This window comes from Adiantum capillus-veneris, chromosome 5 (assembly GCF_014529385.1).
Source record: "Adiantum capillus-veneris isolate H3 chromosome 5, ASM1452938v2, whole genome shotgun sequence".
NCBI lineage: Eukaryota > Viridiplantae > Streptophyta > Polypodiopsida > Polypodiales > Pteridaceae > Adiantum > Adiantum capillus-veneris.
The window spans coordinates 77695361-77839539 of NC_140935.1; the positions used below are offsets into that span (position 1 = coordinate 77695361).

The 144179-nt window shown below is 42.3% G+C and overlaps 2 protein-coding genes across 3 annotated transcripts; one reads left to right on the forward strand and one right to left on the reverse strand.

The window, feature by feature from the left end:
- The first annotated feature begins 28242 nt into the window (after window positions 1-28242).
- On the forward strand, window positions 28243-82599 carry LOC147457565 (DHHC-type zinc finger family protein). Of its 2 annotated transcripts, none has more exons than XM_086512426.1 (10): window positions 28243-28470; window positions 28551-28644; window positions 76003-76097; window positions 76195-76362; window positions 76450-76522; window positions 76658-76710; window positions 76901-76992; window positions 80935-80987; window positions 81064-81189; window positions 81849-82599. In XM_086512426.1, the coding sequence occupies exons 1-10, from the start codon at window positions 28325-28327 to the stop codon at window positions 82149-82151; spliced, it is 1203 nt and encodes a 400-aa protein (XP_086368552.1). In that variant the 5' UTR covers window positions 28243-28324; the 3' UTR covers window positions 82152-82599. The 2 variants fall into 2 exon arrangements, with proteins under 2 accessions (XP_086368552.1, XP_086368553.1); XM_086512427.1 differs by having other exon boundaries at window positions 76658-76686.
- Window positions 82600-99419: 16820 nt separating this feature from the next.
- RPS17 (ribosomal protein S17) lies at window positions 99420-101144 on the reverse strand. The gene is made up of 2 exons (XM_086512428.1): window positions 100561-101144; window positions 99420-99684 (listed from the first exon to the last, which is right to left on the reverse strand). Exon 1 carries the CDS (start codon window positions 101066-101068, stop codon window positions 100571-100573), a length of 498 nt encoding a protein of 165 aa, XP_086368554.1. The 5' UTR covers window positions 101069-101144; the 3' UTR covers window positions 99420-99684; window positions 100561-100570.
- Window positions 101145-144179: the final 43035 nt, after the last annotated feature.

Consider the following 144179-nt stretch of genomic DNA (forward strand, 5'->3'; position numbering starts at 1 on the left):
AGGTACAGCTTGTAAACATAGACCTTTGAAAACTTGAAGTGGATTTACAAAAAAAGCTTCATAACACAAACACTATGGGACAAAAGTATGGGTGAGATACTTGGATTAGAAGGGGTTATGGTCTTTTGATCAAAACTTAATCTTATTAAATAATTATGTTTAAAGTCCTTAAAAAACTATGGTAATTATTAGCCTTACTTATAACTTATAATCTCACTTGGATCTAAAGGAGTGATGATCTTTTTTATCACAAGTTAAAACGAATTTAGAAGAATTAAAGAAACAACACCTTGCACTAAATCAGATAGGCAATGGCTTCATGATTACAGAAAAGACAAGTGACAACTTTATATCAATGGTTTTGGGAATGGATATTTACATTTATGTTTGGATAGTATGTATAAGTTTAAAAATGTTTTAAGTAGGACATGGATAACAACTGTTATGGTTCGTGGACACTTGTAATACGTATTCAAAGCTAACAAATCTGTTGTCCTATTTATATGGATGCAGGTGAGGACTCTATCTTTACTTAGGATCTTTTTGGCTTATCTGATGTCCATCATTGATACACATGTCCTCTTTCACTCTTTGAATCAATTATTCCTGAGTATCCTTCGTACAAAAACACTTTAATGTTACCTCATTCTTACTTTAATGTGCAAAAGACAGAGTTTCTTTTGTACTACTCCTTGTCCCTTGTCTAAAGCCACTTGTCTTTTGAACTGTTATGTTCTTTTGTGTATAAGTATTAGTTCAAAAACAACAAAACACACACACACACATGTTGAAGTTCAACCCATGGTTACCCTCTTGGTCTCCCCCCATCAATCTTTCTCTCCTTATGAGCAAATGCAGGTCCGTAAGGAGTTGCAACTGTGTGTGTGTGTGTGTGTGTGTGTGTGTGTGTGTATTGTTGCTTTGTGGATTTCAAGAAAGCTTTTGACATGGTACCGTGAGGAAATCGTTGGAGACGTATGCAAAGCCTTCAAGTGCCGAGAGAATTTATGCATGCAGTCTTTCTCATCTACCAAAAAGTGATATGTCGACTATATATGGGAGATGGAATTTCAGAATTTTTTGCAAGCACCATTGGTGTCAAACAAGGATGCCCACTTTCCCCAACCCTCTTTGGGCCACTCATTGATGAATTGGAATGCATGGTTCTTGATTTTATGCAGCAAAAAGGCATAGAAGAGGTTAAGATCGGAAATGCGGTGATCATGCTTTTGCTTTATGCCGATGATGTAGTGCTCTTGGCACATACCTTAGAAGATGCACAAAAGCTTATGAGTGTCTTGGAACGCTTTTGCCTACATAGCGGGCTGATCGTGAATGGATCCAAAACCAAGGTTATGCTTGTAAAGCCCCTCAATGACGAAAATCCATGCATTGTATACAACAATGAGCAACTTGAAGTGGTAGATCACTTCAAGTACCTTGGCCTTGAGGTTCCATCCAATCCTAAATGGAAGGATTGTGCAATGCGTCGCTTGGAAGCCGGAAAGAGGGCTTATTATGCATTTGAGAACATGTGCAATGCTGGAGAGATCAAGTGTTGGGCTCTCAAAAAGTACCTATTTGACACATTGGTGACACCGGTGCTTCTTTATGGAGTGGAGGTGTGGGGTGGAAGCATCAAGAAGTCTAGTTGGAAAGAGTTTGAGAATGTCCAAAAGCGTTTTCTCACCAACTTTCTCCAAGTCAAGACACAAACACCCTACATGCTCCTACTTCTTGAGTCCGAATCGCTTCCCATTGAGGTCTTGGGCATGCAAAGGGTTGTGGAGTACATGTGTAAGACACAACGTAGCCCTTTGCATTGACTTCCTAGAATCGCATATGAAGCAAATCAAAAGGTTCAAAAGACATGCAAGAGCAAAATACTAAGTTCGGGGTGGATGCTTGACATCAAGAAATGGTTTGGAAGATGGGATGCATGTCACTTGGTCAAGGATGCGTCGATCGACTCCCAAGTTAATGAGGCCTTCTTACAACGCCAATGTATCACGGCTTGGGAGAAATCCGGAGGTTCTCGCTTCAGCCATTACACCACATACGTTGCCCCAAACTACAAATCTCTCTTCTTCTCCGAACGAGGTAACCGAACCCATCCCTACATCCTTGAGCCCATCCCGTTGAGTGCGATCCGCACGATTGCCTCCATTGTCTTAGCTCCCATTCTCTACGCTGCGACACAGGACGTTGGGGCACTGGCGAGGAGTGTCATCGACTTTGCACCTTATGCCCTCGTCAAGTGCGAGAGAGTGAGTACCACACACTACTTGAGTGCTCAGCTTTTGACCACATTAGGTCCTCTTTTCCCCATATATTCAGTCATGAGCTCTCCCTACATACCTTCCTCTCCCAACCACGATGTGGACTCTCTATTGCGACGCTCATTTCCGCCATTTTTGAGCATCGAGAGTCACTTATGACCTCCACTTACACCACGTGACATGTTCATTTGGTCCCATAGGTCATATTTGACCTCCGAGGACGATAATAGAACTATCTAACTATCTCTCTCTCTCTCTCTCTCTCTCTCTCTCTCTCTCTCTCTCTCTCTTGCCTTGAAGAAAATGACAAAATTGCAAGTTTTAGTCTTGCAAAATCTTCAAATATTGACCTAACAACTAGAAGACTTTTGTGCCCTTATCACTTCCAACTTTCACAAAGAACTAAGGTTTTATGTATTTTAAGTCGGCCAAATTTGCAAACTCTTAGCTAGATTGCAAGCTTTCCTTGAAGAAAACCGGCAAAATTTTCCTAGTTGGCAAATTCTTCAGAGTTTGACATAAAAATCGAAAGAGTTGTAATTGTTCTCCAAGAAAGTGCCGCTCCAGCGAATAAGAAAAAGTAGCCAGATGTGGATCGCCTAGTGTCCACACAACACGCATAATCTGAATCAGTGTATCCAACTATGGATGCATCATTATTCCCAAAGCATAAGCACTTGCTAGTTGAGCCCTTGATGTATCTCGAGATGTGCTTCACTGCTTCCCAATGCTTTCTGCCTAGATTTTTCACAAACCTTCTGACCACTCCCACTGCATATGCAATGTCTGGCTGTGTGTTAACCATGGCAAACATGAGCCTCCCAACTGCCAAAGAATACGGCACCTTTGCCATCTGTGTCTTTTCAGCATCCGATTTGGGACAATTATGCTTGCTAAGTTCTTGGTATGCAGCCATTAGGGTACTCAATGCTTTCCCCCTTTGCATATTAAAATGTTGCAGGACCTTGTGAATATAATCTTCCTCCCTATTTACCCCCCAAAGTGAGGTTTTATGTGTTTTAATTGGCCAAAATTACAAAAGCCCAGTTAGAGTCTAAGCTTTCCATGAAGAAAACCAATCGAAAAAAATTTCTTAGCTTTGAAAAATTCTTCGAAGAGTTTAAATGTGCCCTTAGTTACTTCCAATGTTTGCAAAAAATCGGGATTTTATGTCTTTTTGATTGGCCAAAATTGCAAAGTCCTGGCTATATTCCGAGCTTTCCTCGAAGAAAACCGCTAAAATTTTCTCAGCTTGTGTGAATACTAGCCAATTCTTCAACTTTTGACCTAAAATTGGGATGAGTTTTAATTGTACCCTTATTTACTTGAAAATTAATTTGATTAGGAAAAATGCTTTTAGCAAGGCGTGTTTGAGACCCTCTCTCTCTCTCTCTCTCTCTCTCTCTCTCCGCATGCTCATGTTGTCCCACGTGAGGAAAAAGTAGGGCTAATTTGACTTCGAGACCATCCCCTTTCAACTCCACCTCTTTGCACGAAGTTGCAAGACATCCTCGAGGCTAGCATGACAATGACACGTGAAGGTGCTCAGTGTAAGGTTTTCAATTCACCAATGCCCGATGCGTGGAAGCATCGAGAGCTAGACATTTCCTCAAGCTCTTTAATATAAAGTATAGCTAGATGGATGTCTCTCTCTTGCGCACTCTCTCTTTTCTGACGATTGGCCTTCCTTGAATGAAATAACTCTCTCTCTCTCTCTCTCTCTCTCTCTCTCTCTCTCTCTCTCTCTCTACTTTTCCTTCTCATTATTTCACTTCCTACTCTCTCCCCACATTAAAAAAATAAAATCCATCAAAGCAGGGAAGGGGGTAGGGAGAACTTTTATACATATCTATGTATTTACATACGGACTTGCCTAAACCCAAATAGCATAGTTGAGCCTTCGTAATGTGACCCTAGGTTGAGGGTTTGAGGCTCACGAGCTGCATTCGATGGGTGCTACCTATCTCTCCCCATATTTTCTCCCATCCTCCTTACTTAGCATCTTCATACACTCTCTCTCATCGTAGGCGTGTGTGTGTGTGTGTGTGTGTGTGTGTGTGTGTGTGTGTGTGTGTGTGTGTGTGTGTGTGTGTCTGTGTTACCAAAAAAACAAGTGTGTGTTTTTACCTTCTCTTTCCTTCCTTGTGTGTCTGTCTATAATGGCATCTCCATGCCGAGGCCCTATTTGGTGATGCACCCAGCTTAGGTCTACTCTAGCCTCGAGCCACTATGTTCGTTGTTGCACCTCCACCTCTGTTTCGTCTTCAATAATCTATGATGCATTCCTAGTCCCTGTCTCCTGCTACCTACCAGCTTTTGCCTCGTCTCTACCCATTTATGCCTAGCTTTTCCACATGCCTAGTCTTCGTCTCCTGCTACCTACCCAATTTTGACCTCTATAGTAGCCTCATCTCCCTCCGTTATGCTTAGCTTTGCCACATCATCACCACTGCTCGTCAGTTAGCCCAATGCTTTTTGTCATGATCTCCCACATGCCCTAGCCTCGCTCTGCCCTGTCAAGGCCCACATTGTGGCCTATCCTAGGTGTTCTTCTCTCTCTCTCTCTCTCTCTCTCTCTCTCTCTCTCTCTCTCTCTCTCTCTCTCTCTCTCTCTCTCTCTCTCTCTCTCTCTCTCAGCTTGCGTTAGGGTTGTGCACAAGTTCTTATTTCCCTAGCTTGATGACGTGTGGCAACGCTTAAACTCAAAAAAATCTTAAGAGGCCAAAATCAAGCAAAGACGAGGATTGAAACTCAAGCAGCCTAAGAAATCTTGTAGGTGGTGGCTGATGAGATGATGAATAGGGAGAGGACAGCGGGACAGGCAGCACACCAATGCGAAACACAATGCACAGGAGTCGGTGGGCCAAGGCCGAGCACGAAGCCTCGTAGTGCCACATGAAGCTAGGGGCAGGCAAAAAACTATTGTTCTTCCCAAGGGGTAGCCATAGCGATGGTTCCATGCTTCAGAGCAATTTTACAATGTTTTTTGGAGTTCATAAATTACAAAAATATGGCTTCTTCTGTCAAAGAAATTATGAAAATACGAATTGAAAATTTAATCAATTGTGCAATACGTGGCAATTGATGCTACATTATATTATTATTTGTAATGAACATTTAACGTAAATTTTCTCGCCCTTTTGGCAGGCGGCTTGTTTAAACTTTAAAGTACATGCTTTGTAAGCACAAGCCACTCGTGTGCATGGCATTGCACTTAAAGCCTTAATGCAAGCTAAGACAGTTCGAAACCACCAAAAATTTAGAGTTTTACTCTTCCAATAATCGAGCAAGGAATCACGATAGATTTTGAGCAATAAACGTCGAAACCTTCTAGTAGGAGTTATTTACCCGTAAGAGCTATTTATCCGCACTCTACTTTATTCATTTGTTCCAAGATTCTTTCTAATCTTATCTTACGTCTTTGGAACTCATATTCCTAAGCATTCACCCTCTAAAAAGGGCAGAGGAATCGAATGTGGGTGTGCAGAGAGTTTTGCTTAGTAGGAGCTATTTACTACCTGCACTCTACTTTATTCATTTGTTCCAAGATTCTTCTGAGTCTTATCTTTCATCTTTGGAAAACATATTCCTAAACATTCACCCTCTAAAAAGGGAAGAGGAATCGAACGTGGGTGTGTAGAGATTTTTGCTTTGCCGAGGCTATTGTAGACCACAAGCCCAAGAGCGCTCGTGTGCTACAAAACTTGCACATTAACTTTACAAAAAACAAAATCGCCTCCCCCTCCTCCGCTTGTGACATTTGCATCCCCTCAAACCTCCTCCACACCTTTGCTGCTCCTCTTTTGTCTCCCATTTGCGAGACCCCCCTCCCCGCCTTCTGCTTGCACGATCTCCTCTGCAGGCCTCAAATTGAATATACCCTCCTAATAAGGGATTTTTTGAATTTTCCTCAATCGATACCCCCTAATAGGGCATATACTTGCTGTTCCTTCATTTTATTCAACGAAATCTCAGCATATTTTTATGCAAGCTTTCCAAGCATTCGTGGGTGCGCTACTGTTTTTAAAAGCTTTGGACGGGATTTGAACGTGGATGGTTCCCCAACAAGCTTGACGAACTCAGCGAACCGTAAAGAGTTTCGAAGTTGTCAAAGCCGATGCATGATTTAATTAACATATAAAAAAGAACTCCCCTCTGCCCCCCAAACACGACGGTGTCAACACCCTATGGCTCGCCTGCCCACGTAGTATATTTGCCGCCGCCCACCCAGTGCCTCTACCACCATGCAACTCTTCAACTTTTTCAGTCGTTATTGGTGATTATGAGAAAAGAGCAGACAGGAGAGTAAGCGGACGCAAGAGAGAAAAAGCATCTATTGAGATTCTCATTAGATTTTGTTTTTCACAATTATGGGCTCCCTAATTTCTCATAAGGAAGTACAATAGTATTCATAACATTCATGCTTTTTTGTGACGCCTATGATTGTACATGAAAAAGTTTCTCACCAAAAGTAATGTTTTGTGAATCGTGAGAAGGGGAACATTGTTCAAATTTCTTAGGTTTTGTATCATAATTGAGTTATCTTTTCAATTTTCTTCAACTATTATTTCGGTCTAATCTCATTTCATTAAGCCAAATCTCACTAGATGCTCTTTCCTTGCCCTCTTTGCAAAAGAAAACTAATTCTCAACCATTGCCTGTTCCTCTCCATCACCTGTCTGTTGCGATACACGAGACCAATTTAGCCTTGCCCAGTGACACCTCTTGTATGCGCCTCGTTGCCTTTTTCACCTCTTGCTCGCAACCAAGTCCTTGCCTCTGGCTCCCATGCTCTGGAGTTGGCGTTGCTTAGAGAGAGAGAGAGAGAGAGAGAGAAAGTCTACAGAGCTGCGCCATCGCACTCACATAGACAACATCATGGCTCTCTCTACCTTGCTCCTAGAGCAGCGACTGTTCTCTCTCTCTCTCTCTCTCTCTCTCTCTCTCTCTCTCTCTCTCTCTCTCTCTCTCTCTCTCGCCAGCTCCATCGATTCCTCCATCTCTTCGATCTCACTCCAGCTCTCAGGACTCTACGCATCAGGTCCAGAGCTGACATCCCGAGATGTGTACTACAGTGCCCACAGCATGAAGATCATCGCATCCAATTACCTTTGATTTCATGCAAACCTGTGAAATTCTTTATGATGTGGATAACATACTCCAGCTTACTCTCCTCGTGTTCACACAATGGACAATGCGGATGCTTGTTGGTGTCCTTGTCATCTTCATCTATGATCTTTTTGACACAAACATTGTGAATTGACCGCTTCAATGAAAGATGGTGTAAATGTTCTATGTGCTTTTAAAATTAGAAAAACAAAATTGAAATACGAAGTGTAAGTTTACCATTTGTATTGGTCGTACCTTTCAAAGCACAACCTTAGATGGATTGACCTCCAACCAAGGCACTCCAAGAGATGGCACATTGGTGAGGATGGAACATTTGGCATACTTGTAACCAAAGCATTACAGATCAGGACATGTTTTTGCAAAATCTCAAGAGAATTCATCAGCTTTGGTGTGCTGAAAGACATGAATCACCTACATGGCTAGGGCAGGGAAGCTTGGTTGAATGATGTGAAGTTGAATGAAATTACAATAAGGAGCTTTATGCCCTGCTCACATGATTGCCGGTGTATCAAGGAAAGAGTTTAAAGTCTATAAATTCTATAGATGCAGAGAGATTTAATATGTGTAAGGTATGCTTGTGCTCGTAAATAAAAGAAAATCCATACACACATATGGTGTGGAGTTGATATCGTCCTCTACTTTTTAATAACCACCCTTTTTCCACCACTTTAATTGTCTCCACTATTGGAGATAGACTTATGATTTTCCTCCAATGATAGAAGTCTTTTTTTTTGTTAAAAATACAATGTAGGAGTTCATTACCTTTGAGTTCATGTAGACTCATGACCTTTTGTCGTGGCTGTCATGCTGCGACGTACTCACCATGTCAACTTCAATGCCTTCTCCAAGAAGTCTACGATGCTAATTAGTGTGATCATGTAGTTTGTAACCTTCCTCAATTGCTCCAATGGTGCCAAAGGCCTTCTAGGTGATCGTCCACATCTGACCTCTCAATATTATTGTAGAAATAGCGGTTGATGGAACCAACACATGATCTAGGCAAGAGAGTTCTCATGCCTTTACTTGGCTAGGACAATCTAAATCAACGTTCACATTCAACCATGTTACTTTTCCAAGAACATCACACGTTCACAATATAAAAGTTGAATTCGGAAAACATATCTGGGATTGCTGAATAGCACGACAGTTAATGATTGACATGAACTATGTTTTCAAGTTTCTCGATTGCAATGGTTGCAACCTGCATCAAAGGGTACAACAACACAATATGTGCTTAATGTTAAGTTACTTGTATCCCAGCTCACTCCAGTATCTACCCATGACAAACTATTGCAAGCATCATACTATATTGCCTTATATAGCTCAGAGATACAATCTGCACAACAGAGATTGCAAAGACTTCCATACTAATTTTTTTATAAAAAAATCTTTGTACTAGGTTATCACATACATAGGTAGTGGTGGTATTATTTTTTGCTTTTTTATGCTAAGGTGGAGGAGGCACAGAGCCAAAGCGGGGTGGAGGTGGCAAGAAGAGTAAGCGTGTGCAACTTGGATTGTGCATCATCGACCTGCATAGCTCGTGATGATGGCAATTGCTGTAGAAGGAGGGTGCGCACACGACGTAGCTACAACCCTACAGTGAGTTGTATGCCGTAGGTATAAAAGTGAAATTTAGGTCATTTTTCATTGATCCTTTTGAGAGTAGATCTTTCATGGAAAGCTTGTGAGGAAGGTGGAGATGGTGATGCGTGTAGTGGAGCTTCCACTTGTGCTTCCAGTCCTTTGATGGCATGCAATTGAAACTTGAGTACTCATCTTCTTCTACCTCCGTGTCATTTGCATTAATGGTATGTGATTAAGTGTTAATTAGTCTCTAATTATTGCTCCCCACTCTCATTTCTCTTCTCCTTCGCTTAATTGGTGAGCTCTTTGAGTTTTTGATCTATGTGTGTGTGCACCATTGTCCTGTTGATTTGTGAGATTAGAGAGCAGGCATTGAGCAGCACACTATTTGCATTGCATTCCCTTCTTCTTCTCTCTCTCTCTCTCTTGATTAGGATCCTCTTCTTGCACATTCATTGACTCCATGCCTCTATGCACTAGCCAAGTTTTGATCCATCAGTTTGACGTTATGTCAATGGATTGAGCTATGCTATGACCCGCCAACATTGGCGCCGTTGCCGGGGATTGGTTGCCTACTCTACTAGTGTTAAATACTTCTCCGATTGGTTCCTTTGATCTACTTCTATGACATAAGCCTTAATATCTAGGACTACACAGTTTGCTATTTCACTTTGGCCATTCGTTTAAGGATGATAGGTTGAACAAAATTTCAACTTGATGCCCAAGTTCTTAAATAATCCTTGCCAGAAATTTCTAGTCATTCTCATATCTCTATCTAGCACAATTGAGCTAGTGAGGCCATGATATTTGAAATTTGAGACATAAAGAGTTTTTCCATATGGTGTGCATCGATAGTTTTTTTGAAAGGAATGAAATGTGCTTGATTACTAAACTTGTCAACTATCGCCCATATTCTCATATTCCATGGATTGCTTTAAGCAAGCCAAAAATAAAATCAATTCAAATACTATCCCAAGGTGCTTCAAGAATTGGCGATGGTTGTAGTAAACCAGGTTGTTTCCCTCTGTCATAATTTATCTTCTGGCAAATAAGGCACTTAGGCACATAGTATTGTATATCCACCTTCATTGTAGGCCAATAAAAGTATACCTCTAATCCTTTAAGAGTATTTTGAATTCCTTTTTTTCTTTGGCAAGCTCACAATATATGAGTGTAATGAATTAAAACCAAAAAGTTATATCATAGACCATGCTCAACCAAGCCATGGCACCAACCATAAACACCACAAGATAATCTTGAGTTCCTCTATGCCCCACATAAGGTGGAGCATGAGATTCATACATGACCTTTTAGAGAGTGAGTAACACTTAGCCAATTATTATATAGAAGACAACCATTCTCTAGTGACTATGGTTCCTATTTCTTCCCTAATCCTATGGTTGAGATTAGATCCATGGAGTCATTGTCTTGAGAATACTCATCCATCATTAAAGATAAATAATTATGGTATGCTACAATGACAGCATTGTCTTTCAATCTACAAGAGAGTGCTTCTGTGATTTTATTACTACTCCCAAGAATATGAGCAATATGAAAATTAAATTGTGAAAGAAAATAGCCCACCTCCTTTGCTTGTCAAAAAGATTTTTTTGTGTCATGAAGTACTTTAAGATTTTATGGTAAGTTCAGATAATAAAAGGAGTGTTAAAAAAGCAATGCTTCCAAGTATCCAAATCATGGAGAACAACTAGATGTTCTTTTTCATAGGTACCTGGAGTTTGTTCCTCGTTGTGAAGCCTTCAACTCTCATATGATATGGTGTACCCTTCTTGGAGCAATACTGCTCCCAAGAAATATTTGCATGCATCACATTGGCATTTAAATGACTTGAATTATTAGAAGCGTTTCAAAAACCTATTTTAAGTGTTATATATCTTCAAAGTTGGCTTATGAGAGGTACAAAAAAATTGGCTTTTTTTTGGGCTATTTGTTCCAATTTCAACTTTGTTCTTGCAAGTGATTCGTGAATTGTGCCACAAAACAAGTGTTGTTTTTCACCATAGAAGTCATTTTAGTAAGGGCTAGATTGCTACATGAGTAGCCTTATCGGTTCTCTACATGCTAATAGCTATCATACTTCTAAGGAGAGGAAAATGATCATATGAAAGGTATGGCCTACTTATGAAAATTTGTCAATGTTTTTTTTTGGGCTAAAGTTGAACTTTCAAGATTTTTTTGTAGCTTTAATGAAATCTAAATACATTTCTTATCATATAGGTGGCTTCCATAACATATATCTATTCTTCCTTGAATAGAAAAACTAATTCTAAACATATGATAGGCCACGTTTTCATTCTATAAATGTTGATGATATGTTAGCACAATGAGAAAAATGCGAATTTTTTTGTGCCTAATTCTACGTCTAAAAACAAATATGAATAGGAGAAAGAACTAGTTCCTCACTTATCATCACTCTTCTTGCTAGCATACATAATAGCATAGTAATGAAGATGGAGAAGATGGCAAGCTTGAGCATTGAAGCATGGCTCTTGGTTGGATTTGCACTCCATAACCAAGAGTGTTGGCGTAGGCTCTCAACCTCTCTACTTGCTTGGAGAAGGAGAGGGAGCTCTTGCACTTCACACAATGTGTGTGTGGGGGGGGGGAGAGTATACCCCCTAAGAAAGCCCCTAGCTTCCTTGGTCGACACCCCCTTGTAGCTCATGCTTGAAGCTCATTGGACCCCTCCAGGCCTAGCCAATCACAAGCAAGAGGTAAATAAGTAACAAGGGTAGCCTTGGGACAAGTGTCTCCCTTTCTTCTTTGAGAGAGAGGACTTGATAAATGTAAAAACAATTAATTAAATTTTCTAATTTATCATTGGACCCCTTGGGTGGCCAACCAATAGGCTTTAGGCACACCATGAGGGTAACATGAGGAGGAACTTGACAAGTGTCCCTTTTGTTTTCTTTGTACCAAGCATGCCTTCTTGTGTGAGTGTGTGCATGTTCTCTCTCACCCCCCCTCTTGTAGGGCTAGCCCCCTCCTTGTAGGGATTAGATTTGACTTTTGTGCCACCTCAAGTCCCTCAACCTTGGGCCTAGTTCTCACCACAAGCTTGGTCCTTAAGCCCCTCAATCTTGGGTTGGGTTCTCGCCTCAAGTACAGCCCTGACATCTCAAGCATCACAAGCACCTCAAGCATCTCAGTCTCATCAAGCACTTTAGTCATCAAGCACCTCAAGCACCTTAAGCTTGGACCGGGTTCCCACCTCAATCTCAGCCCTAGCTTACCTAAGGTCAAAGGACTTTTACACTAATTATTGGAGATCTTCAATGAAGCTAACCCTAAGGTCTTTATGCTCCATTGGTTAGCCTTGCTCTTTGCTAGACCATCTCTCATTTGCACCCCTTTACCATTGGCCCCATCTTGAGATAGATCTATAAGCAAATGTCTATATCTTAGCCCTTGGTCCCGTTTATTCTACCACATTAAATGATCAATTTAATATTAGAAAATCATTTGGGTTGGTTAGATATTAGATTTTATGACATTACCTCTCTTTTGAAATCATAGTCGTCCTCAACTATGAGGTAGAAGATATAAAGCCTTAGTCATTAGTCAATCTTACTTAGCGTGTAGAGGATCCCTTTTTACCCTACGACAGCTTTCCAAGATGGATGACTAATCCATTTGGTGCTTGGGAGACATAGCGGCCGCAAGCATGTCTGCTCTTTATTCCGTTTCATTTTCCCAAAATAGAGTGACAAATTCTACTTGGTATTTGAGAGACGTCGTCATCACAAACATGATTCTAAGCATGCATACTATTTAAATTTGTGCACAATTAAAGTGGGAACTATTCTTATAAGACAAAAACATGGGTCATTTAAAAGAAATTTGTACATTTGCTTACTCTAACGTAGCATTGTAAGCATTGACAAGGTTCATACTATCCTCAAGCTATATTCCTTGCATCCATCTAGCATCTTCAAAAGGATAATTTTTTAACTTAATAAGATACCGTTGGATAATCTTACCATGTCGTAGTACCTTGTCTTCATGCCAAAGGATTGTAGCACCTCTTCTTGGTCTTCAACTTCGGGAGGGTCTTCAATAATTGGTACACTGGTGGTTCTCCTTTGTAGGGCTTAAGTACGCTCACATGAAAGGCATTGTGTATGAGCCAATGGTTGGACAACTTGAGTTGGGAAGCCGTCTCATTGATGGGCTTCAAGATTCAGAAAGGACCATAGTATCTTTTTGCTAGCTTAGCATAATACTTTTGATGGCCCGTAGGATTTTTTCCCATCGTTTGCCTTAATCGAGCCTTAGGAAACTTAAGTAAGACCCAATCGTTTTCTTTGAACGTTAAGGCCCTTGTGTGCTTGTCAGCGGTAACTTTTTGCCTTTGTTGAGAGATGGATATAGCCTCCTTAATCTTTTGAGAAGATTCTTGTAGGTCATGGCTATACTCATCGGCAGTGAAGATCTTCCCATGCACTTTGAGTAGCAAGGGACTTTTAGGTCTTCTCTCAATGATCTCAAAAGGTGCTTTTCCCTTAGAAGTATGTACAGTATTATTGTAGGCATACTCTACAAGAGGTAAGTAGTTTTCCCATTGTGAGTGTTGATCTACTTCTGTAACATAAGTCTTGAGTGGATCAAGTATCGTAAGATTGGCTATCTCACTTTAGCCATCCGTTTGTGGGTGATAGGCTGAAAAGAAATTCAATCTTGTTCCTAGATTTTCAAAGAGACCTTTCCAGAAATTAAGGATCTCTATCTAACACATGGATGTTGGTAATCCATGGTGTCTGAAAATCTGAGATATGAAGAGAGTTCCCATTTGGTGTGCCTTAATAGTCTTTTTGACAAGAATAAAGTGTGCTTGCTTGCTAAACCTGTCGACTATTGTCCATATTCTCGTATTCCCATGGATAGACTTGGGCAATCCAAAGATGAAATCCATGGATATACTCTCCCATGGTGAATTTGGGATAAACAATGGCTGGGGTAATCCAGGTTGCTTCCCTCTATCATACTTGGTCTTTTGGCATACTACGCATTTTGAAACATACTCATGTATGTCCACTTTCATGGTAGGCCAATGGCAATATGTCTCTACTCCTTGAAGAGCAGCCCATGAGTTAGAGTAGCATTTCACGAGTGTTGTCAATGCAGTTGCCGGCAGGTGGTTCCGATGCAATGGAAGCGAGCCCCATCCGTGTGTCGACCATGTCAGCGGTCACCTCGTCTCCATTCATCATGGGTTCAAAATCCGGGATGGCTAACTTATGACCTCCAATGTCGTATCTTGCAAGAGCTCCACCCCCTTCAATGAGGACATGCCAAGCATCAAATCGAAGTTGTGGCAAGCAAATCTGATGACATGCCTCCTGCGGCAAAGCTTCTAGGGCAACTCCCCAACACTACCCCCACTACCACAAGAGCTTCTACTGAGCTACTCAAAAGCGCCAAAGAAAACAAGCTTCGGAGAGAGCATGTCGTGAGAAAATGGCATCACAAAAAGCTCCTATAGGGTGAACGGGATATTGCTTAGTGGATGTTGAAGATACACACTAGCTGCCATTAGAGAGAGAGAGAGAGAGAGAGAGAGAGAGAGAGAGAGAGAGAGAGAGAGAGAGCTCTAGGAGTGAGTGTGTGGACGTGTGGGTATCTATAGCTCAGAGGGCCTGTGAAGAGAGAGAGAGAGAGAGAGAGAGAGAGAGAGAGAGAGAGAGAGGATGGAGAGAGGGAGGGAGGGAGGGTTCAGTGTGGGGGGCTGTTGTGATAGACTTAGAGTAGCATGCAATTTCTGTGGGGGGGAGGGCGAGGCAATTTAAAACTCGATTTTTTTTTTAAGGTTTACTTCCTGAGCATTGGCTACAGGAGGTGAACAACATATTCCATGTGGCGGGCGTCATACAATGTGTGAATGCGGTCCAATGCGCACTAGCGTACCAAGCTGGGGTGGAAGCATAGTTAAGCTGGCGAGGTGCCACCCTAGCATACAAACCCGCCCTAAGAGGAGGTTCATACTACATACATAACGCTCATGAGGACTCCAGTGGGATGTGAGTCTAGCATGGCATAAAGTGATTTGCTTGGGAATGGAAGCATACTTTTCTAGACCGACAAAAAGATTGATGACCTCCAACCCTCCTCACTATTTGATATGCCAAGGATATTGAGGGGATCAAGTGTGAAGGTGCATTTGATGACCGCGGGCGAAATCGGATCGTCGGATGTTCATATTGTAAATTCGCGTGAGAAGTGTAAATTCAGGTCCGAATCCCCTCTCTCCCCACTTTGAGACTTGAACCCATGACGTCTCGCTTGGTAACGAGATGCCCTAACCACTCACCCATGCTTGCTTCTTGAAGATACTGCACGTTTGCATGGCTTTGTAAATGCAGGCAAAATGTAAATTTGGAAAATTTGAGTGCTCATGCAGCATTTGTAATTTTGGGTCTCCAAATCCACAACCTTGATTTTACATGTGGCCATCAAATGAACCCCCATCGTTGATCCCCTCAATATCATTGGTGTGTCATATATAGAGGAGGACCTCCAACCCCTAGGCCCGGCACATAGAGCTTCCAAGAGCATTGGTAGTGTTGATTGCCCTCAAGCATCAATCTCCTGACCTTGATCCACGGGGTGAAAATATCAACCCTTCCTTTTAGATTTACCTTACACACTAATGTGAAATTTTGTAACTCTTCTCAATGAAGGGCAAGTTCCATAGAAAAATCTTCCTCATGGAAGGGGTGTTCAAAACACAACATTGCACAAGGAAAAGTACATATCCCTTCACATATCAATTCTTAAATATATAGCTAGTGTGTGACCCACGTGTTGATGCGGCTAAGAAACGCATGGCCAGAAGGTCACACACACATATATTTTTAGGTATGTGTGTGTGTGCACATAAGCGAGGAGGGTGGATTTTAGTCTCTATAATCACTCTGCGAATATGAAAATTCTCTCTCTCTCTCTCTCTCTCTCTCTCTCTCTCTCAAGCTTCAAGTCTTAGCCAATTGAATCTTTGAGATTTGTTCTTCTCTCTTTTTTTGGCGGGTTGGAATTCTTCTCCCCCTCCTCTCTCTCTCTCTCTCTCTCTCTCTCTCTCTCTCTCTCTCACACACACACACACACACACACACACACACACACACACAGAGAGTCATAAATCTAATATCTAACCAACCCAAATAATTTCTCATATTAAACTGATCATTTAATGTGGGGAATAAACGGGACCAAGGGTGAAGACATAGACATGTACTTATAGATCTATCTCAAGACGGGGCCAATGGTAAAGGGGCCCAAATGAGGGATGGTCTAGCAAAGAGCAAGGCTAACCAATGGAGCATAAAGACCTTAGGGTTAGCTTCATTGAAGACCTCCAATAGTTAGTGTAAAAAGTCCTTTGACCTTAGGTAAGCTAGGGCTGAGCTGGGAACGCGGCCCAAGCTTAAGGTGCTTGAGGTGCTTGATGCTTGAGTTGCTTTTCATGCTTGAGATGTTAGGGCTGTACTTGAGGTGAGAACCCAATCCAAGCTTGAGGGGCTTAAGGGCCAAGCTTGTGGTAAGAATTAGGCCCAAGGTTGAGGGGCTTGAGGTGGAACAAAAGTCAAATATAATCCCTACAAGGAGAGGGCGAGTCCTACAGGAGGGGGGATGAGAGAGAACACCCACACACCACACAAGGCATGCTTGGTACAAAGAAAGCAAAAGAGACACTTGTCAAGTTCCTCCTCATGGTGTGCCTAAAGCCTATTGGTTGGCCACCCAAGGGGTCCAATGATAAATTAGAAGATTAAATTAATTGTTTTTACATTTATCAAGTCCTCTCTCTCAAGGGGGACACTTGTCCCAAGGCTACCCTTGTTACTTCATTTACCTCCTGCTGATTGGCTAGGCTTGGAGGGGTCCAATGAGCTTCAAGCATGAGCTACAAGGGGGGGTCGACCAAGGAAGCTAGGGGATTTCTTAGGGGGTATACTCTCCCCCCCCCCCAAACACACACGCGCACTCTCTCATTTTGTGAAGTGCAAGAGCTCCCTCTCCTTCTCTAAGCAAGTAGAGAGGTTGAGGGCCTACACCAACACTCTTGGCTATGGAGTGCAAATCCAACCAAGAGCCATGCTTCAATGCTTAAGCTTGCCATCTTCTCCATCTTCATTACTATGCTATTATGTATTCTAGCAAGAAGAGTGATGATAAGTGAGGAACTAGTTATTTCTCCTATGAAATGTTTCTTCTTCCTCTTCCCCACCCTCATTCCCTGCTAGCTTTCTCCACCTTCGAAGGTGTTTGAGGTCTTGGGACTGAGGCTTGGGATAGTTAATGCTTTCTCAAAGTTTATGTTATGCTTGTGATGCATGAAGCTTTCCATCTTCATTGCATCACCTAGGTCACGAACACAAAGATTGTATTGTAACAAGTCTCTCTTGATGGGAGAAATCATAATACAAATGCCTATTGGAGGGGGAACCGGCTCCACATAAATCCGGTCCTCAACTGTTGTCATGTTCTCTAAATTCTCTCTCTTGCAAAAGTATTGTTCATGCCAAGTTAACTAAATGCTATGTTTATGTTGCTACCATCAATTATATTTGCCCACTATGCTCACAAAGTAATTTTACAAAAGTACTCTCTCTAATTTTCGCTACTCTCGAGTTAATAGGCCAATTTCATTACATAGGTATCATAGCATTTGGTTTCTCTTTTCTTGCTTAAGAAGAGAGGTCCTTAAGTAGCCTATAAAGGTTTGAGTTCGTTAATTATATTAGGGTAAGTAGAACTGAGACCTATTATCGGTTTTGTTGAGCCCACTATATGGGATATGGTGCACACCTCGGGAGCTTTGGACTTAATAATGGAGTCTTTTTAGACTTACCTAATGCTTTACCATTATTGAGCCATAAGAAGTCCAAAAGGAGCTAGCCCTCGGCATCTCTGCTATGTTAGACCTACTCCACTACTCTCTATAATTAAATAACTTCAAGTCGTGGGTGTAGATACTTAAGAGCCGATTTTCAAAGGCTAAGAGGAGTGGAAACTAAGGTTTTGAATTGCCAAAGCATACACTAAGTACGTACATAAATTTTGTTAACATGGCTGAAAATAACCAAGAGAGTAGAATGAACACTGATACCTTTGATTTTGCACATGAAGGTGCTAATGATGATGCCCCCATGTTTGTCAATTATCTCATTACTAGGTTGCAGCAAGCTATGGGCAATCCTGCTTTGCAAGCCGAAGTTACTCAACAACTTCGCGCTTATGGAATTTCCCTTCCTCTCCAAGAGGAGAGAGAGCTTAGGAGGCCTCATGAAGAGACTCCCAAAAGAAGACTCTCTCCCATTCGAGAGGAGGAATCCAAAGAGCAAGAAAGCAATGAAACTTTAAGTTCCTCTGAAGATATAGCTCCACGAAGACGGCGGTCTAGACGATTGTCCACTCCTCCCAAGAGGAAATGATCAACACATAGTCCTTCTCCTCATCATTCCGAAAGGGAAGAGAGGAAACAAAGGAAGAAAAGGGTTAGAAAGAGGTCACCCACTTCTCCTTCTTCTTCACCTTTCTCTTCTTCCGACGAAAGCTATGGCTATTCTCCAAGAGAATACAATAGGGGATGACATCGCAAATCATACCCTACATGGCAAAGGTCACAAAAGCTAAAGAAGTTTAAGGAGGGAGGAAAGAGTGTCTCTTTTCTCACCTATGATGCCACATTTGGTGCTACCGACAAAGCGTTGGCCTTCATCCAACAATTTGATGTGGCCTTTGGAGACGAGGGCTTCACAGAGTCCTCCAAGCTATGCCATGTAGTTATGCACCTCTAAAAATCGGCTCTCAATGGTGGGCCAGCTTTCGTGGCAACGTCGAAGCCCCATAGACATGGAAAACTCTACAAGTTTCCATCATGAAGCAATTCCTTGCAAGTGATGCAAAGGACAAAATGCTCACCGAATGGCGCAGCTTGAAGCTTCTCTCTCATGAGTCTATCCACAAGTATGTAGACAAGTTTTGGGATTTACATCTCAAGGCTACTGTTTTTCAAAAGATAGACTTTGCCGAGCAAAAGCAGCAATTTTGTGCGAGATTATCTGAAGAGATGGCCGAATACATCAACTCTCAAAGGCCTGGTTCTATCACCACAGTAATCCATCACACCATGGTTGCTTCACACATCAATTTCCATCAAGGGGCTAGACGGAATGTCAAGCCCATGGAAAACAAAGACAAAAATGATGCAAAGGGGAAAACCAATGCTCAAAATTCTTCTCAAGGCACTTCCAACAACAACAATAACAATCGGTCCAAGGAGAAGGGAGTTTACAAAGGCAAAAACAAACTCTCTCTTGAAGAGCTTGAAGTTTTTCGCAAGGACCATAAGTGTTTCAAGTGTGGGGAGCAAGGACATGGCTATCATTCTTGCCCCAAGAAGAATGCTCGCAATGAGACTCCTAGGGCTTCCACCATCGAAGGTCCAAAAGAGGATGCTCATTGCGAAGGATCATCACTTTCCTATGCTCGGGGAAAGGTAAGAGAGCACGATGCCTTCATCTTGTTTGACCTTGGCTCTACTCACAACTTCATATCAACGGAGTTGGCCACCAAGTTGGGCATTCAAGCTTTCGAGATGGGAGATATGGTAACAACTGACACATCTTTCAAGGGACAACAAGGCTCCGTTACTCCCTTGATTGGGAAGTTGAGGCTCCATGTCCAAAGCTATGTCGACAAAGAAGACTTTTTCATCTCTCCTCTCCAACATGAGGATGCTATCCTAGGAGCGTCATGGTTTGATTGCATGGCTGCCAATATGAAGTTCCCTGAAAGGAGAATCTATTTCACCTACAGGGGAAAGAACATGTATATAGATGCTAGTGAGTGTGGTTGCACTATCCACTTGTAAATCCTCCTGCTTTTGATAAATCAATGAAGAGCTCAGTTTCTGCGTACATGATTTATGTCAAAGAGTCTCTAAAAGATCCTGATGTTTCATCAAATGTAAATGATAGGAATCAAGACGAGTTAGACTTGTCTAATTTTCGAAAAGGATTCTGTTACGAGACTGGGCACCCTCCTGTTGTAGTGGTTAGCTGCAATTGGGATAGCTGGGCGTAATGGTTAATTATGTGCTGTCTATTTATTTTACTAATTGAGTTGATGATGATTTTGTAGAGTGGAATGCGGGGAGTTGATTAAGAGGCGACGACAACTATTCTTGGCCACTTTATATTTGCACAATATCTTAGAACATCATTTCAATAAGCCACTATGGCTCTGTAAATAGTTGTAGTGGGAACTCCCCTTATGGGTCATGCAAGAACTAATGAGCTTCACTCATTTGCAAAAGTAAAGTGGTTGTAAAAGAGGGGCCTCAATTTTTGGCACCTTAAACTCAAAGTAATATATTAAATACCAACTCCACAAGAGAGGTGCGTGGAGTTTGGGGCTAGATTTAGGCCTTTCTCTTGCAGATTCTCTTCTCTACTCTCTTAAGCTATGGTTATTTTGCTGTGTACTCTCTAATCTAGTCTCCATCTCTTACACTCTCTTACAAGCTTGTCTATGTCAATTCTATGTTTACTGTGTGTGTGTGTGTGTGTGTGTGTGTGTCATAGTCTAAGTGAGTGTGTGTGCTTGGAAATTGGAAGAAGAGGTGGACAGTTTGATGGTGATGGCTTGAAATCTTATGTTGAATATTCTAAGCGGTCGATCTCTCCCTCTTCTCCCAACAGTGAACCTGGCTCTGATACCACTGTTGGGAGAAGAGGGGGAGATCGACCGCTTAGAATATTCAACATAAGCTTTCAAGCCATCACCATCAAACTGTCCACCTCTTCTTCCAATTTTCAAGCACACACACTCACTTAGACTATGACACACACACACACACACACACACACACACACACACAGTAAACATAGAATTGACATAGACAAGCTTGTAAGAGAGTGTAAGAGATGTGTAAGAGATGGAGACTAGATTAGAGAGTACACAGCAAAATAACCATAGCTTAAAAGAGTAGAGAAGAGAATCTGCAAGAGAAAGGCCTAAATCTAGCCCCAAACTCCACGGCACCTCTCTTGTGGAGTTGGTATTTAATATATTACTTTGAGTTTAAGGTGCCAAAAATTGAGGCCCCTCTTTTACAACCACTTTACTTTTGCAAATGAGTGAAGCTCATTAGTTCTTGCATGACCCATAAGGGGAGTTCCCACTACAACTATTTACAGAGCCATAGTGGCTTATTGAAATGATGTTCTAAGATACTGTGCAAATATAAAGTGGCCAAGAATAGTTGTCGTCGCCTCTTCATCAACTCCCCGCATTCCACTCTACAAAATCATCATCAACTCAATTAGTAAAATAAATAGACAGCACATAATTAACCATTACGCCCAGCTATCCCAATTGCAGCTAACCACTACAAAAGGAGGGTGCACAGTCTCGTAACATCCCTCCCACCAGGGATAGCAATTGTCCTCAGTTACTCAATAGAGAAATCAACTGGACCGTGAGTGATGGAAAGTGTGGAGAAGGTCGGGAAAGTTGCGAAAAAACTTTTCAGGCATCCATTTGGCATCCTCTCTAAGGTGGCCCTTGAAAGTCAAAAGGTAACGGTTATAAACCATTCCAGTGCGTGTAGTGGTGGTCTCATGGTCAACTATTTTGTCAGGGATGAGTTGCTCTTCTTGGTCTACAAGTGAAGGTGGGTCTTCATAAATGTGGTGTGTAGGTAGGGGTCCTCGGAATGGGCATAAAAGACTAATGTGAAAGGCATTGTGAATGTGCCAATGTGCAGGTAGGTCTAAACGAAAAGAAACGTCGTTAATGACAGTTGAAATTTTGAAAGTCCATAAAAACGAGGAGCAAGCTTAACAAAGACATTAGTATCAACACTTTTGATCCTTCGTTTTTCGATGCGAAGTAAAACATGATCACCTTGTTTGAATTGGTGTGCCTTGCGGTGCTTGTTAGCATGCTTGGTGTAAAGTTCTTGTGAGTGTTTAATGGCAGAATGCACACTTGCAAAAATATCATGAAAGTCAGTAGTGAAATCATCACCGACAGGCACAACGTTAGAAAGACGTGAAGCGGGAGTAGGAAGTGAGTGACCATATACAATTTCAAAGGGAGATTTACCCGTGGCAGTGTGAGTGGTGTTATTGTATGCAAATTGCAAAATATGTAGGTAGTCATCCCATTTCTTAGGTTGAGAGGAAACATAAGCCTTCAACAAGTCAATAATAGTGCGGTTGGTGACTTCGGTTTGGCCATTAGATTCAGGATGAAATGCAGAAGTGAAGTCAAGTGTAGTGCCAAGATTTTCAAATACAGTAGTCCAAAAAGCACTACAAAATTTTGAGTCTCGATCAGAAATAATCACTTTAGGCAAACCATGATGTGGAAAAACAATCTTTAGAAACAAAAGTGCAGCTTGATGTGTTGTGGACTGTTTTCTTACATGGAACAAAGTACGCTTGTTTAGAGAAACGATCAATAATAGTCCATATCATGTCATGTTTGTGTGTTGTGAGTGGGAAACCAATAACAAAATCCATGGAAATATGTTCCCAAGGTCTTTCAGGAATGGGGATAGGGTGTAAAAGTCCCAATTTCTTACCTGTAGCTACTTTGATTTTTTGACAAATCAAACAAGTTGACACATACTGTTTAACATCCATTCTCATATTAGGCCAATAGAAATCACAACATAAATTTTGAAAAGTGGCAGCAAATCCTCTATGTCCAGCATAAGGTGGTTTGTGCAATTCTTCAATAATTAATGTACGAAAAGGTTTAGTTACACACAATTTTTGTTTGAAATAAAGGAAGTTTTCTTGAATAGTGTATTCGAGGAATGTGTGTACAGAATTATCAAGCATGTGCAACCATGTCATTTTGAAGTCATCATCATGTGCATAATTGTCAGGCATAGTATCAAAGGAAGTTCCCGTAATGGTTGATAGATGATTAAGTGAGGGTCTTCTACTCAAAGCATCAGCTACAACGTTTTCTTTACCAGGTTGGTATTGAATGTTGGGCTGGAAACTTTGAATAAAAGCGGCCCACTTAATATGTCTATCATCTATTAAGGGTTGAGAAAGTAAATATTTGATACTTTGTTGATCAGTTTTAATGATCAAGTCAGTACCCATTACATAGTGTTTCCAAATTTTCAATGCATGTACCACAGCAGTTAACTCTTTATCATAAGTACTGAACTTTGTTTCAGACGGTTTGAATTTACGACTTTCGAAAGCAATGGGATGGTTATCTTGCATAAGGATTGCACCGATACCTTTCCCACTAGCATCCGTGACTACCACAAAGAATGGTCTTTCAAAGTCAGGCAATTGCAATACAGGTGCATTAGTCAAAGCATGTTTAAGTGCATTAAATGAGCTTTCTTGCAAATTGGTCCATTCATAAGGCGTGTTTTTCTTCAATAAAAAAGTCAAATAATGTGCTTTGTAAGCAAAATTACGAACAAATTTCCTGTAATAGCTACAAAGACCAATAAAAGATCGTAGCTCATGCAAGTTTTTGGGTCTAGGCCAGGATTGAATGGCTTCAATTTTCTTTGGATCGACATGTATTCCCTTACCCGATACAATATGTCCCAAATATTCAATTTCAGATTGGAAAAATGAACTCTTGTCAGGATTCAAATACAAGTGATTTTGTGCAAGCAGATCAAATACACGTGTTAAACGTTGCTTATGCTCTTCTTCAAATTTACTGAATACCAAAATGTCATCAAAAAATACAATCACAAAATCTTAGTGGTCAATGAAAATGCGATTCATCATGCGTGTGAATGTAGCTGGTGCATTTGTCAAACCAAATGGCATGACAAGAAATTCATAGTGCCCAGTTTGTGTTCCGAAAGCAGTTTTGTAGACATCATGTTCAAACATTTTGACTTGGTGATACCCTGATTTAAGGTCAATTTTTCTAAAGATGTTTGCCCCTTTCAGTTTGTCTAGTAGATCATCCACTCTAGGAATAGGAAATCTATTCTTAATGGTGATCTTGTTTAAAGCCCTGTAGTCGATACACATACGAAAGGTTCCATTTTTCTTTTTAACAAGAAGTACTAGAGCTCCGTATGGTGAATTACTGGGTCGGATTAGGCCTCGGTCAAGTAAATCAGTGATTTGAGTTTGTATTTCCCTGTGTGCAGTAGGATTTGCACGATAAGGTGCTCTACAAGGAGGTTCACTACCCGGTATGATGTCAATTTTGTGGTCTTCGGGGCGTGATGGTGGAGTTCCAGGTGGCAGATCATGCATGAAACAATCTTTAAATTGTGAGAGAAATTCATCGTGTGTGGAATTATGTGAAGTTTCAGTTTCATCAAAAATTTGATTTACCAAGACTAGATATGTTTTCCCCAGTTTTCGAATTGCTCGTTTGGCTTGAGTGTGAGAGATGTGTAAGAGATGGAGACTAGATTAGAGAGTACACAACAAAATAACCATAGCTTAAGAGAGTAGAGAAGAGAATCTGCAAGAGAAAGGCCTAAATCTAGCCCCAAACTCCACGGCACCTCTCTTGTGGAGTTGGTATTTAATATATTACTTTAAGTTTAAGGTGCCAAAAATTGAGGACACACACTCACTTATACTATCACACACACACACACACACACACACACAGTAAACATAGAATTGACATAGACAAGCTTGTAAGAGAGTGTAAGAGATGTGTAAGAGATGGAGACTAGATTAGAGAGTACACAACAAAATAACCATAGCTTAAGAGAGTAGAGAAGAGAATCTGCAAGAGAAAGGCCTAAATCTAGCCCCAAACTCCACGGCACCTCTCTTGTGGAGTTGATATTTAATATATTACTTTGAGTTTAAGGTGCCAAAAATTGAGGCCCCTCTTTTACAACCACTTTACTTTTGCAAATGAGTGAAGCTCATTAGTTCTTGCATGACCCATAAGGGGAGTTCCCACTACAACTATTTACAGAGCCATAGTGGCTTATTGAAATGATGTTCTAAGATACTGTGCAAATATAAAGTGGCCAAGAATAGTTGTCGTCGCCTCTTCATCAACTCCCCGCATTCCACTCTACAAAATCATCAACTCAATTAGTAAAATAAATAGACAACACATAATTAACCATTACGCCCAGCTATCCCAATTGCAGCTAACCACTACAACAGGAGGGTGCCCAGTCTCGTAACAGATTCCAAGATGTGTTCATTGATGATATCCCTATGAACTTACCTCCAAAAAGAGGGGATGATGACCATCGAATTGAGATCCTCCTAGGAAGCTCACCGCCTAACAAGCCTCCTTATCGAGTCTCTCAAGCTCAACAAGAGGAGATCATGAGGCAAGTACATGAATTGGTAGACAAAGGGATGGTGAGGCCTAGCTCCTCTCCCTTTTGTTCTCCAGTCCTTTTAGTGCCAAAACCGTATGTGTGTGGACTATCGAGCACTAAACTATATCACTATCAAAAACAGATTTCTTGTGCCGCGGGTAAGCTACAAGGCTCTACCTACTTCAGTAGGATTGACCTTAAAGGTGGCTATCACCAAATAAGGATAGTGGATGAAGATATCCTAAAGACCAAACATTGTATCCTAAAGACCACGTTTCACACAACGTTTGGTCTTTATGAATATCTAGTCATGTATTTTGTCTTGACTAATGCACCAGTTACGTTCAATCGTCTAATGGAGAAATTTTTTAGACCTTACAGCAAATTCACTGGAGTGTTCTTTGATGATATCATCATCTACTCCAAGTCTTTGGAGGAACATAAGCAACATCTCCAAGTGATTTTTCAAGCATTGAGGGAGAATAAGCTTTTTCTCAACCAAAAGAAAAGCAAATTTTTCCTTCAAGAGATTCAATACCTAGGTTATATTATCTCTCGAGATGGTATCCGTATGGATCCATCGAAGTTAGAGGTAATAAAAGCATGGCCTAATCCAAGGAATCTACATGAGCTAAGAAGCTTTATTAGTATGTGCACATACTATAGACGCTTCATAGCAAAATTCTCTCAAATAGCAAGTCCACTACATGACTTAACTAAGAAGAACATTAAATATGTATGGACTGCTAAGGAGCAAAATGCTTTTGATAAACTCAAAGAAAAGCTTAGCTCCCAATCAGTCCTCATGCTTCCGAATCTCTCAAAGCCATTTGAGGTCCAATGTGATGCTTGTGGTGATTGCCTTGGAGCAGTTTTGCTTCGAGAAGGACATGCCACAACATATGAGAACCGAAGGCTTAATACCGATGAACGAGTCTTGGGCATTTATGAGAAAGAGCTTTTAGCTATTCTACATGCCCTAGACACATGGAAGCACTACTTATTGAGGACTCCATTTACACTACGAACCGACCACCAAAGTCTCAAGTATTTCAAGACGTAAACCAAGCTTTTCGATAAACAAATGAGGTGGGAAAATTTTCTTTCGCAATTTATTTTCCATATTGCTCACATTGCTGTGGTAAGCACAATCAAGTGGCCGATGCACTTTCACGATGACCAAAAGTTAATGCGGTGTCTATAACTACTCACAATGATCTATCCTCTATGATAGATGAGTATGCTACTGACCGTGACTTTAGGGACATAATGTCAGCCCTTGCTTTGAGAAAGAAAGAGGAACCATTTCACCTTGCAGGATGGTTATCTTCTCCACGGCAATAGGCTACGTGTTACCCATTCCCTTCGTGAGAAAGTAATATATGAATCCCATGCTCCTCCCTATGCGGGGGTCATCCTCCTAGGAATCAAAGGCTATTGAGTTAAGGTCAAAGACATGTGCCATTAGAGAGAGAGAGAGAGAGAGAGAGAGAGAGAGAGAGAGAGAGAGAGAGAGAGAGAGAGAGAGAGAGAGAGAGAGAGGACCAATATAGAGTGCAACAAGCGAACATGAGCTCACAACAATGCAATTGTGGAGAGATAAGATTGGGAGAGACATGGTGGAAGCTTTCTTTGAGTAGTGAAGCATGCATATCTATATCTATCTATCAATCAATCTACATACATACATACATAGAGAGAGAGAGAGAGAAGGTTTGCACCTTGCGAGGACGAAAGAAGCTAGCACATAATAAATTTTATTGGGATGCACGCGTTTACCAACGCCATGGCCCACATGCTTTAGTTACAACGCTGGCGGTTAACAAGGCCATGCAATGCCAATTGTGCCATTTTTGGTAGAGTGGAGGGAAGGCCGTCCTCATTCAACGTTGCCCAATGATTACGTTGCGTGCGAATGCATCACACAACCACATGGCCAAAGTCAACTCCAGTCCGGGCGAATTCGCTCTTAGCTATCCACCTCCGTGTGACACATCAAACATGCCTGTTTGGCAAACGAGTGTGACGCGGCCTTAGCCTCGACACTAAGTAACATTGAGCATCTATGAGGGGATGGTGATGGGATCTATGGCCGAGGTTCAAGGGCAGGATCTCGAGGCGCACTAGACCCGGCCAACACAAAAAAGGAGGCAAAATAGGGACTTAACCACCCCCTCACGATCCAAAATTTGAGCCCGCAACGTCGTGTCGTGTCTCACATGGGCTAGCCACCTCACCTGCACACACAATGTGTAGACCCATCCGTTTTTATGAGGCTATATTCTGAGTTAACATGCATTGCCCAGGTTTTGGGGGTTTAATTCGTGTCCGAGTTTAGTCTTGATTTGACACTTGCAGCTACGATCTTCCCGGCCTACATGCGTGGACTTTCCCACCCTTGATCCCCTTAACACCCCCCCCCCCCCCCCCCGGTCACTAAATGACACCTCCCCAGGGAGGTGGGATCAATGGCCCACAGTAGGCGTCGCGAGGCGGGTGCAATCCGGGCCGTCCGATGGACATTTGAACTAGGTGTGAACTAAGTGTGAACTCGAAGATACGTGCACCACACCAAATTTGGTGTGAACTCGGTGTGAACTGGGGAGGGCCTGCACACCACACCAAATTTGGTGTGAACTCAGTGCAAAATCGGTGTGAACTAAGTGTAAGCTTGTCCTCGACATTGTGATCTATAAACTTATCCCACACATGCCTTCCAACGAGCACTCGTTAGTCTAGTGGTTAGAGATAATCTTGAGGGGGAGAGGGTAGTGGGTTCAAATCTTGGATCTGTAAAAGTGAGAATCTTTTGCATTCCGTAGGCAATCCAACGGTCATGATCAACCGGTGATCGTGAGCCATTGATCCCACCTCCCAAATGCCCCACTAATGCTCGGTGTTACTTAGTGTGGAGGCGCCTAATTCAAGTCAGCTGGGCTCAAAGCCTCAAGCCCTCTCTCTCTCTCTCTCTCTTCTTACACTGCCACACGCACGCAGGATGGCAGATTGGGATGCCATTGTGTTTATAGCCATAGTGCTTGTCTCTTCTGTTATCTGCTTCTGCGGGCATTGGCCTATTTTTGAGGGCACTCCCATTCAGTCTCTCAACTACTGCTGCACTGGTGGCTGTTTCGATCTGCTCGAGTATGTGATTCTCTCTTTAGATCGGCTGTGGGTGTTTCCTTTGTGGGCTTATTAATATTAGCTTATCCATCTCACAACAGGAAATTTGTGGGGTTAGTTTGCGGCGCGAGAGGCCGTCATGTGGTTTCCTCTGTGGAGCATTACTGCTGTGAGCGACCCAATCCAATTTTGCAGGTTTGGATTGCTCCCTTCATGGTGTGCATGAGCTTTTCCTGAATCTCTTGTCTATGGATTTAAATGCTTAGCTTAGCATGCACATCAGTAAGAGCAAAAAACCTAGGGTAAAGTGAGGTCGTTGCACTAATTTCCTTCATATAGTGAAGGTATTCTCAATTCTCAAATTCAGATTGAACTAAACCCTGGGAACTTCTGAAACCTAGCTTTCTTGACATATATATGCAAGACCTAGTGTAGCCATCTTGTTTGACAATCCGTAACATCGGTAATGCATTGATTTGGGGATAAGGGACAGTTTGACGAAATAGTAACGTACTAGCTTAGCCCATCAAGAAAGAAAAGAGTATGTCCTAACGATTTCAAAAAAACGAAAGAAAGAAGCGAATCACTGACGATACTGCATCGGGAAAAAAAAGGAGAAGAAGAAGAGGGAGGGGAAAGAAGGAACAGGAGGCGTAGGCAAATACATTGCAAGAGGGTGAGGCGAGGACAAAGCGGCAGGAGGCTGAGGCGGGGTCGAAGCAGGAGAACCGACTGGCGGGCAAAAGTAGAGTTTCTTGTATATTTTTTAAAGTTTATGTATCAATGAACTCACAGCTCTACCTGGCGACGCTCTTGGTTAGACGAATCGAAAATAGGCTGCTCGTGTTTCCGTGTATGAGTTCGATTTTCGATCTCTCCCTTTTACAAGGTGAGGTCCTAGGAAGCGGAGCGATGAGATTCTACACAGGAATCTATGTAGAAATGAATATAACAACGTATGAACCAGTATGTACCAGTAGAAAAGAAATTGTTTAAATACAAGATTGCTAAATAAAAATATGTTGGAATTAGAGGATGAACAGAATCATGGGAGGGGAAGGTGATTGGGAGCTTGCTGGAGTGAAAGACAATGCTATTGTTTCGGCTAGGGTGAGAGGAGGGCACATGATGTCCTTTTTTGTAGAGACGCCAAGCGCTAGATTGTGGTGCACTCTAGCTTCTCGGTGTTAGATTCTTTGTCCCTATCTCTCTAGATATTTAAAATGTGCAAACCCAAGTTGCATTGTCGTGGTGTATTGTGCTCACCACTTCTAAGGTCTTCTCGATGGAGGTTTTTTACCATCCGAGCTCAGATTGCTACATTGGAATGGCGAAATTACTAAGATGGTGGAGATTTTCCACCAAAAGAGCAATCACTATAAGATATATTTCTATCTATATTTGAGGGCACCATATATACTGACACAAGCTTTTGCATCTGAAAGGACTGTTTAGTTAGATGCAGTAGCGGGAGATGGACGATAATGGCTGAAAATAGCGGCTACAAGCACAATCCCTTAGATTCGATGGCAGACAACAGCAACCTCTAAATGTGGAATCTTTGGGAGCAACCCTGTTGCAGTGATCTCCTAGATGTGCATGTATGGGTAGAGGGAGAGTCACCTGGGGCAAGAGGGGGCAGAGAAGGAGAGAGATCTTGAAAAAACATTAAGGCAGAGTAAAGAGGGATGGTGCCTAGCAAAAACGCTAGAGAGAGAAATTGCTTAAGAGAGAAGACACTGAAGAGAGAGACCCTAAACGTTGGCAAGCTTTGATGATCACTTAAGTGATACAATCCCAAAATTTGCCATTTTCTCATCCCAACGAATAAGTAACCCCATAACTCTAAAATAGGGGAAAAAAAATCTAAAAACAGGCTTGTAAGTGGAATTCAGTGGTACTGGGTATTAGGGAATAATACCTGTGACCTAGGGCCACCAAGAGGAAAACTATATGACACTGCCAGCATTTCAGGGCGGGCAAGAAAGAGAGAAAACCTAAACGTTGGCAAGCTCTGATGGTCACTGATTTCAGGGCGGGCAAGAAAGGGAAAAACCCTAAACGCTGGAAAGCTTTGATGGTCACTGAACTGATACAATGTGGATGAAGTACAAGCGAATGGGGTCCCTATATAGGGACTCAGATTTCTAGTACAGTATGTAGCGGAAGTGATTTATGGTGAATGCTCAGGATGAGTGCTCAGTGCGTATTGAAGGTTCCTGAAACCGGCCTAAAGACTTACTAATAAGGGCGGTAAAACTTTAGCTTTCACCCAAAACTATGTTGTTCAAATTTCCTTGCACTTTATAACACAAAGAAACTTCACAAATGAACTCGCAACTAAAATTCACCACTTCAAAACAATTCACAACTTGCTAGCTGCTAGAGTGCTTCCGAGTAGACAATGACACCCTCTGGGCCCCAAAGATTGATGCCCCTTTCAGCATTTCTTTATTCAATTGCAAACAAACGACCTGAACACTTACACCAAACTCTCACCAAGCTGTCCAAACCCCAATCTTGGCAACATAAAGGCACCAAAGCCCTTGATGGTCAAAAGTACATGTCTAGGATGGTTTCCCTTGCATTTTAGAAGATTTCCGGTGAGCTGTAGGTCAATTCCAGCATGCTGTAATTTCCTGTTTTGGTCATTGTTAGGTGCCCAAACCCTATAGAACCACCCCTAGACTTCATCGAGGCTTCTTGGTGTTATCTTGCAGTTTAGGTGCGAAACCATACACCTACAAATAAATACAGTTGGCTGCAAGTCTCTTTTTTGGATCATTTTGAGGGAAGCAAGCACGTCTACATGTATCCCAGGAGCTTCCGCACGCAATGGAACACCTCCCCTTTGATTTGTACGAGTTTTCACGCGAGAAAACTCTCCGTTTTCGCAATTTGTTGTGATGGAACTGTGCGTACCCGTGGGGGATTAGCAATTAGCTAATCCGGTTCTTGTTCAGAAGGCTTTTTCCTTGTCAAACACGCATAAAACCCACAGAACTATATACGGTGTAAGGTGCAGCGGAATGAATGTTTGCGCTTTGCTCAAGATGAGTGCTCCGAACTGTGCTCAAGGTTCCTTTTGTTCTTATGGAAGGTAGAGCCTTCCGTTCTTAATGAGAGAATGCTATGATCACAAACAAAGTGGATGGACACTGTGCGTGCAAGTGTATGAGACTGAGAGATAGAGAGAGAAGAGAGATACGACACTAGAGACGTTGTAAAACCCTCCTTCGAAGGCCCCACTCTTGTCGGCGAGAGTGGTCTACTTATGATTGCACAATCTGGTACAAATGGTATACATGAGACTGATGCAAGTCTACGCTATGTCGACGATGACGACGGTGATGACGAAGTCGACCTAAGGGCTGAAATCTGCAATCTTCCTACTGCTGTCCAAAAACGCTATGAGCTGAAATCTGCGACTAGTCCAAAATCGCTGATTTGGGGGCTGTTTTCTGTGGGTCTTTGACGCTGAAAATCTGCAGGTTTAGGGTTGAAAACAAAGGTGTCTTTTGGCTGAAAACTGATGGTCTTTCTGGCCCGAATCTGCTACTTTTAGGTGAATCTTGCTGGTCTTTATCTGCTGCTGAAATCTCTGTGGGCTGATGTAAGGTGCAGCGGAATGAATGTTGTATTTTCTCAAGATGAGTGCTCCGAACTGTGCTCAAGGTTCCTTTTGTTCTTATGGAAGGTAGAGCCTTCCGTTCTTAATGAGAGAGTGCTATGTTCACAAACAAAGTGAATGGACACTGTGCGTGCAAGTGTATGAGACTGAGAGATAGAGAGAAGAGAGATACGACACCAGAGACGTTGTAAAACCCTCCTCGGAAGGCCCCACTCTCGTCGGCGAGAGTGGTCTACTTATGATTGCCCAAAGTGGTACAATGATGATGCATGGAAACTGATGCAACTCGGGGCTATGTCGGTGACGATGACGGGGATGGCGATAATGACCTAAGGGGCTGAAATCTGCAAGCTTTTCACGGCTGTCCAAAAACGCTGTCCGCTGAAAATCTGGGGCTGATTTGGGACTGCTGAAAATGCTGATTTGGCTGCGTTTTTGGGGGAATGAAAAACGCTGATGTCTGCAGCGGTTTATGGTTGAAAATGCTGCTGTACTTGATGTTGAAAACGCCGATTTCTCTGCTGTGAATGAAGGCTGAAAACGTCGGTTCCTTGCAAACCAAAAACGCTAGAGATGCTGGTCTGTAAAAACGCTAGATGGCTGGCTGAATTTGCTGGCGGTGAAGGTTGATGCAAAAACGCCAATGCTGATGCAAAACGCTGGGATGTCTTGGGTCTGCTGCTGACGATCCTGGTTGGAAACGCTAGGCTTGATGGGGTGCTTGAGGGGTTCTTGCTGAGAGAGGGGAGTACCTGCTACCAAAGGCCTGTTGTGCTCTTTGCTCATCTGCCAAAGAGTGCTAGCTTTTGTTTGCTTATATATTTTCTTACCCAAATTGCCCTACCTACTTTTGTTGGAAAGTCACTTAAATTAATATGTGAAAAATGTCAAAAATAGGGAAAATAGGCTAAAATCACTGGAAAATCCCCTAACTGATTCTAATGGATTTTGATGGAAATACTGATGATCATGCTGTGTGCAACCAGAGGATATGCATCTACACTACGTGTCTGGGAATGCACGGTAGACTCACAAAAGTGCCATATCACTTCTAATCTAGACTGATTGGACTGACTGAACCCTCGTTGTGTTGTAGCTTGTCCATGGACACATAGGGTTGGATGTGTCACGTGACATCCCCTCCTTTTCAAAGTGAGGTACTGGTACCGAACTGTATGGCGTCGAGGGAGATCGCCAATAGTATCCGGAATCCTGGAAGGGACTCTTCGCCGGCCCACTCTGATGAGTGGGTGGTGCGATACTTGAACTTCATAAAGGTCTGCAACGCTTGCTTCTTTGGGCCGCGTCGAAAGCGACACAAAGTCTCCTGTGGCTCCTTCAATGCTTCAACTTCGTCGAGAGTCATGCTTCTTTCTTCTTCAAGAATCTCAATGGCTGAAAATTCCTGAAACCATTTCCAACACAAAACCATGAACATACCTATTCCATGTAAAGTGAATGGAAAAAATCTTGTCTTCTCTAAAGACTGTGTATGCAATGTAGATGAACATAGAGACGGAGTGCCAAACGGTTCACCACACACATGCAAACAATGAGATCGAATCTTTCTCTCCAAAGCATGACACACAGGATTTGCATGATTGTGAGAAGCATGATGATTTGAATGATAATGCTGAGCATGATGATTGGGATGATAAAGACAAGCATGATGATTTGCATGATCAAGATGTGAGTTCTCACGAGCATGATGATTTGCATGATCAAGATGTGATATCTCACAAGCATGATGAGTTGCATGAAGAAGATGTGATTGTTCACAAGGATGATGTGTTAGTTGATGCTTTTTCTAGCGAAGCTAACCTCGTTGCAGATTCGGTCAATCATGAAGGATCGATCTTGGCTATCGAGCCTAGGTCCAAAGAACCCTCACAGGAAGTATTATGTGTTCGCATGATCGATACGCACGCACTGTTCGAGTGTTTCATTCGTGATCGTTTCCTGTATTTTAGTCAGCATCTTTATGTGATCCCTTTTCCTAGCCATGACATATTGTACGTTGAGCACGTTTCACTCATAAATGAGCACGAATGTATGCGGATTGTTCATGAAAAGCTGAAAAGTATGTATGTAAGGAAGTCACATTCCATGTGTAGCGGTTTATGTCTAAAAGCGCTGCTGTAGTTGATGCTGAAAACGCTGATTTCTCTGCTGTGAATGAAGGCTGAAAATGCTGGTTCCTTGCAAACCAAAAACGCTAGAGATGCAAACCAAAAACGCTAGAGATGCTGGTCTGTAAAAACGCTAGATGGCTGGTTGAATCTGTTGGCAATGAAGGCTGATGCAAAAACGCCAATGCTGATGCAAAACGCTAGGATGGCTTGGGTCTGCTGCTAGTGGCGATCCTGGTTGGAAACGCTAGGCTTGATGGGGTGCTTGAGGGGTTCTTGCTGAGAGGGGAGTACCTGCTGCCAAAGGCCTTTGCCAAAGAGTGCTAGCTTTGTTTGCTTATATATTTTCTTACCAAATTGCCCTACCTACTTTTGTTGGAAAGTCACTTAAATTAATAAGTGAAAAATGTCAAAAATAGGGAAAATAGGCTAAAATCACTGGAAAATCCCCTAACTGATTCTAATGGATTTTGATGGGAATACTGACGATCATGTTGTGTGCAACCAAAGGATATGCATCTACATTAAGTGTCTGGGCATGCACGGTCTACGAATAGACTCACAAAAGTGCCAGATCACTTCTAATCTAGACTAACTAGACTGATTGAACCCTTGTCGTGCTGTAGCTTGTCCACGGACACATAGGATTGGATGTGTCACGTGACAGCTGAGGCTGAAAACGCTAGACTGATGGATGGGAAAAACGCCAAGGTTATCCTCTGCAAAAACGCTAGTGGCTTGAGAGGTGCAAAAACGCTAGTGGCTGGGATCTCCTGGCGATGGCAAGCTGATGCAGCACGCTAGGATCTTGGAGGTCTGGCGATGACCAATTGCTGGATAAAACGCCAATGGGGAGGTTCTGCTTCTTCTTGCTTGGAGGGGGAAACCGCCAAGGTCTTGATGAGAAGTGGCCTGCTGAGCTTGGCTCCTGTTGCCTCTTCTGCCATTTAGTGCTAGCTTTGGTTTGCTTATATATTTTCTTACCCAAATTGCCCTATCTACTTTTGTTGGAAAGTCACTTAAATTAATAAGTGAAAAATGCCAAAAATAGGTAAAATAGGCTAAATGCATTGGAAAATTCCCCTGATGGAATCTGATGGATTCTGGTGGGTAATGATCATGCCGTGTGCAACTAGAGGATATGCATCTACACTTAGTGACTGGGCATGCACGGTTTCAAATAGACTCACAAAAGTGCCATATCACTTCTAATCTAGACTGACTGGACTGACTGAACCGTGATTATGCTGTAGCTTGTCCACGGACGCATAGGTTTGGATGTGTCACGTGACATCCCCTCCTTTTCAAAGTGAGGTACTGGTACCGAACTGTATGGCGTCGAGGGAGATCGCCAATAGCATCCGGAATCCTGGAAGGGACTCTTTGCCGGCCGACTCTGATGTGTGGGTCCTGCGGTACTTGAACTTCATAAAGGTCTGCAACGCTTGCTTCTTTGGGCCGCGCCGAAAGCGACACAAAGTCTTCTGTGGCTCCTTCAATGCTTCAACTTCGTCAAGAGTCATGCTTCTTTCTTCTTCAAGAATCTCCATGGCTGAAAATTCGTGAAACCACTTCCAACACAAAAACATGAACATACCTATTCTATGTAAAGTGAGTGGAAAAAATCTCGTCTTCTGCAAAGACTGTGCATGCAATGTAGATGAACAAAGAGACGGAGTGCCAAACCGTTCACCACACACACACAAAAACAATGAGATCGAATCTTGTCGTGCTGATCTAAATCAATCAACTGTGGCAAAACACAATGGAAATTCCCATGCTTGATGCTCAATCTTTCTTGTGCTCTTTCTACAACTGTCATGCCAAGGAAGAGACATGGAATGTGACGTCCTTGAATGCATACTTTTCAGCTTTTCATGAACAATCCGTATACATTCGTGTTGATCCATGAGTGAAACGTGCTCAACGTACAATATGTTATGCCTATGAAAAAGGATCACATAAACACGCTGACTAAAATACAGGAAACGATCACGAATGAAACACTCGAACAATGTGTGCGTATCAATCATGCGAACATATAATACTTCCTGTGAGGGTTCTTTGGACCTAGGCTCGAGAGCCAAGATCGGTTCTTCCTGAAGGGGCTCTTTGGACCTAGGCTCGAAAGCCAAGATCGATCCTTCGTGATTGATCGAATCTGCAACGAGGTTAGCTTCGCTAGAAAAAGCATCAACTAACACATCATCCTTGTGAACAATCACATCTTCTTCACGCAACTCCTCATGCTTGTGAGAAATCACATCTTGATCGTGCAAATCATTGTCATTCAAATCATCATGCTTATCATCATGCACATCATTGTCATTCAAATCATCATGCAAATCATTGTCATTCAAATCCTATGTGTCATGCATGGGAGAAGAAGAGACCGAGAGAGTCTCCTCCTGAATCTCTTGCATCTGTGCTGGCACTTGAGAAAAGAGTCGCAAGAACTCTTGCATGTGTCGTCGCGCTGTTCTTGTCTTGCCTTTCTTTCTGCTTCTCTTTTTGCTTTGTCTTTTGCGTGCCTGCGATCCATTTCTGCTTTTATTTCTGCGTATCTGCGATTCAATTCTGCTATTCTTTCTGCATTTCTTGCTTCGTGTTCTAAGTTCCTTTCCATAAACATCAGCTCCAAAGCCTCCATATGAGTTAGTGCAATCCTCGATGTAGATGGGGAAGGGGGAGGGTCGGAAAAACCTCTTGGTGGGGTAAATTCTTCTTCGCCTCTCTCATGCTCATCACCTCCAAGCCAAGTATCCATTCCGCTTCGAGTGATGACCATTCTGAAGTCGTGCGTTCTTGTGGGTTCTTAAGTTTACGAGGAACTTGGGTTCTTGAGGGTCTTGAGGTTCTTGAGGTTTTCTTTCGCTTGCAAACCGCGTTTGAGAAGGATCTTCTCTTCACCCGAGTTCTACTCCTTTCTGTGAGCGCACCCCTTGGCGGCCTTGCGCTCACACCAAGGTTTCTTTTTCTCACCTCATGTCGATTGGCCGGCCGCTAAGTGCACGGTCCGCTCTTAATGAGTGAAAAGAGACACAAGGGGAGGCTGGACAAACCCTTCTTTCCTGAAATTCTTGTCACTCTTCAAAAACACGATTAGGAATCGACACGCCCAAGCGAACTTGGGTTCGTGCGACCTCAACAAGCAAAAAGAAATTTCTTGTGGTTCTTGTGGTTCTTTCCTTGAGTGATATAGAACACTGCCAAAGCTCTGATACCAATGTAAGGTGCAGCGGAATGAATGTTTGCGCTTTGCTCAAGATGAGTGCTCCGAACTGTGCTCAAGGTTCCTTTTGTTCTTATGGAAGGTAGAGCCTTCCGTTCTTAACGAGAGAATGCTATGATCACAAACAAAGTGAATGGACAGTGTGCGGTGCAAGTGTATGAGACTGAGAGATAGAGAGAGAAGAGAGATACGACACCAGAGACGTAAAACCCTCCTCCGAAGGCCCAACTCTCGTCGGCGAGAGTGGTCTACTTATGATTGCACAATCTGGTACAAATGGTATGCATGAGACTGATGCAAGTCTAGGCTATGTCGACGATGACGACGGTGATGACGAAGTCGACCTAAGGGCTGAAATCTGCAATCTTCCTACTGTTGTCCAAAAACACTATGGGCTGAAATCTGTGACTAGTCCAAAAACGCTGATTTGGGGGCTGTTTTTTGTGGGTCTTTGACACTAAAAATCTGCAGGTCTAGGGCTGAAAACAGAGGTTTCTTTTGGCTGAAAACTGATGGTCTTTCTGGCCCGAATCTGCTACTTTTAGGTGAATCTTGCTGGTCTTTATCTGCTGCTGAAATCGCTGTGGGCTGAGGCTGAAAACACTAGGCTGATGGATGGGAAAAACGCCAAGGTTATCCTCTGCAAAAACGCTAGTGACTTGAGAGGAACAAAAACGCTAGTGGCTGGGATCTCCTGGCGATGGCAAGCTGATGCAACACGCTAGGATCTGGGAGGTATGGCGATGACAACTGCTGGATAAAACGCCAATGGGGAGGTTCTGCTTCTTCTTGCTTGGTGCGGGAAACCGCCAAGGTCTTGATGAGAAGTGGCTTGCTGAGCTTGGCTCCTGTTGCCTCTTCTGCCATTTAGTGCTAGCTTTGGTTTGCATATATATTTTCTTATCCAAATTGCCCTACCTACTTTTGTTGAAAAGTCACTTAAATTAATAAGTGAAAAATACCAAAAATAGGTAAAATAGGCTAAATGCACTGGAAATTCCCCTAATGGAATCTGATGGATTCTGGTGGGAATACTAATGATCATGCTGTGTGCAACCAAAGGATATGCATCTACACTTAGTGATTGGGCATGCACGGTCTACGAGTAGACTCACAAAAGTGCCAGATCACTTCTAATCTAAACTGACTGGACTGATTGAAACCTGATCAGGTTCTACTGAGGACTCGTCTACAGACAACTTAGATTCCGATGACGGAAACTTTTATGCGAACAAGAAAGCATTTTTACAAAGCCAACCAGTATGACTTTCTCAAAGATAAAAGCAAGAAAGTCCGAGAGTTTAAGGAAGGTGGCCACTCGATCAAGTTTGATACTTTTTCAGGATACTCAGATACTTCGAAGGCTTTGTCTTTTATACAACAGTTTGACATCGCTTTCGCGGGAGGACGCTATTCAGAGCACTCCAAGATTCGGAGAGCTACCTCTTACTTTAAGGGGAATGCTCGTACTTGGTGGTCCACGCTTCTTTTAAACAAGACTGCGCCAGTTAAATGGCTGAAATTTAAGAAAATTTTTATTTCTTCTTGGTTGACGCAAGAATATGAACGAGATATACGAGCTGCTTGGAACCATCTTCCGATGACCAAGAAAGATACAATCAATGCTTACTGTGAAAGATTTTCGAGCTCTTTTCTACCCGCCTCTTCATTCAAGATCTAGTTCAGAGAACAGATTGAGCGGTTTACCTTGGGTCTACCTACAGAGATCCGAGATCACTGCTTGGAACAAAAGTCAGCTTCTATTCAGGAGTTGATGAGTCATGCGAAGCGGGGCTTTGCCATTCACTCTGGCAGTCTGACCTACCCCACAAATGAGACCATGACACAACGAGCCGACCATACTTCTGGGAATGAAAGTAGAAAGAAAAAGAGCAACCCAGAGAAAAAGGATGCACGACCCAAGCTTACTCCTGAGGAGCGAGCTCGCTTCATTAGAGAGGGGAAGTGCTTTGGATGCGGGGAACATGGACATATCTCCGCGAAGTGCCCTAAAAAGGCACAGAAAGAACAGAATGATAAAGACAACGACAGGCCTGAGAGTTCGAGAGCAGCCGAGGAACGTGGAAGAAAAGGCAGATAGAAAAGCAGAACTGGTACCACATGGCGTGGGACCTGCACCGAATCTAATGAATGAAAGTACAAACTTTGCCGCTTTTGGGCCAAAGTGAAGGATTAGGAAGCTCTTTTGAAGGAGCCAAGGCCAACTTCTTTTCAGTGGGAATTGGCGGCTCGATTTGGAATTACGCCCGACAGATTGACGCCACAGGCGAAGGTAGTTCGACTGGCACCTGGATGGGATGTTGCCATTACACCGAGCATTGGCAAACTTCATTTGCAATGACAGGGGTGTTCAGGGCACGCGAGTGACGTTCTACTCAGGATCCCTTGGTACCACAAGAACTACGCCGTGGTTGACTATCGGGCCGAGAAAGCGACTTTGATAAATGAAGGGCTTAGAGATTGTACTTGATGAACTTCAGTTTCTTTACTCATTCCTCTGGGAGAGAACTGAACGATGGATAAAGGTTGAATATGTTTTGACCTGATCAAAAGAACACCAAGATTTTTCTCCATACTCATGCCGATTGCTTTTCAGAGGGCCTGAAGATCAGACCATCGACCTGATACCTGGAAGCACGCCACCGAACCGGCCACCTTACTGTGTGAGCCGAGTACAGAATGAAAAGATTATGAACCCAATGAAAGACCTCTTGGAAAAGGGTCTTGTCCAACATAGTACTTCACCGTATTGCTCTCCACTGTTGTTGGATTTGAAGAAAGACGGATCTTGGAGAACGTGCATCGATTATAGAGCTCTCAACAAAATCGCCATCAAGAACAGATTTCCGATTCCTAGGATCGATGATATACTCGACAGGTTACAGGGATCCTCGTGCTTTAGCAGGATTGACTTGAAGAGTGGATACTATCAGATCCGATCGCGCGGGGAGACGTCTACAAGACTGCCTTTCGGACGACCTTTGGGTTATTTGAGTTTTTGGTGATGCCTTTTGGCTTAACCAATGCTCCTGCGACATTTAAACCGAATGATGGACAGGATTTTTCGAGAGTACAGGCTATTTGTTGGCACTTTCTTTGTTGATATCATTGTTTTCTCCAAGAATGAGGCAGAACACAGAAATCATCTGCTTCAGAGATACACTTTTTTTGGGATACTTTGTCTCAGCAGCAGGAGTGCAACTGGATTCGGCCAAGAAAGACACTATCCGTGATTGGCCCGATTTGAAGAATGTCCACGAAGTTGGAAGCTTCTTGGAAGTGTGTTCGTACTCTAAACTGTTCATTCGAAAGTTTGCAGAGGTTGCTTCCCCTTTGCATATCTTGATACAGAAAGGAGTCCCTTTCTCGTGGGGATCCACAGAGGTGACTGCCTTTCAAACATTGAAAGAGAATTGACTACGGGACCAGTTTTGACTTTGCTGGACTTAGAGAAGTCATTTGAAGTATATTATGATGCTTGTGGTCGTAGTCTGGGTGTGGTCTTGATGCAAGAAGGCCATGTCATTGCTTACGAGAGCCGATTGTTTTCTAGGCCGGAGATGACAGCACATATATATGAGAAAGAACTTTTGGCGGTTATCCATGCTCTTACTCAGTGGTGACATTACCTACTCGGAGCGGATTTTACTGTCAGACCATCAGAGTTTGGGCTACTTCTTGTCACAGAAGCAGCTGTCGGAAAAGCACATGCGGTGGGCGAACATCTTGTCACAGTTTCACTTCCAAATTGTCCATGTGTAGGGACAGAAGAATGTGGTGGTAGATGCTTTGTCTCGGAAGCCGTTGGTTTTGGCAATTTCCGCGATACATCATAGGAGCTTCGAGGATACAGATACAGATTTTGCAGATATTTTTACACGGATACGGGATGGAGAGACAATAGCTGGATACTCCCTTCGGGAAGGCTACTTGATGAGAAAGACTATGTTGTGCGTTACACAGCCGTTGACGGAAAAGGTTATGACTGAATGCCACTGTCCACCATTTACGGGTCACCGCGGCATTGCTACCACCATGAAGGGGGTAGAGAGATACTTCTTTTGGCCGAGATTCAAAAAGGATGTGGAAGAGTTGTGCCCAGTATGCCAGAAGGTCAAGTTTGACAGGCATAAGACATAGGGATTGTTACCGCCTTTACCCATACCCACCCATCCCTGGGAAAGTATTGCAATGGATTTCATTTTTGATCTCCCGAGAACACAAAATGATCACGATGATTTTCCGATTAAATGGCACGTCTGAGACGATTGTCTCCGATAGAGACCCCAGATTTATGAGTTTGTTTTGGAAGGCAATTTGGGAGAACATTGGTACGCAGTTGCAGTTCTCGTCATCGTTCCACTTGCAGACTGACGGGCAATCTGAGATTGCCAATTCAGTGGTTTTAGATTTATTGAAGTTTTGTATCTCGGATCAGAAGACCCAATGGGAAAAGAACTTACCTTTGGTGGAATTCGCCTACAATAACAAGATACACTCTTCGACGGGGAAGACGCCATTTGAGATTGTTGAAAGTGCTGCGAAGGTTCCATCCTTCCTGAGCACGAAAGATAAGATATTTGAAGCGGATGAATATTCGCGAGATTTCGATACGGCTTTTGCCAAGGTTCGAAAGACTTTGCAGAAGCCTCAAGAACAACAGAAAAAGGCAGCGGATCGCCATCGTCGTGACTTGAAATTGAAGGAGGATGATTGGGTGCTCTTACGTTTTGAGAAGGAACGCCTAAGAAAGAAAAAGGGAAAGGAGAGGCTTGTTCCAAAGCTTAGTATGCGATACTACGGACCTTTCCAGATCACTGAAAAGATAAATGATGTCTCCTTCCGATTGAAACTGCCAGATACTTAGAGGATTCACAATGCATTGCATGTGAGTCTCTTGAAACCTATTAAGGGTGATGTGCCTGATGATGGGGAGCTTGATGAGCAACCCGAAGTGGAAGAAAACGAGGAGATCCTTGTTCCTGAACAGATTTGGCACATAAGGATACGAAGACTAAAGGTAAAGTCCGAAGGCGGTTCTTGGTTAAGTTCAAGAACTATCCTGCATTTGATGCGAAGTGGATGGAGGAGGAGGACCTAGCAGATACTCCTCGGATTGTGAAACTTTACCTCGATGCTTTGGTTTAGCATAGTCTACTCCAAACGGAACCCAGAATTCAGCTTGGCTGGAGATCTGGTGCAGTGGGATGCACAAGAGGGGATTCACTCCACTCCTTTGTCAACAGATGCCTTGATGTTGATACTAAAGTCACTGATGTCTCTATGAGCTTTAGGAATATTGAGAGCTGACAGTATTCTGCTTGATGACTTTATGAAATGGAATTCCTGATTATGATACTGATTTGTTCTTGACTTCTTGTAAGTGTAGGAACTGATAGACGAAATGATTGCAGCGTTTTGGTCTGATTGATCTCGAATAGACATGGTTGCAATAGGGGTTAGTCAATCGGACATCGATGAGGTCCCGGTTGTGATGGACCTAGATGTGATTGCTAGCTACATTGCCGATAAATCATGGTCTACGATCCGAATGAATGTTGAATGTCATGTGATGTCCAGTGATGTCTAGTGATGTGACTGTCGATTTGGTACATGTGCTAGATGTGTGTTCCTAGTACGTAGGTACTAATAGTCAGTGTCTGCTAAGACGGTTTATGGCTTTTGTCGGTTTTGCATGTGTAATTGTGGTCGATTATAATGCTTTCAAGAGGGGGATATGTCACAAAGTGATGACGTGGCTACTGACAATAGAAACCCTAATTTTAGCCTGAAATCCTAAAATTCTTGCAAACCCTAATTTTTTCCAAAAACCCTAATTTTTGCTAGAAACCCTAATTTCCGGAAATCACGGAGGTGAATTTTTTTTTTGTTTTAAAAAAAATAAAAAAATAATTTTTTTTTTGAGCGACGCAAATCCGAGGTTTTGGGCTATGCTTTGTTTTATTTCTCTCTCATTGTGAGAGAGAGAGAGAAACTGCTTTTGAACTGAAAGCTTTTGGGGCTCTGCTTTTGGGCATCCCTTGTAATCTTTTATATACACGGTTTAGGGCTCACTTTGCAGAGCATTTGGCCGCAGAGTTTGAGAGTGAAACCCTACCCGCTCTTTGTACTTTGACATTGATTTAATACATAAAGAAATACCGAAAGGGGCGCCAGTCTTTGGGGCCAATATCTGTAGGCGCGGAACTCTGCTGTGCCAGTGCAAATCTATTGTGATCTGTGAATTGTTTTGAAGTGGTTATTTGGTGCTGTCGCGATTGATTCTTGACTTGGAGTGTCCAAGTCTGTTACAATTGGCCCGAAACCTTGGCGCCCCTTTCGGTATTTCTTTGTAAGGTGCAGCGGAAGTGAATGTTTGAACTTGCTCAAGATGAGTGCTCCGAACCGTGCTCAAGGTTCCTTTTGCTCACGGAAGGGAGAGCCTTTCGTTCCTTTAGTGAGAGAGTGCAATGGACACAAACAAAGTGTTGAACACTGTGAATGAGGTGCTGAGACTGAGAGATAGAGAGAGAAGAATACGACACCAGAATTTTGTCAAAACCCTCCTCCGAAGGCCCCACTCTCTATGGCGAGAGTGGTCTACTATTGATTGCACAATCTCTACAATGCTTTGGACTTGCCGACGATGTCGACGACGATGAAGACGACGACGAGACGGGCTGAAATCTGAAAACGCAAAGGGCTGAAATCTGCAAATCTTTATGTGCTGAATTCTGACTCTATGTCGGTGACGACGGTGATGACGACAATGTGCTGAAAACGTAGATGCTGAAATCTGTGTTTTCCGGGCTGAAACTGCAAAGTTTGGTGGATTTGACCGTGCGGCGTGGATCTGCTGCGGGAAGGTGAGATCTACGAGGTTGGGGACTTCTTCTGCGGTGTCTAGTTGCTGAAAACTGAAAACGCTGATGCTAACTGAGGTTCTATCGCGGAGAATCTGCAAAACGCTCGATGGTTATGCTGATGCAAAAACGCTAGGGCTGAATGTTGTCTTGCTGTTGAAGTCTGCTAACGCTAGGGTTGATCTGTTGCTAAATTGGCTTTATATGACAGAAAAATCATTCTAAATAAATTGTTGGATTTATAGGTGAGAGGGTTTTCTGGCTTGGAACACCAAGAAAAATAATTCTAAATGATTATTGGAATTTTAAGTGAGAGGGTTTTTCTCACTGGAGCCATCCGAGTACAGAGTATTCCTAGTGCCTCATTCAGAGTAATGACGGGAGCATTGTGAAAGGGAATATGTGTAGGGCCACCAAGAACGGGTACTTCTGATGCGTCACATCCGATGGGTGACAAGGAGCATCGAGAGAAGTATCTGACCATTCGGGAATGGACATCTCTGATGCGTCATAGGACGGGTGACATAGAGGATCGCGAAGGAGATTGTATCGTAAGTTCGGTAGGAAGTGACTAGGTGATGGGTAATCCTAATGTGTCACAAGGTGGGTGACTGGGTGCATCGGAAAGGGGATATCCATAGTCGAGAGGAAATTCCGAACTGTGTTAGAATTGTGCACAAGGAAAAGCAAGCACTTGAATGAAGATGGATTCAGAGGAAACTTTGAGGAAAAAGAGATGCTTTCTAAGGAAGCGGAATTACTTTTCGGGAAAGCAGATGCTTTCCCGCGAGGAAGTTTCTGTGTGCATTGCAACTGTGCATGTGATTGCATCCAGGGACGCCTAGGAAGTGCTGTGAAAGCATTGTTTTATTGAGTTTTATTGAGTTTTTGAGCAGATTCAGACCATTTTTAAAGGTGATCGGCCGCCCACTTAATAAATGGGCAGCCTATGATTAAATAAAGCAGTTGAAGCTAGCCATCGATTTTTCTCTCCCTTTTTCTGGCTAAACAACGCGAAAAAAAAAAAACCGAAAAAGGGCCGCGAACTCTACGCGAGCGCCAATGCTCTACTATCTTTGCCGTGGCCAGGGAGCTATAAAAGCATCTCACTCCCTCTCTCAAAGGGGGAGATCAACTTTTGCAAGAAGAAGATGCTGCTGTAGATTTCATCTGCAAAGAGGACGTTGCCGGTGAGGCCCCTGGTTGCCCCAAGTGTACCAGATGTCGCCAAGACCAAGTGTGCGAGTTTCCTCAAACTTTGCACCATATAAATATTTGCCTCTATCAGTGAAGGGCATGCATAATGGCGTATAACTCACACTTGTATGCAAATTATTTTTCTTGAGCAGTGTCTAATTTCTTACAATCAAAGGTAGTTAGTCTTTAACATCTTGAACTGGTATTGTGCATCAGTCTCCAAAACAAAAGGTTTTGTTGGATCGACTATGCTGAAGAAGTGCATCTACGGAGCGTGTTTCCATCGCGACAAGCTGCTGTTTTTCTCTGTTTTCAGCCCATGAACGTCGTAGACGGGGCTGATTTACGAGAAGGAACCCGAGAACACACCTCTTTTGTGTGTAGGATTGGAAGAGAGGATTTTCTATGTAGAGATCTCTTCCATGGAATTGCTTTTCGAGAACCGAGTTGCGTTTCGAGTGTCGAGACTTTGAAGGTAACGATTTTCATGTTATGATCTCTAAGTATTTGTTTGCAGGTGTACTTCATCTTAGTGAGGGAGTAGGAGCAGAGGAAGGCATGAGCCTCTGCAGGAGTAAGCGCTCTAAGGAACTAGAGCCAAATTAGCCCAAGGGTTTCGTACCCGAGTTTGGGAAGTAGATCCACGGATTGGAGAGAGGTAGTCTGTGGAGTTGTGATTCGGAAGTTGAGATTCCCAAGTAAGGATTTCGCGTCCGGGAAAGCAGAGTTGTTCTGCGAGAAGAGGACTCTGGAAACAGAGGTAGAAAAGAGTTGTAGGGATGCCATGCCCTGAGTCTGGAAGGTGAGATCCAGAGGCAAGAACCTTGATTCTTGAGGATTTGGAATAAGGAACCGAAGTTCCTTGGAATATGGTTTTGCCCTAGGAATAGGAAGCCGAGGCTTCCGAGAACCATCAAGTCTTATTCTAGAACGAACGTGGTAATACGTTCGATTCAAGTACTTGTATAGACTTCTCCTCAATAATAAAGATACTATTACGGGGGAGACTAGCCCATCTTTTGGTCCCTAGTACTGTGTCGATCTTCTCACACTCTCTCTCTCTCACACTCTCTCTCTCTCTCTCTCTCTCTCTATATATATATATATATATATATATATATATATATATATATATATATATATCCTCTGGCTTTAGTATTAAGTGATAAATTCTATTTATCCAAGTATATTCTATATTGCTATGCGCTCTCGTTTGTGACATGATCTGTTGTTTTGCTACTGCCGGGGCTGATCTGCTATGCAAAACGCCAAGGCTGGTCTGTCATGCAAAAACACTAGGCCTTGCTTGTTGGAAAACGTTAGGGTCTGCCGGGGGAGCTTGCTGAGAAGGTGCTTGTTCAACGCTGTGTTCCTACTGCCTCTTCTACCAGGTTGTACTAGCGCTAGGTTTCCTTATATACATGCTTGCTAAAATTGCCCTACCTAGTTCCCAACAAAAGTCACTTAAAAATTATAAGGAAAAATGTCAAAAATAGTGAAAATAGGTCTACGCACTATAAAAATGCTCCTGATGGGTTCTGACTGTAATTTGATGATCATGCTGTGTGCAACCAGAGGATATGCATCTACTCTAAGTGTCTGGATATACAAGGTCTGCAAACAGACTCACAAAAGTGCTAGATCACTTCCTAATCTAACTGAACTGAACCCAGGTCATGAAGTAGCTTGTCCACGTACACATAGGGTTAGATGTGCACGTGTTATCCCCTCCTTTTCAAAGTGAGGTACTGGTACCGAACTGTATGGCGTTGAGGGAGATCGCCAACAGCGTTCGGAATCCTGGAAAGGACTCTTCGTCGGCACACTCTGATGCGTGGGTCGTGCGATACTTGAACTTCATAAAGGTCTGCATTGCTTGCTTCTTTGGGCCGTGGCGAAAATGACACAAAGTCTTCTATGGCTCCTTCAATGCTTCAACTTCGTCGATAGTCGTGCGTCTACCTTCTTCAAGAATCTCCGAGGATGAAAATTCCTGAAACCACTTCCAACACAAAAACATGAACATACCCATTACACGTAAAGTGACTGGAAAAAGACTATTCCAATCGAAAAAACTGTGCATGTAATGCAGATGAACATAGTGACGGAGTGCCAAACCGTTCATCAAATACACATAAACAATGGGGTCGAATCTTGACTTTCTGATCTAAATCAATCAACTATGGCAAAACACCATGGAACCTCGACTCGAGAGCCAAGATCGGTTCTTCCTGATCGATCGAATCTTCCTGTGGGGGTTTTTTGGACCTCGACTCGAGAGCCAAGATCAGTTCTTCGTGATTGATCGAATCTGCAATGAGGTTAGCTTCCCTAGAAAAAGCATCAACTAAACTATCATCCTTGTGAACAATCACATCTTTATCTTGCAAATTATTCTGCTTGTGAGTAATCACATCTTGATTATGCAAATCATCATACTTGTGAGAAATCACATCTTGATCATGCAAATCATCATGCTTATCATTTTCATGCAAATCATGTGTGTCATGCTTTGGAAAAGAAGAGTCTGAGAGAGTCTCCTTTTCCGGATTCTTTGCCATCTTCGCCTGCACATTAGAAATGAGAGATGAAGAATGAACAACTTGCTCTCCACGAATGACAAGGGGAGAGTCACTTTTGGCATTGAAAATGAACGCATTTTCCACCCAATCAATGAGAGGGTTATCCCCACGAAACCATCGAATGCCCAAAAGCATATCACATCCTGAAAGAGGAGAGACTACAAATTTTTTGTGGAAGGACACTTGTTGAACAGTGAACAAAACATCAAGGCACTCTTGCATGATGAGAGAGTCCATACCGGGAGAGAAGCCTGACACCTCGAAAGGAGATGTCTTGCTAACCTCCAAGCGGGCTCTTTCTACAAGAGAGTCACTAATCAAATCATGCATACTACCTGGGTCAAACAATATGACAAAATGCTGACCCTTCACATGACCATACCACTTAATGAGCGACTCATCAATGGGAGGATCATGAGAGACTTGGGTCACACTCGTGTTCTCATTTATTGCATTGACAGAGGAAGTGGGTTCTGTGGGTTCTTTAGTTTCATTAAATTCAAGCTTAGGACATGTTCTTTTTATGTGACCCTTGATGTGACAATGAAAACAACGACCTTCCTTAGAATAAATGCTTTGTTCTTCCGATGTGATGTATTCTCCTAAAATTCCTTGTTCTGCCTTTTCATCTGGAGTGAGCTTAGGTTTAGCAATTGTGTTAGCTTTACCCTTAGGTTCATTGGGAGAGTTCTTTTCTAAGAGACTATTGGAAGATTGGTTAGAAGAGTTACCATTCTTACCGTTTTGAGAAGTCTGAGAGGTACTTGTGGAAGTCTTGTTTTCCTTAGGCTTTCCCTTGTTGTGCTTCATCTCTTGTGCGAGAGCAATCACTATTGCCTTGTTGAGATCGATTGGGTCGAGGACTTCTGTCACAAAGTGATGACGTGGCTACGGACAACAGAAACCCTAATTTCTACCAAAAACCCTAAAATTCTTGCAAACCCTAATTTCTGCCAGAAACCCTAATTTTCAAAAATCGCGGAGGTTGATTTTTTTGTTTTTATTTGTGGATATTTTTGAGCGACGCAAATCTCAACTTTTACTCTCATTGAGAGAGAGTGAGAATTTGCTTTTGCTTTCAGAAGCTCTCTATGAGAGAGGGAAAAGAACTTTTGCTTTCAAGCTTTTGGAGCTCTGCTTTTGGCATCCCTTGTAAACCTTTAAATAAGTGGCTTGGGCCCTCACTTCTCAGAGCATCTGGACGCAGAGTCTGAGAGTGAATCCCGAGTCACTCTCTTGTACTTTGAATTGATTATTACAAAAAGAAATACCGAAAGGGGCGCCAGTCTTTGGGGCCAATATCTCTAGGCACGGAACTCTGCCGGGCCAGTGCATATCTATTGTGATCTGTGAATTGTTTTGAAGTGGTTATTTGGTGCTATCGCGATTGATTCTTGACTTGGAGTGTCCAAGTTTGTTACAGTGGTATCAGAGCACGGCCGATTTCTCTTCTATGGGAAATCTGATCCCCAATTTTTTTTTCGGCAACACCTATGGCTTCACGCAAGGATCAGTCGACTCCCTCTGCATCTGGAGATGCGGGCAGGGATCACAACGAAGATTCAGACAGAGAGTATGGCCCACCTTGGCCTACTCAGGCGGAGCAAAGAGAGATGACGCGTCGTCAATTGATCGGTGATGCAACAAAGATGATGCTCAGTTTTGCGAAGGATCCGAAATTGGCAAAATATATGAGCGAGACTTTTTTTCATGAAGTGCATGCACAGTGGCAGAAAACCACTACACCACTACTGAAACCCGCTCTCAAGAAACCTTCTGATCACAAACAGTATACAGAGAAGGAATTACAAGAGGTGGTTGGTGCACGGATTGCTCAGCTTTTTGACGCGCAAAAGAAAGCCAAAAAGCACGGCAAAAAGTAGAAGAAAGGCATTGACTTCCCGGGATATTTGGGTCGTCAGTCGACTTTTGACAAGGCAAAGAAACAGAAGAAGCGTGTTTGATTTGAAGGAGTACCCAGTTCTTCTTCTTCTTCTGACAATTCTTCTAGCTCTTCAGATTCTAGCGAAGAAGAAAGAAAAGGTAAAAAGCGAAGCAAGAAACAAAGCTTTGGAAAGGGCAAGAAAAAGGCAAAGAAGGCTACATCTCGCCCAGAGATTGACAGTTCTACTGAGGACTCGTCTACATACAGCTCAGATTCCGATGACGGAAACTTTTATGCGAACAAGAAGAATTTTACAAAGCCAACCAGTACGACTTTCTCGAAGATAAAAGCAAGAAAGTCCGAGAGTTTAAGGAAGATGGCCACTCGATCAAGTTTGATACTTTTTCAGGATACTCAGATGCTTCGAAGGCTTTTGTCTTTTATACAGCAGTTTAACATCACTTTCGCGGGAGGACGCTATTCGGAGCACTCCAAGATTCGGAGAGCTGCCTCTTACTTTAAGGGGAATGCTCGTACTTGGTGGTCCACGCTTCTTTTAAACAAGACTGCGCCAGTTAAATGGCTGAAATTTAAAAAGCTTTTTATTTCTTCTTGGTTGACGCAAGAATATGAACGAGATATACGAGCTGTTTGGAACCATCTTCGGATGACCAAGAAAGATACAATCAATGCTTATTGTGAAAGATTTAGGAGCTCTTTTCTACCTGCCTCTTCATTCAAGAAGATCTCGTTCAGAGGACAGATTGGGCGGTTCACCTTGGATCTACCTACAGAGATCCGAGATCACTGCATCTTCGGATGACCAAGAAAGATACAATCAATGCTTATTGTGAAAGATTCAGGAGCTCTTTTCTACCCGCCTCTTCATTCAAGAAGATCTCGTTCAGAGAATAGATTGGGTGGTTCACCTTGGATCTACCTACAAAGATCCGAGATCACAGCTTGGAACAGAAGTCAGCTTCTATTCAGGAGTTGATGAGTCATACGAAGCGGGGCTTCGCCATTCACTCTGCCAGTCTGACCTACCCCACAGATGAGGCCATGACACAACGAGTCGAACAGACTTCTGGGAATGAAAGTAGAAAAAAAAAGACCAACCCAAAGAAAAAGGATGCACGACCCAAGCTTACTCTTGAGGAGAGAGCTCGCTTCATCAGAGAGGGGAAGTGCTTTGGATGCGGGGAACATGGACATATCTCCGTGAAGTGCCCTAAAAAGGCACAGAAAGAACAAAATGATAAAGACAACGACAGGCCTGAGAGTTCGAGAGCAGCCGAGGAACGTGGAAGAAAAGGCAGATAGAAAAGCAGAACTGGTACCACATGGCGTGGGATTTGCACTGAATCTAATGAATGAAAATACAAACTTTGCCGCTTTTGGGGCAAAGTGAAGGATCAGGAAGCTCTTTTGAAGGAGCCAAGGCCAACTTCTTTTCACTTGGAATTGGCGGCTTGATTTGGAAATTACGCCCGACAGACTCACGCCACAGGCGGAGGTATTTCGACTGGCACCCGGATGGGATGTTGCCATTACACCGAGCATTGGCAAACTTCGTTTGCAATGACATGGGTGTTCAGGGCACGCGAGTGACGTTCTACTCAGGATCCCTTGGTACCACAAGAACTACGCCGTGGTTGACTATCGGGCCGAGAAAGCGACTTTGATAAATGAAGGGCTTAGAGATTGTACTTGATGAACTTCAGTTTCTTACTCATTCTTTTGGGAGAGAATTGAACGATGGATAAAGGTTGAATATGTTTTGACCTGATCAAAAGAACGCCAAGATTTTTCTCCACACTCATGCCCATTGCTTTTCAGAGGGCTTGAAGATCAAACCATTGATCTGATACCTGGAAGCACGCCACCGAACCGTGTGAGCCGACTACAAAATGAAAAGATTATGATCCCAGTGAAAGACCTCTTGAAAAAGGGTCTTGTCCAGCATAGTACTTCACCGTATTGCTCTCCACTGTTGTTGGATTTGAAGAAAGATGGATCTTGGAGAATGTGCATCGATTATAGAGCTCTCAACAAAATCACAATCAAGAACAGATTTCCGATTCCTAGGATCGATGATATACTCGACAGGGTATAGGGATCCTCGTGCTTTAGCAGGATTGACTTGAAGAGTGGATATCATCAGATCCGAATCGCGTCGGGAGACGTCTACAAGACAACCTTTCGGACGAATTTTGGATTATTTGAGTTTTTGGTGATGCCTTTTGGCTTAACCAATGCTCGTGCGACATTTAAACCGGATGATGGACGGGATTTTTTCGAGAGTACAGGCTATTTGTTGGCACTTTCTTTGATGATATCATTGTTTCTCCAAGAATGAGGCAGAACACAAAGATCATCTGCTCCAGAGATACACTTTTTGGGACACTTTGTCTCAGCATCAGGAGTGCAAGTGGATTGGGCCAAGATAGAGACTATACGTGATTGGCGCGATTTGAAGAACGTGTTCGTACTATAGGCGGTTCATACGAAAGTTTGCAGAGATTGCTTCCCCTTTGCATATCTGGATACAGAAAGGAGTCCCTTTCTCGTGGGGATCCACAGAGGTGACTGCCTTTCAGACATTGAACAAGAAATTGACTACATGACCAGATTTGACTTTGCCGGACTTGCATAAGTCATTTGAAGTATATTGTGATGCTTGTGGTCGTAGTCTGGGTGCAGTCTTTATGCAAGAAGGCCATGTCATTGCTTATGAGAGCCGATTGTTCTCTAGGCCGGAGATGACACCACAAATATATGAGAAAGAGCTTTTGGTGGTTATCCATGCTCTTACTCAATGGCGGCATTACCTACTCGGAGCTGATTTTACTGTCTTTACAAACCATTAGAGTTTGCTCTACTTCTTGTCACAAAAGCAGTTTTCGGAAAAGCAGATGCGGTGGGCGAACATCTTGTCACAGTTTCACTTCCAGATTGTGCATGTGCAGGGACAGAAGAATGTGGTGGCAGATGTTTTGTCTCGGAAGCCGTTGGTTCTGGCTATTTCCGCGATACATCATAGGAGCTTCGAGGATATGGTCGATCATTATGCCACAGATACAGATTTTGCATATATTTTCACACGGATACGGGATGGGGAGACAGTAGCTGGATACTCCCTTCGAGAAGGCTACTTGATGAAAAAGACTATGTTGTGCGTTACACAGCCGTTGAGGCAAAAGGTTATAACTGAATGCCAATGTCCACCTTTTACGGGTCACCGCGGCATTGCTACCACCATGAAGGGGGTAGAGAGATACTTCTTTTGGCCGAGACTTTAAAAGGATGTGGAAGAGTTGTGCGCAGTATGATAGAAGGTCAAGTTTGACAGGCATAAGGCATAGGGATTGTTACGGCCTTTACCCATACCTACCCATCCCTGGGAAAGTATTGCAATGGATTTCATTTTTGATCTCTGGAGAAGACAAAATGGTCACGATGATTTTTCGATAACATGGCATGTCTGAGACGATTGTCTCCGACAAAGACCCCATATTTTTTGGAAGGCAAATTTGGGAGAACATTGGCACGCAGTTGCAGTTCTCGTCATCGTTCCACTTGCAGACTGACGGGCAATCTGAGATTGCCAATTCAGTGGTTTTAGATTTATTGAAGTTTTGTATAACTTACCTTTGGTGGAATTTGCCTACAATAACACGATACACTCTTCGACGGGGAAGATGCCATTTGAGATTGTTGAAAGTGCTGCTAAGGTTCCATCCTTCCTGAGCACGAAAGATTAGATATTTGAAGCGGATGAATATTCGCGAGATTTGGATACGGCTTTTGCCAAGGTTAGCGAGACTTTGCAGAAGTCTTGAACGACAGAAAAAGGCAGCGGATAGCCATCGTTGCGACTTGAAATTGAAGGAGGATGATTGGGTGCTCTTACGTTTTGAGAAGGCACGCCTAAGAAAGAAAAATGGAAAGGAGAGGCTTTTTCCAAAGCTTAGTATGCGATACTACGGACCTTTCCAGATTATTGAAAAGATAAATGATGTCTGCTTCCAATTGAAACTGCCAGATACTTGGAGGATTCACAATGCATTGCATGTGAGTCTCTTGAAACCTATTAACGGTGATGTGCCTGATGATGGGGAGCCTGATGAGCAACCCGAAGTGGAAGAAAACAAGGAGATCCTTGTTCCTGAACAGATTTGGCACATAAGGATACGAAGACTAAAGGTAAAGTGCGAAGGCGGTTCTTGGTTAAGTTCAAGAACGTTCCTGCATTTGATGCGAAGTGGATGGAGGAGGAGGACCTAGCAGATACTCCTCGCATTGTGAAACTTTACCTCGATGTTTTGGTTTAGCATAGTCTACTCCAAACGGAACCTAGAAATTCAGCTTGGTCGAAGATCTGGTGAAGTGGGATGCACAAGAGGCGAGTTACTCCGCTCCTTTGTCAACAGATGCCTTGATTTTGATACTAAAGTCACTGATGTCTCTTTGGGCTTCAGGGATACTGAGAGCTGACACTATTCTGCTGGATGACTTGAATTCCTGATTATGATACTGATTTGTTCTTGACTTCTTTTGAGTGCAGTAACTGATAGACAAAATGACTGCAACATTTTGGTCTGATTGATCTCGAATAAACATGGTTGCAATAGGGGTTAGTCAATCGGACATTGATGAGGTCCTGATTGGACCTAGATGTGATTGCTAGCTACATTGCCGATAAATCATAGTCTAAGATCCGAATGAATGTTGAATGCCATGTGATGTCCTGTGATGTCTGGTGATGTCCTGTGATGTCGTGAGATGTGATTGTCGATTTGTACATGTCCTAGATATGTGTTCCTAGTATGTAGGTACTAACAATCAGTGTCTGCTAAGACGGTTTATGGCTTTTGTCGTTTTTGCAGGCGTAATCGCGGTCGATTACAATGCTTTCAAGAGGGGGGTATGTCACAAAGTGATGACGTGGCTACGGACAACAGAAATCCTAATTTCTGTCAGAAACCCTAAAATTCCTGCAAACCCTAATTTCCGAAAATCGCGGAGGTTGATTTTTTTTTATTTTTTTTGGGATATTTTTGAGCGACGCAAATCTCAGCTTTTGCTATCATTGAGAGAGAGAGAATTTGCTTTTGCTTTCAGAAGCTCTCTGTGAGAGAGGGAAAAGAGCTTTTGCTTTCAAGCTTTTGGGGCTCTGCTTTTGGCATCCCTTGTAAACCTTTAAATAAGTGTCTTGGGCCCTCACTTCTCAGAGCATCTGGACGCAGAGTCTGAGAGTGAATCCCGAGCCACTCTCTTGTACTTTGAATTGGTTAATACAAAAAGAAATATCGAAAGGGGCGCCAGTCTTTGGGGCCAATATCTCTAGGCACGGAACTCCACCGGGCTAGTACAAATCTATTGTGATCTGTGAATTGTTTTGAAGTGGTTATTTGGTGCTGTCGGGATTGATTCTTGACTTGGAGTGTCCAAGTCTGTTACAACTTCGACATCAAAATTGATATAGTCGTCCAACCCGAAAATGAAAGCCTCCTTGCACTCATCATCCGATTTGCATAATGGGGTGCCGAGCTGCAAAACACGATTAGAGAAAAACATAACTGGTATACCATTTTGCTTGAGACTGCGTCAATCGTCTTTGAACCGTTCTAGGTACTGTGGGGGCATAAACCGTGCCTTGAGCTTGTCTTGGAAGTCGGCCCAATTGAAGGAAAGGGGCGTGCCTTCGTCGGCTTCCGCTAGGTGTGTAGCCAACTGTGCCTCTTGCCATGCGTGGTACCAATTAATGGCATCACCAGCAAGGTACATGGCTGTCGTCAAAACCTTGCTATTGCTTGTCTTCTTAGTTGTCACAAAATAAGCATTAAATTGATGCAACCAAGAATGAATAACAGTAGCATCCATCTTACCATCATACTTATTGAAAGTCAACTTCTCGGTGACGGGGTTGTTGGAGTCCAAAACTCGGCTTGCGCCACTTGATGAACCACTAACATCTTTGGCCGGCTCGGGTTTCGAGGTGAACCTGTCGGACCAAGTCTTGTATGCGTAGGTCTCTCTGCACCTCACGCTCTGTCTCCAAGGCTGCTCGTCTTTCTCTGGCCGCCAAGCGTACTTGCTCACGCTCACGCTCAATAGCTGCCTTTCTTTCTGTTTTGCTTTCTTTTCGTTCCTCGGCCGCCAAGTGCGCTTCGCGATCCAAGGTTTCTTGTCTGTCTTGGTGTTCACGCTCCACGGCTTCCTGTCGTTCTGCTTTTCTTTCTAGTGTCATCACAACGCGAGTCGCTTCTTGTTGTTGTCCCATCATGTTATCTAATTGAACTGAACCCATGTCATGAAGTAGCTTGTCCATGTACACACAGGGTTAGATGTGCACGTGACATTCTTTATATTGCATCAACACAGTACAAGCTAGTACTCCAACTCTGCACCTCTCTAGGAAGCATGCCAGAGAATGAGCCCATGGCCTCATATTTAAATGCCCTAGGCCCAAAAGCAATTTACATGAAAAGCCTTCAAACTCAAAAGCATCTGGTAAAAGCAATGCCCAAAAGCTGTCGAGGTAAATCACAGAAATCCGTACAAGTGCCACATCAGCAATCAGGGGCAAACGCGAAAATCCGTACAGGTTGCCACGTCATCAGCCAATGGAAAATTTGGAGCGTTCGTATAGCTGCCACGTCATCAATTTTTGTGCAAGTCTTGGTGTGTGTATGTGGATCCTGCTTTATTTTAATTCCTTTATGTCACTGGGGCCCCATCGGACGGGGTCCCCATAAGTTGGTAGGACTTCTTCTTTTGTTAGTGCTTGTTCTTCTTAGGGTTTAGGCCCTTCGGCCGTGATCTGCAAGTTAGCTCTATTCTTCAGGGCTAGACACGTCAGCAATTTGTGACAAGGTGTTCTACATGCTAGTTGCCATTACATCGTGGAATGTTTGGTGAGCTCGTTGCCGCCACTTTCTCAACGTTACACCGTCCTTTACTGTTGTGGACATCCTCATAGACATTTGGGTGGATATCATCCACACTCTACGTAGCGAGTGGGATTCAACAACGGGTTTCTTGCGGGCAGATGAGGAGCGCAAGCTTGTTTTCCTTGGACGATGTGCTCACTCCCATGTGTTCTTCAGTTTGTCAGAGGTCATATTCAATGGCATTACTCCCCACCACAGTGGTTCATCATACACATCTCATACTCCACCTTGAGGAGCTTCCTTTGGTGGATTCTTCCATATCCACCTTTTGCTTTTTCAGCCCTGTACACTGTCACAAAGTGATGACGTGGCTGCCCGAGAGGAAACCCTGACTCTTGCTGGAAACCCTAATTCTGGAAACCCTAAAATCTGCCTAAAACAGCAGAAACCCTAACCCTAACCCTAACCCTAATCCTAAAAAGGCAGCAGGCTGAAATCCCGAAAAAAGCGCTGATATGCTGACGTGGCACCGTACGGTAAGGCCCGGAAATTGCGGAGCTGCTTTTTGGTTGAATTTGCGTGGCCAGCTTTTGAGTCTACGCAATTTGAGATAGAAAGAGAGAGAGAGAGAGAGAATATTTGCTTTATTTTCCTAAAGCTCTAGAGAGAGCTTGTGAGAGAAAAGAGTTTTGCTTTATTTTTGAAGCTTTTCGGGGCTCTGCTTTTGGCATCCCTTGTAAACATTAAATAAGTGGTTTGGGCTCCAACTTTGCAGAGCATCTGGACGCAGAGTCTGAGAGTGAAACCCGAACCACTCGCTTGTACTTTGAATTGATTAATACATAAAGAAATACTTTGGGGCCAATATCTCTAGGCACAGAACTCCGTCGGGTCAGTGCAAATCTATTGTGAACTGTGAACTGTTTTGAAGTGGTTATTTGGTGCTGTCGTGATTGATTCTTGACTTGGAGTGTCCAAGTCTATTATAGTGGTATCAGAGCTCGGCTGATTTCTCTTCTACGGGAAATCTGATCTCCATTTTTTTTTTCAGCGGCACCTATGGCTTCACGCAAGGATCAGTCGACTCCCTCTGCATCTGGAGATGCGGGTAGGGATCACAACGAAGATTCCGACAGAGAGTATGGCCCGCCTCGGCCTACTCAGGCTGAGCAACGAGAGATGAAGCGTCGTCAATTGATCAACGATGCGACAAAGATGATGCTCAGTTTTGCGAAGGACCCGAAATTGGCAAAATATATGAGCTAGACTTCTTTTCAAGAAGTGCACGAGTAGTGGCAGAAAACCACAACACCACCCCCGAAACCCGCTCTCAAGAGGTGGTTGATGCACGGATTGCTCAGCTTTTTGACGCAATAGAAGAAAGCCAAAAAGCACGGCAAAAAGCAGAAGAAAGGCACTGACTTCCCGGGTTATTTGGGTCGTCAATCGACATTTGATAAGGCAAAGAAAGAGAAGAAGCGTGTTCGATTTGAAGGAGTACCTAGTTCTTCTTCTTCTTCTTCTTCTGACAGTTCTTCTAGCTCTTTAGATTCGAGCGAAGAAGACAGAAAAGGCAAAAAGCGAAGTAAGAAACAACGCTTCGAAAGGGCAAGAAAAAGGCAAAGAAGTCTAGAACTCGCCCAATGAGTAACAGTTCTATAGAGGACTCGTCTATAGACAGTTCAGGCTCTGATGACGGCAACTTTTATGCGAACAAGAAGAATTTTTATAAAGCCAACGAGTATGACTTTCTGGAAGATAAAAGCAAGATGTCCGAGAGTTTAAGAAAGGTGGACAGTCGATCAAATTCGACACTTTTTCAGGATACAAAGATGCTTCGAAGGTTTTGTCTTTTATACAGCAGTTTGACATCGCTTTCGCGGGAGGATGCTACTCATAGCACTCCAAGATTCAGAGAGCTGCCTCTCATTTTTAGGGGAATGCTCGAACGTGGTGGTCCACACTTCTTTTAAACAAGACTGCGCCAGTTAAATGGCTGAAATTTGAGAAGCTTTTTATTTCTTCTTGGTTGACTCAAGAGTATGAACGCGATATACGAGCTGCTTGGAACCATCTTCAGATGACCAAGAGAGATACAGTGGATGCTTATTGCGAGAGATTCTGGAGCTCTTTTAAACCCGCCTCTTCATTCAAGAAGATCTCGTTGAGAGAATAGATTGAGCGGTTTACCTTAGGTCTACCTACAGAGATCCGAGATCACTGCTTGGAACAGAAGTCAGCTTCTATTCAGGAGTTGATGAGTCATGTGAAGCGGGGCTTTGCCATTCACTCTGGCAGTCTGACCTACCCCACTGATGCAGTCATGACACAACGAGCTGAACAGACTTTAGCGAATGAAAGTAGAAAAAAAAAGAGCAACCCAGAAAAGAAGGATGCACGACCCAAGCTTACTCTTGAGGAGAGAGCTCGCTTCACCAGGGAGGGAAAGTGCTTTGGATGCGGGGAACATGGACAAATCTCCGCGAAGTGCCCTAACAAGGCACCGAATGAACAAGATGAAGAAAGGCCAGAAAGTTCTAAAGCAGCTGAGAGACGTAGCAGAAAAGGCAGATAAAAAGCAGAACTAGTACCACATGGCATGGGACCTGAACCAAATCAAATGAATGAAAGTACAAACTTTGCCGCTTTTAGGGCAAAGTGAAGGATCAGGAAGCTCTTTTGAAGGAGCCAAGGCCAACTTCTTCTTACTTGGAATTGGCGGCTCGATTTGGACTTATGCCCGACAGGTTGAGCAGTGAGGCCACAGGTGGAGGTAGTTCGACTGGCACTTGGACGGGATGTTGCCATTACATCAAGCATTGGCAAACTTCGTTTGCAATGACAAAGGTGTATTGGGTACGCGAGTGACGTTCTACTCAAAATCCCTTGGTACCACAAGAATTACGTTGTGGTTGACTACCGGGCCGAGAAAGCGACTTTGACAAATGAAGGGCTCAGAGATTGTACTTGATGAACTTCAGTTTCTTTACTCATTCTTTTGGGAGAGAAGTGAATGATGGATAAAGGTCGAATATGTTTTGACCTGAACAAAAGAATGCCAAGATTTTTCTCCACACTCATGCCGATTGCTTTTTTTAGAGGGTCTGAAGATCATACCATTGATCTGATACCTGGAAGCACACCACCGAACCGGCCACCTTACCGTTTGAGCCGAGCACAGAATGAAGAGATTATGAACCAAGTGAAAGTCCTCTTGGAAAGGGGTCTTGTCCAGCCTAGTACTTCATCGTATTGCTCTCCAGTGTTGTTGGTTTTGAAGAAAGACGGATCTTGGAGAATGTGCATTGATTATAGAGATCTCAACAAAATCGCCATCAAGAACAGATTTCCGATTCCTAGGATCGATGATATACTCGACAGATTTGTAACCGGCTTGTTCAATCCAAAAAGGGCGGTAGACTTTACTTTAAACCTTGATTTAGCTTTCACCCATTATTAGTCGTCTATTTTACCTGTACTTTCAAGACACAACAAAGGGGAGAGGGATACAGGCTGCTAGATTGCACCTGTATGAGTAGACGGACACCAGATTGGCCCCTAACTTAGGCGCCCCTTTCGGTATTTCTTTATTGTTTAAAAGAGGGAATAAATGTTGTGGTTCCCTACAAGCTGCCCCGCACAAACTCGGCTGAATTTCCACTGTTCCAGCTCGATTTCGGCAGCATAACTGTACTAGAACCCTTCACAGTCAGTATTCCCACGCATTGACTGACTTTCCCGACGCATACGGGCACTTTGCAAAACCTGGCGAGAATCTGCAGCACGCTGAATTCTCTGTTTTCAGCCCTGAAAATGCGCGAGATCACCTGTACAGCGGTCCCCTTGCGTCCCCGAACCTCCTGGGGGTATTAGGGTCCGTTTAGGGCCAAAACCCTAAACCTGCAAAAATACACAGCAGGCTGTAATTTACTGTTTCGGGCTCCGTTTCGCGTGCCGGTCGCATCCGTAGCAAGTCCTCGAGCTCCCGCACCTGTAGGGCTACTTGCCCTTTGAATCGGACGAGATTTCTGGCGTGAAACCTCTCCGAATTCACCTGTACCTGCGGGGGATTAGCCGCTAGCTAATCCAGTACCTGTGCAAGAGGCTCTTGCCTCGGCAATCGCGCATGAACCCACACAACTGTACATTGGTCAAATGAAAAGCCCACTAGAGGGGCATAACATACTGCCAAAGGGGAGAGAGAGGGCAGTGTGTAGCGTGCAGGGCATCACTCCTGGCACCGCACTGTACATAGGAGGGAAAGCAAGCACTCCATAGCTCTTAACCTGTGACAAAAACTGAAAATGAGGCTCTCCCCCTCCTAAATTCAGCGCCACTTCTTGTTGCATGAGGCAAGTGCACCAGAAGGTGCCACTTGGCACATTTATAAGCATTTTCCCGTTTCGGGGTTGTCGTCTAAAAATATCCCAACCGGTTGCCCAGTTGACTTCACGGTAGAGTAAGAAAATGTTCCCCTTGTCATTCCGGAGGTAATGACGTCAACACATTTTCAGGTCCCAAAATAGCAGTTCCCTAAATTTTAGGAGATGCTGCCATTGTATCTTTCTAGGTCATCCGACCCTCTTTGTACACTGAGGCCACATCCAGAACTGAAATGTAGCCTCTGTAGCAAAGGATTCCACTTTGGCTAGTCAATGACCTCACTTGGCTAACCATAGTCCTTGTCCAACCTTAGTGCTGTCTTGCCCTCAGGCCTGGACTCCCTCTGGATAGTTCTACACTAGCTATGCAATGCAGGGCAGTTAGATTTCCCGAGGGGTGTTTCCAAAAAGTGAAGGTAAATAGATAATAAGAAAGAAATCAACAAAAAGGATAGATAGTAGTCACACGCTGGTGACATACCCCCCTCTTGAAATCTCAAACGTCCTCGTTTGCATCTATGTCGTACATGCTTACTGTCAACACTGATGTATTCAACACCTGTCGACACATATACGACACATACATGCTCATTGTCAACCGTGGTGTATTCAACACCTCGTCGACTCATGTATTGCCTGCGTGTGAACCCTGTCCCAATGACATAGTGGTAGCTTCGCACTCTGCCATTGCTTTGAGTCACTAACTTTCCAATGACAAAATGGTAGCTGCACATTTTTTTTGGACATTCCATAAGAGCAATTGCCAAACTGACAATTTGTATAGCTCTAACATTCATGTAACAGGTATTTCATTTGAGCTCACTTTAAATACCATGTACATCATTTGTTTCAGAAGCCATTGTCACACTGACAATCCATTTAGCTTTGAAACTCAAGGGGTCAAGGTAGGTTGCAAATCGAAGGCTTCCCGGTAAAGTGATAACACAGTTGGTGACTCTGCAAGTTCACCTTCTTCCATCCACTTAGCATCCATTGGTGGATAGTTTCTGAACTTTACTAAGTAACGCCTAGCAACCTTGCCTTTCACTTTCCTTTCTTTGTGTGCCAAAATCTGTTCAGGGACCAAGATCTCGTCAAGTTCCTCGACTTCCGGCTGATCTTCAGCTGGCATATCTTCTGGCACATCACCCACATAGGGTCTGAGAAGACTCACATGAAACGCATTGTGAATCTTCCAACTGTCAGGCAATTTCAGCCTATATGCAACATCACTGATTATGTCGCATACTTGAAAAGGCCCATAGTAACGCATGCTGAGCTTTGGAAACAGTCTTTCCTTGCCCTTCATCTTCTTTAACCTTGCCTTTTCAAAGCGTAAAAGCACCCAATCACCAAGTGAATATACCACTTCACGACGGTGACGATCAGCTGCTTTCTTTTGCTTTGCCTGAGTCTTTTCTAAGGCCACTTTGACCTTCTTATACATTTCATCCATGTCCTGAACATACTTATTTGCTTCAAATATCTTGTCCTTTGTATGCAGTATGGGAGGAACTTTCTTGCCACCTTCAACTATCTCAAAGGGTGCCTTGCCAGTTGATGAATGCACTGTATTATTGTATGCATACTCCACCAATGGCAAATACTGCTCCCACTTTCCTTTATGCTCTGACACATAGCACTTCAGCAGATCTAGGACAGTAGAATTTGCCTCTTCTGACTGCCTATCTGTTTGAGGATGAAATGAAGAAGAGAATTGGAGCGTGGTGCCCATATTCTCAAACAAGCCTCTCCAGAACAAACTTGTCATGCGTGGATCACGGTCGCTAACAATCGACTGTGGCATGCCATGATACTCGAAAATATTGCTCATAAACAAGCGTGCCATCTGATCTGGCTTTATCTTCTTCCTGACAGGAATAAAATGAGCCTGTTTGCTGAATCTGCAAATAATGGTCCAAATACCATCGTTTCCTGTCTGCGTTCTCGGAAGATCAAAGATAAAATCCATAGCAATACTTTCCCATGGTTTATCTGGAATAGGTAGTGGTTGCAATAACCCTGGTGCCTTTTGCCTGTCAAACTTGACCTTTTGGCATATTAGGCATTCTCGCACAAAGGCATCCATATCCCTTCTCAATGTAGGCCAGTAGAAGAATGTCTCAACCGCTTTAACTGTAGCATCGATACCACGATGCCCTGCATACGGTGGGACATGACTCTCTTCCATAACTTTGCGTCGCAATGGCTTTGTGACACACAATCTGCCATGCATCATCATGAACCCGTCTTTAAGAAGATAGTGTTCATGACGTTGTCCATCCATTAGTTGCTCGAAGACCCTTGCAAAATCTTCATCATTTGCATACTGTTCTCTCATATCATCAAGTTCATGATGATAAGGAATCGACACAGCTGAAATTTGTGGCTTCCTTGACAAGGCATCAGCCACAACGTTCTTCTTGCCTTCCACATGCACAATCTGAAAATGGAACATGGACAAGATATTTGCCCATCGCATATGCTTCTCAGATAACTTTGTCTGTGTCAAGAAGTATCGCAAGGTCTGATGGTCCGTTTGGACAACAAAGTTTGCACCTAGCAGGTAGTGTTTCCAACTTAAGAGCGCATGAATCATAGCCAGTAACTCTTTCTCATAGACCTGCATGGTCATCTCTGGCCCTTGCAAAATTCTGCTCTCATAGGCTACTACCCTGCCATCTTGCATTAGCACTGCACCAATGCTACTACCGCAGGTATCACACTGGACCACAAATGACTTCCTAAGATCTGGCAACACAATGACTGGATCTGAAGTCATCTTTTCCTTTAAGAGATTAAAAGCTGAAATCTCTTTTTGTGTCCATCTAAAGGTGACTGCCTTCTTTTGAAGAGCATGTAAAGGTGAAGCAATCTCATCGAAATTTCGGATAAACCTTCTGTAATAGGAGCATAGTCCCAAAAAGCTTCGGACATCATGCACTGTCTTCAAATTTGGCCATGACTTGATCGCTTCAACTTTTGCAGGATCCATTCTGACACCATCCTTTGAGACAATGTGTCCCAGAAAGTGAATCTCTTCCAGAAAAAACTCACTTTTCTTTGCTTGATGAGCAACCTATGACTGCGTAACTCTTTGAACACAATGGCCAAGTGATGCCTATGCTCCTCTTCATTCTTTGAGTAGACTATCATGTCATCAAAGAATGTACCAACAAACTGCTGGTGTGGACGGAAAATTCTGTCCATCATCCTATTGAACGTAGCAGGAGCATTTGTGAGACCAAAGGGCATCACTAAAAATTCGTAAAGGCCAAACGTCGTTCTAAAAGCAGTCTTGTGCACATCCTCTGATCTAATGCGGATCTGATGGTACCCACTCTTTAGATCTATCCTGCTAAACATAGCTGCTCCTTCTAATTTGTCCATAATATCATCAATTCTAGGTATAGGGAACCTATTCTTGATGGTATTCTTGTTCAGTGCACGGTAGTCGATGCACATATGCCATGAGCCATCCTTTTTCTGCACCAACAACACTGGAGAACAGAATGGAGATGAACTGGGCTGAATCAGCCCCTTTTCTAACAGCTCCTGTACTTGGCCCATTATCTCTTTCTGCTGAGCCGCACTAACCCTGTACGGAGGCTTATTTGGTGGGCTACTGCCTGGCACCAAATCTATCGCATGGTCCTCGGGTCTCTCTGGCGGTAATTGAGACGGTAATGAATCGGAAAAACAGTCACTATACTGTTGTAAAAACATTGACCTTTCTTTATCTAACACAGATAAATTTGATTCATCACAATCTGACACTTCATGTGCAAAAACCAAGTACGCAGAAAGATGCTTTTTCATTACAGAAGTAATAGCAGAAGCTGATACAGTAGGAATAGACTCCCCTTTAAGCTTTACATCCAGAATGTGAGTGTACAGTGATCTTTTTGTTGTAGGCATCCATGATTCCCTGTACACGAAACAACCAAGGAATACCTAACAACACATCACATCCGTCCAATGACATGATGTAAAATTCTTCAGCATCTACATTGGACTGGATATGTAGACGCAACTTTCCAATGATGGGTGTCACAGCCTCTGTATGGCCAGGACATGCCAAACCTGCCTCTGCTGTATACCCCATCTCTTCAGGTCTGATTCCCAACTTTGAAGCCAATTCTGGGGAAATGAAGTTGGCTTTGGCACCTGGATCAAAGAAGATAAGCACTGTTTGATCCCTGACCTTTCCCCATGCTCTGCAAAGCTCACTTGCATCTGAATTTGGCTTGTCGCCCACCATATCTGGCACTAGACTAGCCATGGGCTTCTTTCCTTTCCTGTCCTCCTTGTCTTCAGAATGAGCTGGCCTTTTCTTTGTAGGACAGTTGTAAGCAATGTGGCCAGGCTGCTCACATATAAAGCATTTGTTTTCTGTCCTCAGGACCTTCTTTTGCTCTTCTGACTTGCGAGGAAAACGTCTTTTCCATTTCTTTGCTGGTCCTTTTTCTGATTCAGCCGTAGCTTTGTCTTTCCCTGCGTTGGCTGACTCCTGAGTCCCTTTAGGAGCCTCATTGGGAACGTGCTTCTTGGCTGAATTTTTCTTGCCTGATCCTGCCTTGACGCCAGTGTTAAATTCACAATCTTCTCCCTTGAGCAAACCATTACCAGTGTTTGCTACCTCGATGAGCTGCGTCAAAGTAGTGACTTTGGTCTTCGTGCAGTATTTTCTCAATCCTTTAGGTAGGCCACAACAGTATTTTTCAATCTGTTCTGTCAATGGCACAAACCTATAGGAAGTTACTGGAAGTAGAGCTTTCCAAAACTTCCGATTGTAATCATCCAGATTTCTGCAAGTGGCAGCATTTAGCTGGTGCCATTCTGTCATGACATCTGCTTTGAAATCATCAGATAACCATGCTGCTGCAAAAATCTGCTTAAAGTAAATCCATGTGGACGGAGCTTGCCCTTGAAGCAATAAAGTTGTCCACCATTGTCCCGCATTCCCTGTCAAGAAAGTGGCTGCCTTGCGGACCTTTGAAGCCTCTGTAAAGTTTCCCCCTGCATAGGCCTTGTCAAACTGCTGGAGGAATGAAAGAGCCTTCTTTCTGTCATCAAATCCTGTAAAGGTCGTGAATGTCACACCTTTGCTACCTTCTTTGTACGGAGTTGGCCTCTCCAGCGGCGTTAAATTGTCATATGGAAGTGACTGAAACATGGGAACACTATTAGGGTTCATCTGTGTTCCTTGGCCGGTATTAACTTGACCTGGAAATGCCATATTTGGCTGCTGATTTGTAATTCCAGCCATGCCAAAATTTGCTTGTGGCATCCCAAATTGGCCCTGAGTGCTCTGAAACCCTGGTAGCATGCCTGTGACACCATACATGGGGTTAGGCATCATTGTCTGAGCACCCCCAAACACTGTTCCTGGCGTGTAAAACTGATTTCCAGGTGCATGACCAGCCATGCTCTGGAATACCGATCCACCTCCAAAATAGCCAGGGTGTACTGAAGGTGGTGGGAAGACCTGTTGCATAGCCTGTAGGTTGCTTCCCTGCCCATTAGAACCAGCTATAGGCTGCTGAAAGGTGGCGGGCTGAACTGGTACAACTTGAAAGACTGGCATCTCAGCCACCTGTTCTTGCACCTTAGGCATAGGTTGTGGAGACTGCATGTTCTCCGTCAAGTGTACAGGTGTTTCCATTGACTGTGCGGTATGAATCACCTGTGCTCGAGCCTTAACAGGCTTTTGAATATGATCCAGTGACCCAACTTGCTGAGATGGAACAGGAGGTTGCAGAAAGGCTAAAAACCTTGGGTTCTGCATTACTTGTGTGAACATAGCCACAGCAGTAGCTAACTGGGTCCTGAATATATCGTCATCTGTCTGTGGTGGTCTTGAGGACTCACCCACTTCATGTGTCTGTTGACCTTGTGAAGAGGAAACCTCTTCAGTCACATCATCTGGTCTGTCAGCCATAATTGCAATTCCCTGTGTCTGATCTATGATCCCCTGTGTCTTCAAGCCCAAAACTGACCAAGGCTCACTTCTATGGGAAAAAGTGATTTAATCCCGTCGATGGAACCATGTAACCGGCCTGTTCAATCCAAAAAGGGCGGTAGACTTTACTTTAAACCTTGATTTAGCTTTCACCCATTATTAGTCGTCTATTTTACCTGTACTTTCAAGACACAACAAAGGGGAGAGGGATACAGGCTGCTAGATTGCACCTGTATGAGTAGACGGACACCAGATTGGCCCCTAACTTAGGCGCCCCTTTCGGTATTTCTTTATTGTTTAAAAGAGGGAATAAATGCTGTGGTTCCCTACAAGCTGCCCCGCACAAACTCGGCTGAATTTCCACTGTTCCAGCCCGATTTCGACAGCATAACTGTACTAGAACCCTTCACAGTTAGTATTCCCACGCATTGACTGACTTTCCCGACGCATACGGGCACTTTGCAAAACCTGGCGAGAATCTGCAGCACGCTGAATTCTCTGTTTTCAGCCCTGAAAATGCGCCAGATCACCTGTACAGCGGTCCCCTTGCGTCCCCGAACCTCCCGGGGGTATTAGGGTCCGTTTAGGGCCAAAACCCTAAACCTGCAAAAATACACAGCAGGCTGTAATTTACTGTTTCGGGCTCCGTTTCGCGTGCCGGTCGCATCCGTAGCAAGTCCTCGAGCTCCCGCACCTGTAGGGCTACTTGCCCTTTGAATCGGACGAGATTTCTGGCGTGAAACCTCTCCGAATTCACCTGTACCTGTGGGGGATTAGCCGCTAGCTAATCCAATACCTGTGCAAGAGGCTCTGGCCTCGGCAATCGCGCATGAACCCACACAACTGTACATTGGTCAAATGAAAAGCCCACTAGAGGGGCATAACATACTGCCAAAGGGGAGAGAGAGGGCAGTGCGTAGCGTGCAGGGCATCACTCCTGGCACCGCACCGTACATAGGAGGGAAAGCAAGCACTCCATAGCTCTTAACCTGTGACAAAAACTGAAAATGAGGCTCTCCCCCTCCTAAATTCAGCGCCACTTCTTGTTGCATGAGGCAAGTGTACCAGAAGGTGCCACTTGGCACATTTATAAGCATTTTCTCGTTTCGGGGTTGCCGTCTAAAATATCCCAACCGGTTGCCCAGTTGACTTCACGGCAGAGTAAGAAAATGTTCCCCTTGTCATTCCGGAGGTAATGACGTCAACACATTTTCAGGTCCCAAAATAGCAGTTCCCTAAATTTTAGGAGATGCTGCCATTGTATCTTTCTAGGTCATCCGACCCTCTTTGTACACTGAGGCCACATCCAGAACTGAAATGTAGCCTCTGTAGCAAAGGATTCCACTTTGGCTAGTCAATGACCCCACTTGGCTAACCATAGTCCTTGTCCAACCTTAGTGCTCTCTTGCCCTCAGGCCTGGACTCCCTCTGGACAGTTCCACACTAGCTATGCAATGCAGGGCAGTTAGATTTCCCGAGGGGTGTTTCCAAAAAGTGAAGGTAAATAGATAATAAGAAAGAAATCAACAAAAAGGATAGATAGTAGTCACACGCTGGTGACAGATTACAGGGATCCTCGTGCTGAAACAGCATGATTGATTTGAAGAGTGGATATCATCAGATTAGAATCGTGCCGAGAGACGTCTACAAGAAAGCTTTTTGGACGACTTTTGGGTTATTTGAGTTTTTGGTGATGCCTTTTGGCTTAACCAATGCTCCTGCGACATTTAACCAAATGATGGACAAGATTTTTCGAGAGTACAGGCTATTTGTTGGCACTTTCTTTGACAATATCATTATTTTCTCCAAGAATGAGGCAGAACACAGAGATCATCTGCTTCAGGTCTTTCAAGCATTACGAGATCACAAGTTAGTGATTAATGCAAAGAAAAGTGAATTTTTCCTACAAGAGATACATTTTTTTGGGACACATTGTCTCAGCAGCAGGAGTGCAAATGGATCCGGCCAAGATAGAGACTATCCGTGATTGGCCCGATTTTAAGAATGTCCATGAAGTTAGAAGCTTCTTGGGACTATGTTCGTACTACAAGCGTTCATTCGAAAGTTTGCAGAGGTTGCTTCCCCTTTGCATATCTTGACACAGAAAGGAGTCCCTTTCTCGTGGGGACCCACAGAGGTGACTGCCTTTCAGACATTGAAAGAGAGATTGACTACGGGACCAGTTTTGACTTTGCCGGACTTGCAGAAGTCATTTGAAGTATATTGTGATGCTTGTGGTCGTAGTCTGGGTGCGGTCTTAATGCAAGAAGGCCATTGCTTATGAGAGCCGATTGTTCTCAAGGCCGGAGATGACAGCACAGATTTATGAGAAAGAGCTTTTGGCGGTTATCCATGCTCTTACTCAGTGGCGGCATTACCTACTCGGAGCGGATTTTACTCTCTTTACAGACCATCAAAGTTTGCGCTACTTCTTGTCACAGAAGTAGCTTTCGGATAAGCAGATGCGGTGGTCAAACATCTTGTCACAGTTTCACTTCCAGATTGTCCATGTGCAGGGACAAAAGAATGTGGTGGCAGATGCTTTGTCTCGGAAGCCGTTGGTTCTGGCTATTTCCGCGATACATCATAGGAGCTTCGAGGATATGGTCGACCAGTATGCCACAGATACAGATTTTGCAGACATTTTCACACGGATACGGGATGGGGAGACAATAGCGGGATATTCCATTCGGGATGGCTACTTGATGAGAAAAACCATGTTGTGCGTTACACAGCCGTTGAGAGAAAAGCTTATGATTGATTGCCGCTGTCCACCTTTTACGGGTCACCGCGGCATTGCTACCACCGTGAAAGGGGTAGAGAGATACTTCTTTTGGCCGAGACTCAAAACGGATGTGGAAGAGTTTGTGCGCAGTTGCTTGGTATGCCAAAAGGTCAAGTTTGACAGGCATAAAGCACAGGGATTGTTATAGCCTTTACCCATACCCACCCGCCCTTGGGAAAGTATTGCAACGGATTTCATTGTTTTTCTTCCGAGAACACAAAGTGGTCACGATGGTATTTGGACTGTTATTGACAGATTTAGCAAACAGGCTCATTTCATTCCAGTGAAGAAAACAATCAAGCCGGATCACTTAGCGAGACTGTTTGTGGCCCAGATTTTCAGATTACATGGCATGCCTGAGACGATTGTCTCCGACAAAGACCCCAAATTTACGAGTTTGTTTTGGGAGGCAATTTGGGAGAACATTGGCACGTGGTTGCAGTTCTCGTCATCATTCCACCCGCATACTGACGGGCAATCTGAGATTGCCAACTCAATGGTTTTAGATTTATTGAAGTCTTATATCTCGGATCAGAAGTCTCAATGGAAAAAATACCTACCTTTGGTGGAATTTGCCTACAATAACACGATACACTCTTTGACGGGGAAGGCGCCATTTGAGATTGTTGAAGGTGTTGCGAAGGTTCCACCCTTCCTAAGCACGAAAGATAATATTTTTGAAGCGGATGAATATACGTGAGACTTAGATACGACTTTTGCCAAGGTTCGCGAGACTTTGCAGAAATCTCAAGAACGACAGAAAAAGGCAGTGGATCGCCATCGTCGCAACTTGAAATTGAAGGAGGATGATTGGGTGCTCTTACGTTTTGAGAAGGCACGCCTGAGAAAGAAAAAGAGAAAGGAGAGGCTTTTTCCAAAGCTTAGTATGCGATACTACGGACCTTTCCAGATCACTGAAAAGATATATGATGTCTCCTTCCGACTGAAACTGCATTCACAATGCATTTCATGTGAGTCTCTTGAAACCTTATAAAGGTGATGTGCCTGATAATGAGGAGCTTGATGAGCAACCCGAAGTGGAAGAAAACGAGGAAATCCTTGTTCCTGAACAGATTTTGGCACAGAAGGATACGAAGAAAGGTAAAGTCCGAAGGCGGTTCTTGGTTAAGTTCAAGAACTATCCTGCATTGGATGCGAAGTGGATGGAGGAGGAGGACCTAGCAGATACTCCTCGGATTGTGAAACTTTACCTCGATGCTTTTGGTTTAGCATAGTCTACTCCAAATGGAACCCAGAATTCAGCTTGGCCGAAGATTTGGTGCAGTGGGATGCACAAGAGGGGAGTTACTCCGCTCCTTTGTCAATAGATGCCTTGATTTTGATACTAAAGTCACTGATGTCTCTTTGAGCTTCAGGTATACTGAGAGCTGACAGTATTCTGTTTGATGACTTTATGAAATGGAATTCCTGATTATGATACTGATTTGTTCTTGACTTCTTTTAAGTGCAGGAACTGATAGACGAAATGAGTGCAACATTTTGGTCTGATTGATCTCGAATAGACATGGTTGCAATAGGGGTTAGTCAATCGGACATCGATGAGGTCCCGATTGGATCTAGATGCGATTGCTAGCTACATTGCGGATAAATCATGGTCTAAGATCCGAATGAATGTTGAATGTCATGTGATGTCCTGTGATGTCGTGTGATGTGACTGTCGATTGGTACATGTGCTAGATGTGTGTTCCTAGTACGTAGGCACCAACAGTCAGTGTCTGCTAAGACGGTTTATGGCCTCTGTTTGTTTTGCAGGCGTAATCGAGGGCGATTACAATGCTTTCAAGAGGGGGGTATGTCACAAAGTGATGACATGGCTGTCTGAGAGGAAACCTTGATTGCTGTTGAAAACCCTAATCCCTAACCCTAAAACCTAAAAACCCTAAAATCCGCCAAAAACCCTAAAGACAGTTGTAACCCTAACCCTAACCCTAAAAGGGCAGCAGACTGAAATCCCGGAAAAAGTGCTGATATGCTGACGTGGCACCGTATGGGAAGGCCCGGAAATTGCGGAGTTGCTTTTTGGCTGAATTTGCGTGGCCAACTTTTGAATCTACGCAATTTGAGATAGAAAGAGAGAGAAAATATTTGCTTTATTTTCCTAAAGCTCTAGACAGAGCTTGTGAGAGAAAAGAGTTTTGCTTTTTTTTTGAAGCTTTTCGGGGCTCTGCTTGTGGCATCCCCTGTAAACATTAAATAAGTGGTTTGGGCTCCCACTCTGCAGAGCATCTGGACGCAGAGTCTGAGAGTGAAACCCGAACTACTCGCTTGTACTTTGATCTGATTAATACATAAAGAAATACCGAAAGGGGTGCTAGTCTTTGGTGCCAATATCTCTAGGTACGAAACTCCGTCGGGCCAGTGCAAATCTATTGTGAACTGTGAATTGTTTTGAAGTGGTTATTTGGTGCTGTCATGATTGATTCTTGACTTGGAGTGTCCAAGTCTGTTACAGTACACCCTGGGAGGTAGGCTATTTTCTAGCATCTCTAGGGTTCTGTCACAAGACGGGCACCATGTGCCAATAGAAAAGAGCAGACTGAACAGACTTTTAACACTTCAATAACAACTGAACTGAGAGAGAGACGACACATGACACGGAGTGGTGGAATTCCACCCCAGAGAGTATTGGCCCCAAACCTTGGCGCCCCTTTCGGTATTTCTTTATATTGCATCAACATAGTACAAGCCGGTACTCCAGACTTTGCACCTTCTCCAGGAAGCATGCCAGAGAATGAGCCCTAACCTCATATTTAAAGGCCCTTGGCCTAAAAAGCAGTTTACAGTAAAAAGCCTTCAAACTTAAAAGCATCTGGTCCAAAAGCAAAGGCAAAAATCTGCCAGCGTAAATCACGGAAATCCGTACAGCCTGCCAGGTCATCAGCCAGCGCAGAACGCGGAAATTTGTACAGCCTGCCACGTCATCATGCCAACGCAATTTTCGGTAATCTACAACGTCATCAGTTTGCGTGTGTGCGGGTCCTGCTTTATTTTAATCCTTTATGTCACTTGGGGCCCAATCGGACGAGGTCTCCATAAGTTGGTAGGACTTCTTCTTCTGTTACTTGTTCTTCTTAGGGTTGAGGCCCCTTGGCCAGCATCTGCAAGTTGGCTCCATTCTTTAGGGCTTTGACACGTCAGCAGTTTGTTACAGGTTCTTTTGTACTCAAATTTATAGAGATGATCTTTCAGAGAGAGAGAGAGAGAGAGATCAGATTTATAGAGATGATCTTTCCACCAAAGAAGAAGAAGAAGAAGAAGAAGAGGATCTTAACGTCATAGGAAACTATCCCAAGAGACCTCAAAGATCTATCCGACGAGAGTTGAACTCAAGACCCGTTATTCAAGAGGGAAATGGCATAACCAATCTACCACACTTGGGTGACAGAAGGGTTACACCACACACACACACACACACACACACACACACACACACACACACAGAGAGAGAGAGAGAGAGAGAGAGAGAGAGAGAGAGAGAGAGAGAGAGAGAGAGAGAGAGAGAGAGAGAGAGAGAAATGAAATGTTATATTAACGTCTTCAAAAGGCCAAAATGACCTATGAGACCAAAAAGTTACAATTGGTGAATCTGATACCATGTCTGAGTACGGAAATTACCAAGTTACAAAGTTACCAAGTTACAAAGAACTAACACTAAAACACTAAGGCACTAAGGAGAAAGGGAATAATGGGGGGAGGGAAGGGAAGGGGGGGGAGGGGGTTTGTGGGTTCAGATGAAATCTCTCATCGGTCGCTGTCGGATCTCATGGACTTCCTCCATGGAGAGAGAGAGAGAGAGAGAGAGAGAGAGAGAGAGAGAGAGAGAGAGAGAGAGAGAGAGAGAGAGAGAGAGAGAGAGAGAGATGATGAAATGAAATGTTATATTAATGTCCTCAAAAGGCCAAAATGACCTATGAGACCAATCTGTTACAAAATGGTGAATCTAATACCATGTCTGGGTACAAAAGAACTAGATATTACTAGAATCCATCCTCATCTGCACTTTGGATATCGAGAGAGTATGGCTCGAATCCTCTGCTGTAGTCTCCGTCGATGCTGTGTAGCCCCTCAGATCTCCGTAGCTCCAGTGCTCGATCGATGAGAGTGCCGTAGTGGTCGAATGAGTGTGGGCCGTGCTCTACAATGATGACTGCTCCTTTGGCTGTTCCATATCTAGTGAAAAGAAATCTGTAATCTGTCTCTAGGACTGTCTCTCTCTATCTCTCCCCAGTAAAGTGTCTCTATATCTATGTAACTCAAGTAGATATAGCCCAAGACATCTCTGATCCTCATAACTCATGACCCTAGAGAAAGGATCGAAACCCTCTTTGAATAAGCAGTGGAAATGGCCCCGTATCTCATAGTACACTGTGCAATGACATATGTAATGTAGCTCTGTCTCTGGCTCTAACTGGCATAAGCGGCATATCCTGCTGTCTGCTGGTATCCCTCTAAATCTACCATTCTCAATCTCCAGGTGATATGAGGATGTGCGTATCTGACCAATGGCACACCGCAAACCATGCTCTCTATAGAAAGCCATCTTCGTGCCCAAATCCTGTGGTGGCTCTATCCATGTCCTCCTAGTATCCATCTAGATCAGGTCCTGACGAATGAGTCTAGTAATCTTCACTCGTGTAAGAGACATCGAGGGTGCCTAAAGAGAACACTGGAAAGGGGGCAGCCTGTCCATGGTGAAACCATGCGTTTGAAACCATGATGTCATCTGTGCATACCGGCATGAAGTGTCCCCCTGAAGAGCTAACTGTTTGGAAGACTCAAAGGCCAGTCTAGCATATCTGTCTCTAGTAGTATCCCACAAGTTGTGCACAAAGGAGACTGATCTGGTAAGCGCCTCAATCTCCATAGGAGGGGCAGCTAGCTCTGCTTGAATGATAGCGTGGGTTACGGAGGCCTTGGCTCTGATTAGTCGAGAGATCATAGATACCAAGGGCCTCTCCATACGTCTCCAATCATCCTGGCCTACAGAAGGTCCCCATGTCTGCACCCATACAACATAGCTGAGGCTACTAAGGTATCAAAGAGCCATAACTTTGTCCGAGGTTCTTGAACTGAACCTGCGAACACATCCTCTCCAGCCTCCCAAGGCCGCAAAAAGCTCTAGTCAATCTAGTCTCTGCTGCTCCCCCCAAAGAAAACCTCGGCCCAGTGAAGACTGACCATATGTGAAAGTCGGTGCTGATCTCCTGATCCATTGTGGTGTGGTGTGAAACACCATAACCTTGGTTTTACGAAGGTTTACAGACAATCCTCTATCCTCTGCAAATTTGTGTAATGCATCCAATTGTCGCTGCATACCCTCTGGTGAGTCAGAGATCAATACAATATCATCAGCATATAACAACAATGGGATCCACGTCCCTGCCAGCTGGGCACCTCTATCACCCTCTCTGTCAATGTAATCAGACACCTCATCAATGTACATACCAAATAGAGTAGGAGACAATGGGCAACCCTGTTTCACCCCAATGGTGGAGTGAACTAAATCAGATATCCCCTCCGGAGTGCGTACAAGAGAGAGAGATTTAAACTTCTAAGGTTGTCTCTTTAGAAAACAAACATTCTAAAAGAACATGATTATGTACTTAAAATGAACACAGTCCTTAAAAGAAGGTTGGGATTCTTTATGTAAAACACATAACAATCTCTCGCTTTTCTTTGAGTCTCTCTGTACGGACACCTACACTTACAATATGGCGTTTCTAGCCCCGCTTTGAGTTGAAGCACGCGGACGTTTCCGTTGCTTTGGTGTCAACTGTTTCAATTTCTGTTTCAGTTGCCTGGTAACTATGCTCAAAATTTATCCCGGAAAGGCCAAGGTTTTAAACTGGTTTTCATTTGTATGGTGTTTTACTTCTCTGTTGCGAAAGCTTTGAGAATATCATAGATTGCAGCAGCATTGTCTTTTGAGCCTTTCTTAAATAATTTAAGTATTTTACTGTCATGCAGCTGTTTTACTTCACAATACTTGGGGGGGCGTATTTTGCCTTTGTGGGTACTTCTTTCCAGTACATCCCAGGGCCATACGTCTCAGTTGTTCACAGGCAAGCACCATTTATGAGTGTAGTGTAGATCTTGCTAGAATTGCGGTCTAAGAAGAATGGGGAAATTAAAGCTTTGAACATGCATTTTTATTGTCAGGTACCTTGGAACAGTTAGTGTGGTGGTTGGTGCTGTCTTGTTTCTGTTAACAAGCTGTAGTGACCCTGGTCTCATAACTTCCACAAATGTTTCTGATTACTTAACTATGTACCCTTATGATGGAATCTTGTATGAAGAGAAAACATGTTCAACATGCAACCTGGCAAGGTCTTTACCCAGAGCACTACTTGCTTTGTTATTTATTGTCACGGCATCATCGTCTGAAAAGCTCTTTTGTCCTCTTTATGTTTTTAGGCCACCTCGATCAAAGCACTGCAGCATCTGTGGGCGTTGTGTCGCCCGTTTTGATCATCACTGTGGCTGGACGGTTTGCTTCCTTTCCCAAATGGATTGTGATTGGTCTAAACTGAACTAAGGTTTTGTATGCTTTGGGTCTATGGTGATTTGTGTGTAAGGCGGCTTTTTGGTTGTCTTCTCTGTTGACAAGTCATTTTACTGGCAGAATACCTGCATAGGGGAAAATAATCTCCGGTACTTTATGGCATTTCTCTTTTGGTAATAATCACAGTTTTACTGCCTGCTGATCCATTGTATTCCCCACATACTGGGAATTTGTAGTGGTTGAGTTTTTTGCTGATATATGTTATACCGTGTTGAACTTTTTTTTCATGGTACCAAAAGCCAACACATCGTGTTGCTGGTTGTTTTGTTGTTGTGAGTAATGCATATCTTTTGCTCAACGCAGGCACTGCGCCCTCTGTTTATACGGCACATTTGTGATTGCAGCAATCGTTGCAGGCGAAGTGAAAAAAAGGAACCTTGTTCATCTTTTGACATGTGAGTATTCAAGAGTGACGATCAGGTATACCTGTCACATGTAGCAGCTGTTAAAGAGTGCATGGCTGAAGGATGATGCATTTTACTAGACTGAGCCTTACATTGGTGGCATTAAAACCTTTGAGGAGCTACGAACAAAAGGAAAGCACCAGTTAAGCTTTTCATACTAAGGAAATTTTAAATAACTATAAAAAAGAGAGATAGTGCACGCCCTATGTAAGTTCCATACAAGACACAAAAATTTATAAGAAGCGGAAGCCGTGCCTTGCCCTGTAGTCGAGTTCCTACTACATAGTCATGGTATTCAAGACGAACTAGAGGACCTGAAATTCAAAATTGGTAAGTTGATGATGGCACTCCGTCTTAGTCACTTTGTTGTCGAAGCTTCTTTTGTTGTAAGCTGATGACATGTGAAAGACAAAATGAGAAACATTTTGATGCTTCGAGTTCTCAAATTTTGGGATCTTTCTCTTTCAGCCATGCATTTGATTTGGGCACTTCTTATGAGAACAAGGTACTTTGCTGCAAACAGAGGCATGTTGCAGAGGTTCCACTTTAGGGACTCATAATTTATCGCATCCTATATGAAGGCGGGTTCACAGTTGTCTCATGAGATTGGTGTTCGATTTTAGACGAGTCTCTATGGGGAAACTCTTGTATGTCTGTCACGTGCACATGCCTCTGTGTGCCCAAGAGCTAGTTTTCCCTTTCTTTCCTAGCTAGGGGTGTCTAGAATCCTAGGGGGATTAGTACCGGCAATTTTGTGAGCCTGTTCGCAGGACTTGCATGTCCGGACAAGTCCATTAGATTAGATTTTCCAGTTTTGGAACCCTCTAGGTTTGTGCACGTATTTTGACAGATGTTGTTACACTACGATGGGCATTTGGCATGACGAGCATGCTGTTCTAGAATTGAGGAATCCAACGAGCCATTCCTCGCATTGATTGGATTCCTGGGTGGGCAGATGTGCGACAATTTCACCCAAAACTGACCCCCCTAGCCAAACTTTTTAATAAATCATTTTTATGATCTTTTTTGTTAGGTGTGGTGGACAATTTGCCCTACCTAAGCCTAAAGAAGTTTGTAACTTGCGAATCTCACCAATACCAATGCACCATGTGAAGTTAAGGAGTCCACACATAAATGGGACATTGTCATGTGCAGCGGAATTGCAATGGTGAAGGTCTAGTTTTACACTTCCTCAAATCCTTTTCTTTCTTTCCTTGCGTTAGTAATTCCTTCTAGCTTGAGTGATGGTTCCTTTTACATTTCCTTGAAGAGAGGGAATGAGAGAATGCAGTAGAGATAACGACACCCGATGGGGTCCTAACCAACCCTCTCAAGGGCCCCCCACACCGTTGCCGATGTGGTATTTACTTTAGATTGCGTAGATGGAATGTACACACAATGCAATACCTCGAGTGCAAACTCTGACTCGAATGACAACTATCGCCGCGGTAACTCCTCAAGACGAGGCACATCCGGGGCTGATTTGATGCACCTTTGGATCCTTCTCGATGTGGGATTGCGCTCCCAATGTGAGAGGAATGAAGGGCTGAAAGTTGGCTGCAAAAACAGATCTGCGACATAAAACGCAGCAGATCTCTTGCGTAAAGCAGGGCTGAAAACACAGATCTCGATGACGGCGATGATGGGCAGCAATGGAGCACTCGATGCGAGCGAGGGAATGGCCGAGGGGAGGCTGGATGGGCTGCCGAAGTACTGGACCGCAACGGAGAAGGCTAGACGATCGCAGATCCAAACCGATCCGGCGAGGGAAGGGCTGAAAACTGAAAACGCTAGGGCTGATCTATAGAACAGGGTAGCGCTAGCTAGGGCTGTTCTGGCGGATGCAAGGTAAATTGCCGAGGCTGATTGCTGATGCTGAAAACGCCAGGTTGATCTTGAGCAAAAACGTTGGGTTGATCTGCTCCTTGTGCTGGCACTATTTGAATCTGCTGGAAACGCTAGCCCTCTTGGTCCCTTTATCACACTTATGGTGTAAGCATTTGTGAAGGAGAATAGCATGTTATTGGGCATTTTTGCATGTATGCAGGTATGACAAAAGCATACGCTTCCATTCTCAGCATGTGACTTCTCAAGTAGGGAATAAAAAGCTCGAACTATAGAAGCCATGTGTAGAGTCGGTGTGACACTTTGATTTTTAACTACAGTGCAGTTGAGGAGCAAAGTTAGAAACTACACACTCTCTCTTTCATTTGAGAATCTGCTCCTACTATATGTATAGGTTCAGACACATTCCATGAAAGGGCCTGGCTGTTCCAGCCATCGTGGTCTGAGCATCTTTAGCATTTCTTTCTCTCTTTTTCTTCTAATTTAAGGTCCAGTTCACACCATGCACTAGTGGAGGCAAGGTTGATAAATCATTGCACACAGTTGCACCCCAAGCATTCCATGGAGGATAAAGGAATTTCTATTTTGAAGGGCAAGACGGGGGAGATTTGATTTGAGAAGAAAGGCTTGGAAATGAGGTGAGTGTTTCACTACCTAAAACAAGCTTATTTCCTTCCATTTTAAAGTGATAGTAGGGTTAATTAAAATCTTCATATTTGAGGAGGAAAACATGGACCAGCATGTATTAAGTAACAATGGGTCCCTAGTAACCCAAAATGCAACCCATGATGCAAGTACGGTAGACTGTAAAATTTATGTAAGAAGGCTTCTTCTATACTCCTGCAACAACGTACGTCACTGTCAAAGAGAGTATACATCTGCGGATGCATGGACCTTCCCCATCTATGGCTCAGGGGCAACTCCCTCTCTTGCACGATTCCGGACTGGATCCTTGTAAAATCTCTTTGTATAAAGACGACACAGCAGTTAAAGGCTTCCCAGGATGATACCATCCATAGACATGAAGCTACATGACCAGCCTTGAACTGAGTTATCAGTTTCATAGTTACAAGGAATGGCCAATTTGGGTCTCCATTCCCCATTCCCATTCCAACTTTCCGTTCTGAATCCCTGTTCTGTGTTTGAGACGTGAGTTTTTGTAACAGGGAATGGCATTTCATACGCTTTGCCGTTCTCCGCTCCCCAATCCGATTTCCCATTCTGAGTAACTATATCAGTTTTGGATGCTATGATGGAGCAGACTTTGATGGAGGCACAAAGCTTTTTGGATTATGAGTTTTGCCTCTGTATGATTGAATGCCATATTGGTGATGCTTTGGAGAGGCTATTAGGGTCAAGGACAGTTACATCTTGGTATCTTCCCTTGGTCTTCATCATGGAGGATGGTCGATTTCTCCCCACATTGTAATGTGGCGATTCGCCATACAGAGGTCTTATGAGATGGAGGGCATGCATCAGGAGCAGTGTGGGAAATACTCAGTCGCTTGGAGTCTGTAAGAGGCTACAGGATGAAGCGTAATGGATAATATGATACTAGAGACTGTGGACATTATCCACAGCTCTCTCCAGGGTTTGCTCGCCTCGAACAGTTCAACAAGTTTAACTTTTAGTAAAACTCCAGATTCTTATTTAAAGTGAAGGTTACAACACCTTCTTACTGTTTCCAAGAGGAAAGCTCCATGGAGGCCATCTCTCTCTTTCTGGACTGGGGCACACACACCCCCTTCCATTTTTAGCCATGGAGAGCCTATCTCTATATAAAGTGGCTCTCCCCTCTCATTCTAGTCTCTCCGGCGAAGAGAGAGAGAGAGAGAGAGAGAGAGAGAGAGAGAGAGAGAGAGAGAGAGAGAGAGAGAGAGAGCACGCCTACGAGCTCTATCAGGCTCTCGTGAAGGAGCTGTGAGGTTCATGGATAGGGGCAAATTCTTATTTCCATCATTTAGTTATGTTTATCAGGAATTATTGTAGGTCTATATTTTAATGAAGTTGCAATGCTAGGTTATGGTCTGTGTAAGAAAGACATTTTTGGAATTACTTGCTGATTTCTGTGGTGAGTCATTTTGGCAGTTTATTATGGAGTGGAACCTAGTCTTCAGAAGTTGTCTCCCTATGTTTTCCAGGTATGGCAATTTTGATGGTTTCATGTCAAGTTAGTTACTCTGGAAGCTCTGGTTTTAACACTTTGCCATGTCACAGTGGGTTCTGGCGTTTTACAGTCAGCAGCTTTTGTTACTCCTCTTCTTGGGGATTCTCTCGCTTTTGCTGACGGGATTCTTTGGTTATCATCTGTATCTTGTTTTAACCAATATCACGACAAACGAGGTAATATCCTTCATTAAGAAATCATGCTTGCTCTTTCTCGTCTTAGGTGGACCGTTTTAAACCACAAAATTGTTGAGTAAAGGGCCACTGTGTTTGGGCCGGAATGGCCGGCCACCCATCTCACTAGCTCTAACTTAACCTTACATTTCATTCATGATCTATACATGAGAATAAGGATTTTGCTGCTGTAGAGAGCTCCACCCACACTCTGTGCTACTCTCCCCTCTCAGTCCTTTCTGTGCACGCACCCTGGGGCAAACACTTTACAAAATCTGTCTCATACCACTTGAGTTAATCGGAGAGGATTATTAATGGTCCAAAATATGTACTTATATGTATACATTAGAGAGGGGTAAGGTTTAAAAAAGAAAGGCTCTTAATGTAAAATAACATGCATATTCGGGTATTATTAATAATTTCTTGAACGCACGCGATATAGGAAGCTTTTGATGAGTGGTCACCCCGGGGCATGCACATGCCGTACGCACATCACAAATATGATAAAGACATCTACTGCTTTTCGCGAAGTGTTTCACAATTGTTGTGACTGCTTAACTCATTCCTCACGCGTATTTTGACATAGTATTGTATCTGGATTTTACTGGTATGTATGCAAATGTTAAATTAGAGCAACTTGTTAACTCTTTACCGAATTGCAGACCTACAAGTGGGAAAGCTACAAAAGATGGAAACAACATGTCAGCAGTTCTGAAGGGCCCAAGGTCACTTCTGTTGATGGCTCTGCTTCATCAAGTGAACAGGTTTCAAAGAAAAGATTTAAGCTTTTTTGTTGTAGCCTACCCTTCTGCCCAAGAAAAAAAGTCGTCTCACGCCAAGAGAAATTTCAAAGAGACAACATATACAACAAAGGAGTGGTGCAAAATCTAGTAGAAGTATTTTTTCCTAGATCGTGCCAGTTGTGGTGGAAAGGTTCAAGCTGCTCGAAAGAAAAGAAGTCATGAGATCTTTGTAGTTTAAACAAGCATGATGGAGGCTGATAATGTGCTACATTTTTTGAGGCCTTATGGGCAGATTGCCATGCCGATTAGGTGATACTCACTGATCTTTAAGCGTAGAAAGTTAAATATCGTGGAGCTCGCAGTTTCTTGTATGACATGCAAGAAATGCTTGAATTGGCCAAGGACAGTGAAGGTCAGTGTTACTACTTATGCCAATTAAAAAATGGGTCTATGGGAATCTCCTTCAATGGGAGATGAGGCGTTTTTTAAAACGTCTATAGTGCAAGCTCATACTTGAAGGGGAGGAACTTTAAGCTTCAGCCTCTGGAAGTTCCCATGGTCCCCCTTCTAATTTTTCAAAACAAGAGACTGTTGTACCACATGCACCATGGTATATGGTAAGAGGCTCTATGTTGTAAGTTTAATTGAATGTGTGGCCCAGGTTTCATTGCATTGTAGGTGTAGTTTATGGAAATAAACCATTTCATAGCAATGCATTTTATTACGAAGATTCATCCTATGATAACATGAAAGTTTTGGCAAGTTCACCCTCTCAGTGCATCCACCAGTCATCTCTCTCTCTCTCTCTCTCTCTCTCTCTCTCTCTCTCTCTCTCGTGTGCATGTGCATGTGTGACCCAAGTGTAGTGGATTAGTTGTCCTTATCTCCTCTGTGGTATCAGGTCTCGAGTCCAAGACTTGTTGGTGGATATTTGAGGTCTGTTGTGATTGTTCCTATCACACTAAAAATTCTTTTCTCTCTCTCTCTCTAGCAATCATGCATTCCTGTTAGGGCGAGTTCCTTGTAGATGAATATGGCTACTCTTTGGTTTTGAGTTACTTGGACTCCAAGCAAGAGTATCTATAAATAAGGTAAATGCCTCATGATTGAGTCGTGTGCTCTCTAAGAAACAATAGAATAGGTTAGAAGATATGCCAACACACTCTTAAGAGGCACTTTTTGTGCTTTCTTGGATCTTTTTCAGGTTTTTTGTACCAAAGAGTTCATGTGTACTCTATACTGTTTTTCTTTGTTTCCTCTCTATCTCTCAATCTGCCCTAAACAAATTCCTCATCCCTAATGTGCCTCACATATACAAAAGAAGATAAAATGTATAATGAAGTATAGCTTACATTACGTCAGTCCTTCACAGGTGGTTGGAACTTCTTTGGCTAGGATTGTACGTGCTTTCTTGGTGACCCATCTCTTGACTTCGAAGTGGCTTCATTTAAGATCATGTTCTTTTTTTGGCAGCCAGAGGTGCAGAGTTCTTGGGCATAGCAGTTGGTTTCTCGTTTTTGCTATGTGGTAAGGATCACAACGAGTGGACTATGCATCTAACTCTAAGCTCTTGAGTCAAGGAAAGAGGGGGGGGGGGGGGGGGGGGACTGGGAGTGATAGACTTGATACAGACCCTTTGGTTGCTAGCTAAGTTCTTTGTGACACTGCATGATGTAGCAGGTTGAAGACACATTTTTATATACTTCTTTGCGGACACCGGAGTACACCTTGCTATGTATATGTTCATGACGATTCTTGGGCGGGACATTGCTTCGTTACAACAGATGTAAGGACGTCAACTAGATAGCCCTTGGTTGAAGGAGCAGATGTACTAAGCTCGTGATCACCATTGAGGAGCAACGCCACGAGTTTGCCTTCCATCGTCAAGCATCTCAATGGACTTAGATGGGAGACAAAGTTATTGGTGAGCTCTTTGAGATGGTGGGTTCTTGTCATGCTTATACCAATTGTTTCAAGCTAAGGTGACTAGATGGGCCTGTTGTTCCAAAGCCTGATAATATGTGTGCAGTGGCTATTGACTTCTACCATTACTTTCAGCCGGATCCACAGTCTTAGCGTCGGGATGCATGCACAGAGGAGGTGCGGGGACACATGCCTTGCTTAGTCACCGGGGAGATGCGCTAGAGGCTTGAGAGTCCTCTCCAGCTAGAGAGGCTAGGCTCTAATATTTAGATCCTTATTTGTTTGGTGGAAATGGGAGAATAAGTTCTTGCATTTTTCACAATGCTAGAGAGGAGGGAGTTTGAAAACCTATGTCCTATCATGTTAATGACTGGGTAAGTAAGCTTCCATCTTGTAAAGGTGCATACAAAGTGAAGAGAACCAAACAAGATGACATGAAAAACCACTAGAAAGGTCGTATCCTTGCATTTAGAGCGACAAACATTGGTTGAGAAGCTAAAGTACAACATGTTTACTTGGCCAAGGACAAGGCGTTGAATTTATTTCAATATCCACACTTTCATTCATTTTGTAAGTGACACGTGTATGTTGTAATATTGTAAACAATAGAATGTGTTTTTATTTGATGATTTATTTGAGTTACAGATGTTTTTCCATCAACAGTTGTGGAGTGGCAACCTGTAGAAAGCTTGAGTGGCACATTCAAAACAATTCATGAAGGAATTGCAGATGTTATGTATGCAAATAAGAACTCATTATTTCACAAAACAAATGGTTTATTTGTGTACTTTGCAAAATATAAGGTTCCACCAATAGAAGGCGCCCATGGAGAGCTTTGAGGTTTGCTAGTTCCAACTTTAACGTATCCCCGATGCAAGTATTGTTTTTAGCTTCAAAGCTAAAATCAAATATGATATACTCAAAGCAATGACACCAGGCATAATTTCAAGGCGGAGCAAGATTCAATGATTTATACCTTTGCATTATTTTGTGACATGTTTTAAATCTATGAATTTATAAAGGACAAAGACAATGTGACTGAATAGAAGACTATCGCCGCATGAAGTGGACAATGTACTTGGAGAGAATTGGAACTCGAGAAACTTTTCACATTGGTGACATATTTCTTATCAGTCCTTAGTTTTAGGCTATGATTACAGAAGGTGGAGAAGAGAGCTACGCAAGTGGGTTCCCCTTGATTTCGAGGAGAACTGTCAAGGTTGATTAAAAAATCAAGGTACATCCATTCAATCAGCTAAGAAAGCTCATTGTCACTACAAAAATGTAAGAGATTCACTTGAGTTTCTTGATCAAATTACCCCATACTATACAACTAAGTAACATTAACACAAAGAGAAAAATCATGAGTAACATTAACACAGTGAGAAAAATCCTCAACACTATAGAGAAAAGTAAATTCATTGCACAAATCTCATGCCAACATAAATAATTGTGTCAGATATCTCCACATTAGCATCAATTAGCATCCTTGTGTCCTCAAGAAAACTATCCACAAAGATACTCATTTCTTCCCATGATTGAGAAATATCCATAATAATTTGACCAGTGACCTTTTGAAAACTCTGTAAATTTGATTCTTTTAACCATTGAACTTTGTCTAAGAGAACTGCATCTTTTGACAATTGCTCTCTCTCTTTGTCTTTTCATCTTCTTTGTTTGAGTTTCCATGGCTTTCCTTGTGAGGTAAAGATGGGTGACATCCTCTAGCACAACATTGGACTTCTTTGGAGTTCTAGCAGGAGGTATATTTGAAATTTGAAATGCCTTCACATCCTCAATTTGGATGGGCTCAAGAAAATTGTCAAATATGTACCTCAACGTACTTACAAGCACAAAATCTTTGCTCATCAAAGTCACCCTATGATCAAATGCGCAGCAACAACGCAGCTATCATTCATAAAATCAATGAGGAAATATTTAGCTACCTCTTGAATGCAAAGTGAAGCTTGGGATTGCCACCTCACAGACTCAAACACACTGGTGTTCATTCTCTTGCACAATATTTTGCATGACCAATCTCATGAAAGGCAATTTTGGAATGAGAAGGCAAGTGGATTTTTGAGCTTTCCTTATCCCTCACAAGGAATGCAATTGGTAGTTATCTCCTCTTGACATTGGTCTTGATGCTACTAGATTGGAGATTCACAACTTCGTTGACCTTCTTTGACATTTGAATCCTTAGGATAGGGATTTAAGTAAATCTTTCTTGATGTCTGCTTTGTTCTTGCCATTTGAAATCAATTACGTCAAATGAAGTTAGTGTTTTACTGCGCAAGACATGACAAAGGGTCTTGTAATAAGAGTGATGAAAAGCTAAGCAAGAGAGAGTAGGGCATGGAATATTAATAAAAGAAATACGTAAAGATAAGGTTTCAATGAAGGATACAAAGCACTAGAATAAAGGTGGCAAAAATTGAAAGAAGTGAGATCATCATCAGATTCATGCTCAACTTGCGAGCATTGACTTGCATATGTCAACATGGAAGTTAAAACCCCAAAGATGGGTCAATAAGAGAATAGTTGGAGATAGAAGTGAGGATACGGAAAGGGATATTTGTCATGTTTATAAAGTGGAACTCTCTCTCTCTCTCTCTCTCTCTCTCTCTCTCTCTCTCTCTCTCGCACACGTTGGAGATAGAAGTGAGGATACGAAAAGGGATATTTATCGTTTATAAATCGAAACTCTCTCTCTCTCTCTCTCTCTCTCTCTCTCTCTCTCTCTCTATATATATATATATATATATATATATATATATATATATATATATATATATATATATATATATATATATATATATGCGCAAAGCTCTCTATGTCTGCCTATATATATAGTAGCTAAAGACAAAAACAGCTATGTGTGTGTGTGTGTGTGTGTATGTATATGTGTGTGTGTGTATGTATATGTGTGTGTGTGTGTGTGTGTGTGTATATATACACACACACACATATACATACACACACACACACACACACATAGCTGTTTTTGTCTTTAGCTACTATATATATAGGCAGACATAGAGAGCTTTGCGCATATATATATATATATATATATATATATATATATATATATATATATATATATATATACACACACGTATACACATATATATACATATATATCTGTGTATGTGTGTGTGTGTGTGTGTGTATGTATATGTACACACACACACACACACACACACATATATATATATATATTATGCGTAAAGTGACAAAGCGTGATACTCTCTCTCTCTCTCTCTCTCTCTCTCTCTCTCTCTCTCTCTCTCTCTCTCTCTCTACTCCACAAATAGAAGCACTTTTCGGCAACGAAACATGAAAATTTGGAAACACGCATGGAGCAACCGAAAGACGCCGAAGAGAAACGTGTTAAAAAAAAGGCTCAAAGGTTGAGCAAAAACGCTGCAAAAATTTGGAAGGTTTTGAAAATACCACATTGAGTGCAAAAAGGAAGCCAAATGAGCACATAGAGCTAGCCAAAACCTCCCTGAAGACCTCCTTCTCTCTTCCTGCAAGAGAGAGACACAAATTTGAGAATTTTGCTTTGTGTTCACTCGCTTTATAAGGGACAAGGTCAACCCTTGGAGCTTCCCTCTTGCAGCATTGGCTTCGAGCATGGTAACTAGAGGATGAGAATTGATGGTGAAAAAAAATGGGGCATTCATCCTTGGTTAAAGTCTTTTCAAGTAGGTTGGCTTTGATTATGAAATCATCTTATTGACACTCCTAAGGAGAGTTTCTCCGACTTTATCCACTTCCACGGAGTGGGCCTTGGGTTGGCCTATGATCTGGCATAAATGATCCAACATCAACTTAGCCAATTCATCTTAGTTTTTCACAACATTCCCTTACCCATCTTTGAGTGAGTGGATGTCCCGATTCCTATTAACTTTTAGGACCTTGAAGAAGTGTGCTTGATTTGTAGGCTCCTGCTAAAGGTAGGTCTCTCTAGATAATAATCTTGCCTTTCTAACCTCTTCGAGTTGTTGTTAAGCCATATCTATTTTTTCTTCCAACCACCTCTTGTGCTCTGCTTCGGAGGCCAGCCTGCTCAAAGATGCTTATCACGGGGGTACTTTTCAAATACCCACTCTTCCAAAGCCAATGTAAGGTTAAAGCACCTCGCACTTTAGACGTTCCCCTTCCAATTTACAGAAGGAGCTTCCTCAAGGATGCGAGTGTCTGTCTTTGGTCTTTGGTCCAAGATTCATACCCACTTTAAATCTTTATCATGGTTTAGTAATGCTTGTTGTTACTATCGTACTTGTTGTTGGAGCCATCTTCCCTTCAACTCTACATGAAGAACAACTACTTCAATCCCTCTCCAATACCTTCACGGATGTGCATGTCCACGTTGGTGAGGTGATGTTTGCTAACGTGTCTACGCACCTCACCGATCAATGTATATTCTTCTATTCCCACAACTATGTGATACCCACTAAGCCAAAGGTTTTGGTAAGCTTGAGGCCATTGCATTTTAATGCCAAACAACCTCAAACTCCCCTCGCCCTTGCACTTCCAACCTTTCACCTACTATTTGCGATTTAATGACATCCGTGATTCAGAGCATTCTTTCAAAGATCCACATCAAGAGATCATGCATTTCTTGAGGTACTTGAAATGCACATAACCACCACATATCTCTCTCTGATTAAACACTAAATGTAAGACTATGAGATTTTACCTCAAAAGATGAACCTTTTGCATAGTAGAGGGCTTCGTTTATGAGAGTTATAGTCATTCGCTCTAATCGACAATTCGAGCTTCATCCAGCTTAAGCACATAACTCAATTTCTCTCCACGCACTACAAAAGTACAAAAGCTTTTACTTTAAACTAATAAATTAAAAATCTAAATCACTTTAGAAAGCATTAAAAGAATACAAACCTTGAATAGACAAGTTTAATAAAAGTTCACCATGCATTGGTGCAACTTTTTCAAATCCACGAGAATATTGTTAAATTATGTGAATGCAAACAAAGGGTCATCAACAATGAGATTAACCCCTCCTCTTTGACAAGGTGGTGATCTCTTAGCTGCAAAGTGCTTGGAGGTGGATGGCATTGACATTGAGTCCTCAATGTGTAATTAACCACCAATATGTGACATAACATCTTCATTGAAGACCTTTTTTGCGATCCCAATTTTATACGAAATTGAAATATATTCTCCGTGATACCCTCACATCGCAAGGCATCTTTTAAGAATGAATGTATTGTTTAATAGCCTTTAGTGCCAATGCCAACTTCATCACACAAGAATTTTGAACATCACACGAAGTTATCAATTTAAGTTCACTCAGACACTAGTACTTTCACTTCCAAAAGAGATTTTTGGATAAATTTTTTATAGAAATAAAGAAATTAGTCAACACTAGTTAAATATGTCAAACAAATTTTATGAATCACAAAATAAAACTTCATTGCTATCACTCTTCATTTGCAAGTGTCCAAGGAGTTTCAATGGCAGATAGCTCTCGTTTGCGCTCTTTCGCACTTAAATGGCGTATTCTTCATATGAGAGATTGTATCCTCTAGCTTTTTGATAGTTGAATCCTTCCCATCCATTGAGTTATTTGTTTCCTGGAGATCTCTTATTGATTGATGAAGTTGTCCTTCCAGAGTCACCAAATTCTTAGACATTATATGGTGTTCTTGAATAAGAGCCACCATGTTAGCGCTTTCATTTTGAAAGAAATGCTTACAATACCCCGTGAGTTCTTACTCACCCCTCCTACATATTATAAAAATGTGGAAAGATTAGTGAACAGAAGCAATATTTGTACCATTAGATCGACGGAGTACAACACTCGGTTCAAAGATTGACATTGGTTTGCCTGCATTCCGACGTTCTTTTAATGAAGCAATTATGTCATTAGCATTTCTTTTAGTTGGAGAAAATTATGCCAAAAAATGAAAAAAAAAAGGGGATTGGAAGAGTGTTGAGGAGGTGATGGACTACGGCTAGTGATATTGCTAAACTAAGACATTGAAGTTTACTTAGTGGTCTATGGTGAGGGAACTCAAAGTTGATGCGACTTAAGTGGATTAAGTTTGGGGGGGTTCAAAGTAGATTCTTGATGTGATTGTGTATACTTTTGAGGAAAAATCTTAAAGTGCAATAGTTCTGCAATAACCTTTTGGGGGGGAATTCTTAAGAGGTACTTTTTGAGAAATAGCCAATTATTGATAAGTAAATTGACTTAAAAAAGAAAACCATCTATGCTGATTTTTTTCCAAAAAGGTCTCTTTTTTATCAATTTTGATCCACAAGATGATGATGTTGCAAGGGTTAGCTAAGAGCCACTCTTCAAAAGTTGAAAAACTAGTGAGAGAATGACATCTTAAAGGCGTATGATTCTAACTCTTTCGTACATCGAGAACCTATTTAAAAATCTAGTGAAGTAGAGGTATTCATTCCTTTTGTCTCCCTTAATGACTATCATTTAGCCTCTAATCCCAAAACCTTACAAAGCCCATGCAAAGTCCATATATTTACAAATGACCTCAGTCACTTGATTTTGTATCTTTTCAAAGGTAACGACGATAAAGATTTGCAAAATGAACACAAATACAATACCACAAGTGAAAATGCCATTATTTTTCATACAAGATACAAGAAACAAATCTTGTAATAAACATATACAAGTTCAAAGTGATTCAAAGATAACAACAAAACTTCACACACACCTATGGTATATTTAAAGCAATCAATTAGAAAACAGGACAAAAGACAAAGTCTGACGCCACTACTATATAAGAAAATATTAAAATAGGGCAAAAGACCAACTATGAGGATAGGTAGCTATGTACCCATCCATAGATTGGAGACTGATACAAAAAGTAACTCACGTGGATTTCAAATTGGAAAGAACTTTGTGGATGCTATCACTAGGACACAATTGCCCATTCCTCCAAGTACTGCTTAAACTATCCATCATGACCAAAGGCTTAACATTTAAACACCTTGTCTTTTAACCCAAACAAAATATGCTCACACGGACTTATCATCATTTGGATCCTCGAAAGTATTACTTTTCCTCTTAACACTAGTTCTGTAATTGGACACTAAAGTGTCCTGTTTCCCTACGAAGTTCTGGCAATTTATTTTTCAAGCCAAAAAGAAGATTTTTACACCTTGCTTCTACCATAGGTTGGTTATGAGGGAAAATACAAACCCTATGGAGAGAATTGTGGTAATTTCTAAGTTGTAATTTTTCTGTAAAATTTCAAGTTGTTTTGTCAAAAAAATCATTAAATTCTTATATCTTTTTATAGAGGTGAGCTTTTTAATGTTTTTAAAAGCAAGTGCTAGTACTTAGTGTTACAAAACAATGGAATGACCTTAAAGGAATAGTTTCAAATTTAATTGCAAGTTATAAACAATAATTTCATACTTGAGCATGTGCTGACTAAGACCATAATTTTGTTGGAATTAGGGTTGCAGAGAAACACACACAGCTTGGAGAAGACGAAGGAAGCTCAAGGCACACAATAGAGAGTGTGTTACTTAGTGTGCAAATGGAAAGATAGATAGCCCTAGAGTGATGGGCGTATATACAATGCACGGGGGAAAAAACCTCCTAAAGAGGGAAAAAATGCCCCGGCGGTCCTAGTGTGGTCACACACATCACTACCACATGTATATGGTAACAAATCCCCCCTGGAGTGATGCGGTGAACGAGAGCTGGCACATGAGTAAAGGGAAGTGCCATGCCCTGAGGACAAGATCAGTCCACAAAGGGGAGTAAGCCCAAAGCTTTGCGGAAAGCTTCAAGCTTCTCACGAGACAATGCCTTTGTGAAAAGATCTGCAAGGTTGTCCTGTGTTGGCACATAAGCCAAGCTGATCTCTCCTGCTGAGAGCCTCTCCCTGACATAGTGGTAATGCACCTCAATGTGCTTTGTGCGAGCATGAAAAACTGGGTTCCTCGCAACTGCCAATGCGCTCTGACTGTTAGTGTAGATAGTGTTGGCAGTGTCCTATCCAACACCCAAGTCAGCCATAAGGCGTCTGAGCCATACACACTCAACCGTAGCTGTGAAGATTGCCCTGTACTCAGCCTCACAACTCGAAGTGGCCACAGTAGGTTGCTTCTTGCTCAACCATGATATACATGAACTGCCAAGCATGAAACAAAAACCACTTGTGGACAATCGCGTGTCAAAACAACCAGCCCAATCTGAGTCCGAAAAAGCATGTAAGTCTGGTGGCAATGATCCCCCCTTGGGATAAAACAAGCCAAGATGTAAAGTGTCACTAAGGTAGCGGAAAATCCTCTTGACAGCCTGCCAATGCTTAGACCCTGGGCTATGCATAAATCTGCTGACCTGCGAGACTGCAAACTGAATATCTGGCCTTGTGTTGCATACATAAATGAGGCAGCCAACAGCAGTTTGGTAAAGAGTGACATCAGCAGGATCGCCAGCATCATGTAGACTCAACTTCAAACCTGTTTCCATGGGAGTGGCAATAGGTTTGCAATCCTCAAGTCCAAACTTACATAGCAATGTCTCTATGTAACTTTTCTGACACAAGGCAATACCACCATCACACTGCTTAAACTGTATACCCAAGTAATGATGCAACAACCCCAAATCTTTCATCTTGAAAGTAGCATTCAAATCAGCCTTAAATTCAGCAATATGTCTCTCATTTGGTCCAGTGATCAGCAAATCATCAACATAAAGAACCACAATGAGAAATACATCATCCTCACGCTTTACATACAATGTGCTTTCTGTTGGACTGTTACGAAAGCCTCGTTTAACCAAATGAGTGTCAGCTTTCTCATACCAAGCACGAGCAGATTGCTTCAACCCATACAAAGCCTTCTTACATTTGCACACTTTGTCCTTTTGTCCTTTTATGACAAAACCGCGAGGCTGCGTTACATAAACTTCCTCAAATATGTCACCATTCAAGAAAGCAGTAACAATGTCTGATTGATGTACATCCCAACCAAAATGAGCTGCCAATGCACATAGAAAACGCACAGTAGTCATACGACAAGTGGGAGCAAAAGTCTCTTCATAATCTATGCCTTTTTGTTGTGCATAACCCTTTGCAACAAGTCGAGCCTTATGGCGATCGATCTCACCATCCGGCTTGCATTTCAACTTGTAAACCCACTTCGTACCAATGGCCTTTTTGCCAGGAGGCAAATCACATAAAGTCCATGTGTCATTCTCTATAAGTGCATCATATTCTGATTTCCTGGCAGCAATCCAATTTTCTGAATTCTGTGCTTCATCAAAAGACAGAGGCTCCTCAACATCATGTAAACTAGACACAGCCAAAGCATAACAATCTGATGCATAAGATGCATGGCGAGAGCCTGAACGAGTACGACTAGATAAAGGTGCATCCAATTTACTGTCACGCAAAGTGTGCACCAGCCATTTTGGCATACCTCTAGCCTGCTCATTTTCAGCCCTTTCCTCATCAAGTACATCATGTACATCTACATCAGTAATAGGCTGTTCTAAAACATTTTCAGAAACCCCCAGAGGCTGTACATTTGCCTCATTGGAACTTACATTCGTATTTCCACCACTAAAAAGAGGCAACAAAGTGTCATAAATGTCCTGTGAGCTTACATTACTGTCTCTAGTACATGACAGCAAGGGCTGAACAGAGTCTTCCACAAACACTACATCCCGTGAAACCAGAATACGTTTTGTTTGCGGATGATACAACCTGTAACCTTTGCTTTCAGCACTATAACCAACAAAAATACATTTGACAGCCTTATCATCCAATTTTCTGCGCTGCACTTGTGGCACCAAAGCATATGCCAAACAGCCAAAAACACGCATGTGCTCAATAGAAGGTTTTCTATCATGCCATGCTTCATATGGAGTAATAGACTGCAAAGATTTCGTAGGACACCTGTTAAGTACATAAGTGGCACACATGATGGACTCAAGCCAAAAAGAATGCGGCAAAGCTTGACTTTTGACCATACATCGTGCCATTTCCGTTAGTGACCTATTTTTCCTCTCAGCACTGTACATTGGTGTTTTATCCCACGACTAGCCAGATATGCATTAAATTCATGAGACATATACTCCCCCCCTCGATCGGAACGGAGGGTGCCCATAGTACATTTTGAGACATTTTCAGCCATAGCCAAAAATTGTTTGAAGCACATAAAAACTTCGGACTTCGCTTTAAGCGGAAATACCCATGCATGCCTGGAGTAATCATCAATGAAAGTCACGAAGTACAGGTAATTGCCCAAGGACGGAGTTTGCATGGGCCCACAAACATCACTATGCACAAGCTGCAACCTGCATGTGGCCCTAACTGAACCATCCTTTGGAAACTTAGAACGCTGCATTTTACCCAGAATACAGCCTTCACAAACATGTTTGACAGGTGCTTCAAGAGGCGGCAAAGAAGCAACCATATCAGATTTCTACAAACGCAGCAAACTGGCAAAATTCAGATGACCAAAACGTGCATGCCAAAGTTTTGCATCTGAAATAGCCCTTGAATTTGCAACAGCATTTGCAAAATTTTGTCCACACTTATCATACAAAGTGAGCTTATACAGCCCACGGCACAAAAGCCCAGATGCAACAATTTCATCACCAAAACTGAAATCATGAACTGTACATCTGCCATCCACAAATTTGACTACAAGTCCAAGTCTAGCAAGTGTGGATACAGACAAGAGATTCTTCTTGATCCCAGGTTTATAAAGTGCATCAACAAGTGTGAAGGAACTGCCATTAGCAGCAGTGAGCACAATCTTTCCAACTCCCTGAACTGGATAAGAGGCGTTGTTGGCACAAGTGACTGAATTCCCATGGGGGACAGACTCGAGAGAGGTAAACAAATCACGATGTGAGGTAATGTGCTTTGTAGCACCACTGTCGAAATACCACACATGTGAATCTGCAGCAACTGACAAGCATGCATCATGGACAGCAGGATTGTAAGTGCACTCTGCGCTAAAAGCCCATTCCGCATCAACATCAGCATCACAATCTCCTTTCACAGAAGACTCAACAATGGCTGCATTTGTAGTGGAACCAGCATTTGCAGTGGAACCACCCTCTTTCTTCTTAGCCTCTTTGGCCTTCAACTTAGGACACGACTTGATCAAGTGATCATTGGCTTTACAATAATGGCAACGCATCTTCTTTTTGCCCTTATCACCAGAATTGCCAGACGAAGTGCTGCCAGCAGAAGCATTAGGAACAGAATTTTTGCCACTCGCAGCAGAACCATAAGAAGTGGCTGCATTACTGTTACCACCCTTTCTTTGAGAAGCAATAAAAGCCTGTTCAACTACACGCTGCCTAGTCCTGTTTTTTCTAGAAAGTGACTCTTGCAACAGCAATGTGCATAATGCATCAAACTTGACAACTTCAGGATTTCCTTGGGTCATGAGTCTCCAAGTACTAGCAAAAGTCTGGTAGGAATCTGGTAAGGCATCAAGAACAGTCTGCACAAGGGAACTGTCCGAAATGACTTCACCTGCAGAAATGAGTTGCTCATTGATATCCTTGACACTAGCAAGGAAAGTGTCCATATCATCTTCCTCATGCATAATCTTCGACTCTAGCTCTTTACACAGCAAAGCAATTTTAGCCTCATTGCGGCTTGCATAAAGACCTGCTAGAATATCCCAAGCCTGTTTTGCAGATTTTGCTGAACAGATGTGAGGAATAATGGTGCGCTTCACAGACAACGCAATCAATGCATGAGCCTGCGCATCCTTAACATCCCAACGAGCTTGTTCTGCCGTAGGCAAAACAACTCTAACAACTGCAATCCTTGCAGCAAGACCTGCAACATCCTTAACATCGCCTACATCTTCAGAACCAGGACGTACATCAATGCCTTGCACAATGTTCCAGACACCTTTTGACACAAGAACATGTTGCATCATATAAGCCCACATAGGGTAGTTGTCCCCATCCAACCTGTCCTCAGCAGCAAACATCTTGAACACATCTGTGTTGTTGTTGTCAGCCATGGTAAATGCTGCACCTGATGTGAAAACTGCCCGAAAATAGGAGAAATGGAGCGGGAACAACTTGTGCTATATAGCACAAACCGTAGAAGACTATAAGACACCTGTTATGCAGAAAACGGCACTGACAAAAAATCTGCACAAAATGACGAAATAGCCTGTGCAGTACTGCCCGTAGTGGAAACGGAGGCCGAAATGAGCCCAAATCAAAATTCTGAGCAGACCCAGCTCTTCGAGCTGTCCCAAAATATTTGTCGACCTACGAACGCTCGCCAAAGCTCACTGAAATCAGAGAAAGTGAGCAGGCGTGTGCTGGAGCAACTGGCGACTAAGCCCGGGAGGACGTGACCTGCTCTGATACCAATTGTTGGAATTAGGGTTGCAGAGAAACACACACAGCTTGGAGAAGAGGAAGGAAGCTCAAGGCACACAATAGAGAGTGTGTTACTTAGTGTGCAAATGGAAAGATAGATAGCCCTAGAGTGATGGGCGTATATACAATGCACGGAGGAAAAAACCTCCTAAAGAGGGAAAAAATGCCCCGGCGGTCCTAGTGTGTTCACACACATCACTACCACATGTATATGGTAACAAATTTTTGCCTTTCAAAGGTCCTCTCATGGAATTGGGGCTATTGTAGTGCAATTTGACAACATCAAATGACTTTATATGTTAAAACCAAGAAACTATGTATTTTTTTGGCTCTCTAACTTACTTAAATCTTGTCGCTCACACCCTATCTTGAAATTTTGATTGTGCAAAAACTCTTGAAAATCTCGAGTCCTCCACAATAACATTAAAACGAAGGTTTTAAGTATCCCATTTGTATTCATTCCATGACTTTGATACATTTAGTTGATATGTGTGAAAAGTTTGAAGTTATTTGAGGTCTTGAATACTTATGTCTCAAGAATTAAAATATCAAATTTTTTGCATGCACAGTTTTGAATATTTGAAATAATCCAAAAATTGTTTCTGACCAAAGCACTTCTACTTGTTACCTTGAGTCCTCATTGGAGAGAGTAAGAAATGTATCACTTTCTAAAACTCAAAAACACATCAAAAACATATTTTTCTATGCATACAACGATATGCTTGAAATGGTTATATCAAACACGTAGAACTTTCCATTATTTTATATACTCTCAAGTAATTTTTTTTACACATGACACTTGCAATTATCTATAGCACAATTGTAATAAAGTTGTGTACAATTTTCTACAAGGTCACTTCATTTTTTCTTGAGCTTATAAAGTTGATTTCTTCAAAGCATCAATCGCAGTCTTATGGGGGTTTACTTGATGAATATATTCTTGATCATGATAGCCTCCAAATTGCAAAGTTATATTTTTCAAAGACCCTCTAGCTAACATATTTAAGCATATCAAGAGGGTTTTCTTCAATATACCGTCTAATACAAGTAGCATTTAATCTACATTTATAAAAAAAGAACACTTAAGTGTCCAGTTTTGGTACCAAACTAGTGTTAAAAATAAATTTCAAAATAGAAAATCATCATATCATTTCGATCAATTGATTAAAAACTAGTTTTGACGAATCTAATAGTTGACAAAGCGATAGCTTTTTCAATAATAACTAGAAACCTTCTACCCCATTGACAACATTTCTACAAAATTTCCACAAATCTTTATAAGAATGTCCATCTTCCTCTCTTCATATGGTTTCCGACGACATATATTCCAAAAAACTACCATCTACATCTCTACCCCATACCCTGTTTGGATAACAACTTCCTTCCCCTCCATTATTGTTGGAACTAACTTTACTTTTGCAAACAACGAGAAAAATCCAAAAACATTTGGGTACGACTACCAAAAAGGAACCATCCTCTTCCTCAGATGATGTCTAAGGTGGCATTTGACAACAGATGAATCTCACATACATAAGGGTATGTACATGAATGGGACAAGCACATACTCATGTACAAAAAGAACTAGCATCTGAAGATAACAAATACTCTATTTATGAGACACCAAAAGGCAACATAGCAATATACCCATAGTTACCCGAAACTCCATGTTTCTATGCTTCCCCTATTTACATATTTGGTCATCTCTTTTCCATAATATACATTTTCACTCCCCTCATTCCCTATAGCTAGAAACTCAATATTTCCGCTTTTGTTCCCTTCTCCTTTGCCCATAACTATGCTATCTGAGCCCACTTGACCATCAGCTCTCCAAAACACAATTAATCAACACAATCTTCATCAGTACACCCATTACCTTCAATATGAACCAATTGAAATTTCTGAACCACCAAAAATATTGACCGATGATTTTCAACATAAAACCTTAGGAGACCTAGTTCCATTAGGTATGGTAGTACCAAACCAGTAAATCATTAGCGCACAAATTTCGTTGAAAGGCCACCGAGAGAAGTCTAGCATAATAGTCTACCAAAGCGACAAGGCCATTAGACCCTTAAGTCACTCATACCAATTGATTGATCCTAACCCTCAATATTCCTTCCAATTTTGGCTTCCTGCAATTCATTTTTTTGGCCACTTCTAAAATAATTCCAAAGAGACTGTCAGATTACTGTCATTCGCCTGGTGATGTCAACCATCATGTCAAAAGATAGGACATTTAAAAGCTTCCATTGGCACATACATGACGGGCATTGCAAAAGAACATAACATGTTTAAAAAGTACCTTTCGAAGTACAAAGCCAAGAAAAGGGAAAAAATATTCTAGCTGGAACGATCGAGTGACCAGATTAAGAAGGTGAAGATCTCACATTGCCTTCCAAAATAAAAACTGATTGAAAGTCAGTCACATGAGGTCCTTAAATGAATGAACCTGCTTACAAGATAAAAATAAGGCATTCGAAAATTTGTACGCGTATCTCCTCCTCTCATGGCATGTTTTAACATGCCAAAAAACTTTCACAAGCGGCCTATACAAACATAAGACTTAGATAATACCCCTGTAAGAACAGAATCTGCCATGGTTAACTTGCCATGTGGCAGTAATCGACAAGCTTTTTCCAATGGTCCACAATTGCTCCGTTAAAGAGTTCAAGCTTTACTACTAAGGCCGTATGTAGGCCCAAAAGCTTATCAAATTCAACACAATTGGGGCCCCTTGAAATTCTCACTCTGAAACCACATGTTTCTTTCATGCGTAGGCATTTGCTGTTAGCCAGTCAGACCATTTCTCCACTTTGTCTTTAACAACTTCCGCTCCACAATCATGAAAGAAAAAGTTTCAGCCCCACCAATTGCGTTGGCTTACACCCCACATCAGTGTTAGGGAAGACTCATATTTGCAACCATAAGCAATTCCTATTTATGATTTTCCCAAAAAGAAAATTTTCAAAAAAATCAGCCAATCTGTACTCTTTTTAATCCAGGCGGAATTCTTCCCTTTCCTCTTGCTCTCAATTGGCATTTTCAAATCTTAAACCGGCAGGATTGTAAGCTGAGACATACTTTCCGGAACATGCCCCACATATGAATAAGCTCCTCATTCAGCTAGCAAATGAAAAAAACCACCGCAACAATCGTCTGGTTAGTCCATGAAAGACCTTACAAGAAGCTCCAACACAAAAGGAGTCCAAACCCCTTTTAAGGTTTCCATTAAAAAAAAGTCATGTAACAGAGGAAAGCCCTATGTAAGGGAGATGGTGGCAGGGATAACATAATTATCTGGACATGGTGTAAACCCTTCAGTTGTCGCCTCTAAAGCCACCAAAACTCTTGCTTTAATAAAGCAAAAATATATTTTCATGCATCACAAACCGCTTGCCTGCATCTGTCTTCTTCAAAGTCGCTTTCAAAGCTCCTGCGCTCTCATACTATCACCTAGAATGAAGCAAATAAAACTTCTGTCACTTTGATAATAGATGCTAGAATTTTCCTGATGGCTTCACAAAAATATTATTTCAGTAGATTCTCAGTGCTCTAAAGAGAAGAAAATGATAAAGGAAAGGTAAAGAAAACGAAGCATACAGATGTAAAAGGACACACACATTGCATGCGTGCTAAACCACCTCTTGATATAGACATGCATAGTCTTCTGATTTTCTACTTTATTGAGGCTTATCATTTCCTGGACTCACCCTTCACTTGTGCATTTGAAATGTTTTGAAAAGCCTCAAAAACTTTATTGCGCTACATTGTCACGTGGATCATAGGAGGGAGAGACCCACCATCATTCTCGTAAACCCAAAATCAACAAAAGCAATCCATGTACAACTAGAGTGCAACCCAGCTTGATTGAAGTGTTTTCCTATATATATACCTATACAGATCCAGGAGAATCCCAAATTGGCCTTTAAAAAAATGTGCATAGTGTAGATGCATGGTAGCCATCTACAAGACAATATAAACGTCAGCTCCATCCTGCATAGTATTGGCTAAATACTACCAACATCCCCACTAACATTGTTAGTGCCCAATAGTGTGCGTAGAAAGAGGTACAAATATATGCTCTTACACACCCACACCCCACACACAAACACACATCACTCTAGAGATGCAAGGCCCTTAACACCTTCTTAATAACAAAAGTTATTTTCGTTTCGCCGTAAGCCACAGCTTGAAACACAGAAAAAGCACCCGATCATGGAACAAGAGCCAAGCCATAAAATAATATTTGTGAACAAGGGGGCCTTATCTTTATCCATTTACAGTGGCAAAGAGGCATCTGAGCATAAACAAATATGGCGAGCAGCATACCAGGAAGGCTCTACCGTCTTGACAATTTAGGAGGAAACGACAATTTAGGAAGCAGGCTATCGAGCTCCCCCTCTGTGTATTCATCAAGCTTAGCCTGGCGCTTGGGAATGACTTCAGAGACGACAAACGTCTTGGTCTTGCTCACGGGAGCGCATTTGGCAAGAATGACAGAGTCACCCACCTGACAGCGATTCTCCTCATCATGGGCATGGTACCTCTTGGAAGCTCTGATGCGCTTCTTGTACTTGGGGTGAGTGTAGAGGCGAACTACCTCCACAGAAACGGTCTTGTCGTTTGAAGAGCACACAACTTTGCCTTTGATCCGTTTCATGGCCTGCACTTGCAATTTCTGAGGAGAAACCTTAAAGGGTAATCCGGACCCCTGCGTTTCGGCGAGGAGAGACGGCCCTGCAAACGAGCTTGCACCCAGCTTCTCTCCCCGGAAGCTCGTCTGCAGAACCGGCATTCTTGTAGACGAGGTCGCCCATGCGCTCGCCATTGCAGCCATCACTCCCACTGTTTGTGAAGCAGCAGCAGATAAGGGCTCCGAACTCGGCTAAATGGAATGAAAAATGCGCATTCCTTTCTTCAGAAAACAGAAGTAAGCAAAGCTAATTTTTCTTCTTTTTTTTGGCCTGGCCCAACGGACAAGGCCATAGTGTTGCTTAGGCCTTTGTCACACTTGGACGGGCAAGAAGCGATAGGTATTGGCTGAGCAAAAAGGGGAAGCTGGGCTCAAGTGCTTGTCAGGTGGGTGGCATTACCCCTCGGTCAAGTCGTGGGACTCGCTGGCCATCTGTAAAAGCGAACACAAGAAGACAATTCATGGGCGACAAAGAACCGGCCACGCTGAGGTGGTGGATAGATATTAGTTGAGCAAACAGGGGAAGTTGGGCTCAAGTGCTTGTCAGGTGGGTGGCATTGCCCCTCAGCCAAGTAATGGGACTCCCTGGCCATCTGCAAAAGCGGGCACAAGCAAGAAAATTCATGGGCCTTGAGTTTTGATTAGTAGTGTGAAACACAGAAATGACACGACTTAGGCAACTCCAATCTGCTACTTGAAAGCGACAAGTGTTTGCTATAAATCGTGTGTGACAGGTTCGTCACTAGCCACTCCGTTAAAACTAAGTGGGGTGGGTGCCCCATTATGATAGGGGCCTTAGAGGCTCCCCCCATAATAAGCCCTCTAGATTGAAGGGCCCTCTAGAAAAAGGAGAGCTCATAACCCCATTCCCTTACACCCTTAAACAGTAGGTAGTCCACTTTCATGCGGGTTTGGATGCCTACAACAGTAGGTCAACGTCATGTCCTATCTATCTTTTGAGCTTGGCTACGCAACCTCAAACATCTTTCAATTCTAAAGACGATTCAACAATATGGGGGGTGGTTGAAGCACTCCACACACTAAAGTGTGCTATTTTTACGGAGCAAGTTGTGAACAAGACTAACATGTCTATGGCGTTGTCACTTCGATCCTGGAGGACCCCATAAAGGCTCAATTAACTAGTCTATGGGGGAGCCCTCTCAAAAATCGAACCTTGTGTGCTTATATAGATGGTTATCGTATCATGCTCCTGATGCATGTCTAAGAATGTGTGTGCTATCTTAATAGTCATCTATACTATTATGAAAGGGGGAGGGATTCCAAGTCCCCCTGACATGCGTCAACAACTCCTTGCTCTCCGGCGCAATGCTTCTAAGTGAAACAGTGTGACGGCGAGAGCCGCGAGACAACATGCATATAGAACGCGAGAGAGAGAGAGAGAGAGAGAGAGAGAGAGAGAGAGAGAGAGAGAGAGAGAGAGAGAGAGAGAGAGAGATGCCACCGCATGAGGCAATGCCTCGAGACTAGTGTTGTTAAACGTTCAATGACTGTTAACCAAAAAGCCATACAAGAATAATTTTTTGTCGGTTATGTGTTTAACATGCTTATTGTAAATTATTGCATCTTCATATTTCAAAAAACAATGCATGTGGGGGGTTAGAGAGAGAGCGAGAACTCTCGAGTTCTAGTTCTCTTTCCAAGCTTTTTGTCTCGATACTGTGTCTAATATAGGCATGATTGCAGTGAGATCAATGTGTCTACATCGACGTTTACAAAGTATATCTAACATGGCTATCACTACTTGGAGAAAATCTAGGTTTAGTGCAATTCCACCTACAAAATTTGAAATTTACCTCTAAATTCACAATTTGTCGGTGATAGAAGTTTGAAAATTTTAGTATAAAAAGCATTTTAAATATGGTCAGTATCTCTAGAATTTTGCATATGTAAGTTTTCGAAGTTCTTGGGAAAAAGTATTTTTCAGTCTTTTTTTGAGCCCTGATGGATTTTTTCTTGTTGTATGTCTTTCAATTTCATGATTCAGGAAAACAACATGTGTCTTTACACAAAGGACTTTCTTTTCAGGAGGAGTAGATGTTTTAGGGTGTTCATTCATCGCATTATCAATTTGCAAGTAATCAATTCCCCCCCCCCCCCCCCCCCCCCCCCCCCCCCCCAAATCCACAAGAAAACCAAAAAAAAAAACTCACAATAGTGAGTGTATATATATACATTGCGAAACCCAAAAAGTAATCAATCTTAAGAGTTTCAAGACTCTGTTATGTTGCTACCCAAAAAGTAATCAATCTTAAGAGTTTCAAGACTCTGTTATGTCGCTTTAGGTACACGAGTGTCTGGTTCGTCCTATGGATGGAGGGAGGGAAGGAGCTCCCTTTGTGGAGTGCCAAAAAGAGAGAGAGAGAGAGAGAGAGCCTCTTTTTGACACCCAATCCACTCCCAACTTCCTAAGCCAGGGCCTCCCTGTCTTTCTTTTCTTGTCGGTTCCCCTCAAACTAAAAAAAGCACCCTCAGCTCCCCCACCCATCTGCTCGTTGCCCTCGTCCACCTCTGGTTCGGTGTCCATCATGCCATGTGTCTAAGGCCAAATGCAAACAAAGTCCTCACTCTCTTTTTTGTTTTTTGCTTTGTTTTTTTCTGCTAAACTCACAATTGTGAGTGAGTGTATTATAATGTCACCAAGAAAAATACAAACCAACCTCAAGCTCCTGCCGAGCCATGAGTCCAAGGCCCAATGCAAACAAAGTCCTCACTTTTCTTTTTTGCAAAACTCACGATTGTGAGTGATTGCATTATAATGCCAAGAAAAATAGAAATCAACCCCAAGCTCCTGCCGAGCCTTGGGGACAGACCTAGTAACAAACTATTACCGAAAGCCCAAATTTTTTCTTTGCACATCAAGGCTCGACCCGATGGCGAGGGTCTCCCTAGGCCAATCATCTAGGTTGTGCCTTTTACCTACCACATATATTATCACCTTACTTTCTTGTATAATCTCTCAAAAGCTAGCCACAAAGAGGTCGCTATAAAAAACACTCCTCACTTTTAAAGAATGCACTTTTCCAATCCAACAAATTCTTAATTATTGAAATACTCACTTTCTCACAATCAAGCAAACTTTTAACTTTCCCTTTTAGCCTTTGAACGTGCCTTTTGGACCCAAATACCGTTAGTACTAGTACGCAAACACCGCCTCTAATAGTGGCACGCCTCTCTCTCTCTCTCTCTCTCTCTCTCTCTCTCTCTCACACACACACACAGCTCTCACATGCCACACGTCTACTATGTCACCTCTTGCAAGGCACACTACCCTGAAAGTTGCTCGAGCAAAGGGGGGGGGGGGGGGGGGGACAGAATCCCTCCCCCTTTTATAATACTATAAATCAAGGGATCTTCCAAGATCCAAGATCCCTCTCTCTCTTTCTTTGCCTTGACATCCACTCCTCCCTCCAATCCCTCTTCGTATGCCACCACCTGGTAGGGTCATCCAAGGTGCATTAGATATAGTAGATAGAGATAGAGAAATAGAGATATCCAAACTTCCTATAATTGCACTGCAAGGAAATATGTTGGTAATATATGCTTGATTAATAATTACGCATTAAGCAGTTAGGTCCTACCAATTTTGGAAAATTTTAAAACCTTTCAAAACTAAAAGAAAAATGAAAGTCGAATGTGAGGAAAAGGAAAAGTTTTATGGCATTGGAAGCCTAAAATGTTTTGCACTCTGGAGTAGTCTGTATCAAGAGGAGGATGCACGAGTCATTTCCATAGTCTTTTCTCCTTATTTAGTACTAGCTCATGCAACCCGCCTAAGACGGGTCTCGGTTGCTCTTACCAATGGCACAATGGTAAAGGCTAAGGCATGCCAATACTATTTACATAAGCCCTACATTGAGAGAGAGAGAGAGAGAGAGAGAGAGAGAGAGAGAGAGAGAGAGAGAGAGAGGATGACCTCTCTCTATATTTATCCCATTCTCTCTCTCTCTCTCTCTCTCTCTCTCTCTCTCTCTATATATATATATATATATATATATATATATATATGAATATATGATTCGTTGCCCATTTCTTCCAAAAGACAAATTCCCACACCGAAAGCTCCTCAAGCACTTTTTGTGCTTTATGAAGTACACCACATCTGGCATACATGTTGAACGAGGCAGTGTTGAGCACGACATTTTCTTTCAACAACCCCTGACTAACAATATGATCATGAATTCTTTTGTCCATATCAGCATCTTGTGTGATGCCACCTCCCTTCAAGGTGCAAGTGTCTATGATTCTATTTAGAGAGATGCCCTCTCTCGCATCTGATGACAATAGCCAAGAGCTTCCTGACCTTGCCCTTGCCTTCAAGATGCAAGCATATGTGATTGCATCTGGAGAGACACCCTCGCTTCACATCCACTAAAAATAGCCTTGAGCTTCTTGGCCAAGTTGGGCATATCTCACGATCAGTGCATTCCAATAGACAACATCCCAGAGAGGACGCTCCTCAAGCACTTTTTGTGCTCTATGAAGTGCACCACATTTGGCATACATGTCGATCAAGGCAGTGCCAAGCATGGCGCTTTCTTTCAATAACCCCTGCCTAACAATGTCATCGTGAATTCTTTTGCCCATGTCAGCATCTTGTGTAATGCCACATGCCTTCAAGGTGCAAGTGTTCGTGATTGCATTTGGAGAGATGCCCTCTCTCTCTCTCTCTCTCTCTCTCTCTCTCTCTCTCTCTCTCTCTCTCTCTCTCTCTCTCTCTCTCTCTCTTTGTGCATTTGTTGAAAATAGCCTAGAGCTTCCAGATCCAAACCCTTTCCTTTAAGATGCAAGCATATGTGATTGTATATGGAGAGACAACCTCGCTTTGCATCTATCGAAAATAGCCCAGAGCTTCTGTTGAAAATAGCCCAAAGCTTTTGCTTAGCCAAAGCTTCTGATGAAAATAGCCAGAGTTTCTTGATCCAGACCCTTGCGTTCAAGATGCAAGCATATGTGATTGCATCTGGAGAGACACCCTTGCTTTGCATCCACCGAACATAGCTTAGAGCTTTCTTGGCTGAGTGTGTGGAGAGACACTCTCACTTTGCATCCCCACTGAAAAACTACTTAGAGCTTAAAGATGCAAGCGAATGTGATTGCATATGAAGAGACACCCTCACTTTGCATCTGCAAAAAATAGCCAAATCTTCTCAACCAAGTTGGGCATATCCCACAATCAATCCATTCCAAGAGATGACATCCTGGACAGGAAGGTCCTCAAGCACATTTTGTGCTTTATGAAGTACACCACATTTGGCATACATGTCGACCAAGGCAGTGCCAAGCACGACATTTTCTTTTAACAACCCCTGACTAACAATATCGTGAATTCTTTTGCCCATATCAACATCTTGTGTAATGCTACATGCCTTCAAGGTGCAAGTGTATATGATTGCATTTGGAGAGATGACGTCTCTTTGCATCCGTCAAAATAGTCCAGAGTTTCTTGGCCAAGCATATGGAGAGACCTCACTTTGCATCCGCCAAAAACAACCCTGAGCTTCTGCTGAAAACAGCCTAGAGATTCTTGAATTGGACCCTTGTGTTGAGGATGCAAGCGTATGTGATTGCATCTAGAGAGACAGCCTACTTTGCATATGCCAAAAACAACCTAGAGCTTCTTGGCCAAGAGTATCGAGAGACACCCTCATTTTGCATCCACCAAAAATATCCCAGAGCTTCAAGATGCAAGCATATGTGATTGCATCTGGAGAGACACCCTCGCTTTGCATCCGTCAAAAATAGCACATAGCTTCTTGGTGAAGCATATGGAGAGACACACGTGCTTTGCATTCGTCAAGAATAGCCTAGAGCTTCTAGATGCGAGCGTATGTGATTTCCATCTGGAAACACACCCTCACTTTTCATCCGTCGCGAAACCAGCCTTGAGCTTCTTGGCCAAGTGTATGGAGAGATATCCTCACTTTGCATCTGCAAAAAACAGCCTAGATCTTCAAGATGCAAGTATATGTGATTGAATCTGAGAGACGCTCTTGCTTCCCATCAATCAAAAATAGCTCGGAGCTTCTTGGCCAAGCGTATGGAGAGACACCCTCACTTTACATCGGCCGAAATAGCCCAGAGCTTCAAGATGCAAGCGTATGTGATTGCATCTAAAGAGACACCCTCGATTGACATCTGTTGAGGAAAATAACCGAGAGCTTCTTTGCCCTACCCAAGTTGGGCATATCCTGCAATGAGTGCATTTCAAGAAAGGACATCCCTCAGAGAGGAAGCTCTTCAATCACTTTTTCTGCTTTATGAAATGCACCACATTTGGCATACATGTCGACCAAGGCAATGCTAAGCACTACATTTTCTTTCAACAACCCCTCACCAAAAATATCATCGTGAATTCCTTTGCCCGTATCAACATCTTGTGTAATGCCACATGCCTTCAAGGTGCAATTGGAGAGATGCCCCTCTCTCTACGTTTGCTAAAAATAGGCAAAATCTTCCTAGCTTGAACCCTTGCCTTCAAGATGCAAGTGTATGTGCTTGCATCTCAAGAGACACCCTCGCTTTGCATCCGCCAGAATAGCCCAGAGTTTCTTAGCTAAGCATATGAACATACACCCTCACTTTGCATCCGTCAAAAACAGGCTAGAGCATCTATTGAAAATAGCTCGCAGAGCTTCTTGACTGGACCCTTGCGGTAAGGATGCAAGCATATCTGATTGAATTTGGAGAGACACCCTCACTTTGCATTCTCCACAAAACAGCCTAGAGATTCAAGATGCAAGCATATGTGATTGCATTTGGAGACACTCTCGCTTTCCATTCATCGAAAATAGCCCAGAGCTTCTTGGCCAAACATTTGGAGAGACAAACCCTGACTAACAATATCATCATGAATTCCTTTGCCCATATCATCAACTTGTGTAATGCCACATGCCTTCAAGATGCAAGTATACGTGATTGCATTTGGAGGGATGCCCTCTCTCTGCATCTGCTAAAATTACATGCATTGGGTCCTCTACCTTCCTAAACCTCTCAAGGAAATCCTTCTTGACCTCATGATAATTCATCACTTACAAAGGTTGAGATGATTTCAACCAAGACACATGCTCATCATAGATTTAAATAGTCCCTACTATTAAATGCAGGTGATAGGTGGTACCATATACTTCTTTGTGACCCCCCTGAGGCCATACATCCGTTGGGTCCTCTACCTTCCTAAACCTCTCAAGGAAAGCCTTCTTGACCTCATGAGAAGTCATCACTTGCAAAGGTTGATATGATTTCAACCAAGACTCATGCTCATCATACCATATCTTTGCATCCTCCTTCAGGCAAAAGAAAAAAATCTTGACCATAGTCATTGGATCTTCCTTATTTGCAATCAAACAAACAAACTCCATGTTCTCAATGAATGTATCAACATCCTCACCTACATGACCATAGAACCTTGGAAACTCTTTCATCATAGCCATCAAAGTTGTCAATTTAAGGTCATAAGATCTTCCAATGGGGGCACCAAAACACTGTTGGGTAGAAGAAAAAGAGGGACTACACATAGAGAAGGCAAGGTAAGACCAAAAAACTACATCCAAAAGCATCAAGGAGGCACACCAAACCAAAACCTTTAAATTTTTCAACTTTGACTGAACTTTTTTAAGTTTTTACATGAGTTTTAGTTATATACAAGTCTCACTTCAAAAAACTCACTAATGGGTACTTACAATAACCCGACAGCTTGCGCCACACTAGCGACGTTGCCTACATGTACATGTGCTTGCTAAAGCAGGCTAAAAATCCCACAAAAGAAAGTCCACACACACATTTGGCACATCGGAATCACGACCATATGTATAATGTTTTACAAAAAAAGGGTGTCCGAAATGCGCACAACACTTCTTGCCACTAGCTATTTTGGTCGTTTTCACTTGATTTTTCTTATTTTGTCTAACTTTTTTGGTGGGTGTGATATGGAATAGGTTATGTGATAGCTCAAAACGAGCACATCATTTGAAATAACGTGGTGTGCTTTATATCACATAATTATGTAATGGAAATGGCCTATGAACTTTGAGAATAGCGAAATTAAGAGAATTAGAGTGAGCATTTCTATGAGATTACTTTGAGAACATAGATGGTGAACTTAAATGATGGTAGCAACATGAACATAGCACTTAATTATTTTGGCATGAACAATACTTTTGCAACAGAAAGAGTATTAGAGAACATGACAACAGTTGAGGACCGGATTTACTTGGAGTCGACCTCCCCTCCAAAAGGCGTTTGTATTATATATTCTCCCATCAAGAGAGACTTGTTACAATACAATCTTTGTGTTCCTTGTGACCTTGGTGATGCTATAAATATGGAAAGCCTCATGTATCAAGAGCATAACATAAACTTTGCAAGAAGCATTAACTATCACAAGCCTCGCTCTCAAGGCCTCAAACACCTTCGAAGAAGGTGGAGAGAGCTAGCAGGGAATGAGGGTAGGGAAGAGGAAGAAGAATCATCCATAGGAGAAAGAAATAGTTCCTCACTTATCGTCACTCTTCTTGCTTAGCATAGCATAATAGCATAGTAATGAAGATGAAGAAGATGGCAAGATTAAGCATTGAAGCATGGCTCTTGGTTGGATTTGCATTCCATAGTCAAGAGTGTTGGTGTAGTCTCTCCACTTCTCAACAAGCTTGGAGAAGGAGATCTCTTGCACTTTGCACTCCACACAATGAAGAGAATGTGTGTGTGTGTGGGGGGGGGGGAGAGTATACCCCCTCTCATGCTTGGTCCACCCCCCCCCCTCTCTCTCTCGTATTGTTTAATTATTTCATTTGGACATGTGTCCTCTTTTTCCTCTTTGAGAGAAAGAACTTAATTATTTATTTTTATGTATTTAAATTATCATTGGACCCCTTTAAAACCTAGCCAATAGCATTCAAGCACATCTTGAGGGCCACATGTGGAGGATCATTTGAACATGTGTCTTTTATGCTTATTAAGTCATTTGGTTTGAATCAAATACTTCAAGCACTTAGTCAATCAAGCATGGAAACATTGATGACTCTTGAGAGTTTATTTTTGAATTGAACACTTCAAGAACCTTAGTCATTTAAGCATGTGAGAAGAACCTCAAGCTTTTGGGCAAGGTTCCCACTAACACTTAAAAAGCCGACAAGCACCTCATGCTTGGGTAGGATTCTCACCTCAAAGTCAACACTAGCTTACCTAAGATCAAGGAATTTTTAACACTAACTTTTGGAGGTCTTTAATGAATATAACCCTAAGGTATTTAAGCTCCATTAGGTAGCATTGCTCTTTAACAAACCATCTCTCATTTGGACCCGTTTAACCTTGGCCCCGTATTGAGACAGATCCATAAGCACATGTCTATATTCTAACCCTTGTTCTCATTTATTCTTCCACATTAAATGATCATTTTAATATGAGAAAATCATTTGGGTTGATTAGCTATTAGATTTTATGACATTACCTCTCTCTTGAAATCATAGTCGTCCTCCACTATGAGGTAGAAGAGATAAAGTCTTAGTCATAAGTCTACGTTTCTTAGCGGGTAGAGGATCCCTTTTCACCTTGCGACATCGTTCTAGAATGGATGACTAGTCCATTTGGTGCTTGGGAGACGTAGTTTCCCGCAAGCATGTCTGCTCTTTAGTCCATATCATACTCCCAAAGTAGAGTGGAAAATTCTACTTGGTGTTTGAGTGATATTGTCATCACAAACATGATTCTAAGCATGCATACTATTTAAATTTGTGCACAAAAGAGGATTAGTCTCATAAGACAAAAACATTGTTCATTTAGAAAGCATTTACATTTGCTTACTCTCGTTCACCTGTAAGCATTGACAAGGTTTATACTATCCTTAAGCTATATTCCTTGTATCCATCTAGCATCTTCAAATGGATAATTTTTGAACTTAATAAGATACCGTCATATAATCTTACCATACCGTAGTACCTTGTCTTCATTGCCGAAGGATAGCTTCGGGTTGTAACACCTCTTCTTGGTCTTTGATTTATGGAGGGTCTTCAATAATTGGTTCTATTGGTGGCTCTCCTTTGTAGGTCTTAAGTAGGCTCACATGAAAAGCATTGTGTATGAGCCACTGGTTGGGCAACTTGAGTTGATAAGCCATGTCATTGATTGGCTTCAAGATTTGAAAAGGACCATAGTATCTTTTTGTTAATTTAGCATAATACTTTTGATGGCCCGTAGGATTTTTGCCCGTCGTTTGCCTCAATCGAGCCTTGGAAAATTTAAGTAAGACCCAATCATTTTCTTTGAACATTAAGGCCCTTTTGTGCTTGTCAGTAGTAGCAGCTTTTTGCCTTTGTTGAGAGATGGATATCTAGATTTTTAAAGAGACATTTTCAAAAATTAATGGTCATTTTAGGATCTCTATTTGACATGATGGATGTTGGTAATCCTTAGTGCTTGAAAATCTGAGATATTTAGATGGTTGCCATAAGGTGTGTCTTAACATTCTTTTTGACAAGAATAAAGTGTGCTTGCTTGCTAAACATGTCGACTATTGTCCATATTCTCGTATTCCCATGGATAGACATGGGTAATCCAAAGATAAAATCCATGGATATACTCTCCCATGGTGAATTAGGGATGGGCAATGGGTGGAGTAATTTAGGTTTCTTTCCTCTATCATACTTAGTCTTTTGGCATACCACACATTTTGAAACATACTCTTGTATATCCACTTTCATGGTAGTCCAATAGAAGTACGTCTCTACTCCTTGAAGAGTAGTTTGAATGTCTCTATGCCCCGCATAGGGAGGAGCTTGGGATTCATACATGACTTTCTCACGAAGGGAGTGGGTAACACATAGCCTATTGCCATGGAGAAGATAACCATCTTGCAAGGTGAATGGTTCCTCTTTCTTCCCCAAAGCAAGGGCTGACATTACATCTTTAAAGTCGGGCTCAGTAGAATACTATCATAGAAGATAGATCATTGTGAGTTGCTATAGACACCACATTGACTTTTGGTCATCATGAAAGTGTATTGGCCACTTCATTGTGCTTACCAGCAATGTGAGCAATATGAACATAAAATTGCAAAAGAAAATTTTTCCACCTCATTTGTTTGTTGGAAAGCTTGGTTTGCGTCATGAAGTACTTGAGGCTTTGGTGGTCTGTTCGTAAAATGAATGGAGTCCCCAATAAATAGTGCTTCCATGTGTCTAGGGCATGTAGAACAACTAAAAGCTCCTTCTCATAAATGCCCAAGACCTGTTCATCCGTATTGAGCCTTTGGCTCTCATATGCTATGGCATGCCCTTCTTGAAGAAAGACTGCTCCAAGGCAATCACCACAAGCATCACATTGGACCTCAAATGGCTTTGAGAGATCCAGAAACATGAGGATTGGTTGAGAGATAAGCTTCTCTTTAAGCTTGTCAAAAGCTTTTTTCTCCTTAGCAGTCCATGAATACTTAATGTTCTTCTTTGTTAAGTCATATAATGGTCCTGCTATTTGAGAAAATTTTGCTGTGAAGCGTCTATAGTATGCACACATACCAATAAAGCTATGGTTGGTGCATTGGTCAAGCCGCGAAAGGCATGACTAGATATTCATAAAGATCAAATGTTGTACAAAACACGGTCTTTAGGATATATTCATCCACTATCCTTATTTGATGTAGCCACTTTTTTCTTATTGAAGTAGGTAGAGCCTTGTAGCTTATCAAACAGACCTTCTACCCGAGGTACAGAAAATTTGGGCTAGGCCTCACCATTCGTTTGTCTACCAATTCTTGTACTTGCCTCATGATCTCCTCTTATTGAGCTTGGGAAACTCGATAAGGAGGCTTGTTAGGCAATGAGCTTCTTGGTAGGAGCTCAATTTGATGGTCATCATCCCCTCGTTTTGGAGGTAAGTCCATAGGGATATCATCGATGAAAACATCTCGGAATCCATTTAGAAAAGTAGACAAGTCTAACTCTTCTTGATTCCTACCATTTTCATTTGATAAACCATTAGCGTCATTAGTGGGTTCTTTGACAAAAATCATGTACGCAAAAATCAAACTTTTCATTGACTTATCAAAAGCTAGTGAATTTACAAGTGGTATAGTACGACCAAACTCATTAGCATCTATATACATGTTCTTTCCCCTGTAGATGAAGTAGATTTTCCTTTCAGGGAACTTCATGTTGGCAACCATGCAATCAAACCATGGCGTCCCTCGGATAGCATCCTCATGTTGGAGATTAGAGATGAAAAAATCTTCTTTGTCGACATAGATTTGGACATGAAGCCTCAACTTCCCAATCAAGGGAGTAACGGAGGCTTGATGTCCCTTGAAAGCTGTGTCAGCCGTTACAATATCTTCCATCTTGAAATCTTGAATGCCCAACTTGGTGGCCAACTCCATTGATATAAAGTTGTGAGTAGAGCTAGGGTCAAACAAGATAAAGGCATCATGCTCCCCTTACCTTTCCCCAAGCATAGGAGAGAGATGATCCTTCGCAATGAGCATCCTCTTTTGGAGCTTCGATGGTGAAATCCCTAGGAGTCTCATTGCGAGCATTTTTCTTGGGGCAAGAACGATAGCCATGTCCTTGATCCCCACACTTAAAACACTTATGGTCCTTGCGAAAAGCTTCAAGCTCTTCATGAGAGAGTTTGTTTTTACCTTTGTAAACTCCCTGCTCCTTGGACCTATTGTTGTTGTAGTTGTTGTTGTAGGAAGTGCCTTGGGAAGAATTTGGTTTTCTCCTTTGCATCATTTTTGTCTTTGTTTTCCATGGGTTTGAAATTTTGTCTAGCCCCTTTTTGGAAATTGATGCGGGAAGCAACCATGGTGTGGTGGATTACTTTGGTGATAGAACCAAGCCGTTGGGAGTTGACATACTCAAACATTTCTTCAGGTAATCCCGCACAAATTGTTGCTTTTTCTTGGCAAACTCTATCTTTTGGAGGACAGTAGACTTGAGATGTAAATCCCAAAACTTGTGCACATATTTGTGAATAGACTCATTAAGAGAAGCTTCAAACTGCACCATTTGGTAAGTACTTTGTCCTTTGCATTGCTTGCAAGGAATTTCTTCATGATGGAAACTCGTAGAGTTTTCCATGTCTTTGAATCTTCACCGTTGCCACAAAAAAATTGTTTCATGATGAAAACTTGTAGAGTTTTCCATGTCTTTGAGGCTTCACCATTTCCACGAACGCTAGCCCACCATTGACGAGCCGATTTTGGAAGTGCATAGCTACATTGTGGAGCTTGGAGGACTCCGTGAAGCCCTCGTCTCCAAAGGCCGCATCAAATTGCTGGATGAAGGCCAATACTTTGCCGGTGGCACAAAAGGTGTCATCATAGGTGAGAAAAGAGTTACTCTTTCCTCCCTCTTTGAACTTCTTGAGCTTTTGTGATCTTTTCCATGCAGGGTATAATTTGTGATGTCTTCCCCTCTTGTATTCTCTAGGAGAATAACCATAGCTTTCGTCGGGAGAGGAGGAAGGTGAAGAAGAAGGAGAAGAGGGTGACGTCTTTCTTGACCTTTTCTTCCTTTGTTTCCTCTCTTCCCTTTCAGAGTGACGAGTAGAAGGAATGTGTGTTGACCGTTTCCTCATGGGAGGAGTTGGCGATCGTCTAGACCGCCATCTTCGTGGAGCCACATCTTCAGAGGAACTTAGTGATTCATTACTTTCTTGTTCTTTGGATTCCTCCTATCGTATGGGAGAGACTCTTCTTTTGGGGGTCTCATCAAGAGGCCTCCTAAGCTCTCTCTCCCCTTTTGAGAGGAAGGGAAATCCCATAAGCACGAAGTTGTTAACTTCGGCTTGCAAATTAGGGTTGCCCATACCTTGACGCAACCTAGTAACAATTTAATTGATAAACATGGAGGCATTATCAATAGCGCCTTCATGTGCAAAATCAAAGTTATCAATGTTCATTCTATTCTCTTGGTTATTGTCAGCCATGCTAATTATACTTATGTGTTTACTTAGTGTATAATTGATAAACATGGGGGCATCATCATTAGCACCTTCATGTGCAAAATCAAAGTTATCAATGTTCATTCTACTCTCTTGGTTATTGTCAGCCATGCTAATTATACTTATGTGTTTACTTAGTGTATTCTTTGGCAATTCAAAACCTTAGTTGCTACTTCTCTTAGCCTTTGAAAATAAGCACTTAAGTATCTACACCCATGGCTCGAATTGGTTAATTATAGAGAGTAGTGGGGTGGGTCTAACATAGCAAAATTGTTAAGGGATATCTCCTTTTGGACTTCTTATGGCTCAATAATGGTAAAGCCATAGACAAGTCTAAAAATATCCCATTATTAAGACCAAATCTCCCAAGGTGTGCACCATATCCCACATAGTGGGCTCAATAAAACCAATAATAGATCCCAGACCCACTTATCCTAATATAATTAGCAAAATCAACCATTAATAGGCTACTTAAGGACCTCTCTTCTTAAGCAAGAAAAGAGAGACCAAATACTCTGATACCAATGTAATAGAAATGGCCTATGAACTTTGAGAATAGTCGAATTAAGAGAATTAGAGTGAGCATTTTTGTGAGATTACTTTGAGAACATAGAGGGTGAACTTAATTGATGGTAGCAACATGAACATAGTACTTAATTATTTTGGCATGAATAATACTTTTTCAAGAGAGAGAGTATTAGAGAACATGACAATAATTGAGGACCGGATTTACTTGGAGCTGATCCCCCCTCCAAAAGGCGTTTGTATTATAGATTCTCCCATCAAGATAGACTTGTTGCAATACAATCTTTATGTTCCTTGTGCCCTTGTTGATTCTATGAAGATGGAAAGCTTCATGCATCACAAGCATAACATAAACTTTGCAAAAAGTATTAACTATCCCAAGCCTCGGTCCCAAGGCCTCAAACACCTTTAAAGGTGGAGTGAGCCAGCAGGGAATAAGGATAGGGAAGAGGAAGAAGAATCATCCATAGGAGAAAGAAATAGTTTCCCACTTATCATCACTCTTCTTGTTTAGCATAGCATAATAGAATAGTAATGAAGATGATGAATATGGCAAGCTTAAGCATTGAAGCATGGCTCTTGGTTAGATTTGCATTCCATAGCCAAGAGTGTCGGTGTAGGCTCTTCACTTCTCAACAAGCTTGAAGAAGGAGATGGAGCTCTTGCACTTTGCACTCCACACAATGAGAGAATGTGTGGGTGTGTGTGGGAGAGTATACCCCTCTCTCATGCTTGGTCCACACCTCTCTCTCTCTCTCTCTCTCTCTCTCTCTCTCTCTCTCTCTCGCTCGCTTATTATTTAATTATTTCATTTGGACATGTGTCCTCTTTTTCCTCTTTGAGAGAAAGAATTTAATTATTTATTTTTATATATCTAAATTCTCATTGGACCCCTTTAAAACCTATCCAATAGCATTCAAGCCCATCATGAGGGCCACATCTCGAGGATCATTTGAACATGTGTCTTTTACGTTTATTAAGTCATTTAGTTTGAATTGAATACTTCAAGCACTTAGTCAATCAAGCATGGAAACATTGATGACTCTTGAGAGTTTATCTTTGAATTGAAAACTTCAAGAACCTTAGTCATTTAAGCATGTGAGAAGCACCTCAAGCTTTTGGGCAAGGTTCCCACTAACACTTAACAAGCCGACAAGCACCTCATGCTTCGGTAGGATTCCCACCTCAAGGTCAGTCCTAGCTTGCCTAAGATCAAAGGACTTTTTAACACTAACTTCTGAAGGTCTTTAATGAAAATAACCCTAAGATCTTTAAGCTCCATTAGGTAGCATTTCTCTTTAACATACCATCTCTCATTTGAACCCTTTTAACCTTGGCTCCGTGTTGAGATAGATCCATAAGCACATGTCTATATTCTAATCCTTGTTCTCGTTTATTCTCCCACATTAAATGATCAGTTTAATATGAGAAAATCATTTGGGTTGGTTAGATATTAGATTTTTTGACATAATTAGGCTATTTGCAGCTCCGTAACCCCCAAAAGAGTCGATTTCTACTTGGGCATGTAGGCAAAAGGGGAAAGTCTAAAGGAGGCTTGTGGAGGGAAAGGTGAAGCCTAAACCTCACATGCTTCCTCTCTTCCTTAAGAAGTGGGCTATATATATAAGATGGGATATATATAAATCAAGACAGAGACCGAGGTCGGGCCATTGGGCCTCTTTCTTTTCCTTGCCTATACGGATGGGAACTAGTTGAAATTATCTTTTCTTTGGTCAATTTAAAAAATCAAAACCGATTGCTTGGCTTTTCTATTTTTTGTTTTGTTTTTTTATATTAATTAGTTTTTAGAAGAAACAATACAAAAATTAACAGAGCCTTGATTAACAAAAAAAAGAAATTAACAGAGCTTAGATTAACAAAAAACAGAAACTAACTGACATTGACATGAAAAAGTTTATGAACAAAAATGAAGACCATAAACCTATGTGATTGACAAGCCCATCGCATGACTAAAAATATGAAAAAAGAATAATAATGGCATCATGGGTTAACAATATGCCTTAGAGTTTCCTTACTATTGTCCTTAGAGTTTTGTCCCTTTTTTTTGGTACAAATATCACAATATGTGGGAGGTTATTTTAATAAGAGAAAAAAAAATACATCAGCACCATGCTCAATTTGAGCCATGTTTACGTATACATGAACCTCAACCCCTTTTCACTTCCACCCTTCTAAGTAGAGCTTTGCTCGGTCCATCGTATCGTAGGTCATGGTAGCCCATGCATGGTCTTGTTGCATAATCAAGACCACAAACTTGGCATAGAGGGCCTCCACATGAACGATAGGGTTGAGGATCCCTACACCACCTTGTTCCACTGGTCTAGTGACTACGTCCCATTTTTTTCGCTACCAAACCAAGACTTCAAGGCTTTGGTGTTATTTTTTCTTAAAAATTGTTTAATAGGTTTCAAGAACTCTTTCCATTTACATTTGGCTATTTTGAGGAGCGGGCTAGTAAAGGCAATGTAAGGGATCATGAAGGATTTTCACTTTGCCCGCGGCTAGGGAAGCGCTGAAGCACATACCTCCACCTTCTCATTTTTCTTGTGACCTTTTAAAGACCCGTTGAAATCTTTGTTTGTGCACATTATGCCCACCCCCAAGGGGGCTCCTAGATGACGAAAAATCTTCCTTTTGAGATAATATCACATGTCCAAAAAGATGGGTTGAATGAGTCGTTCTTCGACAAAGAGATCAGCCTTGATTTCTCGATATTGCATTTAGACCCTGAGCAACGGCCAAAGTCTACACAATCTCAAAAGCCTTCCGAACAACCTAGGGGCAAGCTTCTAAGAAGAACAGTGAGTCATCCATGAATAACTTGGGTAAGAGCTGGTTGTTACTGAACAAGGCCAACCCTCTCCTTAGTGTTTTGTCCTAGAATATTTAGTAAGCAGATTATAAATACCTTTCATACAATTACTATTTTTTTTAAAGCAGACGGTGTATAGATGTGGCATTGAATGTAAATGCAATAAACTGTGACGTTGATCCGCTGATATGACACTAGGTGAAAAGGTTTCAAATGAGTGTGTGCGTCCTTTTTTCTAGCCAATTAATGTTCTTCTAGCTTGCAATCTTGCGTTGAGACATTTAACAAGTTTTTAACTATTTGCATGCAAAAATCAGGCGAATCCTTCCAAAGTACAAGGACTTTAAAAATGGTTTCAAAATAAATATAACCGCTACTCACATAGTGAAAGGACACTCTAAAGACAAGAAAACGTTACATATGGAGATTAAGCAAAGAAAAGCACAAATGTAAAAATGTGCAATGACCGTCTCCTTTATATAAACAAAAAAGGTCATTTGACTTTGTACTTCGATGGGCCTTTTTATTTCCTAAACTCACCCTTCCCTTATTTCCTTTTTATGTTTCCAAAAGCTTTTTATTTTTCCAAGATTGGGGAGACCTAATGGTAGCTTCATCAAACATGAAAGGTGCATTGAATTGAAGAAAGTCCACCTAAAGAGACATCAAGAAGGCAGAATTTATGGCATTAAATTGAAGAAACTCCACCTAAAGAGATATCAAGAAGGCTACCACCATGCACTATACATAGTAGCTTCATCAAACGACATTAAGAAGGCTACCACCGTGCACTATACATGTCAAAGTGGGATTGTACAAAAGTATTGGGCTCAATAAATGAGTTATTATTGAGTCTTCGTTACCTTAGATCTTTAGTTTTTCTAAAATCCCTAGGTATCTAAGTGAGTTAGAACTCATTATGAGGGGCTGTCTAATGTTTTAGGACCACCACAAAGCCCATTTTGGATTGAAACTTCCAAGAAATTGAATAATAAGGGTCTGAACTGGCTTGTTCACTTTTGGATGGTAATAGTAAGAGCTACCAAGTCATTGACTTTTTGGAAACCCATATTGGCTTGTTCACTTCTGGGTGGTAAGAGTAAGAGCTAGAAAACCATTGAATTTTTGGAAACCCATTACCAACTAAATGGTTATGAGATATTGTTAGTCAACAAAGTGATAAAAGAGCTTGAAAATGTGGTAATGCCAATTTGTGAATCCAATATTGAGTGGAACTCCTAGAGATGGCCATTAGTCTTTTCTAGAAACCCCATTCTAAATGCATATATCATGCATTGATGCACGAAAATAATTGGTCTAGCCCCCTCAACAAAATATGGAAGAGACAACAGCCAGAAGAACCGTGGGAGGAAGTCATGAAGAACATCTGGAAGCCAAAGCGGTCGCAGTTTATGAAGATGTTTATGTGGAAGGTGATGTGAGGTGCTCTACCAATGGGCATAAAGATCCAAGAAAGAGGAATTGGGTCCGATAGATGCTTAGGGTGTAGGATTACTAGTGAAGGTCTAGCCTGCTTATTCATGGAATGCCAGGAAATCAGAGGCTTGGCTAGGAAAATGTGCAAGTGGGTCCAAAGAACATGCGAGGTCAGGTTCTTCAAGACCGATATGTTCCTTGGTGGTAAGAAGATAGGAAGTCCTACTCTTCTTATATGCACTCAAATTGTTAACAGATACTTCTTCTTTCACCATATTTAGCGGGCGAGGATTTGTCGTGTGTATGAAGGAGATCTTGATGTTGCAAGATTTTCAGAGATTATACAAGATCGCAGAGTGATGATCTATATGCTTAGAAGTAGGCAAGACTTGGGAGATTGGTCTAGGCTACCCATGCTGTGTTGTCTACCTACAATAAGTAAAAGTCTTGAACTAGATTTCACTTGCACACCTACTTCATGTCATTTCAATTGTCATGCTATAACGGTAATCTCCTACTCATTCTCTTCAATGTAAGTGCTTCTAGTGTGTGAGTTGTGTTGGGATGGGCTATCTTTGATCTTAAATCAACCATTTAAAGAGGCTTAATATGGTTTCCAAACCACTATCCCTCTATTCTCTCTCTCTCTCTCTCTCTCTCTCTCTCCCCTTTATCTGTTCATCTCTCTCCTATTTTCCAGTTTCTCTCTCCCCCCTTGCTTTTGGCAAGCTAATAATTTTTTAAAAACCTTGCTTTGATATCTACCTACCAAAACTAAATATCGTGTAGTACTTGTAGTATGTGCCTTTCTTTAATTTTCCTGCAGATACCCATACTCTCTCCTCCTGCACTGAAACGATGGTGGGCTCATCCTCTAATTTTTTTGCTTGATATTCATTCCTCCTACCATAGTCTATATACCCTATTTTTGTGCATACTAAGAGTATCTGGGCCTGCTTGTGGATTCCCTAGTTTACTTGCAGGATCTCGTGCTAATATCGAGGCTACTTGTAGCTTGGCATCCAATTGGCATCCGCTCACAACCTGACGTTGGCATCTATAAAACTCGCGAGGGATGTTTTTCCCTCACGTAGCCTTGCAATACTTTTGAGTGAGTGAGTGTGAGGAAAGTTGTGCTTCTTTGCTTTGGTGAAAGCTTTCTACTATGACATGGAGCTTGTTGAAAACACTGCATCTTCATAGGTTTTTTTCCAATATCGGCATGTCATTTAGATATTAGTGACTTTTATAATGGATTTTTCAAAAAATTATATCACATTTGCTGCTTATCGGGCTTACCTACCGCATTGATAATACTGGTTATCTAAAATTAATATTTGCTTTACTATTTGGCTGAATATAATACTTGCCTAACTAGTTAAATAAGGAGTGCAGCTGTGTTGTCAGACGTGGTTTTTTTCAAATGTTATTGTCGTTGCTATAACGATGGCCTAATTTTTGACATGATGCAATTGCTGCAGTTTGGTCATTCTTGTTAAAGATATGATTGACTTTTTTGTTTAGTTTTGTGTTGTATGTTTTGACCTTCCTAAAATGCTAACATGGATCTAGTAATTTTACTATGCCAATATTTTGTCTTCCTAAGATTGTGTACATCGAAAATCTAGCTAGTCCACTAAAGTTATTGTTAGTGGGTTGCCGCAATAGACATTTATAGCATAGCTATCTGGCACTTACATAATAATGTCAATACTTAGGGAAGTGACTCAGATGGGGCACAGAGACTCTGCCTCATGCATGGCCACACAAGCACTAGTTATTTGTCTTATATGATTCCCAAATTGGCATAGTTACAAATGGCCTTGCTTAGTTGAGTAGCCTCAATAACATCTTACTGACAACTATGCAGCGTGTGACCAAAATATTACCCGGCTACTTGAGCCCCGAGCCTTACAACCCTAATGATTGATTTCCCTTGTCGTGTTGTTCCCCTTGTGACCTAAACCTATGATGTAGAGGCTTTGGTGCACACAAGTAGAAGAAAGCAAGCCACAGAGAGAGAGAGAGAGAGAGAGAGAGAGAGAGAGAGAGAGAGAGAGAGAGAGAGAGAGACTATCGAGGCAATATCCAACAGAATCGAGGTGAATAGCAACACGGTAGGTACGGTAGGTGGTAGATACAAATCTTTGGAGGTCGCTGAGAGCAAGACTATAAGAGGTCACTGAGAGAAAGATCGCAAGATGGCAAATGCAAGGGCAATCGGATTTTTCTATTGAGAGGGGGGGGGGGGGGGGGGAGAGAGAGAGAGAGAGGGAACCTATCAAAACAATATCCACCCAAATGGCACCAAGGTGGATGGCAACGCTGCAGGTAACAAACATGGAGCTTTGGAGGTTGGTGAGAGCAAGATTGCAAGAGGTCGCTGAGAGCAAGATTGTGAGATGACAAAGGCAAGGGTGATCCAAAACCGACAATTCATTAATCAAGGGCTTAAGAATACTCATTAGAAGCAATCTAGAAATTTGAGCAGAATTTGTGGAGGAACATGGATCGCGATCCATGTACCTCATAGGCATTTCTTGCAAAAAAAAGTTGTCAGTGACACTTTGCATCAATAGGACATTACTTTGATCAAGTTTGTTAGCAAGAAAACTCAAAAAATCACATCAAATTTGGTTGAAAGGGTAAAAATAGTAGAAATAGGGGTTTTAGACACAAAGTTGGACACATCTTGAGATTTAGTGATCTAAATTCAAAAAAAAGTTGGGCATTAGCATCTACAGAGCATACACAACCAGCTAGCCAAGTTTCACGCCAACATGCTGTCAAAACATGGATCAAGATCCATGTACCTTTTCATAATTTGGGGATGAGATTTGACGAGTGGATAAAAGATACCATTTGGAACAACTTTCCCAAAAGGCATAATAGTAAAAAATTTACAAAAAGTTAGTCAAAACATCCAAACATTAGAAACTAGTCAAAAACCGCAAATCAGACACAAAATTCCACATTTGATTTGCAAAAAGCGATCCAAATCCAAAAAAAGTTTGGGTAATAACTTCAAAATAGCAAGGACTACAAGATGACCAAGTTTCATTTCGAGGTTGAACATGGATCGTGATTCACGTACCTTATCATGATTTTTGGTTGAGGTTTGAGCAGTAGGTAGCTGAGACATTAAAAAAAACTTTTCCCAAAAGAAGCATTGACAAAAAAGGTATACAAAGTGGTCAAAAGAGCCAAAAATAGAAGATTGTCAAAAACTATCACAGCAGACCCAATAATTTACTTCTGGTGGGCAAAAACTAATCTAAATTCAAAAAGATTTTGAGAGCATGCTACAAATATCATAAGCTATCAGCTCACCAAGTCCAAATGTGATCAAACATGGATCGTGATCCATGTACCTCAATTGAGTTTTGGGAAAAAAAACTATACCAACCTATAGTAGAGACCATTGTGAGCAAAACTTCCCAAAACAAGGTAGCCAATAAAGTTCAAAAAGTGGGTCAAGATTACCAAATATGGTTCCAAGTAAAAAAATTACTAAAACAAATGCCAGCCAGTTTATGACAGTGGTTGACAGAAAATAGGCACGCACTTCTTTAGACTGCTTTTCTAGCTTGGGAAAAACAAGAAATGACCCCAATGGATTAAACATTAGCTTATATCCAGAATCATCAAAGATAAGTGTGTCAGGTGGTAGGTTAGGAAAATTTTCGAGATTCTTGTGGAACACCGGTTTATCTGTCGCGCCCAATTTAAAAGGGGCCCTTGTGCACTGTGCCTGACTTACCACTCTATTGAATCTTTTGTGGTGGTCAGGGAACACTGTCGCTAGCGTGCGTTTGAGCTTCTCAAACTCGCAGCAGCTCCATATCTACACTTCGAACCATCTGAAACAAAAATTCAGAAACACTTCTGCATCGGGCCTTACCCAAAACTGTGTATCCCCTTCAACAACATACCGCATTTCTAGCCAGTGGGGCAATTCTTCACCATATTTCCATCAAATTTCTTGAGCAGTAATCCATTAAGGTCCAAAATGAGAACCCTACGCTGGACGCTCAATGGAGGTGGTGGCCTTGGCCATATCAGTGGGATTCTTTTAATTAGTCTATACCATAGAGGAAACACGAGCACTGCAGGAGACAACACGCAATTCCATATTGCACGAATGTCAGCTCTGCCATTCTGCTTGTCAGCCCTGAACCTATCTGCAAGGCGCCATTCTTCAACTGAAAACATATCTGCAGATGCAAAATTACACAAGACTCAAATTTAAATATGCGATTAGGACATATCTATAGATTGAAATCATACAATAAAAACACACAATGTTCAAAAATTAGGCACAAGATGAAAGAGACGTCGAATGGGAAAGAAAGTTATATTAATTTCAGAAGTGGTTACATAAAAAGAAACATGGGGGGGCAAACTATAATCTTTTGCAGGATCTGGGTTTAGGGTCAGAACTTGTGCCGGTATTCTGCATCTCCTTAGTGTCTTCTATGTCCATCTCCTCTTCTGACTGCCCCTGGGTCTCTTCCTCTTCCTTGCTTTTTTGCTCCATTTCAGGCTTCTCATCTCCAGTCTTCTCGATTTTTTTTCTTTTTGCCTTTCTTATATGCTGAGCAAGGGTCTCCTCGGGACTTCCCTCCAGCCTGACATCTTCACGACCATCAACTTTAGAAAGCTGTGCAACAAGAGATCACTTATTAGAGCCATAATCAATGAAAAAACTTACTCTTGCCACGTTGGCCTCGTTTTCTCGGGGTCTTTGATCTTGTCACCGGCACGCCAGTGTCTAGCAACACATCGTCTTCCTCATTCTGGGTTTTCTCTTCAGCACCAGTCGTACTCTGCTCCTTTACCTCAAAGTTTTGTTCTTCTTTTGTTGTTTCTGAAACAGGTTTCTCAGCATTACCAGGGACATTTTCATCAAGCAATACCTCCACAGGTGTCTTGTATGGAGGCGTCACTGCATCGTTCCCTGTATCTTTACCGGCAGTAGTTCTGAAGCAGCTTGACTCTGAAAAAACATCAGAGAAGACAAAAATCAACCACCTGAAAAAACATCAGAGAAGACAAAAATCAACCACCTGATTACCCATTGAAACAATTTTCTCACCTATTTTTGGGCATGATTCAACTGGCTTCTTCTTTAGAAGGGATTGGTCTTCTGCAGAAATAACTCTGAGGCAATCCTTAATCATGCACTTTCCTTTCTCAGCCAAGTGAGCATAACAGAATGCATGGTATGCATGTGAACAAGGCAATAGAACAACATGGCTTGAGCGATCGTAATCATGAATTTTTACACCACAAGCATTGCACACATCAATGAGAACAACACTATGTCCAGGAGCTGTTACTCGTGCAGGCAAGACTATGGTTTCAGGTAGCATTGGTTGACTAATCATGCCTGTCACAAACGTGACATAGAGACCAAAGGTTTCCTCATGGTCCAAGCATTTGGATAATTCTTCCTGTAGGCAAGAGACCTTTGTTATCAGACAATGTCAAACAGGTATAAAATCGGTATGAATGCTTGAAAATCAGTATAATGATGTTATCATACCGGTATGATTACATCCTATTGGTATGATGTTATCCCACCGGTATAATGTTATTATACTGGATAGTATAACATCATACCGGTAGGATAACATCCGGTAACATCATACCGGTAGGATAACATCCGGTAACATCATACCGATAGGATAACATCCGGTAACATCATACCGATAGGATAACAGTATACCGAAAGCATAACATCAAACCGGTTGGATTTTATCATACCGGTTGGATCTAACCATACCGGTCGGATGTAACCATATCAGTAGGATGTTATCATACCGGTAGGATTATCTCCTAAATCCTACCGGTAAGATAACATCCTACCAGTAGGATATAATCATACCGGTAGGATGTAATCATACCGGTATGATAACATCCTACCGGTATTGTCATCTACCCTTACTGAATATGATATAATCCTACCGATATGAAAAATCATACCGTATGGTACTTTGCATGTATTATACTACAATCAGATGGAGTTAAAAGCATACATGTGCCTGCTGTAGGGTGGCTTTTGCTTGGTCAAATTTTTCTTGAAGGCTGTCAAGCAAGCCTGTTGGTACATTGGCATCATCAGGGAAGTGAATTCAGATGGTGTCAAGGGCACCCTCGCAACGGTGCACATCATCAACAGATTTGACCACTGAATCCTTAGCCTTCTGACACTCCGTTGATACATTGTCATGAGATTTTCTAACCTCAACAAGAAGTTCTTGCAAGGAAGTGGATACTTCAACACTAAAGGCAGACTGAGTGGTCGCAAAAAGTCCACTTCTGACTGGTGTACTTCCGGATGGGGTATTTACTAAGAAGATGGCAAAACCACTTGGGGTACCTGTGGATACTGGGGAAGTCTCTAACTTCCATTGTTCTCTTTTCCTATCTAAGTGACCTTCATTGGTCACATTATTCACCACCTCAGATGCAAAGTGAGCCCACTTTACCGGACCTGTGCATACAAAATAAACATATCCGTGTGCAAACTTGACTCCCAGCAGATAGTTTGGTGGTTTGGATTGGTACACCTGCTTGTAGAGCTGGTAGAGTGCCTTGTAGTGATCCGGCCTTGCTGTTTTTATCGGCACTTTTTTCTCCTTCACTGGAAGACACGTGAAAAATTTCATCGAGTCGGATATGGGCACATCTGCATCTGTCAACTTCCTAACATCTTTCCTATTCCCTGTGAAAATCCTCCTTTGTCGTGCAGAATGCCTTTAATGGCACCTCCACATCCTTGGGGTGAACAAAGCGGCTGATTTTGGGACGAGGTTGTAACTTCTGTCTCTGAAAGGAATAAATCCATACTCATTACTCAATGTATCCACACCTCATTACTCTACTACACACAGGTCCGCTGTACACAACACAGAGAGAGACAAAGAGAGGTGACATACCTTCGTGGGAGAATGTCGGGTCTTTGTGGGGGAGACCTGTCGGGCTGCATTCCTTGGGCTCTTTCTTAGGTTGCTATCCATAGAAAAGGATAAGCATCGTGCACATGGGGCTATAGAGCGAGCTGAGAAAGGCGCAGAAGGAGAAAGGCACAAAGATACAGAGAAGTCACAGTCATGAAAACATTCGACTGAACATTCCTTTTGACATGGGCTCCACACGTGTTTTTGAATCCTCCACATGATTTTTAAGATTTTGTATCCTCCACACGAATATTTAATTCAAACAATTCTTGCCCATAACACCAGTTTCATAACCCCTAAATTTTAAGCCTCCAAAAGAAACTTTCAACCGGTTAAAATCGGGCCACCTATTCATGCATCCACCCTTCAAACTACCTCTTTATAACCTAAGGTACTCACAACACCCCACTCCTCTCAAAATTACCTTTAAAAATGACACATGTTACCACAAATATCCACACGACTGGGCACTGACAAACAATAACACACCCTTGAAAATCGCACTACCTTGGACTATTTCTACTGCACAAACCATAGCCACATGCATTTGCAAAATTTTGTGAAGAATCTCATAAGACATGCACTAATTATGTTTATGAAGTTCTCTCAATATGCTACCAAAAGATGAGAAGATACATTACCAATTTAAAATAAATGCAACTATTGTTTGTTGTAGGGCATGTTAGGAGACATGGAATATCAAAGATATCATTTTACTGCTACAAGGAAAACTTTGATAATGGTGTGCATCATTAAGTGCATGGAAACACATGTACATTTAGCGAGAGCATTTCTCAATGAATATGTGGAGAAAAACTCTAAAAATATGGAACATAGACTCAAAAGGATGTTGGATGGCTCAAGGGAGACTCAATTGGTAGTTCCATTAACGTACAAACAAGTGGATATTTTAAGTGAAATCAACGAGACATTTGAGCACATGGGCTATGAGAATAAGCTTTTTCACTCTTCTTTTGGTAGAATTTGGAATAAAGAGTACCCACATAACACCTTAACAAAGACAAGTGAGTTCTCTAAGTGCAATATTTGTAGTTCAATCGAATCAAGGTTGGAAGCCAAACATAACCTTGAAGAATGTTGGGGGTCGTATTTGTTACCATATACATGTGGTAGTGATGTGTGTGAACACACTAGGATTGCTGGGGCATTTTTTCCCTCTTTAGGAGGTTTTTTCCCCCGTGCATTGTATATACGCCCATCATTCTAAGGCTATCTATCTTTCCATTGCACACTAAGTAATACACTCTATTGTGTGCCTTGAGCTTCCTTCGTCTTCTCCAAGCTGTGTGCATTTCTCTGCAACCCTAATTCCAACAATTGGTATCAGAGCATGTTGCATCCTCCTGGGCTCAGTCGCCAGCTGCTCCAGCACACGCCTGCTCACTTTCTCTGCTTTTCAGTGAGCTTTGGCAAGCATTCGCAGGTCAACAAATATTTCGGGAAAGCTCGCAGAGCTTGGTCTGCTCAGATTTTTTATTTGGGCTCAATTCGGCCTCCGTTTCCACTACAGGCAGTACTGCACAAGCTATTTCGTCATTTTGTGCAGAATTTCTGTTAGTGCCCTTTTCTGCATAACATGTGCCTTATAGTCTTCTACAGTTGTGCTATATAGCATGTGTTGTTTCCACTCCGTTTCTCCTATTTTCGCGCAATTTTCACATCAGGTGTAGCATTTACCATGGCTGACAACAACAACACAGATGTGTTCAAGATGTTGCTAAGGACAAGTTGGATGGGTACAACGACCCTATGTGGGCTTATATGATGCAACATGTTCTTGTGTCAAAGGGCGTATGGAACATTGTGCAGGGCATTGATGTACATCCTGGTTCTGAGGATGTAGGCGATGTTGAGGATGTTGCAGGTCTTGCTACAAGGATTGCTGCTGTTAGAGTTGTTTTGCCTACGGCAGAACAAGCTCGTTGGGATGTAAAGTATGCGCAGGCTCATGAATTGATTGCATTGTCTGTGAAGCGCACCATTGTTCCTCACATCCGTTCAGCAAAATCTGCAAAACAGGCTGGGGATATTCTAGCAGGTCTTTATGCAAGCCGCAATGAGGCTAAAATTACTTTGTTGCGTAAAGAGCTAGAGTCAAAGATTATGCATGAGGAAGATGATATGGACACTTTCCTTGCTAGTGTCAAGGATATCAATGAGCAACTTATTTCTGCAGGTGAAGTCATTACAGGCATTTCCCTTGTGCAGACTGTTCTTGATGCCTTACCAGATTCCTACCAGACTTTTGCTAGTACTTGGAGACTGATGACCCAAGGAAATCCTGAAGTTATCAAGTTTGATGCATTATGCACATTGCTGTTGCAAGAGTCACTTTCTAGAAAAAACAGGACTAGGCAGCGTGCAGTTGAATAGGCTTTTATTGCTTCTCAAAGAAGGGGTGGTAACAATAATGCAGCCACTTCTTATGGTTCTGCTGCGAGTGGAAAAAATTCTGTTCCTAATGCTTCTGATGGCAGCAATTCGTCTAGAAATTTTGGTGATAAGGGCAAAAAGAAGATGCGTTGCCATTATTGTAAAGCTAATGATCACTTGATCAAGTCGTGTCCTAAGTTGAAGGCCAAAGAGGCTAAGAAGAAAGAGGGTGGTTCCACTGCAAATGCTGGTTCCACTACAAATGCAGCCATTGTTGAGTCTTCTGTGAAAGGAGACTATAATGTTGATGTTGATGCAGAATGGGCTTTTAGTGTAGAGTGCACTTACAATCCTGTTGTCCATGATGCATGCTTGTCAGTTGCTGCAGATTCACATGCGTGGTATTTCGACAGTGGTGCTACAAAGCACATTACCTCACATCGTGAATTGTTTACCTCTCTCGAGTCTGTCCCTCATGGGAATTCATTCACTTGTGCCAACAATGCCTCTTATCTAGTTCATGGAGTTGGAAGATTGTGCTTACTGCTGCTAATGGCAGTTCTTTCACACTTGTTGATGCACTTTATGTACCTGGGATCAAGAAGAATCTCTTGTCTGTATCCATACTTGCTAGACTTGGACTTGTAGTCAAATTTGTGGATGATAGATGTACAGTTAGTGATCTCAGTTTTGGTGATGAAATTGTTGCATCTGGCCTTTTGTGCCGTGGGCTGTATAAGCTCACTTTGTATGACAAGTGTGGACAAAATTTTGCAAATGTTGTGTCAAATTCAAGGGCTATTTCAGATGCAAAACTTTGGCATGCACGTTTTGGTCATCTGAATTTTGCCAGTTTGCTGCGTTTGCAAAAATCTGATATGGTTGCTTCTTTGCCGCCTCTTGAAGCACTTGTCAAACATGTTTGTGAAGGCTGTATTTTGGGTAAGATGCAGCGTTCTAAGTTTCCAAAGGATGGTTCAGTTCGGGCCACACGCAGGTTGCAGCTTGTGCATAGTGATGTTTGTGGGTCCATGCAAACTCCGTCCTTGGGCAATTACCTGTACTTCGTGACTTTCATTGATGATTACTCCAGGCATGCATGGGTATTTCCGCTTAAAGGGAAGTCCAAAGTTTTTATGTGCTTCAAACAATTTCTGGCTATAGCTGAAAATGTCTCGAAATGTACTATGGGTACCCTCCGTTCCGATCAAGGGGGGAGTATATGTCTCATGAATTTAATGCATTTTTGGCTAGTCGTGGGATAAAAGACCAATGTACAGTGCCTTATACACCTCAGCAAAATGGTGTTGCTGAGAGGAAAAACACGTCACTTACGAAAATGGCACGATGTATGGTCAAAAGTCAAGCTTTTCCGCATTCTTTTTTGCTTGAGGCCATCATGTGTGCCACTTATGTACTTGACAGGTGTCCTACGAAAGCTTTTTAGTCTATTACTCGATATGAAGCATGGCATGATAGAAAGCCTTCTATTGAGCACATGCGTGTTTTTGGTTGTTTGGCATATGCTTTGGTGCCACAAACACAGCGCAGAAAATTGGATGATAAGGCTATCAAATGTATTTTTGTTGGTTATAGTGCTGAAAGCAAAGGTTACAGGTTTTATCATCTGCAAAGAAAATGTATTTTGGTTTCACAGGATGTAGTGTTTGTGGAAGATTCTGTTCAACCCTTGCTGTCATGTACTAGAGTCAGTAATGTAAGCTCACAGGACATTTATGACACTTTGTTGCCTCTTTTCAGTGGTGGAAATACGAATGTAATTTCCAATGAGACAAATGTACAGCCTATGGGGGTTTCTGAAAATGTTACAGATCAGCCTATTACTGATGCAGATGTAGATGATGTACTTGATGAGGAAAGGGTTGAAAATGAGCAGGCTAGAGGTATGCCAAAATGGCTGGTGCACACTTTGTGTGAAAGTAAATTGGATGCACCTTTGTCTAGTCGTACTCGTTCAGACTCTCGCCATGCATCGTATGCATCAGATTGTTATGCTTTGGTTGTGTCTAGTTTACATGATGTTGAGGAGCCTCTGTCTTTTGATGAAGCACAGAATTCAAAAAATTGGATGGCTGCCATGCAATCAGAATATAATGCACTTATAGAAAATGACACATGGAATTTATGTGATTTGCCTGTTGGCAATAAGGCCATTGGTACAAAGTGGGTTTACAAGTTGAAACGCAAGCCGAATGGTGAGATCGGTCGCCATAAGGCTCGACTTGTTGCAAAAGGTTATGCACAGGAAAAAGGCATAGATTATGAAGAGACTTTTGCTCCCACTTGTCGTATGACTACTGTGCGTTTTCTATGTGCATTGGCAGCTCATTTTGGTTGGGATGTACATCAGTCAGACATTGTTACTGCTTTCTTAAATGGTGACATATTTGAGGAAGTTTATGTAAAGCAGCCTCGCGATTTTGTCATAAAAGGAAAGAGGACAATGTGTGCAAATGTAAGAAGGCTTTGTATGGGTTGAAGCAATCTCCTCGTGCTTGGTATGAGAAAGGTGACACTCATTTGGTTAAACGAGGCTTTTGTAACAGTCCAATAGAAAGCACATTGTATGTAAAGTGTGAGGGTGATGTACTTCTCATTGTGGTTCTTTATGTTGATGATTTCCTGATCACTGGACCAAATGAGAGACATATTGCTGAATTTAAGGCTGATTTGAATGCTACTTTCAAGATGAAATATTTGGGGCTGTTGCATCATTACTTGGGTATACAGTTTAAGCAGTGTGATGGTGGTATTGCCTTGTGTCAGAAAAGTTACATAGAGACATTGATATGTAAGTTTGTACTTGCATATTGCAAACCGATTGCCACTCCCATGGAAACAGGTTTGAAGTTGAGTCTACATGATGCTGGCGATCCTGCTGATGTCACTCTTTACCAAACTATTGTTGGCTGCCTCATTTATGTATGCAATACGAGACCGGATATTCAGTTTGCAATCTCACAGGTCAGCAGATTTATGCATAGCCTAGGGTCTAAGCATTGGCAGGCTGTCAAGAGGATTTTTCGCTACCTTAGTGGCACTTTACATCTTGGCTTGTTTTATCCCAAGGGGGGATCATTGCCGCCAGACTTACATGCTTTTTCGGACTCATATTGGGCTGGTTGTTTTGACACACGAGTGTCCACAAGTGATTTTTGTTTCATGCTTGGCAGTTCATGTATATCATGGTTGAGCAAGAAGCAACCTACTGTGGCCAGTTCGAGTTGTGAGGCTGAGTACAGGGTTTGAACCCTCGACACTAGAACCATGGAGCATGATAGGGAATCAAGGACCACCAACTACTGCATAGGCTGCAGGAGAAGGAAGATATAGCTTAGATGAATGAACACTGATGTTCATAGCCAATGGAGGCATGGGTGGACAGAGACATGCTTACCAACAAAGAGGGCCCTGCCCAAGGAGCACCTCAACAACCCAAGGGACCCTGTTACAAGTGTGGCGGAGACCATTGGCTGAGAGACTGTCCTCATGATGAAATCATTAGAGTCGATGCGTATTGCCCAGAATGTGGAATTACTCATTTGATTCCCGATTGCCCTAAAAATCCGAGCAAAGGAGCAAAAACCACCTTGAACATGTTAGAAATAGTACCTTCCAGTGGAGGATCGGAAAATGAAACAATCATACCTATTTAGGCAGTAACACGAGCCCAAGCCCAAAGAAGGACGAACCGATGCCCAAAGTTCAGAAACGAAAAATCAGAGAAGCACTTGGAAAGCTAGAAAAGCACGTAGGAAATCCAGGAAAGAATGAGAGCAAACAGCCCTATCCAATGAGTTGAAACATACAAAGAACAGATTGGAGCGGTTAGAGGATCTAGCTAGCTTAAGCTCACACACCACAGGAGCCATAGCACCCAAGGAAATAGCAGAGCCCAAAAGTGCAGGATCTGTACTGGCAGATAAGGTAAACGAGCAGCTGGATGCGCTTCTGAAAGCTTATGAAGCTCGACTTAAAAAGAACCAAACCCAGGAGCAAAGGTGGATGACTTATCCATATGCAGAAATAGAAAAACAGAGGTTGGATATGTGTAAAAAGATGATCGAGACGGCTCAATCATTGATGGAAGACCCGTTGGGTAAATCGGCAAATTGTCATGACGCACCAGCTCCAACCCCTATCCAACCAACATTCGAGACACATGAAGAAACAAAGGAAAGACTCACTAATGATTATGATTCCAGAGGAGAGCCTATCATAGTGCCAAATACCACCGATGGGGCAAGTGACGGGGTCCATCCTAAAATATTGGCAGAAATGGGAAAGGACGGTAACGGTCTAGATGATCTGTGGAAGCAAATCTGAGAGGCCAACGAGGCTAATAGGATGAGTAACCACATGAATAGCACGAGAAAAGAAAAGAACGTGATCTTACCTCCTATTGAAGAATTTGAGGCAAGATCACAAATGAACTTTGAGATACATTCACAAGGGGGAGACCAAGGATCTATTAGTTCGGGGCACAGCCAACCAGACTCTTTGAGAACTTTACCCTCTTACCTGGGAGAATATGAAGCTAAGTCGGAAGTGAGAGCAATCCCATCTCAAAGACTTTCTAATAACAAGGTGATGGATTCACAAGGATTGATTGAGCTGTTATCCACGCCGGTGGCATGCACAATCACGTTAGCAGAACTCCTAAGGTTAAGGCCAAACATGTGGACCACAGTAGGAAAATGCCTAGAAAAATTTGGAGTGAAAGACCCCACCTTGAAGCTCCAAGAAGGAATTAGGGGGTTGGACAGACCTAACCTAAACACTAGACTAGCACCATTGAATAAGGTTGGAGAATATTGCGAGGAAGAAGATAGAAATACGACGCTGCCGGTAGAATTCCAAGGAGTAGTTTCCAAAGCTATTCTTGACAGTGGAGCGGGAGTTGCTATCGCCACCAAGGAAATCTGGAAAAAATGGGGAAAACCAGCTCTGAGGGCTACCAGAATGAAACTGCAATTGGCAGATGGGTTCATGGAGAAGCCTCTAGGACTCTTAGAAAAAGTAATTGCACTTCGTGCGGAATCGAGTATGAGCATACATTTGCAATAGTCGATTTCGACAACAAGAACAATTATGAGATAATCTTGGGATGACCATTCATGCGACAACTGAAGATGGTCCAAGATTGGGGTTATGACCACATCTACCTCAGACATGGCGAGACGACAACTAAAATACACCTGAAAGACCATAGTTACAAAGATGTAAACCAAACACCAGTGGAAGAGTTTGATTCGGCTACGGTAGCAGGATCGGAACTACCAGCATGGTTAGGGCAACCAAAAGAGCTATGGATGTGCGGAGCTTCACATTGTGGAAGCTTAAGAAAAGAGGAATGCGTCTTAGAAAGAGCAATTGAGGACAAGGAGTATATTTCGGAACCTTTCCTTGAAGATGCCTTGGAACCTATAGAATGGGAACACATACTGGCAACATTGGATGTCTGTACCGTTACCGACAGTCCAACAACAAAATTTAGCGATAAGGATGGCTACGATGTGCTACCCTATTACATGGTAAGCGTTGTACCAGAAAAAGAGACGGTAGAACCTCCAGAACAAGAAGAGTTCTACAACTCCTCTGGACAATTGGAAGTAAATGAAGATGCAGACACCTCAAGTGAGCGTGGAAATGAAGCCGAGAATATCAAGTTTTATGATTTTGCTAATCAACACCCTAGACGCCAAGAACGCTATAGGACGAAAAGAGCAGGAAAGAAAGCGAAAGAGAACCTGATGCCCAGGATAAAAGGTAAAACTCACTATTTGATGCTTGTAAAAGCAGAGGATTGTGTAAAAGATCAAATATCAAGAAAATTCTCAGAAAATCGAAAAGAAAGAACGCGAGAAGAAATAAAACAGTTAAGAAAAGCTAAAACCGAAACAAAATCACAAAAATCTGAAAAAATAAAAAAAAGAAACAACAAAAGACCAAGAGTGGACCAAACTGGAGCGTAAACAGAAATACCAAGAATTGAAACGGTCTTTGAGAGAGATATGGACTACTGAAGAAGATAGTGATGGTAAAGGGGAGTTAGAAAAGGGCAACATGAACGTACCAGCACACTATCGGAAATTTACTATCCAAGATAGAAAAATCATCATGACACCACCAATCAGGGAGAGAACCAACCAAGAATCTTACGATGGGCCTGAAAATGCAAAAAGAATAGACCTCGCAGAACCAGGTGAAAAGCCTCTGCTGGTCTATATAGCTAACGATTTAGAGCCTGAGGAGGAAGCACAGCTAACACAACTTCTCACGAAGTATAAAGATGTGTTCGCTTGGTCCTATAAAGACCTCAAAGGAGTTGATCCATTGATATGCCAACATACAATTCCTTTGAAACCGGATGCAAAACCTAGGAAACAACGTCCTTATACATATAATGACACATTTGCTAAACGAATCAAGGAAGAGATTGATAAACTGATGGAAGCGGAATTCATCTATGAGATTGAACATACAGATTGGGTGTCACCCATTGTGGTAGTTCCCAAAAAGAATGGAAAACTGCGGGTGTGTGTAAACCTCAAGAAGGTGAATGCAGCAACCATAAGGGTTAATTATCCCTTGCCAATCACAGAACATGTACTGGAGCAAGTGGCCGAGAAACGGGCTTATTCCTTTCTGGATAGGTTTTCAGGATACAACCAACTGGCAATAGCAAGGGAGGATCAACACAAAACAGCGTTTGCTACAGAATGGGGGATTTATGCATATCGAGTTATGCCATTTGGCTTAACAAATGCACCAGCCACTTTCCAGAGGTTAATGACTCACGCTTTCAAGGAACACCTAAGAATATTCTTAGAAATTTACATGGATGACCTGTGTGTACACTCTCTTCTGCGAGAGGAACATATTGACCTTTGCAAAAGGTCTTTGAAAAGTGCAGAACATATCGAATCTGTCTAAACCCGGAAAAGTGTGTATTTATGGTTAAGCAAGGACGAATCTTAGGACACATTGTCTCAAGAAACGGCATAACCACAGACCTAGACAAAGTCAAAGTCATTGTAGACCTGCCCAGGCCTACTAATGCGAAACAAGTGCAATCCTTCATGGGGCACTGCGGATATTATCGAAGATTCATATACATGTATGCGGTTATCGCACAACCTCTGTATCGTTTGCTAGTCAATTTCGAATGGACCAAGGATTGTGAGACCTCATTCCAAAATCTAAAGGAAAACCTTATATCAGCACCTGTACTAAAGGCACCAGATTGGGAAAAGATATTCCATGTGCACATTGATGCTTCAGCATATGCAATTGGAAGTATTCTAGCTCAACCTGGAGACGGAACAATGGATTTTCCGGTTTGCTATGCGAGCCGACAGTTAAACAGTGCAGAAAATAACTACACAACCACCGAAAGGGAAGGGTTAGGAATGATTTATGCTTTAAAGAAATTTCGGCATTATTTTCTTGCAAACAAATTTGTGTTCTTCACGGATCATCAAGCTCTTTTGTACCTAGTAAATAAACCTTGCAATACAGGGAGAATCGTACGCTGGTTTATTATATTGCTAGAATTTGACTTCACAGTGGTGGTCAAAAAGGGTAAAACCCATCTGCGAGCAGATCATCTTTCAAGAATACACAACGGGGAAGCTCCTGAAGGAGTAGATGATGACATACCAGATGCTTATCTTTTCAACATTGAAATGGTACCCAAATGGTCTCAGGAAATAGTTAGCATTCTCTCCTTCGGAAGCGAGTTTGATAATACGGGATGCAAATCCAAACAGCAAACAATTCGACAAACAAAAAACTTCCAGTTGATAGCAGGACGGCTTTATCACTTGAATCTGACCTAATCCTATGATTATGTATAAATCCAGAAGAATTCGAGTGCTACCTTGAAGAGGCACATGTCCAGGGTTGTGCATTTCATTGTTCAACAGTGAAAACACACCAGAGACTGAAACAGTTAGGGGTTTATTGGACAACTATGTATGCGGATACACATTCTTATGTTACCAATTGTACAGTATGTAGTGCCAAACGACCAATGGATCACGCAAATTTGTTTTAGGTGAACATAGCACCTGCATGGAGTCAATATATCATTGACTTCTTAACCACTAGGACGTTCCCTGAGAACATTACAAGAGCACGGGAAAAAGCTATAGAGCTGGAAGCTCGTAACTTTCAGTTAATTGGGAATCAACTCTATAAGAGGGGAAAGGACAATCAACTTAGAATCTGTGCAAGTGAAAGCGAATACCTGCTGATTCTAGAACATGCACATAGCGGAATAAGTGGAGGCTATTTTTCGGGCGATAAGACGGCAAAAATTGTCTTAACCGCAGGAATTTGGTGGCCTACATTGCACATGGATGCCGACGAGTTTGTAAAGCGTTGTGATGCGTGTCAACACACCAAGATACCAATAAAAAGAGATGAGATTCCATTAAGGCCAATGATGGGGGAAAGGGCATTTGCAAAATGGGGCATTGATTTTGTGGGACCTATATCACCACCTGCATATCGCACCCATACCCAATATATCATTGTGGCTACGGACTATCTCACAAAATGGGTCGAAGCCAAAGCAACACAAAAAGCTGATGCACGCACCACGGCACAATTTTTGTATGAGAATGTTTTTGTACGTTACAGAAATTGTCAGTGACCGTGGAACATACTTTCTCAATGAAGTCATTGAATATATGCTAGAGGAATTCATGGTCATACATAGGAAATCAGCACCATACCATCCACAGGCCAATGGGCAAGCTGAGGCCACAAATAAAACACTATGCACGGTTCTCACTAAGATAGTGTCAGAATCAAGAACAGATTGGGATCAACAACTACACTCAACACTATGGGCATACATGGTAGCTTACAAAACATCAATAGGAACAACACCATACAACATGGTGTTTGGCCTAAATGCTATACTACCCATAGAGTTTTTAATCCCAACTCTACGAGTAGCAACAAGCTTGGAATGGACAGGGCATGAACTCTCTTCAAGGATTGATGATCTTGAAAAGCTAGATGAACTCCACTTGCGAGCTGTCGCTTCAATCTTTGCTAAAAAGAGAAGACAAAAGGAATTTTTTGACAAATATGTGCGTACCAAAGAGTTCAAAACAAGTGATTACGTACTTGTTTATACCTTGAAGCAACATGCTAAGAAACTTAAAAAGCAAGGGATGGGACCATTTGTGATTAGTGATCTATCACAAAGTGGAGCTGTCAAGCTTGCTACATTAGCAGGTCAAGAAATGCCAAACTGGATTAGTGGGTGTCGACTGAGGAGATATCATCTACCACTCACACAGGAGATGGTCCAACAAATTCATCAAGGAAAGCAAAGAATGAAGGAAAAAGAGAGAGTACGGGAGGAAGCTCAAGCCGAAGCACAAGAACGCATTACAAAAAGACGGCTTCTGTGACAACAACAAAAAAGTGGACCACCATTGAGAATCAATGCCATTCGACTGACGAAGTTGGAGGAGGAAACAGTGGAGCCAATAATCACAGTCAAAGTGGGCAACAATCAAGTTGAATCAACAGCTTTGCTTGATTCGGATGCTCAAGCAAATTTGATCTCTTACGGATTATACCAATAGCTCAAAGTCACAGATCAACTTCATCCTACTCCCCAAGTGCTGGAAAGTAGCACATCACACCCATTGAAAACATTAGGATGGACTATATTGCATGTACAGCTACATCAATATATTTATCCACACAAATTCTATGTGGTGACAGATGAAAGCACACAACACCCCATGATGCTAGGGCAACCTTGGCAAAAAGCTTACAATGTGCAGATAGATTGGAAAGCAAAGGCGGTCAAAATTCAACATGAAAATGAACAACAGGTGATAGCTTTTGCTCAGCAATACCATCATGATCAACTGCAAGCCATGCAATCACTGGCAACAGAGCCAAAAACACGAATGCCATCACTGAACAACATGAAACCTGAGACCAACAACCAGGTAAAATCCAACCATGCTAATTACAGACAGCTGAAGTCACTAGCCACAATGCAAAAATCTAGGCTACCAAAACAAGGTAAACAAGTATGGATGCGGAAGGATAGAAATGCAATGGCAGAAAAACAACAATGTAACAAACGTACTCCAACAAAGCAGACGGTTCACCCCAAAACCAAGGTCATGAAACAGATATGGATCCCAAAGAAAATGCTTAGCCATAACCCAAATGTCACTCACATTTGGATACCAAAGCAAAAGCCAAAGGAACTCCCTACGGTACAAGCAACAATGGAAAGCAGACATCTGCATGTCAACAAGGAGAACCGATATATGTGGATGCCGATGAAAGACAAACCAGTGGCAAACAAGAAAGTGCCAAACCATCTACAAAAGCCGGCAGCAACAAAATACCAATGGAAAGCCAAGGCCATAAGGCCCATAGCTATTACATCCCAGCCAATTCTATCCTCTGAAACAGCTACGACTCCATCAACAGTGTCGGCAAAGCAATTGCCTCTTGCCAAAAAGACAATTAAACAGAGAGCAGTAGAGTTACAGCTGCTACTTGCAAAGAAAGCAAGAAGCCTCAACGGCGAATGCCAATAAGCATCTTGCTTATTCCCTTCTCTTGCACAACATTAATTTTTCCATGCATTGATCGAGTATGCATAAAATAGGGCCACATTAATCGGCCAGGCATTAGCACAACTTTTTCAACCTATGCACGGCACATACTCCGAGGCAAAACCTTGTCGTCCGGGAGGACTCCGACTAGGAGAGGGGGGGGGGGGGGGGGGGGGGGGGGGGGGAGGCATTCTCAAATGCGGAACCAATAACAGAAACAGCAAAAAGGGCATGATTTTTGACTATTTTAAGGGTTGACGCTTGATTGCAAAATTTTTTGGAGTAACCCAAGTATATATGCCCTTATACAGCATGAATCTACAGGTATAAGGTGCCAAACGCCAAATCAAGCCCCTAGGTGTGTGTATATAAGTAGAAATAGCCATTTTTCAGGCAAAATATTGGTAAAACGGAGAAATCCGGCCATAAAAATTGCATGTGAGTGTATATAATGTGTGGCGGTGATGTTTGTGATCTATTATGATTTTTGGGGATTTTTTGGGTGTGATTTGTTATTTTCCTTTTAATTTTGCTAATTTTTGGCAGAAAAACTTCAAAAATACATAAAGCAGGTGAAAAACAGCCGTAATGAAAAACAAAAAATATGGGGATGACAACTGACTAAAGGACAACCTATGGTACAGTGGGGGTGCAATTATGAGACTGGAACGGAAAGCGTGTTTTGGCCAGGTTTTGACCGAAATGCCAAATTTCTGGTAAATAGAGCAAATGGAGTCCAAATCAAGAAATTTTTGAGCCTAAACCGCATCTCGCAAGAAGATAGGAGCACATGTCAAATTTCATGAAAAGTGGCTCGGAGGCTCTGAAGTCCACACAAGGAGTTATACTCTATCCATTTGACTTTTTTGTTGAAATTAGGCTCAAAGGGACTTAGGGCGGCAAACGGCAAGCACTGGGAGCACTAGCACTAAAAAAATCACCAGGAGACATCCTACGCGTAGGATGTCTCAAGGGCACTTTTTGGCACAAACCTCATCAACTTTTGTCATGCACATGTTCTGAATGACATTTACAAGCCATACACCAAGTTTCATCACATTTGGACCAGATTTGACCTCATATGCATGGAAAAACGCAAAGTTAGGGCATAGAGGCAATAATGGGCCATTGACCTACCAAATCTTGTCCAAATCTCATGAAATTTGCACAACACATTCACATACACATCAGCAAACAATCTGTGTGGTCAGGGAGTCAAAATGATGAAAAAGACATCCTACGCGTAGGATGTCTAATGGACCTTTTTGGCATGGAAGGGATGTTTTGTCATCCCAGATCTAATTACCTCATCATCAAGAGCCCATATGTCAAGTTTGAAGACATTCTAATCACTCTTGACCCCAACACCTTCAAGATACACTTTTTGAGCCCAAAAAACACCTCACAGAGCCCTACAAGAATCAAGTCTTATCCAAATTCAAATCCAAGAACATGGCCATGTTCCATAGGCCAAGGACAACTCACAGAACTAGTTTCATGCAATCCTGATGAAAAAGACATCCTACACGTAGGATGTCTTCATCATAAATTTAGCCTTCTGTGCAAGAAATGACATCATAGGAGCCAATACCATGGTGCAATGAGCCCATATACCAAATTTCAACCCATTTGGACATCAATTGCTACCTATGATGGACATTCTACCCAAATTGTGACCTAAAGCCTGAATCAACCCAAAAATCCACTTTTTGATATCCAAATTCAAAATCCAAGCCTATAGCCATGCTCCATGAGCCTTACACTACATGCATGTCAAGTATGAACCAATTCTGAAGAAAAAGACATCCTACGCGTAGGATGTCTAGATGAAATTTTTTTTGGCCAGATTTGCACTGTGAGCACATGCACCGCTTCACAAGTTCCTTTTAAGCTATAATTTTAATTTTCAAGTCATTTGGATAAGTAAAACTCAGTTTCGCAGCTAATATGGAAAAACCGCTAACTTTGGATTACTGAGTGCAACAGGATCTATGGTAGCCTCGAAGTCACCGGCAAAGAAGAAAAGAATGACAATCAAAGATTATCTGGACGAGGTGGAACCTTTTGTCATTCCAGAGGGAACACTAAAGCACCTGGATACAAGAAGATCTGTTAGAGTCAAACGACCTAAAGATCTACCAGGGAGTGTTCAAAGACAATGAAGGCAATGTAATAGAGCTACCAATGCTACCAAGAGACCTCAATGAATTTTTATGAAGCAAAATGGCCGGCTACTTGGAGAAAATTGACCTCCATAACTATTTCGAAGCAATACCAGCAGGGGTGGACATCAAAAGAGTATGGGAGTTTGTAACAAGCATCAAAGAGGATGGAGTGACCAAGGTGACAGATTTGCAAAGCAGACTCGATACAGAGATCATAATCACGGAGCGGGTTGTAGCCCATGCACTAGATCTCTCCAATCAGGGAGACAGTGTGACAAAAAGAAGGGATGAAGTCAAGGTGTACAAAGAGAAAAAGGCAAATTTAAGACATAGCCAACCCAAAGGTGGCAATCATGAGCCAATTGTACATCCAGTACTTCCACATGTGCACGAAGAGGCCACAGAAGTACAGGATGTTGCCAGGTGCAATTGCCACAACGTTTACTTGGGCAATGACAAAGGGCACCCCAAAGATAATCAACTATGCGGCATACATACATGACAGCTTGGTAAAAATGGGCAACAAAAAGCCAACCTACATAGTGCCAAGAGAAATGATAACCAAGGTGGTTTATGCCGCACTACACGCTAAAGGAAGGTGGCCTGATCCCCCATCTCAGAATGATTGGCTAAGGGTAAAAGAAGACAAGGAAGATGAGCCACAAAGAGCACCGAGGGTGGCTACGAGGTTGAAAAGACGGCTAGAGCCAGTTGAAGAGGAGCAACCCGAGCAGAAGAAAGGAAAGAAGGAGTCTGCTCAAGCGCCGACCAAAGAAACCAGGTCTCAGAAAGCGGCAAGACTCGAGAGGCTGATGGAGAGTTTCCGAGCAGAAAGAGCCCTCAAGGGTGATTTAAACGAACTCTGGAAGCCATCTCTCGAGTCTATGACCGGATCATCAAGAAGAGTACAGACGGACCGCTTTGAAGATTATATCAAGAATTTCAAGATTCTTGATGCGGCAACGGAAAACATTCCCCATGTCCCTTTCACCCAGGAGGAAGTGGAGCAGATAAGGCAGACACTTCTAGATGAACAAGAAAGCCAAGAAAGGGAAAGGAAAACAAAAGCAGACAGGTACTTAAAGGGAAAACCGGCAATTTTACCAGATAGCCCTAAACCCAGCCCACAGCCATCACCACCGCTTGGCAGCCCTTCACCAGAAGATAAGGAGGCTGAGGACAAACAAGAAGAAAACCAAGCTGAGGAGCAAGAGCAAAGGCAAGAACCTGAGCCAAAGGAAGAGGCCAAGCCTGAGTCTGAACAAAAAGGACTAGATGAGGCCTATTATGCATTTTTGGACCTGCTAGCTGCAGGCTATACAAGCGAAGAAGCCGCCACAGTCGCATTCAACTTGGCGAGGACAGGGCGTAAAGAACAGATGCCAGGCATCCGACTAGTGCAGCTAAAAGAAATTGCTACCAACACAGTAGACCTGCATCCGCCCTCTGATGACTGGGACGTGGTGATGAAAAATCTAGCTGGAATATGAGCACAATCTATGACATCAGAGAAATAGATGATAACTCTAAAGGCCACCGAAGAAAAGACCAAGATGGAAAGGGATTCTCTGCAGGCACAAAGCCAAGGGCAAAAAGAGAGAGAAGCTGACCTCCAGGCTAGCTTGGCAATGGCTCTACAAAACTGCCAAGCAAAGGAAGAAGCAAATGAGTCAGCATCAAAAAGAATACAAGCAACTGAAGAAGAGTGTCTGCAGCTCAGCAAGTCATTACGAGATGCTGAAAAAGAACGGGATAATCTGACACTACAGCTGGCAGAAGAAACAAAAGAAGTAGAGGCCATGAGAAATGCCAAGGAAAAAGCAGAGATAGAACAAGAAACAAGCATGGATGAAGTCCTTGAGCTCAAGGACCAATTAAAAGTCAAAGATCAAACCATCCAGAGGCTACGAGCATCACCTGCTAGAGTTAGAGCTACGAGCTCGACTCAAATCATTTCCGAGAGTCAAATATATGAAGAGTAGATGCAAGAACTTCAAAAGGAGCTGACTCTCGAGAAAAAGCAGAGGTTAATGATGGCTGAAGGTTCTATAGCAATGCAAACAAGAATGGAGGACAACCACAAGGCCCTACAAGAAGAGGTGGAAAGCATAAAGAAAAAGCTCGAGGAGGCGGAAAGAGTAAACGCTGAACTTAATGACCTCCTCGTGAATATGGGCAGAGAAGCTGAAGCAGAAAAGCAGACACTCCTCAGGCAAATTGAGGAGTTGAAAGGCCAGCAACAAGCAGAGGCAGAAAGCTCCGGGCCAGCCACCAATGAGGGCATCGACCTCGAAAATGTAGCAGATCCTGTGGACACACCCATGCAAGAGGAAAGCATAGTAGGATCCTCTCAAGAGC

Bases quoted from the DNA above. Each gene is read 5' to 3' on its own strand.
- RPS17 (XM_086512428.1), bottom strand. From the start codon at position 101,068: ATGGCTGCAATGGCGAGCGCATGGGCGACCTCGTCTACAAGAATGCCG.
- LOC147457565 (XM_086512426.1), top strand. From the start codon at position 28,325: ATGGCAGATTGGGATGCCATTGTGTTTATAGCCATAGTGCTTGTCTCT. The intron at 76,098-76,194 runs GCAAGCACCATT...TTTTATTGTCAG, and splicing joins TACGTCTCAGTTGTTCACAG to GTACCTTGGAACAGTTAGTG. The intron at 81,190-81,848 runs GTAATATCCTTC...ACCGAATTGCAG, and splicing joins CCAATATCACGACAAACGAG to ACCTACAAGTGGGAAAGCTA.